Source organism: Temnothorax longispinosus, chromosome 2, assembly GCF_030848805.1.
Source record: "Temnothorax longispinosus isolate EJ_2023e chromosome 2, Tlon_JGU_v1, whole genome shotgun sequence".
Lineage (NCBI taxonomy): Eukaryota > Metazoa > Arthropoda > Insecta > Hymenoptera > Formicidae > Temnothorax > Temnothorax longispinosus.
This window is the reverse complement of record NC_092359.1, coordinates 23,319,003-23,434,770: the sequence shown is the minus strand read 5'-3', so window position 1 is coordinate 23,434,770 and position 115,768 is coordinate 23,319,003. Positions and strand designations below refer to the sequence as shown.

General features: G+C 36.3%; 8 protein-coding genes and 1 long non-coding RNA gene across 16 annotated transcripts; 5 read left to right on the top strand and 4 right to left on the bottom strand.

The window, feature by feature from the left end:
• Positions 1-131: 131 nt before the first annotated feature.
• Dhod (dihydroorotate dehydrogenase 2) lies at positions 132-2,040 on the top strand. Its single transcript, XM_071797733.1, has 3 exons — positions 132-375; positions 720-975; positions 1,055-2,040. The coding sequence occupies exons 1-3, from the start codon at positions 163-165 to the stop codon at positions 1,876-1,878; spliced, it is 1,293 nt and encodes a 430-aa protein (XP_071653834.1). The 5' UTR covers positions 132-162; the 3' UTR covers positions 1,879-2,040.
• An 840-nt stretch (positions 2,041-2,880) lies between these two features.
• Positions 2,881-15,615, top strand: LOC139825196 (E3 ubiquitin-protein ligase RNF19A). Its single transcript, XM_071797732.1, has 13 exons — positions 2,881-3,033; positions 5,358-5,597; positions 5,687-5,829; positions 5,941-6,130; positions 6,252-6,563; positions 6,633-6,777; positions 6,861-6,997; positions 7,116-7,213; positions 11,801-11,999; positions 12,149-12,344; positions 12,420-12,585; positions 12,741-13,123; positions 13,200-15,615. The coding sequence occupies exons 2-13, from the start codon at positions 5,435-5,437 to the stop codon at positions 13,444-13,446; spliced, it is 2,379 nt and encodes a 792-aa protein (XP_071653833.1). The 5' UTR covers positions 2,881-3,033; positions 5,358-5,434; the 3' UTR covers positions 13,447-15,615.
• Positions 7,082-10,476, bottom strand: LOC139825198 (uncharacterized). Its single transcript, XM_071797735.1, has 3 exons — positions 9,698-10,476; positions 9,344-9,571; positions 7,082-9,266 (listed from the first exon to the last, which is right to left on the bottom strand). Exons 1-3 carry the CDS (start codon positions 9,815-9,817, stop codon positions 8,325-8,327), a joined length of 1,290 nt encoding a protein of 429 aa, XP_071653836.1. The 5' UTR covers positions 9,818-10,476; the 3' UTR covers positions 7,082-8,324.
• Positions 15,616-15,815: 200 nt separating the features above from the next.
• On the bottom strand, positions 15,816-16,956 carry Bet5 (blocked early in transport 5). The gene is made up of 3 exons (XM_071797736.1): positions 16,717-16,956; positions 16,054-16,263; positions 15,816-15,975 (listed from the first exon to the last, which is right to left on the bottom strand). The coding sequence occupies exons 1-3, from the start codon at positions 16,813-16,815 to the stop codon at positions 15,847-15,849; spliced, it is 438 nt and encodes a 145-aa protein (XP_071653837.1). The 5' UTR covers positions 16,816-16,956; the 3' UTR covers positions 15,816-15,846.
• A 3,350-nt stretch (positions 16,957-20,306) lies between these two features.
• Positions 20,307-22,031, top strand: LOC139808159 (uncharacterized; the record flags this gene model as incomplete). The annotated part of the gene is made up of 2 exons (XM_071769817.1): positions 20,307-21,680; positions 21,756-22,031. Coding segments are annotated over 2 exons (1,650 nt in total), but the record flags the coding sequence as incomplete, so codon positions are not given.
• Positions 22,032-22,281: 250 nt separating this feature from the next.
• On the top strand, positions 22,282-26,817 carry LOC139808357 (insulin-like growth factor-binding protein-related protein 1). Its single transcript, XM_071770247.1, has 5 exons — positions 22,282-23,559; positions 23,911-24,112; positions 25,828-26,131; positions 26,390-26,555; positions 26,676-26,817. Exons 1-5 carry the CDS (start codon positions 23,402-23,404, stop codon positions 26,698-26,700), a joined length of 855 nt encoding a protein of 284 aa, XP_071626348.1. The 5' UTR covers positions 22,282-23,401; the 3' UTR covers positions 26,701-26,817.
• Positions 24,766-26,526, bottom strand: LOC139808358 (uncharacterized). The gene is made up of 3 exons (XR_011730845.1): positions 26,319-26,526; positions 25,897-26,101; positions 24,766-25,456 (listed from the first exon to the last, which is right to left on the bottom strand). It is a non-coding gene; the product is annotated as an uncharacterized lncRNA (long non-coding RNA).
• Positions 26,816-46,002, bottom strand: Prom (prominin). Of its 3 annotated transcripts, none has more exons than XM_071770245.1 (17): positions 45,840-45,996; positions 44,581-44,961; positions 43,883-43,938; positions 43,482-43,657; positions 42,774-42,961; positions 39,588-39,683; positions 36,942-37,144; positions 35,531-35,666; positions 30,935-31,105; positions 30,409-30,427; positions 29,458-29,652; positions 28,830-29,052; positions 27,961-28,260; positions 27,699-27,857; positions 27,200-27,333; positions 27,075-27,119; positions 26,816-26,955 (listed from the first exon to the last, which is right to left on the bottom strand). In XM_071770245.1, exons 1-17 carry the CDS (start codon positions 45,874-45,876, stop codon positions 26,925-26,927), a joined length of 2,550 nt encoding a protein of 849 aa, XP_071626346.1. In that variant the 5' UTR covers positions 45,877-45,996; the 3' UTR covers positions 26,816-26,924. The 3 variants fall into 3 exon arrangements, with proteins under 3 accessions (XP_071626346.1, XP_071626345.1, XP_071626347.1); XM_071770244.1 differs by having other exon boundaries at positions 30,409-30,508; positions 45,840-45,995; XM_071770246.1 differs by lacking the exons at positions 35,531-35,666; positions 36,942-37,144 and having other exon boundaries at positions 30,409-30,508; positions 45,840-46,002.
• A 4,282-nt stretch (positions 46,003-50,284) lies between these two features.
• On the top strand, positions 50,285-113,294 carry LOC139808120 (trace amine-associated receptor 9). Of its 6 annotated transcripts, none has more exons than XM_071769779.1 (12): positions 50,285-50,495; positions 50,974-51,232; positions 73,142-73,425; positions 73,929-74,243; positions 76,324-76,449; positions 84,394-84,510; positions 89,661-89,815; positions 90,526-90,673; positions 103,902-104,156; positions 107,168-107,267; positions 108,660-108,788; positions 109,097-113,294. In XM_071769779.1, exons 4-11 carry the CDS (start codon positions 74,022-74,024, stop codon positions 108,785-108,787), a joined length of 1,251 nt encoding a protein of 416 aa, XP_071625880.1. In that variant the 5' UTR covers positions 50,285-50,495; positions 50,974-51,232; positions 73,142-73,425; positions 73,929-74,021; the 3' UTR covers position 108,788; positions 109,097-113,294. The 6 variants fall into 6 exon arrangements, with proteins under 6 accessions (XP_071625880.1, XP_071625879.1, XP_071625878.1 ...); XM_071769778.1 differs by having other exon boundaries at positions 50,864-51,232; XM_071769777.1 differs by having other exon boundaries at positions 50,285-50,560.
• The last annotated feature ends 2,474 nt before the right edge of the window (positions 113,295-115,768 follow it).

The window sequence follows — 115,768 nt, the reverse complement described above, 5'->3', positions numbered from 1 at the left end:
GGAACATCAACTGCAGCAGCAGGATTGTGTCAAAAAGGAGGAATGCTACGACTGCTACGAGGTCAGTCAGCGGCGACAAGAACGACGCCGAGCCGAGCGCGGCGGCAGCGCCGCGTCGCCGCCGACCGTCGGGCGTCGAGGTGACGTCAGTGACGTGCAACGATGGCGGCGGCGGCATCGTCGTCGACGATGGCCAACAGGAACGCGATTCCCCGGAGGTGGCAGCGCCTGGCAGCGCCGACGTCGACAACCGTGGAGAACGATGTCAAGGAGGAACCAAAGAGTTCAGAGAAACCGACAGCCGACAGCTTGGCGCTTGGTCGTGCAATTCGCGGCATTCACACATTTGTTTTCATCTGTATCCGAAATATTTCGGTAGTGATCTGTTATAATTATTTAAAAATGGCTACGATTACATTTACGGAATTATGCGTATATATTGATGCGCAATTGCGATCTATAAATATAGATATAATATGTAACTGTCATTTAACCTAACCTATCTGTTCCGAGCACGTGAGCTCCGTTTTTGTTCTCGACGAGGTTGAAGTTTCAATTTGCACGTATGTCGATAGCTCGGATTAGATTAACTCATATAAATTCGAATAAGCATCGCAATTGGAATGGCTCGGCGATTAAGCAACAAGGCAAAGCTCAAATCGTTGTTCACTGTGACGAGTAGCGCAGTCGCTCTGTTTAGCGGTATATCTCTCTATCAGGGCAACGAAAGATTTTACAGTGACGTCGCTGTACCTCTGGTGCAACTGATAGATCCGGAAACCGCCCACAAACTCGCGGTGAAAGCTCTGAAATATGGTCTCGTGCCGAAGCAGAGGACGGAGGATCCCAGCTTGCTCCGGACGACCGTGCTGGGCATGGAGTTCAAAAATCCGATTGGCATAGCTGCGGGATTCGATAAACAAGGAGAGGCGGTAGAAGGACTGCACAAGATTGGTTTCAGTTTTGTAGAGATAGGTAAAATCTATTGCAAGAGTGTAAACAGGATTTTTCAAATGTATAACAAGATAATTATTCCTATATCGCTTTCTTGCAGGTTCCGTTACGCCTAAGCCTCAACCTGGCAATCCAAAGCCCAGAGTCTTTAGATTGCCGGAGGATAATGCAGTTGTAAATAGATATGGATTTAACAGCGACGGCCACGACGTCGTGTGGGAACGCCTTAAGAGATTGAAGGAGAGCAAAGATTTCAACGGCATTCTTGGAGTGAATTTAGGAAAGAACAAAGAGACGGTAGACGCGACTCAGGATTACATTGATGGCGTAAAAAGATTCATGGATGTGGCGGATTACCTTGTAATTAATGTATCTAGTCCTAATACTCCGGGTTTAAGAACCTTGCAAAGCAAGAAGAATCTGGAGGAGTTACTGACCAGGATAAACGCAGCGAGGGAATCGGCGGGTAGCAAACAGCCGCTGCTTCTGAAATTGGCTCCAGATTTGTCGGATTCCGAGCGGCAAGATGTGGCTGATGTGGTTTTAAATAAGAAATCTAGGGTCGACGGTTTGATCTTGTGCAACACCACGATTACGCGACCGAACTTGACTAATCCGAACAAGGAAGAGACCGGAGGCCTCAGCGGTGCACCTCTTACAGATATTTCCACAGCTATGATAGCCGACATGTATAGACGAACGCGTGGCAGCATTCCAATTATTGGCGTAGGCGGTATTTTCACTGGAGCGGATGTTTATGTCAAAATAAGAGCTGGTGCTTCGCTGGTGCAGCTTTATACCTCGTACATATACAACGGGCCACCAATAGTGGGCAAGATCAAGAGGGAATTGTGTGAAATACTTAAAACTAATGGATTTTCTTCTGTGACTGATGCAATAGGCAAGGATGCTAAGAATAAATAGACATTTCAATCTTAATGCGTGTAGCCCCCAAACAATACGCATTATATAAATATTCAATGCAATTTATATAAAACCTACTGTAGATAAATAACAAAATAACATTTTGTTAATCCATTTATATTGTTATAATTGAATAAGAGTTTTCACTATGTTTGTGTTAAATCGGTATTGATTCATTATGTATACCGTCTGCTTATATGTATACTTATTTCTATTTTATTTCCAGCTTATTATCATATATTAGGTATTATTATCAATTCATATGACGTAAGTCGAGAAATTAGAATATCGCAGATAGCGATGTTTCCTGCAAATGCATTTCACAGAACCTTACGTAATTCTAAAAATGCACGCAGGTATGATATAGCGCGAATTTGCAAATCTGTCGTCGTATCAATGTTTATATAAAGCGAAAATTGTGCGTATACAGTCGCATAAATGTTAATTAAATGAGACCAGTTGTTACGTCAGCTCTCGTTAAGTCTCGTATCGATACCAGTTCCACGTGTTTATTTTCCGACCAAAACAAAACTACATTTTATTTGCCACGCACGTAATTGCAAATTGTGCGAACTAAGATACACAATCTCATCCGGTAATTATGACGATAATAATTTTTTACCTGTGAAGAAAACAAGATGCAAATTATCAATGCAAATTACATTAGACCGGTTTACTGATGCAATTTAACTATAATTTTTATACGCGATCGTTTCATCGTTATTACAAAAATCGTCTTTTTCATCGAGTGGGATTCGTTATACCAATTACACCTAATTACGCCTAATTATAGTCATTCAATGGCAGACGATATCCGTTGCTTATTTAAACGCTCTATTATACACTTAATTATTTCGCGTTACCTCAGCAGTTAAATTCTCGCGGGTCGCTCGCGCGTAACCCGGCCGACCGTCGCCGTCGGGCGACGGCGGCGACGCCACTGGCGCGCTTGCCGAGTCCGCGGATCTACGATCCACCTCGCGGACTCCTCCCGCAATACCGTCGTAATCGGAGCAGTCAGCTGTTGTGTCAAAGTGAAACATCCTTAACCAACAAATTGCGCGGATATTCGGCCAGTCTCGCACGACTCGGTGGCACGCGACAAACCCGTGCCTATCCCGACGAACGACCGGCCTACGTTCCACGGCCACGGAGGTACGTTTTTCCCCTCTCGGCGACGTTCGCCCGCCTCGCGGGGGAAGATTCCGCGATCGTCTCTCGGCACCGTCGCATCCGCGGAGTGCCAGCGGAGTGCCCCGTCATCGGCGCACGAGGCGCGTTCGCGACCCCGTGATAAGACACGAAAAGTTTTCCTCGGCCGCGCCTTATCTCGAGCATCGGTGGGAAAAGGAAAAGAGGAACACAAGTGCGTATCGTCCGTCGCCCTCCGTGGCGCTCGTTGACGCAGGTTTCGACGAGCGTGACGTGCGTCCCGCGGGTAAACAGAACCGCGTCGAAGTCGAAGGTGCGACTCCTTGGCCCTGGCCTGGTCATTTTTCTCTCCTCGCCGCGTCTGTCCGCCGCGCGCACGCAGTCACGCACGTTCGCACTTCGCACGACGCACGTATACGCGCGACGTACATACCCAGTACGTGGCGATCGCCCGACGTCCCGACGTCCGCGAGGTAGTCCCGAGACGTCCGTCTCTCGTCGCCGTGATCCCGCGATGGACAATGCCACCACGTTCAAATCGTCGACGACGAAGACGCGAGCTGCTGCGTCGTGCCTAATTTCGACCCGACGGCTGTGTGCGGCTGTTAATTTTGATTGCCAAACAAATCGCCGAGAGTTTCTCCGAATCAGCCTTTGATTTTATTGATCCAGCCGGGATTTGTCTCGAACACGATTTTGATATAGAAATATGGCTTAATGTATAAAAGTGGCTTAATTTTTGTGACCCGTGTCGACTCGACTCGTGTAATAGGAAAATGTAAGGATGACGTCATCGTCGTCGTTGGAGACAACTTTCCCTTTTCGTGAGATCTTATCTATATCTGATGTTACTTTTATTTACATAATTAATATTTATTTTATGTCACTTTTGTGTTTCATCCTAATTAAGTGCTCAATTTTGTTTGTTCAATGTTAGAGTTTAGAAAAGATTTTGATAAATCAAATTATAAGTGCACGTAACAAATGAATATATAATAGAGTCTTGCTTTTCAACAATATTCTCAAGCAGACCTTGCTTTAGCAGCCGTTCGATTCTGCTGCCAAGCGTCATTCAATCGTGTAACGTAAGACGGTACAAGGAAAACAATTCGTGCTTAGCGCACGACAATACATTTTGTATCAGCAGGGCCGGGGTTTAAAAGATAACGGGTTGATACAATCTCGCAAAATATGCGTATATACCTCGTGCAGAGCGCGATCGAGAGAGAAAGAGAAACACGGATCTCGCCTTTCGCGCAAATCGAGCGTGTCGAAATTTCGTGCATATTGCATGACTTTTAAGTGTTGCGACACGCCGATAATTTATGCGTCCCATAGACACACGGTGAAATCGCCGATGACCATCGTGCGATTCGGCTTGCGGTCGAAATCCTTTCCCGGAGAAAGCGGCGAGTCGTTTTTTACAGAAACTCGAAAATTTAAAAATAGGCGCATGACCGAGCGCACGTGACATATCGTTCAGTATCGCAGCGGGAGTAAAAAAAGACTCGGTCATTCTTTCGAAGGTGTGACGGCGCTTTCGTTGACTTTTGCCGGAGCGAATAACGTCTGGTCTTTGGAACAATTTCCGACAAAAACATTTCCGACCGTGCATACTTTCGTGTTGAATATGTGATTTATTTTGAGAATATTACGAATATGTTATCCTTCGAAATTTTCGTCTCGGCAAAGGCAGCTTTGAGGAGCGATAATTTGGACGATTTATTCATACGCTCGGTTTATTGTACTCGAATACGTCGGTTTTATTTTTGTAACGCTTTGATATACGCGCACCTATATAAGTATAACGCGGCCTGAGCATGAATCTGTCTGCGATGGAGTCTCTCGATGGAGACGTGATATTCTTCAGGTTCTCAATTATCGCAGCAGTGAATCACTTGAATGAGAGACAATGAATAAGCGAGATCTATTATTGCCGCGGTCACGCGCGCAATCCCAAGTTTGTCGGTCTATTCACGCTATATGATTGATAGGTTCGATATTCCGCGCGTCGCTTACGTCACTGTATTTATATAATACACATAAAAAGCGCAACAACATGTTAATCGGTATAATATCTCAATAAAGTTCTGTTTGAACAGATGTGCACGTTCATCGGGAACTCTGTATAAATTTAATCCGCATGCAATAATTTGATCAAAAGTATCATGTTCTTTTACAAGTTAATGTAAACGCTTGCATAAAGTTTTTATTAATAACTCGCACATTAATTAAAATTTTAAGGTATCCTAAAAATTTGCAATTCCCTTTTTATGTGAAGATTTTAAGATATCCTGATTAATTGCAATTATTTGCTTTGATTGCAGAACGTGTTATTCTGAACATTACGAGGCCAAATATGCTACTTTAGCAACGCACAACGTTTCTCAATACTTTTCTCAGAATGTTTAAGGAAAGCGAAAATGGCGTGGGTGGCTGCAACGGTGCACCACCTCGTCCTCGGAGAATATTTCCCCGATTTTCCCTGCGAAGATTATTGTATTCCAGTCCGCTTATTGGCCGTCGCATAGCAAGAACGCCTAGTGCAAGTAATAGGAATACAAAAGGTAACTTCTACATTTTCTATTAAGATGCGATGTTGTGTGTAATACTTGAAAGCGAGCATAATTTTTTAAAATAGAAAATATTTTTACAGCTAAAGATCAAGCAAGCGGCAGAGCGACGGATGTTGAGAAAGGAGAGGCCAGAGTAAGCAACGGTTCGAGTCATTTCCAATTTCACAACATAGATCTACAGCGTGCTTCCAGCAAAGGCTCCGTGCTTTCTTCTGCAGGAAAGGTATTAATAAGGCGAGATAACACTTACATTGAAAAGAAACTGAGCAAAAGCCACGGATTTTCTTATAGATAAGCTATCATTGTTAAATCTTGTTTACGTTTGTTATTTCAGAGTAATGAGAATGGATTAATGGAATGTCCATTATGTTTGGCCGAACTGCCAGTAGAATTCTTTCCTACTATACAGTCTTGCCATCATCGCAGTTGCTACGATTGTTTTCAACAATATCTGAAAGTAGAAATCTCTGAATCCAGAGTTAATATCGCTTGCCCTGAGTGTTCAGAACCACTACATCCAAATGGTGAGTACATTACAAGTATATAAAGCAATTACGTTGTTCTAACATCATATATCTTGCTTATTATAAGATTTACGAGTTGCTATCTCTCATCGTATTCTGTGTTACATTTTTGCACATATAGATATTCGGATGATTCTGAATGACCAAACGCAGCTAGAGAAGTACGAAGATTTTATGGTTCGAAGAGTGCTTGCCGTAGAGCCTGATGCAAGATGGTGTCCCGCTCCGGATTGCAGTTTTGCTGTAATCGCTAGTGGTTGCGCCTCATGTCCAAAATTACGTTGCGAGCGACCAGGTTGCGATTCGTACTTTTGCTATCATTGTAAAGCACGGTGGCATCCTAATCAAACGTGTGATGCTGCGAGAGCACAACGATCTCAATATTACGAGCGCAGTTCCTCTCTAAGTTTCAGTCAAACTGATTCTCAACACAGTAAGTGTTAACGAATTAACATTTATGTAACTAACATTAAATTATATTTATAATCCGTGATGTGTTTAGGAGACGACATAAAACCGTGTCCCAGATGCCAAGTTTTGATCGTCAAAATGGACGATGGAAGTTGCAATCACATGACTTGTGCAGTTTGCGGCGCTGAATTTTGTTGGCTTTGTATGAAAGAGATCAGTGATCTTCATTATCTCAGGTATGTCCAATTATATTTTGAATAAAGTTATGAATCCAATATCTAAATGAATATACTTAAACATTTTTTCATTTTATTTATAGTCCTTCTGGCTGCACTTTTTGGGGTAAAAAACCGTGGTCCAGAAAGAAAAAGATTCTTTGGCAACTTGGAACTTTGGTGGGAGCACCAATTGGAATTGGTCTCGTCGCTGGTATAGCATTTCCAGCTATGATTATAGGTGTGTTGTAATATATTAAATTAATCATATTGCGACAATATAGAAAGATGTAACATTGAAACTGCACTGAAAAAAAAGAAAATGTGTTACTATAAGCACTGTATATTTTGTGTTCCAGGTATACCTGTGTGGGTAGGACAAAAATTGTATACGAGATACGAGAAGGCCAACAAGCACAAGAGAAATGCCTTTATCGCAGGAGGAGTCACTGCATCAGTAAGTTTATTAAATATTTTTTTAAATATTATTTTATCAGTATGGTTGCATCTAAATTTTCGCGATTAAGTGTTATTTATTCTAAACGTTTCGTTAATATTTCTCGTTCCACGAGGAAAGTGGACGAGTGATCGTGTAAATTCTGTTTACGAAATTACGAACTGAAAGAAAAAGAATATAGAAACGTGTGTCTGTATCAATGGCAGGAACTTTGTTTACTATTCGTGATAACATCGAAGTATATTTTATCCATATAGTTTATACAGAGAAAATGGATAGTACAATAATTGTATATAGCGTTAACAAAACAGCGCGCTCGCTGGAATAATTATCGGAAGAAGTTTATCACGGGACGTATTCAGGCAAATGGAACGTAATTGTTTTATGTTTCATGTATATCTCGAAAATACTCTATAACTTTGATACATGTCCTATATCGTTAATCATGGATCTAGTTGATTCCGTCTTAATAACTGTATCACAACTACTTGCCTAGATCTTTAACGACTTTAACGACTTGGCACAGCGCATTAAAGACGTCCATTAGCAATTTGTATCTGAGCAGAAAACCGAATTGATAAAACCACACATTGGAGAAACCTACGTTTATAAATCAATACTTTTATTACGCAGCTTCTCCTAAACAATTTGCTTCTGCTTTTATCTTACTTTTTGAGACTTTCATCAAGTTGCAAGCGAGTCTTGCGTGAATAGTCATTAAAATATTGTAACTTTTAAGGAATAATGGCCGATAGGTTCTCAAAGCTTACATTAATATATAACTGAGACATCTATTGTGTCTAAGTATATCGATCTCGATCCATTTTGTCCCGCTCATATTAGTATCTCGTCGCAAAGAGACGAATAGTGCAAGTTTTTAACGTCCACCATCCGTATTCTTCCGACGTGAATCGTGCTTCTTTACAGTTATCTTCTTCGGTGTCGGCATGTTATTACTGACTTAAGCCTCCTTTGGATTGGGAACACAAAGATTGTGTCTTTAAACTACAAACGGGCTATCTATTGCTTCATGTGAAACTCTTCGTTTAGAGTCACAGCCCTGACAGAAATATTAATTCTTCGGTGTATATGCTAACCGTGGCAGCGGTGATTAAGACTCGGCTTCGTTCGTCGCGACGACGGCTTCGTCCGTCAGTACGCCATCGTTATATAGATCTTCGAGGACGTCGATCAGTCGTTGCTCCGTGAGGGGATCACCGAGTGCGACGTCCACCGATCCGATGCAAAGCAAAAGCGCCAGCAGTTGGGACTTCCTGTAGTCCTTGTCGAGATCATTTCTGGTGTAACCTAAATCCTTGGGAATGTCTAGGCCAAGACTCGAGCACGTCCAGTTCAGCCTGTCCCAATACTTGTTCAAAAGCGTTTTAGTGTGCTTGCGCCGTAACTCGGTGGGCACTGAACTCACCAATAACAATGCAACATCGTTCGTCGGCCGACTGTAAGTGACCATTTGCCAGTCGAGAATGTAGCACGTGGTTTCGCTATGATCCTCGCGGAAAAGCAAATTATTGCTCCAGAAGTCGGTGTGAGTTATCAACGCCAGCGGGCCCTCCGGAGCGAGGAGAGCCGAAATGATGTCTTTAGTGCGAGGTCGTAGAACTAGTAGAGTCTCGAGGACCGCCTCCAATCCTGGTCTACTCTCCAGGAAGTGCGCCAGCTGTGGTAAACCGCGCTCCACCAATTGTTGGTACGAATCCGTTGCTTTTGCCGTTTGGAAGAGAAACGGATAACGCTCGGAGAGAGATTGCCCGTCTACGACCTTCATCGACAGGGAATGGGCGTGTATGCGGGCGATGGCGTCTAACGCTGCCATCGCTTCGTTTAGTGTTAATCCTTCCGAGAATTTAACGCTCTGGAAACCGTCGTCGCTCAGGTCTTCCAATACTAGCATCGATTCCGGCGGTACTGGGCTGTCGTCAGTTCCGCCTGCAGGGCTGTAATGAGCATGATAGCAAGCCGGAACCGGTAGGATAATTCTTTCCTGCGACGTCGCTAGCTGTCTTTTATTGAATTCCTTCAAATCCGGCATTACCTGACGTACAAATGCACAGCATTAAGAATTCGTCAAACAGGGAGAGATCTCAAATCTTCGATTACCTGTCGCCTTACCTGCGTGTAAAACTTAATCTCTCGGAGATCGAATTGGCCCTCCGTAACGAAAAAGCGGCTAAACGGATCCTTCGGGAGTTGCTTTACGATAAGAGTCCTTTTGCACTTATCCCTCGGCTTACTCGACGTAACTGCTGCTAAATAGTGTACCGTAACGCTGGTGATAGCGCTCAGCACACTCTCGCTCGTCGCGTATCCGGGATTTACGTTAAACTCCACGACTTCGACCTAAATAAAAATCCATTCAGTGCACGAATCAGAAGTTAACGCGTAATCAATTAGTATGTATTTAGGACGATGCCCCGACGCCGGGCATCGACATAAATATTTATTTCACTCGTCTACATGACTAACCGCTCTCCCGTTGTAGTGTTTGGACAGAATGCTCTCGAGCCACTCCTTCCGGACCTCCCAATCCGAGACAATTTGCTCCTCCCCGCAGGAAGTGTCGGTCTCGTCGTCCAGGTCGCTCATGACTCCTTCTGGCTCGTTCCTCAGCAGCTCTCAGCTTTCTCCTATCTCTCTTCGCCGATATCCCGCCGACGCGGCTCGGCGATGCTCTCCCGGTGATCCTCTCGCTCGGCGCGCAACTGCCTGGCCTCGGACGGCGTTAACGAGGCATGTGCTCCGCCGAATGACGATGCGCCCCACCGTTACCGCGGCGGACGGTATTACGTGTCTTAATTACCGCACGTACACACGCGTAATGTGCACGCACGCACACGCGTAACACGCGTTGATATATTAACGGCGGGCGTCCGTGTGTGCTCGCCACCGTGAAATCACCGTCGCTGAATGAGCCCTCCTCGTTACGTGCCGCTGCCTCTTCCCGGCTACGTCCGCCGCCGCTGCTGCAGATTCTGCGCCGATTCGGAGCGGGCCATAGTTCGATGCCCCAGTGTGGGTGGAGGGAACGACTGTCTTTTTAATCGACACGCCCTTGGAGCTTGGAGCACCGACCGACCGACCGATCGACCAGAATCTTCTTCCTCGACCTAGGCGCACCGAGCGCGCGTTATCCTTAATCGCCACGGCGACGTGGACCTCAGAGTACTGACCAACGCGACGCATGTTCCATTGTCGCCTACCTTGGGCTTGGTGCTCCGCTGCCGACGCTGGGTGGGACGAGGAAGATAACGCGGCTCGGGCGCATGCCTACCCTCGATCAATATTCTTCCTTCAGCTCCTGCCGGATCCCCTCCCCACCAGAGATGTCAGATTCGGGTCGCGAGACTCGAGGGGGGCCACGGGCACCGTGGCTTGCTCGTAAGACGAGCGGAAGGGGGCACGCATACTAAAGAAAGAGCCATGTACAGCCATGTATGCCACATGCGCTCGTACACGCGTTCAGGTTTCTCCTGTCTTTGGCCGACTCCGCCGACTCCGTTTCGCGACGTCTCTCGCAGGAAATCTGAAAATCGGAGTGCGCTAACGCACCTCCGATTCGCCGTCGTCCTTGCTACATCAATGACTGTGCGAGCTGGTAGCTGTTCTGTTTTCCTTCAGGATCATAGGACAAGAGAAATAAGCGAGATCGTTCCGCACGCATGAAAATGTAGCACGCTGATGAACGTGTAATAAAAATGCAAAATCCTGATTTAAGAAACGTTTAACTTACAACTTGTTAGTAATATAGAAGACTAGGCCTGTTTTTTTTAGCTGAACTTCTTGCACGGTTCATCTTTCCTCCTTTTCTTTTCACGTTGGAGAGAAAAAGGGAAAAGATGAACTGTACAAAGAAGGTCAGTTGAAAAGAACAGGCCTAACATTCGGTGCATTAAAAAATTATTAATGTGGTTAAATAGAGAAGTTTTTGCTATGAAACTTTTCTGATATCTTGAATACTTTTTGAGATAGATATATCTAGAAAAGAAAAAAGCTCTATATGAGAAATGGGTTCCCTTAGACTACAATAAAAAGTTCTAACTTCGTCTACTTACCCCCCACCCCCTCTCTTTACATGTGTGTAAAATTTCATCAAAGTTAGAATTTTTAGGTTTGCGAGGTTCTCTTGTTAGATATTCCCTTGTTACTTCTGGATAAGATAAGATTGGCTATCGCTTTGAGATATAGGTGAAGCACAAGAAATATCAACGGAAATCATTGATTTAAATCAATTATCACTTATCGGGAACATGATTTACTCGGCTGTGCCGAGCGACGCTGAGCATTAAACTTTCATTATCGGAGTTTCTTATAACTTCGTATAACTACGTCGTGACCTTCGATGTGTATCTGATTGTGAGACTGCTCCTATTTATATTACTTAACAGGTGTTAACGGGCATGCATTATTTAAAGCGAGGGGTAGCCTTAAAGACGCCAGCAACATTATCTCCATGCAGCAGCGTTATCTCAGGACACTTTGTTGTCCTGACAAGCGACGCGTTATGAGGGATATAAGTTTTTTTTTTATTTAAGAAAGACCTTTATTAATTTATCATTATGGCTTCCACAGATCTTAGTGTCGCCAGTGCTGGCAGGATTAGCTGTAGGTATCGGCGTACCCATTTTGCTGTTCTACGTCTACGGCGTGGTCCCGGTATCTCTCTGCCGAAGCGGAGGCTGTGGCGTCTCCACGAGCGGCACCGGGGTACGATTTGAATTTGACGACGAGAACGAGCTGATGGGAGCATTGGGCGTTCGCAACGGTGGAGGTAAATACGAGCGCATTTGCGCCACGAACACACACGTTCCGCTCGATTAAATCAATCTTACCCACGTGTGTGCCGCAGCTATTCATACCCCTGTATCGAGGTCGGACTATCGCGATCGAAACCCCCATTACAAAACCGTCACGTTACAGACGCGGCATCAATAGACGTCGCGAGTCACCGCGGTGGCAATCCGTCGATAGGGGAGGCCTCCCTTTCACTGGGTAGCGGCAGTCAGTTGGAGAAATTGGGCCGGGAAAATGATCGCGAAAGCGCCAGCAACGTGGCCCTCGCTGGCACCAGCCTCGCGGGGAGTATAGCCTCCAGCGTGCTTCCCGGAGGTCAAAGGTATTAACTCGTTTCTCGTTCGCTAGACCGGATAATGTGTTTTTCACCGATATATCCGATTACGTGCGTGCACAGGTTGGAAGTCCAGGCTGACGTTACGTCTACACAACGTTTCAGTTTATGTAGCGAAACGGCTTCCGCGGCTACTAGCCTTTCTGAAAAATCCGTAAACGCTTCTATCGCTCTGGACGATGGCGCGGCCTCTACGAGAGCCTTGGCAGGTTCCGTTCTTAACTTTAAGGTATTTACTCCGTCCTGCTAAATATTAAATAGGATATTTTTTTTATATTTTTTCAATTACTGAGTAATATTAAAATATTTTATTGAAAAAATATACAGGATAACTTCTAAATATCATTATTTTTATCATCTCTCGTCTTTTACATATTTATATAGATGGATGGCAGTTCAATCAGTGGTGGTAGAAGCACAGAAGGAGAACAAGCAGCTAGCTCTGCTAACGGTGGTCACATGGACTCTGCTGGACAAGCTACCTCCCTGAGCTCGCTAGAAGAGGTGGCACCTGGTTTAGCAAAACGTATCCGTCGTAAGCTCACATTTGACCGTCAATGCAGCGATTCCAGTAGTTGGACTATGTGCGGGGAGGACGGCGGTTCGGAACGGGTACGATTCGACGATCACGTCAGCGTAATCGAAGCAGATCAAGAGAGAGTTGTGGGTGGCAAATTGGAAGGCTGCGCGGTAAATAATCGCTCAGCAGGAGGGCGGAAGCGAAACAAGGATTCAGAGATAGAAATGGAGGTTCAAAAGATATCTAAGTACGAATCGCACACCTAAGTGTTAAGTTACAAAAAGGAAAGCTTGCGAAATTATTGCGATAATATGTTTGTTTAGGAGTTCAAACGGTGAATTAAATGCCGAGAGTCCTGTGGACGACACTTCGCGGGAACGCGTCAACGTAGCCACTTTGAGAAACGTATTTTTTCACACTTCAGCGATATCTACGGATCGCGAGAAACGATTGTCTGTTATAGAAGAACCGATACCGACTGTGTCGCACACTTCTGGTAATCGGATTTTCTCGCTTTCACACGACGAGAGTCAGAGCCCTACTAGTACGGACGAGAGCTTGCAATGCTAAGAAAATTAAGACTGAGTCTATGGACGTCATGATATGCATGTGTCTCAAAACGTTACGATGTGCGTATATACATATTCTTGAGTGTGTATATATGTATTAAACTACATAATTATAATCCGTAAGTATAAACGCGAAGGTTGTACATACCCATACACGCAACACGCAGTATAGTTCAAATGTCACAGGAAGAGATAAAAATTGGTAAAAGAGTTTTACTGATGTGCATTTGCGCTGTGATTATTAGAAACTTGTGAATGTATACATATAAAAAAACACACACGCATACACACACGTGTACACGTACTGGCCTCCAATTCGTTATAAAATTTTCTTTTTGCGCCAATATTTTACGAATGAATATGATCGTTATTATAACAGAAAATAATCCTATTACTTATATCTAGATTATTCTCCAGCTTTTGACATCCGGTTTGTAACGAACAGGTGGACAATACAAGCTAAGAAAAAGAATTATAAAGATGAAAGTTAACGTCGCGGATTGTCGCTGCATTTTATAAGTCAAATACTGCTCATTACGTCTTTAAGTATTACGCGTTCTCGTTTAATGTAATCGATTAAGAATATTTAAATATGAATATTCTTCAAAAATATGTTTTTCCTTGCTGTTTGAAAATATATGTAATACGACAAGTAGTTTTATTTCAAATAATATACTATTTCTTACATTATATTATACTGAAATGGAAAAGATTGCAGTTTCATATATGGAAGATATAGTATGCAATACGTACATACATATACATATATATATATAGATACAAATATGTAAATAAAAAAAAAATATATATATATACTTATAAATATATATATATATATATTTATATAAAGTATGTATATGTTGTATATTATAGATATGTATGTATGTAAAGCCTATTATAAGTTTTAGAAACTATCCCGTAAACTTATTGGATTAATTTATCAAAATAGTAATTGTGGTTTATATATTATTTTTGCATTTGTCAGATCATAGGAGTCAATTGATTATTGATACTGATGTTTGATTAAATAATTAAAAAAGACTTTATACTTTGCTTTATATCAATTAATTTCCTTTGTAACTTTTTATCTGTAATTGTACAACAAATTCAAATATGCATGCATATTAATTTTGTAAAAAGAATTTTGTTCAAAAGTATTGATTACTTTCTAAGTTTTACTCTCTTATAAAACAAAAAATAATAAAATATATATTAGTCGATAGTTTTACAAAAAAAAATTATTTTGTATACGCATACCTAGAAAAAACCGAATTTTGAACTATAACAAACTGCCGCATCTTCTTATACATACGCAAACAGTACCAGTTATATTTAAACGAAATTTACACAGACGTACATATTCGAAATCATTGATACATTTAGTATATAGAAGAGGTAGCAAAAATATACTTTTATAAAGCATTATGTTGATCATTGAGTCAAAAAATAAAATAATTAAGTCCTTATATTCCTAAAAAAATTACTTTCAATTTCTAAAAATTTGTATTGACTTTTTTCTACAAAATTAATACAAAATAATATTATATTTTAAATAAGTATCTTCATTAATTATCTTACTAATATATTATAATCAATTCTTATAACAAGATAAATATGGATTTCTATCTATGTTTATGTTTTTATAAAAATTTTGTATTAATATGCACAAAAATGATCATGATTTCATATTGGACTGTGAATAATTACAGTTTCGAGAAATGCTATTTTTTCTGCAAATATATAATATACATTATACAATATTTACTAACTATGTATCATAGTATTTTGCTATATATTTTTATCGTCCAACAGTTTTTTTTTTTATTATTAAAATTATTAAAACATGTGATGATGACATATATAATAATGATAATATTGCTTAAGATGCTGAGAAATATCTGTGAGTCTCCGAATGCCTATTGCACTACATACTTTATCATACAAAAACCGTAAATATTAATTAGGATTATTACTTAGTATGTTTAGAGTACTGGCATCTACAAATAATATATAAATCTGTATTAATTTAATTTGCCTGTACTTGCCTGTCATTAATATTGTACAGCACAGAAATATCTTTTAAATAAGCACTGTTATATCGTTTTACACGTCATTGTAACAAGTGTATATATTCTCTGGAAAGTAAAATAAACTACTGCAAGAAAACTGAGACAAGATTGCGTTCAAAATTTACAATTCATTGAGCATCATCATAACTTAATATTGAAATTTAACGCATAGCTTTATGTATACCATTGTCCCAATTAATATTTTTTTGACGTAGCAACATAAACTCTTGAAACTTAAAGAATACGTTAGATGATATTTGGTATTATCTGATTCATTGTTAAAAAAATTCAACTCGTTTTTATATATGAAAATTTTATATCTTTATTATTACCTACAACGATCGACTTAGAAATAGAGGCGATTTTTTGAACAGTTCATCTACCTTTATTTTGAATAATTCACTTTGTATAGGTTCATTTAATTGGCAGAGTGGATTCTTTACTACATATTCCAAGTAGACCTAAAATGAAAAATATGCGATTACGTAGACGTAACTAAACCTGCGTTTTTATCAGACGAAACAGGTACGTGATCTTACTTCTCTGTACAATTGCTGCAGCAATTCTCTGGCATTCTGACTTGCATTATCAGTATTCAAGACAAACTTAAGACCCGATGGCGTTTCGAAGTAGTGAAGCGTATATTTGCTCGTCTTGTAATACAGAAACCCCTCCTTGGGATCCAACGGTGAGATTTTACTTACAAATGATTTTATGGAAAACAGCATCCCATACATTAGTTTCGCTTCCTAAATTGTAAATACATTTCTGGTAATTGTTTTTAGTAATATCTAATCGACATATATTATCTTTTACATTTGTACACATCTTGCTCTTTCACAATCGGTTTACTTTTCAGAAAATTTTAATACAATGGCAATAAATATAAGTCGCTATCTGTCATAACAAGATTTTTTTTCTTTAAGTTTTTGACTTTCTTAAGCCTGTCCAACTTAACAAAGTACACAGATAGATTTCTTAATTTTATATCTACTTCTACATTGACTTTTCCTCAACCATTCATTGTGCTATCCTCACAAAAGCGTATGTATAGTGACTGTCCACAGTGCATTGAGCTTGGGTCCGTGGGTTTGCTAAGCCCATATGACTGTGCGGCTCAGTCATCCCTGCAGGTGTCATAACATTGTTGACACACCGGATTAGTTTCTTTAATCGACACACACACAAACTTGCATGTTTACCTCTTCCTTCGTTATCCCCGACTTGTTTAATCTGTTCCACTCGGCATAGTACAGCAACGTGCCGGTTTTCGAAAAGATGTACAAGTTATGAATTGTCATCGCTGGCACGTTCTCTCCTTTTCGTTTCGTATCGTCGACTCTGCCAGCTGCCACGCTGCCAGCAGTCGTTCCACCTTGCAATTTGCAATCGTTGTTTTGACGTTTCGACGACGACACTGCCCAGCTGTGTGACTCCTTGCACATTCGTCATCTAGTGCCGAAGTAACCGAACTCTGTGCACAAAAATCGTCGATAATACTGGGTTATGCACTTATCTTGTTGTAATAATGTAGATAACGTTACTACAGACGCAACGAAACAAAAAAGAAAAATATATTTTAATTTTAAATAATTTTTAATTAATACATTGACGTGTTATCTATCTTGTACTTGTGTATGTGCTTTGCGAGAAATATTTGTTTTATGTAAGATTTACATGCAAATTCATATGGATTATAATCTTTTACTCAATTTTTACATAATATATCTACTTACATTTTTCATTATATAATTTTATATAAAAGTAGTAGTGAAAAAGAAGTCTTTTAATCTGTCATATATAAATAATTCATAAATTATATTCGACATTATATATAGAAATAATTCACACTTTGCTTCTATGGCAACTAGAGAAATTATGTTAACATGATGATAATAAGTGGATATTTTCATATCTCTCGCAATCGATCTTCGTTGATCTTCACACCTTCAGTCACATGTTGAAGCACACTTTGTCATCGATAAATTAATAAACCAAAACGGCGAGATAGAATTCAAAACCATTCAAAAATGTAAGCCAAAACGGTGCAAATGTTCCTGTCGATTATATTACCTATTCCAAATCGTAAATGGCATACCCGCGCGAAGTTCTCATTTTCGGGAAACTAGATTTCATCTCGAAGAAAAATCAATATGTCCTTCTGTGATGAAATTGATGGTAAGAGACGATGCTCTAGCACCGGTTGCTGTGGTTAGTATAGACAAATTAAATAGCCAATATCATAAGGAAAATGATAGCGATTTCAGTTTTTCAAAAATTTAAAATAATAACAATAGTTTATATATGTCATTATATCTTTAATTAATTTCTTTAATTAATATATATTGATAAAACTTGGTATTTATTATTTACTTATTATTGTTAAATATTAAAAGAAAAAAAACTACCATCAAAATTTATTACTTTAATAGAAAATAGTATTATTTTAACTCCATTGGTTTAGTTAAATTAACATTGTTTTAGTTAAATTGTTGAGTAGGAGCAGTGGCGGCAATTTATAGAAATGGTTAAAAATGACTCAAATTGAGTATAATTAACACTACAAATTTAACTATGTATAAGCAAAGAGGAATGTTAATAGCTTTCATTAATAGTCATTCTGTGACATTAATTTATTCAAATTTTACTGAATTGTTTTATGAAAGTTATGATTTTTAGTTGTCATGAAAGCTAACCCATTAACACAATAAAAATTAGTTAAGAAATCAATGTATCGTACATTACTAAAAAACCGTGCAGCTTAATATATCTCAAAATATATCTTTCCAAGAGATTTATTTTATAGCTAAACAAATGTATTCCTTTTTGTAACAACAAAGTGCTTTGAACGCTGATTCTAAAATCCCCGAGAGAGTTTCATGTGTTTTCTTCCTTAAATATCTTCTTATCCCTATATATATCCCGTGAATGTATGTACATGGTTCGAAAACGTACAGTTTGCTTGTAAAAGATATTCTTCAAAGAGATTCACTTTATAACTAAGCAAATGTATTCCTTTTTTTAACAACAAAATACTTTGTATACTGAGAGATTCTAAAATCACTGAGAAAATTTTATTTCCTCTTTCTTGAATATCTCCTAATCCCTAACTCGTATATATATTCCGAAAATGGATGGCTTTAGCCAGCAATATTTTGATGCAGGAAACAGTTGTGCATCAGGCAAGAGCGGTTGTGAGACGCGCATATCTTCGTGTAATTGCCAAAGTAACGTAGGATGCCCGGATTGCGTCGCTTGCAGTGGTCTGCGGCCCACCGGAACTGCCGCGACGGGCGCGTGTCCTGGTCCGTGTCAGTGTGTCGAGGAGGAAATCTGGAACAGTAACGTGCCACCTAAACCGAATTGCCGATGGTTGAATAACTTCGCCGAGCTACGCCGTCAATGGAGCGATTACGGTCGCCAGCAAGCGTACAAGTGCCGCGGCTGCAGACGATCGTGGTAGGCAAATAACGATGGTCCAGCATATCGGTATCTTGGGTGGACACGTGGGCGAGAAACCGACATCGTCCTGCGTGTGACGAGACGATAAAAATGAACGTTTTACATCAGTCCCAGAACACTTGCTCGCTTTTCTCATTTCCGAATAAAAAAACGATATCGGTTACTCTCGTTCGGAGGTATTTCAACACTCTGTATTAAGGCACGTTGTAAAATTCAACGGCCTTTGCTTCTGGCTGTTTTTTGGTGTGCGTAAGAAAAATGTTGCCCGTGTGCGACATCCGCGATGTTTTAGGGTAAACTTATTGAGGGGAAACTGCTTGGAGGAAATTGGAGCTAGTGCTTATCTCAGTTTTCGTGAAAGCACTGTCCATTTGTAGCGTCGCTGTTGCTCTCTCTGTTTTATTTTTCTTCACGGGGAAAGAATTTTTGAATGAATATGAACGCTAAGCGAATATATTTTTATATTCAGTGATATTGAAAGAATTATTAGATTTCCTTATTTTGTGCCGTGTTGCATTTTGTTCGCAGCAGAACTGTCGCTTCGTGCCGACCGTGTCTTTCACCAACGGCCCCGTGTTCCGGTACCATTTTACTTATGTCGGACTGTCAGGTACACACCGAGGTAGATTCCTTGCTGAGATACGCTTTAAAATGCTTAAGATTTCTTTGAGGTAGTAAATTTTACAACTATTTACTACGAGAGGAGATTAAAATAAATGTCGGCGCAAAGAAAACAAAAGATCTACTTAATCCCGCTATTCTAGTTTAAGATTGCTCAATTTTTACCCAATTCTTGCTTTAAAAATATTCTTTCTAATATTAATAATAATTTTAGTAATGACTTCAACGTTAATAATTAACTTCCGAAGCATCTAATGCAGAATAAATATATTTGAATAAAATATTTTTAAAAATATCATCCATTTTTGAATTCAAACGTAGTCGATGTTCATGACGAACTGAGACTGAGTAGCAAGATTAAGCAGTGCAGAATGAACAATGCAATAGCATAGTTAATGCTTATGACATCCTGTATACGTTTTAATTAAATTTGACAGGAAGGTCGCAAGGATTTAATTCAAGCGCGGTTAGTTGGCGTACTCGATTTATGTAAATTAGTATAGTATAGTTAGAAGTAGGCGAGCGTTTCAAAGTTTCTTAATTATTCGGTAAAATTCGTAAAGTTGGCCAAACTAATTTGTATACAGACTTTAATGGCACAGTAATTGGGACGTTTAAAATGTTAAACGTTTAAAATGCGACCTAAACTTGACTGCTGTAACTTTAATGTATACGCGCGGCCATTACGTGTTCGTTACATTTATCTTGACGCGATTTAAAAGACGCCGTCGTGTTACGTTGCAATTTTCACAAAGGGACAGCATTTTTAAGACGCCGATTCCGGCAGCTATACGGTTCGCGCGATAAGTTCGCGCCTCGCTTTGTAACTGTCGTCAGATTCCTCTATCTTCGACAGAAATGCTGTGGGAGCCGTCGTTTAGCGGGCGGGGCAAGCAAATCGGAAGTGGCACCGGCAGATAAATCGCCATCACCCGAATCTCTGAAACGGGAAGCGGGCGGTGGTTGCCCGCCGCCAAACTGTAGCCGTCCATCGACCCGCTATAACTCTCCCATGAACGCGGATTGCGCGTCGACCGCTTCGTCTTGCTGCCCCTCGCAATGCAGATATCCTCAAGCTTCGCCGCATCGGGCGTCCGACTGTCTTCAGCCCTGTGCCCGGAAATCTATCCTGAAAAAACGCAGCTGTTGCCAGTGTAATAATGCGAGTCGCTGCTGCCTGTGCCAACCGATGCCACGCGGCTGTAACTGCCCGCCGCCGATTCAGGTGGACGCGCGCGCTGCTCACGAGTGCTCCTGCGACTGTCCGTCCAGCCCGGAATGCGCCTGTCCACCCAGCGAACGAAGATTCCCAAAAACGACGGCCAAGTGTCCCAACGCGCGTCTCTGCTGTCCGTCCCCTCGATTACCGCCGACTCCCAAGTGTTACTGCCCGCGTTGTCAGCCGTGTCCGCCGCCACCCTGCGGTCCATGCACGTCCGCCAAGTGTCGACGACCCCTTCCACTCAAGGATCTATGCTCGCCGTGTCCATCCTGCCCACCTTGTCGGCCGGTTTCGACCGCTTCGCCTTGTCGTGTTACTCCGACACCTTGCAGAAACCTGACGTTCTGCAACGAGCGTGGCGGTCGACCTTCCTCGCCCTGTACAGGTCAGTCTTGGCGTGGGATTACTGGCGATAGGAGCTCGGAGAGTAGCATCGGTAGTAAACAAAATGGCAATGAGATACGAGAGTTACACAATAGGAAAGATCGTGACTGTTGTTACGCGGATTGCATTGGATCCGAGATTGAATCCAAATACACCGATAAAAATCGCAATTTGACGCTAAACGAGGGATATACGCATCAGAATTTAGAGTCAAAGACGTTTATTAATTTGTCAGAGACCACAAATCCTTCGAAGTCTGTCGATCCCGATTCGTACGTGTCGGAGGAAAGAGATGAGACTGCTTTTGAAAATGCAGCGGAGGCTCTTGAAGAATGTACCATCGAAAAATCTTCGAAGGATTCTTGGTACACTTCACCTACCCCCGCTTCGTCCAACAGCGGTACGGAGCCCGATTATTATGCATTTCAGGAGGAATATCCGCCCACTGGCAGAAACGTGTCTGGAAATCTTGTTTTGGCAAGATTATCGAGTCGTATAAAATCATTTAGTCGGGTAAAGAATTTATACGAATAAAACGCTGCTTCGACGTAGCGTGTTATTCTTCGCGAAGCTCCGCAGGCACGTGTTGAACCGTTGGCGGGGGTTTCAATAAGCATCCTGGCAACCACACCGACACGTGGGATCGACAGACAACGTAGGAATGGTGGAGCCTTGAGGGAAGATACGACAGATGCTCGTAGTTTACCTTGGGAAAATCGCGTAATACGATTGAACGCGTTTCAAAACTACCGTCTTCTACGATTCGCGACTGTTCAATCTTCCTCACCTACGTCGTCTAGCGAGGAACTTACCCGTTTCACCCCGTAAATCAAAATTACCGTTCGGGTTTGTTATATTTTAAAGTAATCAACGATAAATAGAAACGAGAAAATTGTGAATTTAAATTTCGAGAGAATATTTATCTATAAGATATTTCTATAATTAATACAGAGAAAAGCTATTAATTAGTTTAAGTATTTTAAATAAATTTAGACAATTTCAAAAATTGATGAGCTAGTCAATCATTTGTCGATCATTTTGATGATCAATAAGCTCTCTTTTTCTCTACAGAGATGTCATTAAAAAAAATAGATTTTACAAAAATTTTAATATATTTTATGCAAGTACATCTAATTTTATAATGTTTAACATTTTATATTTTATATTTTAAACAAATTTACTTATGTGGCTCATTAAAAAATGGAGGCATTATTATAAAATTACAAACTTTTTAGTTATGTCAATTTTAACAACATACACATTTGAGATTCACAGAAAAATAAATCTATATATATGTTCCAAAAATTTTGAAGAACTCAGGAAATCTGTTTTGTTAATTTAGTTGTGTAATATGCTAGAGACTGATGTTGACTCTACCTTATGTTATCACCAAAGGACCAATGTGACACGTGGTGTGGTGCATCCAGTAGGTGTCAGCTGCACGTCGGAGGGAACATTGAGCGCATATGCGCATACAAATGAAAAGAAGAGCGTGAGTGCATGCTGCGATGTGTTTTCTAATCTTGGTGGCATCGGCTATTCGACTCTCGTACCAAGCCCGTTGGCACTAATATCCTTCGCTCTACTGATTCTTCTAGCCGTTACCTGGTCCTCCGGTTCAGCCTTTTACCGTCGTTACTTGTTACGCAAGAGAATTTGCTGGAAATATCTGAGATTATAATTATGTGAAATTCTCTTGAGCTTGTGACATAATAAAACAGAATAAAAAATTTGATGAACCAAAATCCACGCATATATAAGTAAGCGAAAACTTGTACGTAACTCTAGAAAGTTGCAATCTAAGTTAGCACGAAATATAAACTTGGTCAATAGCCTGTAAGCTACGCTTTGTTCCAAATACGAAACTCATGTTACAATGCAATACACATCGAATGTAAAACAATGTGTAACGATAAATAAATGATATATCAACGAATGCATCGAACCGCCCAGGAGAGAATATTAATTTTAACAATATAGATTTATTTTACCATATTTTAGGATATTTTTTCGGCGATTTATATCTATAAGATACAAATAATTGATTATTAAATAAAATATCTCGTAAAGTATGTATAGCGGTAACTCCCTTACGAACATTTTCTTTTTCAATATACGCGATATATACGCTTCAACCTCCCCCATCACACCGGGAGTGACATAGCGAATGACGCTCGCGCTTTCTGTCAGTCGGCAAAATGACGTGCCGGAGAGCGTTTCCGTTCACGTTTTTGACGGTGTTGGTGTTCTGTGCAACATTCCGACGAGGTGCTCCTGCTGTCGCAGGAACTATCGAAAATAAGAGTGTCACTGAGAAAGCGCAACCAGAGGGTTGCATTGAGTGTGGATATTACAGGTACACGCGGTCGCAGAAAAAACTGGATATAATCGAAGACTGTAGCGTAATATAAAGGAATTGTAGATGTTTGCAGAGGAAATAATGATTCAGCATTAAGAATGCCTTATCTAAAGTTTCAATTTTTCTGTGTATATATCCATTTATATTTTTTTCTTAATTTATATTACAGAATTATAATTTAGGAAGAAAAGTGGTACTCTTTTGAAATAATTTTTAAAATAATTTTAAGGAAGTATCTCATTTTTCTTCTTAAATTATAACTATAAACTTAAAAGTAAGCCCTATGGCCCTAAGTTTATATAGGTAGACATCATAATATATTTTTTACTGTTCATTGTACGTATATAGATGTCCAGAGAATTCTGGAAAATGCTTGCTGGGCTCGGTACCTGATCCTTGTGGATGTTGTCCGGAGACCGGTTTGTGCGCCCGTCTCCTTGGCGAACCATGCTGGAACGTGAGCATCCCTCTTTTATCTTCAAAGAGCCGTAACGACGGATACTGCGCAAGAAATTATCTATGCGAGTTGCGCTCCGATCTACAAGAAACGGTACGGTACGAAACGCAGTTCGTGCTTACAAAAGTTGAATGAGATCTTTAAGCACACGATTAATTTTATTTTAATATTTAATATTCGAGAAGCAAAATTTATAAAGTCGTTCTCCACAATACCGCGAAGAATATGCATGTCGTGAATGTGTTTTGCATCATTTCTGAAATTTTCAATTTAGTTGCGTAGATTCTAGAATTTGTTGCTTGTTATTTGTTTGTTCATTTGAACATAACTGTATATTATTTACATTATTGAACTTTATATTATTGAATTATCGAATTTTAAAGAAGGACTCGGTACACATATACCTATGTACGACAACTGTTTTGATCACGTGTTTGGATCGTGTACAGTTTTTCATTAGTGTAGTGAAACGATCGTCCAACAGTAACTTACACGAATGTGCGTGGTATTGTCGCTGACAACACTTAATGTAATCGTCCAGTATATTAGTATAGAATTTAGTCTGAAAGTTAATTTAAACAAAAACAATACGACATTCCACCAGTTGTTTTATCACAGATTTATTATTTATTATATATCTATTTGCTTTCAATAAATTTTGCATGTATATAATTTACAAGTTGTCGTAATAGAGTCCTTTAAAGAGCGGATTCCTTTAAAGAACATTCGTTGAATTTGCACGAAGCTAAGAAAGCGAGTCATCGCGGGCGATATTTATCACCTCCGTAAGTGATAAATTCACTTTCCTAATTAGATTTAAGGGGATCACGTTCTAGATCACTCGGTCTCAATGAGCTCGGTAATGAGAGCTCCGGCTTTCTGGGTTAGTTCGACACAAAAATGGGAATCGCGCGTCATTGCGCAAACGATATCTAACGTAGACCCGCGTATATCATCCACCCACTGTGCTACGTTGTCAGTCAGATCTAACGTAGCTCCAAGATTGCAGCCACCGGCGACTTACGGTCGCTGACCCGCTCCGCGCTGGCCTTTTCGCATCTAATTTCGTCTTGTGCACCGTGGGCCGTGATCGCATTGTGAGAATATATGCGCACACACGTCATGCAATCAAACAATCAGGCAGACCGTTTATGATAGACGCGGGCTGGATAAGAATACTTTTCGCTATATGGTCTTAAAGGGGGTAGGAGCCGTATTTAAATAGCCAGAACATCTTTCAAAGGTCGTTCCGGGTAACTGCATAAATACCTAATCATTTTTACATCAACTACTTAATTACATTGAACTCTACATTAAACTATTTAAACGATCACTAATTATTTTCCTTAAGCGAGCTATCTATGAAGACAATTCGCGCGAAGTCTGTTTGTGGTGTTTGTGCCAGTTCCATAGAAATTCTCAGGATATAGCGAAGACCTGCTGGCACACAAAGTACCTTTTTACCAACTACAAACGATTTAACTTCTCCGTAGTAAAATGGGAAAATTGTTTTGTCTCTAAATATCAAATAATAGCCATTTTCTGTCTGTAAAGTGGGAAAACAGTAGCAATAAGAAAAATGGCGATAAAAACGTCTTAAGATCAATCCAGACAAACTTGCATAGGTGCATGAGCATATGCATAAAGAAATGGATTGGTCTATTTCCTTATGCACATGTATATGGACCAATCAATTCTTTTATGCTTATGTTTATGCGCGCTATGCAAGTTTGTCTGGATAGACCTTTATAGTATAGGGTGACGATGCATGTAATTAACAGAAACGAACAGATTGAATTTTTATGCAGGATTCTCCGGAAGCAACCTGCGTCTGTATGGAACAGAGCCCGGCGTGCGGTAGCAATAACGAAACTTACCCGACGCCGTGCGCATTGCACGAAGAAGCGATGAAACTCAGGAACTCATCTTCCTTGAGGTTGCAACACCTCGGTCCTTGTGAAAGTAGACCTTGGATTCTGTCAACTTTGGAAGATGTTGTCTCATCCTTTGGTCAACGTGTCGCACTCAATTGCGAGGCAAAGGGCTTCCCTGTGCCGGATATCTTTTGGGAATTTCATTCGGCTGATGGGAGAAGAGTGATAAAATTGCCAGGTAAAATGATACAATATTAATAGTATTGAAGTAAAATATTTTGCAAAATATTTTTTGCGCTGCGCGGATTAAAATATACAAATTAATCAAATTGTTCTACATATAATTGATAGAATGTCGGAAAAACAAGATTAAAATACATCTGGCAATAGCATTTAATAGTATTTAAGTTTGTCTTAAAACTTACGCGTTATGTATTGCTGAATAATTATACAAATATGACATGTTACAGAATTTAGTAATTTGTTTTATTCATAGGAGAGGAGCACGAAGCGACAGTACATACGAGCGAGGGCCCAGAGCCCCTTATGCGAACATCTTGGATGCAATTGGCTCGGCTGGATGAAAAACACATTGGGATGTATCATTGTATTGCTAACAATTCCGTAGGAGAAGCAAGCATGTCTTCGTTCGTGTCCATGCAGTGAGATTGTACTTTTATTTTGTGAGACTATCTTTCTGTGTGTACGAATACAACGAAAAAGAAAACGACCAAACTAATACATTTGAAAGGTTTATTATTATTTTTTTTTTTAACAAACAGACGCATGAAGAATTCTTCGCACTAATGACACTATTCGGAGAGATCAAGTAGACTTCATAAAAATGTATAAACGGCAGTTAACTTTTAGAAATCTGCTTGCGATAAGTTAGATACAAGTAAAACTTATTTTGTATACTTATCTATACTTGAAGCTTCTTCGATGTTTTTGCTATATTAAATTTCGATGCTATATTAACTTTTTTCTGAGTCTGCCTGCAACGCGAAGTCCTCGTCCTTCGTCCTCGTTTGTTACCAATCGTTTTGTGGCGGTGGCGGAGGGCTAAAATATATACAGTTATAAATATAATTTTATTAATAAAACATAATTTTATAACACACTTTAAATATATTGTAATTATCTAAATACAAGATAAAAAGAAGATATTAATATCAATTTACTCTGGCATCTGCCACGTTCTATCGTCATCCGAGTTGAGACTTGCACTAAAGAAAGATATATTTTTATTTTTATAGTTTGTTTTGAATCCTGTAATTTGTTAATTAATTAAAAATGGGATACTAACGCTCTTGTTGACAGTAGGGTAGCATCTTCTACGAATCGAGACGGTTTCCTGTATACCAGTGACAAAATATGAGCCGTTGGTGTGCCGACTATCATGACGATTACGCATATGAACGTAGCAAACCAGAAACCGTTCTAAAAACACAGACGTGTAAGAAATTTTATGACAAATGCGAGATTATTTACTGCATTAGTTATTCATGCCATTGAATATTTGTTTTTTCTTTCGTTCTTTTATTTATATATACTTAAATTATTTAATATTTAATTTATACATAATAATTAAAAGGATCTCGCTCGTGTGTTTCAAACAATAAAAAAACAAGGGCCAATAAACAAGGAAATAGTAGATGTCAAAAATGTGAAAGTTTATTTCAATCAATCAGATCAATTCAATTTGATTGATTGAAATAAACTTTTAAATTTGACATCTACTATTTGCTCGGTTATTGGCCTTTGTTTTTCCATTGCTTAATTTATACATATTTAATTACACATACAAAAGGGCTTAAAATGTGAGCACATAGTAAATATCTCAGTCCTTCTAAAATGTCCCACAAGGGTCGACACTTAGATACTTCCGTGGTTATCTCAGAGAATACGTGAGTCCGCCATTGATCTAGGTAATTCGATAGTCGGTCCATGTATAATTTTGTTTTCTGCAAACAATTATTAAACGATGAATTTCAATAGTCTGTGATGTTTTTTGTTTCTGAATTTCTTTTAATCTGCAAAGAAGAAATTTTCAACACCATTATTCACCAATTGAGCAATCTTCTCTCCCTGATGATCTATATAATATTGTATTGTCCTCAGATGTGAAATCGATTGATTGACTTGACGCCAAAGAGGTTGCACTTGTAACTCAAGAACAGCAAGGCGATAGACCAGATCGTCTTGTAATTTCATTAGCGGTTTCACTCGGCGCAATGTTAGATCCCGCATTGTTGTCCCGATGCTTTGCAGTTCCTTGGCAGTACTTCGATCCTGGAGCTGACGGGATACATTGTCCAGTTGGTCGGACAATGTACTTATATCTTTACTCAGAATCGGCCCTTGAATCTACGAGAGAATATAAAATAGCAGTTGAAATTATCGGGAAATAAAAGAGTCGATTTCCCGCAAAATATATTCTTCTCTGCCAAATTTTGCAACTAAAAGTATCATCAAAATAAAACAATAGGAAAGCTATGTTAATTATGTGAATAATTTGCATATACAAAAGATTATAAGATATTAAAATCAATGTACATGTGTGCGTTATGCACTTGATGAATTAGCGTAGTTATGCGTAGCTAAATAGACTTTAATTAGTAGTGCCTTTAAACCATATAATCACGGAAATAACTCGCTGTGAAATCCGTGTCGTTTATCATAGTAGCCGTCTAGCATCACGTAGTGATGCAGCTGCGCAATTTGTTACTTTCCTTCAATGCCAGTGGATTTTTCCGTCAAAAAAATTCTTCAAAGCTTGAGTAATTTCGAGCTTTAATCAAGTTATTAAAATCTAGTAAAAACTTTTGCTTTTATCTTAAAATACAAAGGCTTTGTTGTTCACTTGGAAGAACATAAGAATAAAAAGTTGAAGTATATCTAACGTAACAAATAAACGTTTATAAATGAATAGGTACCATAATTCTATGCGCGGTGAGGTTCAAACCACAAGCATATAAGAGATCCTGAAGACGTTGTCGTAAATTCGGCGTTAATATTTGTAGGCCCTTCAAATCGACTTTGACATTTGAGATTGCTCTAGACAGGCCTGGCCATGCCCAATGCGCAGTCAAATGTTCCAGTTTCATCACGTTTTCCAGGCCGAAGGCGGGATAAGCTGCCTCGTTGTTTCGACATTTTCTGCAAATAAATATTGCAGTTGAAAGCCGTAACACACATTGCAACCATTCGCTATGTCTGTATGTTACAGCCTGAGGGATATATATGATAAAAAATATATAAATAAAAATATATAATTTACATTCAAACTGCAATCTATACTCAAACTATGTTTTATATAAATTTTTATTATACTCAATGGTGCCATGTTTTCATTAAAATTTGTGGAATATTATATTTCAAACAATAAAAAAAAATTCATTTTATTGAAAATATAATTGCGATATTGATTAAAAAAATATATGTATTTTTTAATCAATAACTCTTTTAATAGTATCCAGTTTGTAATTTTCAATACAACCTATGTTTGAGGTTGAATATCATAAAGCTTTATTTATTTAGCTTGATTAAGATAATGGAATTTACTCAAAGAGCTCCTTGAGAGGAATTGTGAGTCTTCTTCCTAAAAACATTCGAGTTTCCAGCACAACTTCTATAGTACGATAGTCAGGATCGTACAGCGGTCGACATATCAACATTTCTGTATGGCTGGCGATGCCCAAAGCGACCATGAATACTGCCCATAGTGTAATCGAGACGAAACAGCTCGTGGCCACACCACTGAAATCCGATCGACACACTCAATCTGGCGATCCGTTTTATTAGATCCATAAGATCTATTACCTCCGATCAAGTTCTCTGTTGTCAGAGCTCACTAAATGATAATTTATTATAATATAAATATTTATATTTACGTTGCAATATTGTCTTCTGTATGATAAATACCTGCTGCCATGTGATAAGACATCTAGTAATAAATTATGTTATCTTATATTTATATATAGTAGTTCGTCTCTTTTAACAAGATTAGAAAAGTAATAAATAATACCACAGTATTATTAAGTATCAATAACACAATATTTTCATAAATCTCGACTAAGGTTGGTCGAAAAAATATGTATCTTATAGAAAAGATTATTTAAGAGAGATATATATATATATAATACGCAACTTGCGAGCTTGTTTTATCATATCATTTTGCATACTATAATATTATTGAAAATGTTACTGTTAGTATAATATACAGGAGTAAAGTGCATAAGTGAAGTAGTATGTGTATATTACAATATCCTCTCTATACGCTATGTTGATGTTACTCAATAATTTTACAGCTACTAATATTTCTTTCACGATTACAATAAATAAAATAATTATTATACAAATCTTCGTGTTATACAATTACGACGATTATAGCATAAGGTATAAAAAATATCAAACCTCTAATATGACACTCTGCAATAATAACAAGGATGCTACTGAAAGTATAACAGAATTTTCTGCTTCTACTATGATTTATACGAATTTCATAATACTTGCCACAAAAGAGTTGGACGCACTTTATTTTCGGATGATCCGCAGCGACAACATAAAGCTCCAATCAGTAATGAAAAAACCGGTAAAATGCATAGAGCACTAGCTGCACATGTCACAAATAAATAAAACATTATATTATATTCCATCAGCTACGTGCTCTGAGTCTTAAAAAATATGTTCTGTTATATTGATGTTATTTTACTGTTTCTTTTTGTACTTAATTTGTTGTATGTAAATCATTACTCTTATTTTTTATGCACATTTTATTATATAAATGGCGGGGAAGGGGGGATTCGAATAAATAGTCCTAAATTCTATTTAAAACGTGAAACGATAAAATACAAATGTATTTTATTTTGTCAAAATTTTCACGTAGAAAAATGTATATAACTTTAATGTTATTGAGTTATCTTCTTAAATCCGTTACTCACTTGAAAATGGTTCATACGATTTCCGTGATCATTTTCAAAATACCAACGCGGTAAATAACAGGAAAATGTGCAATGTAATCTTGAAAAATTTTACGTACCTATTCCGACGATCCATCTGATATGCTCAAAAGCAATAACATGAGGTACAACGTAATCCGTGATGTTTCTCGCAGAATCCAGCTGCTTTGAAAGTTCGAAATTGTTCGTTTCCGGAGTGCGCGTTTGATCGACAATCCTGGCACGTGCTGCATCGATCTCGCGTCGAATCTCTATGGAAATATAGAGAATCTTTTTACTTGTTACTTCATAATTTTCGCTATTCTTTATATCATATCATGAATGTCTTCGTAAAGAAAAGATATATATCCCAATACGTTAAATTGATGATATACCTAATCTTTAATATTAAAGCCATTAATTCCATTAATTTTATCTCTAATGTAAAGTTATATAAACTTTGTGAGATCTGTGAAAGTTACAATTAACATAATTACTGCGTCAAATATAATAACGAGAGTCTCAAGATAATTCGGTAATACTTCTCATAATATTATATTTTACTGTTCCGCGAGGATAATTAAGTTTCTCAAGTAGTAATTTTCACATCATCTGATAATATTATTAAGACAATAGAAGACAGATAGTGAATAACTCAATTGCAATATCTTACTCTTCTTAAAAAGAAGTGCAAGTTATACTACTTACAGTCAATTCTACACGACGGAATTTTACATCAAAATCATTTGATCGTTTATCTTATATACTAACACATAGAATACATTATTCTAACGGCAAACTTTCTTCGTAATAATCCGGAGTCTTCATCGAGCGAATGTACAGAAACTGCTTGGTAACAACCTGCGATCGACAGACGTTGAGCTTGTTCGACTTTATCGTCACAGCAATGGGACGAACCTTTACAAATTTTTTTTGCGACTTTTCTTTTCACGTAGTAATATTAATGCGATATGGATTTCGCATTAGATGCCGACCGTCACCTCTCTATCGGATCTGTCTGTCGATGGATGGCGGCGGGCGACAAGCATTATTGGTCGATGGCGAGTTGAGGGAAGTCGACAGGAGTACAAGTCCACGTCGTTTCGGTTCATCAGCATTCCAGCGTTGTAGCATCCATCATCCCAGGTTCCTTCGGAAATCTTCTCAATTTTCTTTATTAATAATTTCCTTTAAAGCATTCTTATGCTTTATTAATCGAAAAAGCAATGTCCATCCTTCAACAACACGGACTTCTTACAGCATGCTTAATGTCACCTCTATTATTTGCGAATATTTCAAAATATAAAGCTGGCAAATATACGTGTTTATCCAATATATGCAATTATTTTATTCATCGCAGGTATTTAATAAAGAAATAATAAATTGTGATAGACAATTTGTAATACTGTCATTCAAACCAGACTGCTGCGTGCCAGTAAAAACTAGTTATAAATAAAAAAAATAAAAAAAACAGAAAAGAATTTAGAGTTCGAGAAAAAAGATAAATACATATATAATTTTGATTGCATGGAAATTCCTTTAAACTGATTTAATTTAACTTTTCAATTTTATTCTGCGCCTTTAGAATTTCATCTAAAAATGATATAGAGTATTTCGATTTTCAGATATCTACACTAGTAAAAAACGGATTAATATTTATAAATATATAATATAAGATTATACGTGCACCAAACACACACTCACACACATATACATATATATGTATATATACACATTTAAAACACGTATTACATTTTTACATATTATAAATTCTTTTTCAAATTTATCTTATTATACATTTGCAAAGCACACATGTCGGCATCTAATAAAACAGCAAGTAGAATAGATCCGTGATATTGTCCGACGCGACAAGCCGTCAACGCGTGACTCTCTTAGCATCAATCACCGATCCCATCGCGAAAGTTTATACGGGTGTCTCGAGAAAGATATATAGCATGATCGCGGGGTTCACGAAGATGTTTGCTCGAAGCATTTACCGCATTTCGTTTGTCTATTAAGGATAAAGTCTCCTGACTCTCCCTTTTCCGCCGCACGGTCTCGTGCTCATCGCACTCCGGGGCAGAAACGCTGACGCGAAATTCCCCTCGGCCCGTGACGAAATATCGTTTATACAGTGAGGCGTGGAAAAAGAGCAGGAAGAGTGCGTAAAAACTGCTATTGAGAAACGCGACGTTCCGCGCTAAACGACTTCGTTTAAAGAGTAGAGAAGAATATAGAGGAAAGGGGAATCTTTTAAAAAGATGATTCATGCATGCGAATTTTATAAGCTTCTCTTTATCAGGCTAAAAATTTTGTAGGTATAATTCCAAATGCACGCGACACATAACATTTATGGGAAATAATCCATACATTTAAATATTGACCATATTATTGGTTGCTATATAGAGAAAAAAATTTTAATATTTTTTAAATTATTATAAATAGAATACCTTCAGGCAGTGACCAGAAATTTTATTTTATATTTTTATTATAGCTTTTGTAATTGTAAATTATTCTTGGAATAATCCTCCATTTGGAAATAATCCATTGCGACGAATATGTATTCGGGATATTTTACGCTGGAAATTCATGCGTGTTCTATCCGCAGAATTAATACATGCGTTACATATTTCTTGGAAGCTGTCAACATTTCGGAAGACTTAAGCTTTGAATCTGAAATAAGATATTCTTTATAAAGCTTGGCGAAAGCTGTACTATATACGTTCTTACGTGCTTTGAAGATGATTGAAAGATGATAAAGAATTAATGTCCGAGGGATTCTAGTCTTCGTAATGCGCAAACAAATTATACGTAAATATATAAATTTTGTTAATGTAAGAAAAACATAAACACACATGTTGCATTTGCATTAACTTTTTTTTTCGATTGCATCGATTCAGAGTATTTTAATTATCAGAACATCAAAATGCACTTTCCCAGAACTAACAAGTTTGTGTTTTCTCAACTTCGTTCGCGATAAAACGTGATCTGGCTCAGTCTGGTTTGTTTACTTTCCTTCAAACTTATAATATGCCTTAAATATATCACGGTTCCTAGCATGATGTATAGACAAGGATACATAGTATAGATAAAGGAGAATATCGAAGAAGAACACTCAGCGGAGATAACGTGAACGTTATGAATCTACAAAAAGATATTTTCTTCGGAACTTTGCTTTTTCATTGCATCTCTGCTTCTTCGATATTGACTTTATGTCGAAATATTGTTTGTGAAATATCACGTAAAGTGGTTAAAAAAAAAAAAAAGATTTTGGAAGTTTGATATTGTCTGCTTCAAAGTAGCATTTCAAACATTTATAATCGGATCCTCCATACACACACACACATATAATATGAAAAATCTATTTTTAACATTCTTTGTTCTATCAAAGTCAGCTTTCCTCGCCGTTATTCCCTCTGCAAAAGTTTTCAAGTTATACGAAACGCACTGATATTAGTGTTTAAAGTACTCCGAGAGTTTGCTGCAAAATGTTGAAACAAGTATATGCATTTCTATACGCCTGTGCACCTGCACGATAGAAATAATTCTCGCGCCGCAAAACCTATCAGACTTATTTTCTTCGAAACTCCGTAAGACTTCATTCTTTAAGGCAGTCGAAATACGCAAGACGCATTTCGCGCAGAGACCAATCAGACCAAGATCTATCGACATTTGCTATGGTTTAATCGCGGCGAATGTTACTTCCATATTCCCGCGTTTCTTTTTTTTCGCTCTCCTCTTCTATTATTTGCAGCTGTAGATTGCGTTTCTTCTTGATTGCCGCTCGAATTTGATGGGAACTGACACGTTTGTTCGTACAATACTGAGAAATTAATCAGAAGCTAACGGACATTTTAGTATTGTAATTATTATAAGTTTTCAAGTTTTAATTATTAAATTAAAATTCAAATTATTAAAAAATTATTATATTATATTATATATAATTATATTGTATTAGTAATTATATATAAAATTATCAAAATCCAGGCTTCATTATTATTACGTAATTAAACGTAAATCATTATAAAAATAACATAAAATATTAAAATAAAATATTAATAAATTAAATTTATATCAAGGAAAAATTTTTACAGTGTTAATTAAACAACATGTAAGTACAAGAAAGTACTAGAAACTTGGAATGTGTATCCAGTATATCTTCGCGTTTGTAAATTATGCGAGTTATGCCGTGAAATAATAATTGTTCGTGTCATTTGTTAGTTTGCCAGTGGAACGTTGTTAGCCATTTATCCAGCTTAATTCGCATCATCTCGCGTAACATCCACAGAAACCTGGCAGTGACGGTACTAATTTAGCTTTCTTCGAGAACGCGAGCTCTTCGGCGAAGTTTCTACGCTCAAGTGCCGTTGCGATCTCCGCGTGGCGTCGCGTGTGCCATAACGTCATATACATAATACATGGCATCAATGTCAGAAACTTTTCTGTCGCTATATAGCACATCACTTTCTTCCGTCTCCTACCTCCTTCCCGCATTCGACCTTTTCTTAGTCAAATAGCTGCATGCTCAACTAAATTTTGTAGAGTCCACATTCTCCGCGCGAATTCTCCGAACGCACGTTCGGCTCGGCTGCAATTGGTTTGTATCGAAAAAAGCTCCCTATCGAAAATGCGGGTCTCGTGGCTTTTTTCCGATATAATATCAATTCGGGGAATGGAACCGTGAATATTCTACCTACGGTTGCGAGCATCCAGCGTGATCCGAGCGATGTGATGCGGTACGTGGAGGTATTCCCCGCGAACTTGACGTCCCGCTTCCGTCAAATTTTCCCGACTGGTACTCCGTAGACGCAGAAGACGATCGTCTCTTAGTAGCTGCAATAGAAAATATAGAGGGTATCTCAAAAGCAAAACGACTTTTAGTAACAGATCTAGTGGCAGCTTTGAAGTTCGTACATTTTAAGATAAAGATAAAGAAGTTTTGTTAATATCTTTTGCTATAAACAATTTATCTCTTTTAATTAAAATTTTTCTATTTTGCTATTAAAATTTGACTTGTTTATTCTGAAACTACCGATATAAAGACAGACAAGAATGGAGTTACTCATACGGAGAGTAAAGAATGCATCGATATTAAATCGGCGGTGGAACGAATTGTCTGAAATAGTAAATTTAATATTTTTCACGAAGTAACGGACTTTTGTAAAACAATGCGAAGGCAGTGTGATTTTAAGAAACAAATAAAGTTGTGCATTTTTCACTAATAGGAATTTATCGAGGTAAATCTCTATAACTTGGAAAAACTTCGGAACATTGAATAGATGATAAATCGAGATGGAGAAGCGGAAGTTGCGCGAGAAAAACATTTGCTATTATTGTGTAACGTAGTTGCATTCATTTAATAACAATGAGAAACATATGGGTGCACTTGAATCTGGAAGTGTATTACTTATTATATGTATTCGCATGTACGTACATGCAAGGAGGTATGTAAAAAGGTGTGCAAGGAGGCTTCGTGACTAACGAAAGATGGAGAGACCCTTGAAAAGTTTCCGGTGCGCAGTACTTTGATACAAGTTGTCGATTTAAGCAATCATTTTTCAATTTAATATTTTTCAAATGTCAAGTTTTTCAAATGTGTAACAAATTAAATTGATAAGTGACACTAAAAATACTGTACTAAAATATAAACATTACTATTGCTATAAAACTCACACAATTACAGTGCATAATATATGTAATTAAATAATGAAAAATGTGAAGTAAGCAGAGGGAAAAATGAAACCTATTAGAATAGAAACACATGTAAAACATTTTAATTCAGTCACGCGTAAACGTCGAAAGAGAAGGAGAGAGAGAGAAAGAGAGTAGTTTTAATTAAAATTTTGAGAGATAATGCAAGATAAATATCGTTATAGCTCTTAAATTATACAAACGTTAACCACTGTAATTTTAATTGTTTATTAAATAAATGCATTTTATCCTTCAGTATTTATTTTACTATATTTTCATTGCTTCATATAAATAAAATGGAGAACCATAATGAAAATGTTGCCGCGAATCGAATCGTTTATCCCGACCGTTTATCCCGACCGAGCGAACCCCGGAATGCGTTAGCCCGAACGAACGTCAATCGTAAAGTTTATTCACCCGTTCTATCCGTAGATCCAGGCGAATCCCCGAAGAGTCAATGACAGCACAAAGAGAACGATCTGGACCCGAGCATGCTCTCACCGCACCTTCCAAGTCCCGCCGTATCTCGTCCGTTTCCCTACTCAATTCCAATCCGAGTTCGTGAGCTCTCTCACCCTCCCTGAGCAAAGATTCGGTTCTGACGGATAACTCTTGCGTCGCTGAAACGTGCGATACGATATCATTAACGATGTGTAAAGCCTGTATTCACTTGTTCTTACCTTCGTTTGCCTAACACCTTTACCAGAAACTAGTGCAGAAATCATCTAAGTTTACAGAAAATCGAACTCTGCATCTGGATAATATCTGGCTCAATTTATTACAGAATTGAGTGCCACTAGCATCGACACTTAATGAACGCGGAATATTTGTTTCTTAATTAGAGATAAACTTTGGATGTCATCGTGTGAAAGATACAAACCTACTATACCGCTGATGTAAAGTCTTCGTTCTAATTAAATAACTATCTACATTTATCTTCGTCCGCGTCTGATAATAACTCACATCGATGGACTTAATAATCTTGGAACGAACTTTCAACATACTGGATGCTCGAGTAAGCTATCAAACTATTAGCCGCGACAACCAAAAGTAATAACGCACGGTATAACGAAGCAATTTATAAGACGCCGCTATATATTCGCTATTTACGTATTAGACTTTGTCTGCGCTGATGAGAAATATACTATAACGATATCACGTCTCCGAGCACTTGCCACAGTAACAGGTTTTCGTTACTTGAATTAATTCGCTATGAACGCACACCATCAAGAAAAGCGATCCTACAGTTTTGCCCCGTGGCTACATCTCCAGACGAAGTATACGGCGTGTGCTGCGAATTAATACATCATCGCAATACTGCGCAGAGAAAAGAAAGAGTTGAAGAAATCGTAATAATAAAAATAGTTATTATAGTTACACATATATACACATATATTATACATGTATCCATTATAACACGTAAAAGTATGTAGACGCTAACTAATAATACATTTGGAAATGTGAACATAATAATTATCATGCGACGACGGTTTGAATTGCAAAGTCTCTGAGAACTTCTTCTGTGCACATACAGTGGAAATTTTGTCTAATTAAAACTTTTTAGCTCGGATGGTGTGTGTGATTGTGCCTTTCTCATTTATGTTGGCTCAATATCGGCAGCCAACATAAATGAGTTATTTACTTCGACTTTTACTTAGTGTAGAGATTCATATATATATTTCCCGTTATCTCCAGCTATATTAAAGTCACATAACTTTTATTTTAATTGCTCGACAGGCTGTGCATACAAATTTATTGATAAAAACAAATCTTCCGCAGAATAAAACATAATTAATTTATTTCGAAAAACCATTTACTCTCGCGTGACTTTTATTAACATTTTCTTGTAAGCAAATGACGTATTACGAGTTTATTTTGGAACACCCGATACAGAGTACTAAGTATAGCGTGTAAGTATGATACACGTGTAGTGATTAGGCGAGGAGTTGCTCGAAAGGAGATGGCAAGAGTGAGAGGCCCGTAGTTGCGGTAGTGCCTCCTAATTTAGTTAGTACACTGTAACTTAGTACCGTGACTAAGTGACATTCCAGGTCGAGAAGGTCACTTAACGGCGGTGAGTACACTTGAAGACCGAATAACGTTACCAGAAACAACCTAAACCAGCGTGACGTCGGGTAAATTGGCAGTCCCAAAAGTAGCATGTTACATCTGTACGTTGCACAGGCATCTTAATTACATACGCTTGACTAACTAAACAGTATTAGATATTCAATAGCGTTGATATTGAATATACGAACGTGGGATACAAGCAAACTTAACGTAAGAAATGCATTAAGTTCGAAGTAATTAAAATCGGCGTCTTCCATTTCTACAAAAGCTATTCATTTAGAGAGTTAATAAACTTTGCATATAAACGTGACTCGATACGCGCGACTCTTATTCTATCGAAACGTGAAATCTTGAGTGATGAGTAAATGGCGCGACGAATGAATGTTCGCGTGATGCACTGCAGAATTCGATGAAACCACAGAAGTCGTTAGATTTATTGTGACCGCGATCCGTTCGTGAGGCAATGAGTGAACGACGTGGTCGCTCTTCCACACGAAAGGTATAATTCGACGTATAAATTATTATACGTAGGACGCGAGTACGTTGTGTAGATATTGCAGTTATGAATATGCAAACATTTCGGCGTACAGCCACCTTGCCATTCCGACAAATATTGGTACAGAATATTCGGCAATATCCATATCGGATATAGCGGTCGGAATAAAGGGCAACTAATTTCTCGCGTTACAGGATGTAGTAATAAGTTAAGAGAGCCTTTATCTATTTTAGGCTATCAATATATGCAGCTGCAAAATGCGAAATCCCAGTCCCGTAATTTCTTGCGGCTGAGTTTCGTGGAACAGATTACGATGCAAAATGCATTATTCCTAGCGTTTAGAAATTATTACCATTAATTACAGAAATTACATCCAGAAATTAAAAATAGCCGGAAAAATTGCGCTTGACATACGATTTTGACATTGTATGAAACTTTGCTTCCTATTTTTTTTTTATTAAAAAAAATTTATTATATGTTTTTATTATAGCTTTTACCATTTCCCAGGTCAACGAGCGCATCCAGTGCCACGTCAAGTCCAGTCTCGGCCGAGAGCTCGGCCTGCACAGGTTTGCCCAATAATTCCTCGACATCTGTAAAACACGAGCGAAATATTAGTGCGTGAGTCTCTCTGTTTTTAGTTAACAGATATATTCCATTAATATACAAATATCACACATGCATATACAAAAGATAAACGATGTCACAAGCATAGACCACTTAATATTCTGTAGGTCACTTTCGGTAATATATTGGCTGGCGTTCTATCAAAAAGATTTCCGCCGATCACAGTTCCGAAGGCCCGACAAAAGTGCGAAATCATTAGAATATTGAACGAGACCATAAAGAGCGGCGATGGGATGAACATTAAAAATGGGCTGTGATCGCCTCGGGCTAACGAACACGCGAAATTCATGTAGTATATAAACGCGAGCGACATTGTAAATCCCGTCACGTTGGTGCGTGGCTGTAATAATTTATCCGTCCTGTATCCGCGTCGGTTATCGCGATCTGATAGGAATTTTGGACCGGCGCAGGTGGTTTGATAATGCCGGTCTTTGACGGTAACACAAAATTTCTGATTTGAATTGATAACAATTAAAATGTATTCCCATTTCTTGTACGAGAGATTTGCATAGGATTTTCTGGCTAAGATAGATGACAGAAGATCAATATTCGCCGATAAACGCCGATAAACGCCGTGCATGGGTTTATAGCGACCAATACTTTGGAATCTCGAGTTTAATTTGTGGTATCGATCATGGGGATGTATGTGCGATACGGCAGGCTCTTATGATATACGTTTTCAGTATATAGACTTCGAAAGAAACGACGTAGTCACGTTGTCGATAAACCGTATCGTTGTCGTTCCACTTGGCGCACGGTACGTGATCTGAAATCAAGACGGGTTTGTATGCTTTGTGCTGGCCAACGTGCATAATGCCCGTGGTTGTATTGCACTAACGAGCTCAATTTGCTCGGGGCTAGTTAACGTGCCAGTGGCGATGGATCCATTACGCGACGATTATAGACTGTCAATAGCTTTCATTAGACACCTATGCGTCTCTCCGGTCGCGAGAAACGTCATTAGACGACGACACCGGACATCGGCACTTTGATAATTCATGCGTTCAGCGGCCCACATAACCGGAATTTGCTGAAGCGAATCGCATCGCAGAATCGCCGTGAAAGAAGTTTATATAAATATTTAAAAATGTTCCCAATTTGGAAGCAAGCTCAGTACGATGCGCTTAATGAGTTAATGGTCGGAATGTGTCTTCTTTTTCGTTCCATATCACGAGCTACAACAGAATATTATTTGATATATGATTCACCGTTTGGAAATAAAAGGTAGACCATCATCGCATTTATGCATTACAAAAATAAACGTGTGAAAGATTTATAGTCTTTCTGTCAGAAGTGGAAATTAAAGCACTTTGTTTTTCAAATAAAATGGAAATGGCGCAGTACCTAAAAAGTACGAAAGAGATGTTTGTGTCTAACACGGTGTTCTCTCTTTCGAATAAGATAGAATTATTCGAATTTATTCTAATTACCAAGATTAAATGCTTCCTTATCGCGTACACATGCTTTTTTCTCGCGCATTTCTTGCCGTGGACGCAAGCCAAATCAACTAAATCGTTATACCATTAACAGATGAATTTATCATGCAAATGAATCTATCATGAGCGCAAGCGAAATAAATGCAGAACATAAAATATTGCAAGCAGTCACATACCCTGCGAGAGAGAGAGAGAGAGAGGGAGAGAGAGAGAGAGAGAGCGGTTAAAAATATTCCAACCTGCCAGCAAATGCGTCAAACGTACATGATATACCGTAAATGTAAATGTATATATAATTCACAAGCGTTACACACCATTTAACTAAAAATATTTCTGGTTGCGGCATATGGCAAGAAATTACCCTGTGTCAGTGAATACCTTGATATTATGCATAAAATGAATAAAGATAATCAAACCGAACACACACACAAAAGTTTTTGAAAATATTGATATAATTTTATATTTGACTCCTTTGTTGAAGCTCATGAGCCACAAATATGAAAAATTCAATGATCTGATATTGCTCCTCATTACTTATGTATATTCTCATATTGCTGCATATTAACTCGTGTTTCGAAAATATTACACATTATTTAATTTTCTGTGCATTAGTTACTTAGTGATTTTTAATTTTAATAGTGATGTAAAAATTTAGTCTTAAAAATCTTATTAAAATTATAATAAAATTCATAATGTTTAAATATTGGATTTAAATGCGTCACTTTTATACTGGAGGCTCAAGTTGCTTAAGCTCTAGCAGTTTACCGCACTGTTAAATTGTTAAGCTATGTTAAACAGTTTGAGTCCGACCACATTTGCGGTCAAGTTTAAACATGCGATAGAATCGATTAAATTCGGCAACGTGCAGACGATTGTAACGTTAAACGCGGGCCTACAAATTTAGTGATAAAATTAGCCAGTTTGCGGCTTTCGTTCAAGAATCAAGTGCGGAGAGTCGCTTACAACCGAGCGCTATGTTGCATCAAAGTAAGCGAGCAATCGAACCGCAAGCGGTTCTCCGCACTCGACTCTACTCCGGAAATTAGTTAATTGGCCGCGAGTAGTATTTTCTATTGCCATTAGCGGTAACGAAAAATTCTTTTCTCTCTCAATAGAACGAAAGGATTTTTTCTCAAGGAAAAGCAAAAAAACTAGTGCAAAAAATATGTTATATTAAAATGCGAAAATGTTTTACAAAGATATTATAAATTTTTATTTAGCTCGTCCTTTAAGCATTTCGTGTATTATAGCGCTTAATAAAGATCTCGCATTATGGTCTCTATATATAATTTTAACGTTTCTTTCTTATTTTTTGCTTGTTTGTGCCTGTTAGGTACTTCTCACACGTCGGTCATAACGAGCGAAGGTAGAAAGTCTGGAAAACCAGCACATTTAAGACAGAACGCAATTATAGTAACTGGGTTATGTTCGTGTGCAACACGCTAACAGGAAAGAGCATTCGGTAAGCATCTCAGGCATGTTCATAGTTACGGCTATGGTTAAAAGTATAGTTTTGCACATTGTCTTCGTTGAACGCGATAAACTGATGCGCTCTTTTTGCCCGAAGGAACTTTCCCGCGTCGAGTGTCTTAATACTGTTAAAAAGAAAATTTCACTCACTGTCCAGATCCGCGAGGATCGCTTCGCTGGCCACGTCTAAACTTCTCGTGAGGCACTTTCGCAGCTGTGATGTGGTATCCGCGTGATAGTCCTTCAAATCCTGCAACGCCGTCTCTACTGTTATAGGGAGTTTTGCGATCCCGACTGCAACTGCCTCGTTGCATATTATCATTGTCACCATGCAAGACCTGAAAGCCACGCACTAAAGATTATGAATAACGCAGCGAATGCTTTGCTTTAGGTAAAAGGTTTTCCAACGTCGTAAGACGACTAATTGCCGACTTAAACCTCCTCTCTCTTCCAACTAACTTCATTTGTTCTCGACTCATATCGCTCTAATGTTAATATAGTGTTACAATTATTTAAATGCAAATGTATATCAAAAAATGATTAACATATTTGTGTACATATTTGATAGGTATTCTATAAATGTCAATTTTCTATCTTTCTATTAAAAATTATTAAAAACAAAACAAAGTAACTGTAATTTATATCAAGTGCAAAGTAATAAAGAAATCTTCCGTATTAATTTTAAAATCTTTTTGTAATCGTGGGAATTTTATAGTCGCTAAGTTCGCGACGATTATGTACTCGCGAAGTGTAATCAAGAAGGACAGAAGTATCAAGGAACACGGGTAGGGTTGGAAGTGAAGGTAATAAGTTTTCGGAGCGTCGTCTCTAAGAACGGAGAATCGTCATAGATCCTACCCGAGTATAAAGACGAGAACGGCGAGGAGAAATGCGAGAACACCGGGATGCCGTGGAGGTTTGTAATCCTCTCTGATTGGACGACAGGCGAGCCAAAGTTCCGTGCCAGGTATTATGCAGGCCAGTACGCAGCACATGCCTACTAAGCCCAAGAAAGCTGCTTCCACGTGCATAGACTGTAAAAGTAAGAATGATACTTTTGAGGAACTCTAGCAGCAATATTCGCGCGACGGTTAAAATCGTTGCACGTCGTAAGAAATTCTCTTCGAGAACTATGAAACGCTCGGAAATATCGGAGGTTCCGTCGCGAGGATCTAATGAAGACTTGCATTTTCTTTAATGATCCACTTCGTCGTTCGCCGGTTAAATATTTCTGAATTCTCAGCGTGATTTTGCCTTACCTCGGAGATCAATTTAGTAGTGCTTATGCGATTTTCCACGGCGTCCGCTAGTAAATCTGTAACGAGCGAGAAGAATTATAATCTTCTCTATGCATCGCTAATTGGAAGGAAAACGATAATAGTCTGATAGAGCCTGAGAACTCTATTAAGCTTTTAAATTACTTGCTAGACCTAGAACCCCTAGAACCATTAAACCATTGGATAAAATACGATAAAAATAAATTCGCACGTTGGGAATATGTTGTAATATTTGAGAAATAAATAAAAAGAATTTTGCTTCCTCTATACGATCGTATATGTGCCAATGATTATCGATCTGTTCTCATATAAATGTCACTCCATATACAAGTGAAAGATATCTTTTAATTGCGATTCGCAGCCATCTGTGAAAAATCAGTCATAGGAATAAAAACTATAAAAGTTCAAGGATTTAAACGAAGATACGTTTGACCGAACAGACGTTAAATGCATGAGTCATGGTTCGTAGCGTACGCTTTACACGTGCAAAATGTTGTACTTCTTTTTTTCTAGTTGAAACAGCTTGCGTATGAATTATTGATATAGCTAGACGCGTCGTAAAACGCTGATCATTTGATTCGAAAACGAATGTGTCGAGACGTACGTATTTTAAAATCTTATACGAGCTCGCTAAAAAGAGATTTCGCGAAAAAACATTTACGATCTCCATTAAACCGTACCAGCCGGTATGTCGTAAGGTTGCACGAAAGGCATGAACCCTCTGAGGAAATCGAAGGCGAACCATCCCTTATCAAGATGCAAACTCATCATCTTGTAACGCTCCTCCGTGGTGAATTTCGGGAACTTGAGTTTCGGTTTCTCGTCCCAGTCCTTGGGTAAGGTCAACGTCCTGGGATGCGACACGTTCGAGTTGTTCTTCGTACCGTCCACGAGCACGTCCGCCGTCATCGTGTCCGTCTCGCCCTCCCGTGCCTCGTTTCGGGAACGAAGAATGAGGAAGCTGTCGGTGGTCGAGCAATTGTTACTGCTCGGGGTCGAATCAGTTGAGACCGACTCTTGAAGCGTGTACGCCCTCGAGATTGCGACGAGCAAAAGAAATACTGCAAGTTTTAGAGAAGCGGATCTTACACAATGTTGTCGCCTTGCCGCTCGCGCGCAAATTGGAACGACGATAAAAATCCATTCGGCATTGACGATTTAGAAATGATGGCAATTATTTTAACATGTAGAATCAGAACAAACGAATCTGTTATCTCTCCAAGCGTTTCCAGCACGAACCTTGAGCGACTTTGCACGCTTTCTTATTTATTTTTAATATTATTCCACGATACTTGAAGTCGGATTGCATTGTTTCATGTTGCGTTTAAGTGGCGGTAAAACTGAAATTCCAACTAACGCTCTCCGGTATCATTCGCCGCTTTACATTCAGCTTAAATGAAGATAACGTTACGACAATGTTAAAAAGAGAATCTGCGCATTTAAAAAAAGTATAATACGATACGCGTTGCTTTTGTCTTTTAATAGTTTAACCGCGATGTTAAAACTGGCTACGTATAAGAAATTTTGTTTAACATTGTTGGCAAATTATCGCTGTAGAGATTTTCTCATTTTAATTTCACTTAATTTGTGACAAATTGCATTTCCTCATTGTGGCAATGCCCTTTAATATTCGGCGAATTCATTATGGTAGTGGCGTTCAAAATTAGATGGAGGACGTTTAAACATTACAACTGAAAATTACACAGCACAAGCGAGAGAGCTTTAAATCCTTATGAAACACTACAATCTCTGTCGACACAAGGCTCAAAATAGAATGTCGCTTCTTCTATTTACACTCCTTCACGTCAAACCTCTCTGAGAATGATAATTTCGAAGCGTTTCAACAAGAAGCGTCGTGACGCGGTATCTCTGCGAAAATTAGACCCGTATTTTGCACGACGGATGGAGAGACGGAAGCAAGATGTAAAAATGTTCATGCCTTGGATTACAGTCATTTTCCGCTGAGGCATCGCCATTTTCCGACGTTTTCCTCCATGCGATAATCGGCACTGACAACAGTCACGTCTTTATCGAATCGCAGTAGCAGGTAGACTGTCATTTCCAGCATTTGTAGAGGCTCCCGCGAAGCCTCGCAAGTGTATTGTGATGTTGTCGAACCCTACGGAGACAATAAGTTGGGGATTGACCGAGCAAGAAAAACGGTGTCACACAATACAGTATAAGATTAAGAAATTGTACAGAAACGCAACGATATATTTAATTTGGATTATGCCAAATTAAAAGAATAAAAACATGTTATAAAAGCTTTACGATAACGCACTGTGTTAACGTATTTGAAATAATATAAATTTTACAATATTCTTGGGAATAATTGCAAAATAAATAAATTAGTAAAGCAGAGTTGTTAAGTTGGCGGTAGTTTATAACATATCGTGCAAATTGCAGGAGCATTTATTCATCGAAAAATGTTTTGCAACATTTGAGTTTCCACTAAATTAGGTATGTAATCGCTGACTCAGGCATCAACGTGGTCGCTTTCACATGCAATAAATAAACTCTAGGTAATACTTTACAAATAAAAATTATTTTTTACTTAGTTTTCGATATATAACATTGACTAATATGATCTTAATTTTCTCACTTAATGCAAACCTGCGTTATTTTATTTTGTGTGGTATAAAGTTTATTGAGATGTTAATGTTCTGTTGGCCGTAGATTTATTTTTATGCGGTATAATTTTGGGGATATTAATGCACTACTGTCGGTCACAAATTTACTTCATTCCTGGTCAAAAACAGGTCCGGCTCGAAAACAGCCTGGGAAAATTGCAGTTCTGTCGAACGAAAAGTCAGTGAAATATATCGATAAAGTTTTTACTCCCGCAATTTGTTACAAAAGTTAGCTAATGAGAAAAATTAATGAGGTCACTATTTCAACTGAGAAATGTAGAATAATAAGGTGTCACAATATATTTTATATATGTATATCTCTCAAAAAGTTTTTAATTATACTTTTATTCTTATATATACATTTATAATTATGTTTATTAATTAAAAAGATGTAAGTTAAAAAATAAAATAAATTCTCTGCGCAAGCTTTGCCGCAATTCATGATCTCGACGTCCTCACTCGCTACACACTTGTGAAAAGGTGAAGAGACAAATACTGGCTTTCAGTTTAAGCCCGACCATGTCGTCGATAATCCTTTGAAGAACGAGGATCAAGAGAATATATTGTGTTTTATTGTCCGTTTTTTTGTTACAAAATCGTCGAGCGAAAATGAAATTCTGAATTAAATGGAGGTAATAAACTTGAATTGAAATTTCTTATCAAGTACCAAATTATCGCAATTCATCGAATCTGTCTACTCAACTACTGACGGATATTATATCCGTGGAATATTTTCGCGGAATAACTTAGAAAGTATTCCGAGGGTATGTCGAAGAATGTACTAACGGTTGGAATTTTAACCGACGTCTGTCCACTTCGTACCTTATTAAATAGCGTGTGAAATTCATATAGGAGACTTTATTGTATATACGTACATATCTATGTATGGCGAAAGACGTTGCGAGAATTACTTAAAAATGAGTTTAAAAAATAAAAAAAATAACTTTATTAGTCTTTTTATATTAAACGTACTTCCCTGAATCCCCTCTAAAAACTTTAGACATATTCTGACTACAATTTACCCACTTATTATAAAAGTTTATCAAACTTTGAACGCATACTTGCATACAGAACGGGTATGTACAAGACAAAGTAAGAAATGTTAATTCGACAGACAGTATTCTGATATTATAACGTGTAAAGTTTTATATACTCGCGAAATTCTCAGCTTCACGAACTTCGGGGCATTTGCAATTTTTCCCTCTCAACACAGCGTTGTGCGCAACCTAATTGCAAACTATATAATATATCGTAGGAATAAGATATCACAGTAACACGTTCTAGACACAATACATTTGTTAAATATTTTACGATTGAAATGAACGTGTTTAACGCGATGTTAATGCGCTTTAAAATATCACGCTATATGCATTGCCTACTTCTATTTAAAACTTTTTTCTTTCGCTACATCTAAATCACCGTGCAATTTGATACCTTTTCTTCGCCCGATAACTCCCGTTTCTACGCGGTTAGTCTTGTATGTACGAACGGTGAACCAAAGATTCGAACTACCTACTTACAGTTACTTCTAGTATATGTGGTACTAGAATTGGGTTGGCTTTTTGGTAGCAGCGGTGCCCAACTGCGGCTAAATCTTCGCGCTGACAAAGTGCGAGATTACTTTCGCCGATGGTGAATGACTAGGCACTTGGCGCTAAACCTTTTCCATCAGTGAATGGGTTCTTTCACTCTTACGTGAAGGTGTATACTTTTGGCCCCTTAATTGGCTGTACCGCGTAATTCCCATCCCACTTCTCGATGCAATTCTCCCCCAAAACACTAATTGCATGATACGGCTGTGAGTAAATATACTTACACTGTAGTGTACTATATCGTGACTGAATTCAATATAACCGGAGGAGATTTTGTGAACCTACTAAGTTAATAAAGATAACGAGATCTCTCTTGCGCATAGCTTTTATCTCTGAATATCTCAATGGAATGATTTTCAATTCTATATATAATTAACTGCACGCGCTCTCTGTAAATTTTTATTAATTATAACATTATACATATTAACGTAATATTGTGAAGTATATTAATGTAATGAATATTTTAATATTTATATAAAATATAATAATAAAATATTACATATAATATTTTAAATACTTGCTTAAGCACGTTCTCGTTTTATGTTTGTATACGAATCGCATTTTGTAAACGTTGTTTTATTGTGACAACGGTTAATTTTCATCCTTTTTTATGATATATAGCAACTTTCACGTGAAACACAGCAAAGCGCGATATATTAAGAGAAATTTAAAACAGCGCGCTATTGCATGCAAAGTGGTCAGAAATATATCATAGCGTCTACTAAAAGAAGTAGTAGATAACCGGAGCGATTATTAATGAGTACTGCTGTATGTTATTGCGGTACGTAAATAATCTGCAACTTTTCGTAGAATTGGTATCAAGTATCAGCTGTTACATGATTAACGACACTTTCACAAGTCGTTGCCTATAATCACATAATCTTTAACGAAAGTGCGATGAGAAATGCTGGCAACTTTCCGAGATACTCGAGGAAATGCGAAATGCGGATGTCAAAAGAAAATAGCGATAGCACGAGTTAATTAATTGATCGCGCTGCAGCTCCGATAGGGGCTGGGCGGTCTAAAGGTCTAAACTAAGCTCTCCCACCTAAATTATTATTGCAATTACGAGTATAATTGCAATTTCAAACTTACGTCTGAGTAATGTCGAGTACACACAAATTAAAGCTTGCACCTCATTATTTTTCACGAAAGATGGATGAACACGTATGTGTGACGCGTAATTTACCTTTAGCATTCTGTGTGTTTAAATAAATATATGAACTTTTGCGCAACTATATTCGAAACAATGAGCAATTCGTTGTCCGTGCGAAACGTAGCGAAAGAGATTTGACCGGTCGCGAAAACAGACTACTCGCTACGTCCTTATTTAACAATTCTTGTGTATGCACCCTATTATTTTACATTACCTGATTAAATATTCAAGTTTTATTTGCGCTAGCGTTAAATCACTCGACGTAAAATTTTGTAACCGTATGAAACGCGCACTAAAATATGCACTGGAATTTGAAAAAAAATGTCATACTTTTAAATACGCGTTCGTTGGGAAAAAGCACTAGGAGAAATTATATTATTTCAATCATGGAGATGCGTATGCATATTTTCAAGCGCGCCATAAAGTGCTACTTCATTAGGTGGGCTCATTAACGGGCTCTGTATACACAGGTCGTCATAAGACGCACACCGAGAACGTGTTACATATTTTCTCTCTATATACGACTGTCGTTTGTAACGACTTTCGTCCTTAGGCAAGGAAATTTTCAACGAGACCGTTTTCCGGCAGGAATATTCACAATTTCAAGCTGAGCTTCGCTACTCTCGCGTCATCACTGTCGCGACGCGTTGCCGAAAGTGTGTCGCGATCTTCGACGCGTGCGATTCTCGATCAACCGAGAACGGGCGATATGTCGGGGGTGTTCGCGAGCGCGTGGGTGGATAGATTTTGGCACGGCGAGAGGGTGTCAGTGCAGTTAGGAGATCAGGAGACCAGGGTTGCATCCACATTCACTCTCCCTCCCTCCCTCCCTCTCTCTCCCTCTCTCTCTCTCTCTCTCTCTCTCTCTCTCTCTCTCTCTCCCCGTCTCTATCTCTCCCTCGTTCTCTCTCCCTTCTCTACCCACCCTTTCCTGTCTCGTACTCTCTTTCTCTCTCACCCAGCGCGACTACTGTCGGGAGCACCCAGGCGGGCAGTCAGTGCGTCGTCAGCCTCCGCGTCGTCGCGACGCTCCTTTCTCTCTCTCTCGTTTCCCTCGGCTCTTTCGGTGGCGTCCGCAGCATCGCGACGCTACGACGCGCTCCGCCGACTATATACCCTATCCCGGGAGAGACGCCGCCGTTAATTTTTCTACAATATACACCAGCGACACGGACCTGACCATCAATAACAATAACATAGACAACATAATAAAACAAGTATTTTTTTTCATACATTACCACTTCGAAAGTGTTTTCGTTCGATCTGCATAAAAGAAAAAGAGGTGCTGAGTTACATTAATTGTAAAAGACAGAAAAGTCTAAACATCTTGACTAATTTCTTTCTTCTGGAAATTTTTTAAATGTAGATTATTATGTTTTGTATATATATTTGTAATTAAAATATATTATATAGAAATTCATTAATATTTTGCGCGTAAAACAGATAAATAAGTTTCGAGAAAAAATTTACATCTTTTTTCAAGAAAGCTATCTTAGGATGTAATATTCACGGAAGATTGAAGAAACTGTGCATCTTTTGCAAGTTCGCTTCTTCATTACTTTTCATTGCATATTTTATATCGAAGGGAGCACAGCTTGCAATTTATTACTCCCGCATGAAAAACTCTCTGTCGCGAACAAAGAGAGAAAAAAAAGGAGTAAAATTGAGTGACGATAGTACATGCATTTTCTACAGCAAAGTTATTAAAAAGGAACGGCAAAGGCGTCTTCTTGTGTCAACGGGTGAAAAGGGAAGCCAAATCGTGAAGTTTTTGCCAAGACGTGATCCATCTTGGTGTTTCGATCAAGTGATCTATCGGGTATCACCGCAGAGCATACCAGCTACTCAAGATTTCTCGCCTTCGAAAGTCACGCACGAGCGTTTTTCCTCTGCTTTCCGAAGCGTCGCGTACTTACTCAAGCCTTATCGACACTCGTGGATTTACTACTGCCGAGTACGTATCTAATCACAACAATTGAAGCTGAATCCTCTTATTTCGCATGCCATTTGAAATAGGGTGTAGTGCGGAGCGGAGTAAAACAGGCAATACGTTTGCGTTAGCTTTAGAAAAACGTTTTTATTCTCTAATCAAGTTTTCTACCATGGCACGAATATATATCTTAAAAAGAAGAAGTAAAGTTGTATTGTTAATTGTGTTTGTAATATAGTTTTATAAAACGCATAATTTACAATATACGATTGTTATTACACGTAAATATAAGTATTTAATGTGTAGTAAATTATTTATTACACTATTAACAAATTTAATATTATATAAAATATATAACATTAAATTAATGTTATGATCAAGTTTCGATAAAATATGCATGTATTTAGCCTATTAGATCAAAGATTCTTAGACATATTTTATAAAAATTCGATTTCTACAATTTATGTCATACATGCCTGGTTACTATTGCCCAAAGTAATCATCGTATGTTTTCTTATTTCATTATAACTGCTATTAAGGTCTGCAGCTGCACTTAAGATATTAAATTACAAACATTACATTCGTGTTAAGTCGTAAAGAACTGTATGGAAGCCAGAAGTTTCTGTCTATATCCTTTTTACAATAAGAATTAACGGGATATAGAACTGTGGATACGATATTAATATTGTAATTAATATTGTTTAGATGGATACGATTAATATTATATGAAATATAATATTAATATCATATTATATAACAATAATATTATGTTGTATATAATTGTCCGATAATTCTCCTCTCATAGTATCTACATAAATAATACTTATGTTATTTTATCAATGTTTAAAACAACAATAAGTGGCATAAGACAAACATTGATCTTACGTTACGCGGAACTTCTACGTCTACGCTATTATAATTCCATCCAAAGGATATGTAGTTTAGAGAACTGATACAAACTATACAAAACAAGATACCATAGCTCGGCTGATACTGAGCGATATGCTTGCGGCAGATCCGTGGTACAGAGTAGTTTGATCGTGTTGTTACTTACAGTTCTCTGACCAAGTTTTCAAAACTTTCTCGGCAAGCATCTTTAATATTAAACGATTTCTTAGATGTGGGATACGTAAATTTAACGGAAGATCAAATCGCAAAAGCTTCTTACCTGTTATTTTTAGTGATCTTTTTTTAGCGATTTTAATTTGTATTTGATAATCGTTTACTTTTTTTTACTTTCAACAATAAAACAATAATTTGATAAATCGACATGAATAAATAAAGCTATTGTAACAATTTTTATTTTATCCCGTTTTGTATGTAACTAACAATAAATTTATCATATGTTATACGCAGATTGTGTATAAAATTCTACTGAAATATTTTCTGATTGCAACTCTTAATTTAATTTTTTGATCCTGCGAATCTTTTTAAGTGATCTCGACTAAAACAAGTCTCCGTTTTAATACAAAGTTATTGCGTTGGTAGATTATTTATCTGGTCTTAAAAAGAATTTTATATTTATCTCGTTGTAAATTGAAAAAGCACGGTATAAATCTATAAATGACGTAAATATAATTTCTCAATAATCTTCATCCACGAAATAAGGAGATTTTAATCTCAAAATGATTGATCATTCATGGCACGAATTATTAATGTAAATCAGAAATGATTTGTATTTCTAAAAAATCGACAAACTTACTCGATGACTTTGCCAATTACAATGGGGAAGAATTCTATTTTTGCTTCGTGCATGACAAATTCAATACATGCAAATAACTGCATTCGTCGGAAAGCTGCGCTTCAATTTGTACTTGTAAACGCTTCACCTTAATAGTTTTCCAGCGGCGTCGCCGCTGATAGAGCTGGTCGTTTTAAATTGATCGCAAGCCCCGCGCGTGATATCCATTTCAGCGAGGCGCGACAGAATTTATTACACTTTTCCACTATTATCGACGGAAGTGGCTTGTCGACAGTATTAAGTATATAATTTGAGCGCGATATGAAAAATGGTGTAAAAATATCATCGCCTTTATTATTCTTCTTCAAACACACACACCATATATTATCAGCTATTTTACTCTTACCTTCTCTCTCTCTCTCTCTCTCTCTCTCTCTTTCTGTCTCTTTTATAAAAATGTTATTGTCTGTGCGTATACGACGGCCATTCGCAGATCTCCATTATTGCATCGCAGAAGGTACATCACGCCTCACGGCATTAGCCCCTTATGATACACCCATTCGAGCTCCCTTTCAAGCGTTTTAATTAATGATTTTAACGTAAAACGCTCGTGTCGTTTCACCTCGTTTCTCGGCGAAACCTGGAACGAGCCCCATTTTATGAGGCGCGAAACGTGTTTGAGTGAAACGCTTCTACTTCGTATCTACTATCTAGGAAGCAGACTGCCAAGAATATGTCTTATCGAGATTCGATAGATGAGCTGCTTTTACGACACATATCTGATAAAATTAAAAAGATTGTATGGAGAGATACAAATCTGTAAGATGTGACACATCGATCAGGTTACTTCGTTTAGAAATTATGTAATTTTTATGCTTTGGATGTTAATCCATTAAAATAATTTGCAATTGTAGAGGATTTAATCGATAGTTTTAGGAAACGGAAAATACAAAATTATTTCACACGTAAAATAATTGAACGGATAAAGGAAAAAAACTTATGCAATTTTTCAAACTTTTAGCTTAATTCAAATATCGGAAAATCTTTGTGGAATTTATATAATGAGACGATAAAAGAATATGTAATATAAATGGTAATATTATATAGGCACAATTACAGATAGGAGAAATATAATTGCTTGCTGGTGACGCGTGTGACGGAGAATTCCGAGCTGGTATTTCACTGATAATTTTTACGGCTGGAACCGGCGAGCTGCGCTTAAATGGATTATCGCGAGTTTTTACGGATTTGTTGTGTGTGTGCCCAGCGATAGGTAGATAATATTAATTGGCTATGGTTATTAATCGCGACACGTAGTAGTGAGCACTCGGTTTAAACATTTAAGCTAACGATACTATTATGCAAAATTATATTAATGCTATTGTGTGTTACAATTGAACGTTTGTTTCTGAATCCCTTGTCTCCCTTCTATACCTTAATAATAGTTAAACATGCTTTTAAATCACCTATATTAAATGTAAAATTTAAAAAAAAATATATGATGAAATTCCTTTATTCAACTTGAAAAATTATTTTTATTTATTTTAATACTCAAATGAACATCGAAACCTCTTTTATGTTTTTTAGTTTTATTAAAAATATATTATACGTTTCTCATACGGTATACATACATTTCTTGATTCTTGTTTAAATTATTTATCAAATTATTTATTAATCTTGATCTTGCAAGTTTAATTTTGTACAAAAATATTAAAACTCTAAGCTGTTTCATGGATACAAATTACAGACGATTATACATGTTCCTCGGTAAGTCTGCTACTGACAAGACGACTGACATTGGAATTAAACTTTAGTTTGATGCAGTTTCTTGTTGGTCGCAATATCTTGTTGGTTCTGTAACCATGTTGTAATTCGAATATATCGACATTTAGATCATTTCGAATTCCATTTAAAATCTACAATCATGAATAATTGCTTTGCAGTATCAATTATTATATAAAATCACGTTCCTTCACGCAATATTTTATACCACTTTGCTAAATATGGAACTGCAAGGAAAAAACATCGTGAAATTTCGCTTTGCGAATGTTTAATAACTGAGTTTAACTTTAGACCATATTTAGATTGTTATATCGAGTTTTCATATTTATTTAAACAGTAATCTGGCAGTTGCATGAGAAAGAGCAAATTGCGCAAGACTATCGCGTACTTTGATGTTACGTACGCCGAAGGAGGAACTAGTATAAAGCAGAAAATTATGCGGTCTGTGGACATTCATGCGATATAACTAGATAATGCATATTACGTATGTGTTGGAATTCGCGCTTTACAATTGATGTGTGTACAAAATGATATGGAAATGATATATAATTTTGTATTTTGAGAAGTAAGAATTAAAATCCTAACTGCTGGAATGTGGTTCTTCGACATATTTATTTGTTGAGATCATAACCGTCGCTGAAAATGATGTTGATATGAGTTGAATTAATAAATTAGAACTTATTAACGAATAATTATAAATAATGGCATTCATTTAACTGTATATAAATAGAAACGAATTACAATATGAGGAATAATTAAATAAATATACCGCAAATATATGCATTCGCGAATATCAATCATAATTACTTTATTTATAACATCAGCTTAAATAAACGATGTGCATTTCAATGAATTACCAATGAATCGTAATTTTGCGTCTGCTGCGGACATAAAATTTTTTTTTTAAGTCAAAAACGATGATCACAAACGCGGAATTGTAACAAAACTCCCACTTTACGTGCTATTTCACTCCACCACTATTTCGTTTATTTGCAATTGAAACCTTGCTCAACTTTTCGGCTAGTGGATTCGAATATAAAATCGTTGTTACAACGCTACAGTTTTATTTCCAATTTCCGTGTGTACACAAATAGGATATCCGGTGTAAATCCACTTCTGCGCGATAAGTTTGCATAGTTTTCCAAGAGAATATTCGTTTTCATTCCGTATTTTATTGCATCCAATATATAACATTTTTCTCATAAAGCGAAAAAATTATCTGGCGTACATGGAATATCTGGTTACACACAATTTTAGTTACACAACGGTAATTCATTTTCTATAGGTAAGTATTTAGTAACTTCATTGTTTGTTTCGTCATTAACGATGATAGAAAAGCGCTCTCACAAAAGTTAAAACTAAATTTAGCAGGAAGATTGTACTTTATCAGGTCGAGGATTAAAACTCCCCTTTTCCATTGGCTCCTTCGTGCCCGACTAATGATTTCTTCTTCGTTCTCTTTACGTTTTAATATGCATAGCCGTTATCGCCATGAACAATTTTGTACTTTAACCTCCCGCGTTAGGTACAATAAGTAAGAGAGAGAGAGAGAGAGAGAGTTTTGAGTAAGATAAGATTTCTTACTAAAATACAATTTTATGACAATCATGACAATTGATAGTTTAAGAAATTATTTAATACTATTTTTAAAGATAATGTATAAATAATATATATTCATTAAATCACTTACTTTCTTTTGTCTTAACATAGAATCTCAAAGTATAAAATTTTTCATGGCAATAACGGCTATTTAATATCAATTTTACTTTTACTTCTGATTTTTTGCAAGCAATTATAACAATTTCAGAGTATTGTAAGCACATTTCTAGTATTAGTTTTAAAATCATAGAAACAATAGAAATTAATAGAAAATAAATAAATATTAATTACATTTTGTAACTAAAATCTCGCTTTCTCCTGCTCTCTCACAATGTACATTTATTTGCGCTTTTCATTATTGATTAAATTTGTTGTAACTATTAATCATGCTCCCAATCTGATATAAATCATAGTTAATTTTCTATTCATACAACGTACGTTATTTATCCTATATTCTATGTATAATGATCAATTGCACGTTATGTATTATTGATTATTTTAATACGATACACCACTGACAAATTGCTACAAATATTGCGCATTTCGTGAAATTGCGATAGACGCGCAGTTTTTTTTTTGTCACATCGGAAAATCATTACGTTCAATGACAGATGTCAGCAATTCGCTTATCGTAAAACTGATTTGCTTTATATGGATGGAATACTAAATACTTTCGACCAGAGTGGAGAGTTATAAATAGTGAATTATAAATATCATTATATGTACCTTTATATATTTATATTGTTCGGGAGCATAACATTTTTATTATAAATTTTCCATTATCATATCTACGTTTTCACGCTGTCGACCTTTTTATTATATCCTCATGTGAATAATCGATAAACAAAGATATAAAAAGAACAGACAAAAGCTCCTAATGCTATGGTTCCCATAGCGTTAGGAGGTAAAAAGGTTGATCCTATATCGTCACCGTATTAAATTTTCACGATCGGATGTTAGACGGCGTATCTAACAGAGAGTTCAAAGGACATTCCAAAGTTCGCCAGTTTTACGAGCTTTTCCTCTGTCACTGCGCTATAAAACATTAGAAATATCGTGCCGATGGGAAAAGAATCTCTTCGGCTTTTCCTGACAAAAAGTACTGAATTTGACAAATTGCGCGTTCCTAGCTTTATCAATATTTTAAAGATGCTGTTACCGTAGAGATTTACAGGATGCGTTTTTCAATATATGAAACCACGATTGGAATTGAAGGATGATTTCAAGCATTTGGTTATCGCGTGAAATGCCGCTTTGCAAGTGTCGCGTTAATCAAGTTGACATTCGCTTTTACAATTGAAATCGCACATAGCTGACGCGTACGTTGGACAGTCAAAGACAAACGCGTCATTCAAAATTCACGCTTAGAGGAAGTCGCGCACGTTTGAATCTCACCGGATCAACAGGTACAGGTTTATTGCTATTTAGTCTGCATTGATTCAGGAGAATTAAGACACTGTCTTGCACATGCGTGTACAATAAAAAATAATAATAAGAAAAATAATAAGATGTCAACACGCGCGTCCACGTATTATATTTAACGCGATTCGATATTGCTCTTAAATATAATATTCATCAGCAATGCACAAAATTAATTAAATATTTGCTTCTTATCCCTGTTCTAAGTTGATTATTAGATTATAGAATAGTTTCGATTAAATTAAAAAATTTTAATTGAATTATAAATTAAGAATGAGAGGAAATACACTACTGCAATGAAAATAGAACAGCTCTGAATGTCGCAGAAATGTCGACATTTGCAAAAAATTAAAATCAAGATTGATTCAGGAAATCATTGGCTGCAAAGTTTGGTAATCACTTGGAAATGGCAAATGGAATGAATGAGAAAACCGCTTCGCTTTGAGCGCAATCGTAGCGCGGCTCACAGGAGACATGTGCTCATCGCTTCCTCATCCTTTCGCTCCCGGACTTTTTTAGTGAACCCCTACGAAAGTTTTAACGTGCTCGACAACCTCGTTTCCGGTTGGAAAAAAAACTTTCGTACGCATTAATTTCTGCCAGGCTTATTTATGTTCTCGGTTCTTCCTGCGTTACAGCGGCATAACGGAAGTCGCGATAGAAAGAAATGGCGAATGGCGCGAGTGAGGAGAAAAACAGTGGAGTTCTCTTCCACCGCGAGCTCTCCTTGTCCTCTGAACTCTCGACGAGAAATCAGAAAGAGAGAATGAAAAAAAGGGGAATAACATCATCGCGACAAATTATAGGACACCAGCGATAATCACAAAGTAATATTCGTTTTTCATTAAAACTTTGCTCCTTTGTTCCATCAAGGCAAAAATGAAAATAATACTTACGACAGCCTTTAATAATATCTAATTAATAAGTCCGCTAAATGAGCCGCGTAATTTCGTCGTTGATCGTTACGGCAAAATTAATGAGATAGTAATTTTATTTTTAATTTAAAAAAATCAAATTAAATAAGAATTTATAATTTTTGTTACAGAATTTCTCCTTGAAATATATTGCATGTTCTTATTTGTTACTAATAATAATGAAAGTTTGCAGCATTACAAATGTAAGACGAACAATTGTATTAAGCTATAATCTAGAAATGACCAAACGTTGTGTCTGTCGCTTGTAGAGAGACTTTGAAGACAATTACGCTCGCCGCTCAAAATGCAATTTCAACACGCGCATACGCTCAAACACGCACGAAAGAGCAAATCTATTTGGAATTGCGTTTGCGTTTATTTAGGAATGGAAATAACGTCGTAGTCGCTGCAACGTACCGCGATATGTGATGCATAGTGCAATAGTTTACATAAATTTAAATCATATTTTCGGGCGGTATTCTGAATAAGATTTAAAGGGTTCTATAATTCTTGCGTCCCTATTTGCGTTCTAAATAAAATGCTGAAATATTGTCACTTTTAATCAATGCTATATGTTTTTACCGTCGCGCGACGTCAAACGATATATGCGGGAGCATATTCGCAATAAATATTTCGTAGGAGAGATCTGAACGTTCCATTTGCCAATGAGTTTAACAAATACCACGGGCGAATAGTAAACATAAAGAAAAACAACAATATGCATAATTAGTTTGTTACGCTAATTGACTGACTTCATAGAAAATGTACCGCGGCTTATTGTAAACAAATGCGTTTCGTAATTAATTTCTTCGTTCCTACGAATTTATATAGCGCATGAATGTAATTACCCTATAACACATATATTATCACATTATGAATTAATCACGTAATACGTAACTAGATAGAATAATCGTAACAACGATATTCACATTGCAATTATAGGTAAATTGGATATTGTATATTGAATGTCATACCTTACTCTCTTAATACGAAAAAATGGCAGCGTTGTATATTTCCTCTCTTTCTGCTATTGGGCCATTATTTTACATTTTTTTTCAAATCTATATTGATATAATTAAAAATGAATTAAGTGGACTCAAATAAAATATAGTGGAAAGTAATGACATTACAGAAATTCCGAGTAGAGAGTTACGCCTGTTTATCCAAAACTTGATGTCCCGTAACACGTTATAGCGATGATGTCAGCTCACGATTCATTCCACTGACGTCTGTTCCGTTCAAACAGCTGAAGTTACTTGCACGAACGTATACGACAATGCGTGAACACGAGCGTGGAGAGAACGGTCCCATTATTTATCGGCGGAACTTCCCCGAATACGACACCTTTGGGAAAGTCCGATCGAATCGCGTGTTCCTCCTCTTCCTTTGAGTTTCTATTTTCCTGCCAGGATGAAAGATGTCCGCCACGACGTAAATTTTACACGCCAACGATGCGACAGCTTAGATATATATTCTGGTAATCTCACTGAATTGTGATATATCGCAAGTTATACGGTTTACTTGCGTATAAAAATATCACGCGCAGTACGAAGATATATAATTCAAAAGAAAGTAGTTTAGAAAAAGGTATCTACCGTCACACACACATAATGCTTGTTATATCTAAACCTGAGTCTTATTATGCGACTTTAATGATTTTCTGTCATTAAGTATTCTACCATAAACATCGAATATTCTCATTTCTTACAACTTGCGTCATATAAAAAGATATTATTAAGTTTTGCGAAAGTCATTGTGCATTAGCAATACCATAGAAAGATATGGGAAAAGGTCGAATAAAGTTTTACGCTTTTTACGAGCGACGCATCGCTTAAAGTTTCGCACCCGCGCAAACTGTCGAATTCATTCTTTTACACCCTTTACGACATTGCAGACACCCTCTCGCCACCCTCAGACTTTACTCGTTTCCATAGCCGTCAATCTCTTCACGGTGTGTATCTCCCTTTCGATCGTAACTGCGCGGTTATGTAGTCACCAAATTGTTGAAACAACAGCTATCGGATACATGAAAGAGACGATTTCTGATAGGAACTGGTTATCAGGGCCCGGGATTCGTACCCGATACTAGGATAATAAAATGGAACATTGATTTTATTCGCAGGTGTTTATAAGGTATATTAATCTTACGATCCATTTTCTGTCTGAAATTCAGCAAAATATCATTACATCAATTCAGTTAGTGCTTTCAGACGCGGAGCAGGTTTATTCGAAAGTTATGTGTATAAGAAGAGCTATAACAATATATTATAGGATAGTACCTTCTTATTCTTCAAGTAACTTACAGTTTTTCAAGAAATATCCGAACTATATACGAAGAATATAAAAAAAGAAATGAGGCAGCTATAGACTGCAAGCAAAACTTATACGAAGTTATATAAAATCATTGTGAAGATATAAAAAGTTCGATAGCGACATACAACGATAATCAATAAGTTTCAAAAGTTATCGGTTCGTAAATAACGTATTATTATATTTTTTATAGATATTAGTTTATTAATATTTTATTTATTGTTGAATGGGAGATAAGATTTTGCTCATTCTCTTATTTACATATAAAGATGTATAGATATCTTTTTATCCGTTTTATAATAGAAATAAAACAAATTTCGTAATATTAACGCAATCTTCTTTCCATGCACAACGATGCGTAAGAAGAAGCCGCGGTTACCCCTGCAGTTAAACTTGCATGTCTGACTAAAGCCAAGCTTTACTACTTCCGCCGTCGGTGTAACATAAAAGCAACATAAAAACTGTTCCCTTATTTTTCCCTTTCGTTTATCTATTTACCTGTGCAACTCTGTTAACTCAACGTCATAATATAAGCTTGTCGGTTAAAGATCAGATAAACAGATAATAGAGAAAACGATACGAAATTGCGTTGAAGATGTCGAGACGAGAGAATTTTACTGCATATTTAAAATAAATAGAGAAACGTATGAACACAGTCTTTACTCAACTTAACTTAACGTTTAAACACCTATTTTAACTTTTTATTTAATATTTAAAAAATCATAAAATAAAAAGAAATACTAAATGTTAATTGCTGTTTGTTTAATCGAAGTCTGTTTAATTGAGGCAATAATTCGATTTCGCGCACGTATATTCAACGCTCGCTGATCAGTTTCAGTCTTCCAATTACAAAGATCAGTTTGTGCAATCCACTTTAATCATTATAAATTCTCGCTGCCATTTATTTGCTCTCGCACGTCGGAATTCTCATCATTGATATTGACACGCATTTCTCGATCATTTACTCCATATTTTGCTGGCGCTCCGACATATCGAAATCGATTATGTACATATATATATATATATATATATATACATATATGTATATATATACATATGTATTCGATATGTATAATTGGCACTCCCTAGGCATCTCCTACTAAATTGATGCGATATTTGACACATGTAATCCCTAGCTCTCTCATCTACTCCATTTACAACATTGATCGAAGACTACATTCGTAAGATGAGAAGTACAACGGTAAAATAATTATTTACCGATATTCGAGATGTGTTTCTATAACATGTTATAACATATTATAATATCCACGTACGTAAAATTACTTTTGTAATTTCATCCGTAAATTATATGCTTCTAAATTATCCACATAATTTAACGCAACGTTCAACGCAACTTTGCTTAATTTATTAAACATGCTATTTCGATATCATATCGACCTCACTATTCATCCTTGATTTATGTTCGATTCTAGAAACCCAGATACGTTTTACAGAGATAAATACGCGGGAATATATATACAAGCGCACCGATGTGCGAGTTACGTGTTCGTCCAACATAATCTGCAAAAACTAACCCGATTGTAAGCTGTGAGTTTAGTACGTCACATATAAATAATATATTCATAACTTCCGTGTCGCAACATAAACGAAAGAGAAAACAGCCAAATCTACGTGCCGACTAAAAAGACATTCAGCCGGTGGCACCATCATTTATCGTCAACACTTCGTTAACGCGTGGTCCAATCCGTTTACGCGCTTTTAAACCATCAAGCGATGCATTACGGGGTCGGCAAAGCGCACGAGCACTCAAGAAAAGCAGATTGGATGTTCGTAAAATTTATGACGCTGACTCGACGCAAACGGCATAACCGTTTTCCGCCAGGCTATCGCGCGATCCCACGCGTCGCTCTTCAACCTTTTCACGGATACGACGATTCCCGCGGATGTCTCGTCCGCGCCGAAGCATCTGTTTCGCACTCAGGATATCCCATGAATACGCGCGAAACGAGAATTTATCTATTCTATTTTTTTCCCGCGACCCGTTCCAACAATGTCCCGCGCGTGTCCCATTCTAACACTTATCGTCCTGAATACTGAACCGCGCCCAGCGCCCGTTCGTTAAGAGCTCCGCTTTTCATTTGTAAATCGCGACGTTTTTTTCCTCCACAATGCCGTCGGATAACGGTCGTCCCGAGCACTGACGTGTACTTTTCGACGACATTTCCCCCCCGACTTGAATGAAAAGTGTAACGCAAAAATCTGTCCCATATATAAACGTGACACATTCGCGTGGGACATGAAACGTGCACGCGAGAGAATATAATTTTATGATACGTCCGCATTTTCCAAAGAAATTGCATAGTTAGACTGAAATAGGTTTGCTGAGTTAAGTCTCGCTATCGAAAGGTATATCATTGTATTCATTGAATTCGCCGTATCTCGCCATTATCATTACGCACGTAATGCGATATATTTGCATATTGAAAGAGGATATGAGATAAATTCAAATTGAAATTTTCCTTCATATTCTACGGAAAAAGAATTTGTTAAATACTTTTGTTTCGTACATCTTATTATGTCTTACAATGTATTACGTTTTAAAGATGGAATTTCGATCTTATTTCCTTCGACGTTTCCTCGTCGACTGTCCATGAAACGCAAAGAGAAGTATACAAAGGCATGCGCTACAGAAATGGCATGAGAAACGGCGATCTAGACCGTTTCAATTCCACATCCGTTTGACTCTTTATTTTATCGATTGAAACTTTTTTCCCGTTCGCGCCGGTGGTTCAAAAGATTTTTCGATATGTACCACTTTCGCGCAGACGAATTCTGGGCGTGTGTTTTATGAAAGAACGCGCTCATTCTCGCTCTCGTCGCAGAACTTTGCTCGTTTATCTATCTGCTCGACTCGTTACTCAGTGCGCTCGTAAATCTCGCGATTACAGATCGTTGACCGCGGCGTGACGCGATTCTGAAAAAATCCCGCTTACAGTTGCAAATTTATCGGCAAAATTGCGGAATGCTTATTTAATCTGATAACGCGCGCACATTGTTCCTGCGGTAACACATACTGCAGGTTCATAGACCGTAGAGGTGAAGAGGGCATTTGCAATACGTGCTTCTCTGTGTTCGTTTTGATGGTATACGAAACATTTCGCATTTGCTGCAATTTCACGCAAAATTTCTTCAAATTCAAAAGAGAGAAACAAAAAAAATATATATATTTTTTTAGAAATTGGTTGTTACAAAATTGAAAAGAAAAAAATTAAAAATATTTTTTTTTTTTTAATTTACAAATTAGGTACAACAAATTATATTCATTTTTTTTGTTTGTTTTCTTCGGACTATGATGAATTCTTTCGGCGGTATCAAAAAACGCTCCTTGCTCAATTTTAATTTAGAAATAAGTCAAGAGTAAATGAACACGCGGAGTTTCGGCCGCGCATTCGCAGTTGGCAACTGTCTACATTTGTATGTGTTATCCGCGAAAGTACGCAACGTCAACCTCGATTCTACCGTGCATACGGTTTCCAGAATGCGGTTTAACCGCACGGCACGGCTGAAATTTTTCGCTTGTCTCTGGTCCCTTCCGCCTTCCGGTGTAGCAGGAAACAATTGAAGTACCGCTTCTCCTGTTCCTTTCTCAAACAATAATATAATCATATCGTATAGTCAGTGAAGAAAGATTGCTCCTTTTGAAATTAACAATTTTGTTCGATAATTTTTTTATATAACTTGTATAATAATAACATTTTTATTATTGTATTAAAATTTCATATTTAATGTTATACTATAAAAATATTATAGTATATCAATTAAAATCGAGTCGAGATTATTTAATGATATTTTAACTACATATAAATTTTCTGCAAAGTAAATACAAGTATTTTTATTTAAATAAAATGTGAAATGATATAAAATTTGGCCAATTTTTTCTTAAAATATGCTTATCAGATCTTTAACAAAGATTTTGTTTTTTAGATGACTTCAATTTTATGTGGAAGTAATTTATATTTTTTACGCATTGTATGAAAAATTAATATTCTCACATTTTATGACGTGATTACTTTAGATTTTTATTTAAAGCTTAAAATAATGTAGGATAGAAAATGAGTAATAACTTTTCTGAATGCTTTTATTCGAAAAGAAATAGCCTTTATAATTTGACCAATATTGGTCATTAACGTCGATCTGACCGGAATAGCCTATATTGAACAAGATTTATTGGCAACAAGTTTTTAGAAAAATATAACTCTCGTCATTGCAAGAATTTTAAAATTCTGATATGCAGATTATATCCGGCCTATAATCCGTTTATTGTTCGATTAGTTTTTTATATGACACCACCGTACCATGAAATATATTTATAGATCCGATAGAGAGCACCGCATATTGGAATATCGCTCCACCAGAAAAATCCATTTCGGAGCATCATGCTCTCGATATACAATGGTCAAACGCTCTAACCAGAGATTTTTATTTCACCCTCTGGAATGCACGGAGACACAGTAGTCATTGAGCAAATCCAATAAAAGAAACGTAGGTATAAGCTATGTGGCCATCAAAGAATCATTTAAAACAAATATAGACGCAATCACGCGATCTCTCGATGATTTTACGATTTAACATTTACCATGGATTTGGCTTATAGATGTGCTTCGCGATGATTGTATTTACTTGTCTGATGAATAGAGTTACTCTTATCATATTTGCATAAAAGGGCTTTCACCTCGAGAATTTGTGCTAAAATATTTCGGATCATCCGAACAATGGATGCGCAGCTAGAATTCTCGAAATATGCAACGGTAAACGTGAAAGAAGGAGCTATGCACGATGCGCTGATTAAAATAATGGCGCTGACAAGCACAAAGTTGTAATTCCATTTATGTAGAGTCTCGATTCTTTCGTATTGCGACAGGTACATTTCTATTTACAAGTACTTATCGGTACCCACAGTAAATATTTCGTCTACCAGCAGAGTATTTTGTCCCCGTAATAAAAGCGGAAGGATATTCTACCCGGGCGCTACAATGCTTCCCCTCGGATATTTCCAAGATTTCTCAACAATACTCCATATCTACCGCAAATATTTTCCTGTAGCTGTGTAATCCGATTCGCGTCTCCCTTGTATCGTCATCCTAGAACCACAAATACGCGTTGATCGCCTTTCGCGAATAAATTCTGCGATCTTGATACGTGCTCTATTACGTTCCCATCTGGAATGTGTATTTAAAAATTGATCACGATTGTCCTTGCGCTTATACAACGTAACTCAGAGAGCAAAAACCCTAAAACTTTTAAATCTAGTCATAGCAAAAATTTTGATAATATAAAAAACATATGTTCTTTATTATCTTATAATTATTAAATAAATTTTTATTTTTTAAATCTTATAAATTTCAATAAAATTATAAAGTTAGATTTGACACTCCGCGACAAAAATAGTTTTCATTCCCGTGAACCGTGACTCGTAATATATTTGTATATAATTAATGTTAGAACTGGACACAAAGTGAAATTAAGATAATTACGTAGTAGTAGGTACATAAACTTCAAAATTAGGCATTAATGCCGAAGTTGTCACGCAGGATTTCTCTGGTAACTTCAGTTTCCGGGGGACTTTGGTTTTCGATCTACGATCCCAAACTTATGGTCTTTCCGAGATACCTAAACGTCCCTCTGAAACATCGCGGTAGTATCCGCGAACGTAAACACGTCAACAAGGAAGTCCGAGTATGGCCGCGAGGCGAAACGAATGGAGATAACAAATGGTTATTTCGCGCTGAACTAACGACTCTTCTTTTTGTCGCGCGGCCGCTCCTAACCAGGGATCGGCAAAAAAAAGAAGGGTAGAACGTTTCACGGAGCTGGATTCGGCGACACTTTTATAGATATCTTCTGCAGTAAGATTTTTTTCAGATTGCTGCTTTTATGAAGAGAGATGTATGGGGCCAAAGCGAGTGCTTTACGGCCGACAGTGACGAATTGACGAAGTGTTGTGCACAACACGTTTTCCTCCTTTGGAAGAAAAATTCTGCTATCAAACGAACATTTCTATACGATCTATTTTTATGGACGATCGTGAGAGATATCTTACTCGGCTACGTTAGCAGCACACGGTACTTGTCGATACGTCGGCAAAACGTAAAAGGTGATCAACGCAGATGGATATGATGGAGTTCGCAGGAGGTATGGCGCTCTTATTTTAACGAGTCATGTTTTTTGCTCATCATAGATATGAACGAGTTTTAATTGCGTACGATATGAGTCGCATGCAGCAACGTACAGATATCGTATGTACCGTTTGATGTATCGTGGGATCGATTTCAGCCGTAAAATGCTACCGTGCAAAAGTACATATTGAGACATAAATAATAGAGGTGCCTCGTATTCAAAACAGATATTGCATAAGAGATATCATTTTTCAACAGAGAATTGGTACATACATAAGATACTTTGTGAAGCTGTACAAATACTTTGTAAAAGTCCAATCCGAGTATAATTATAAAATCGTTTAATATAGAAGAGAGAGAGAGAGAGAGAGAGAGAAAAAAGTGAGATTAAAAGATTTTAACAAATAAAATACAAGTGTATATCGATAAATTTTTGTCTGTTAATTTTATAATTTTTTGCGATAAAGTCTTAATTCAGAGATTAAAATTTATTTCAATTAGATTTAGTTTTAATATAAGAAAATTAAAAAACTTGCGCGAAAATAGAATATAATTTAATCAAATTTTTATCAAGAAAATCGACATCAGATTTATGATAAATAAAAAATATGTTCATTAAAATCTTCCGAAATAATAATCTGACAATGAGTAGAAGAATATCGTCAATAAATATGCTTATTAAATTTCTAAATTCTATATGTGCATTATTAAAGCGGATAATAATATTGTGATTTATATACGTTTTACTGCACGATGTGCATATAATTTAATGGAGCAAAATTATTTTAATACGATATTCATTGTAATTTAATGAGAAACAGAAGGGTCGTTAAAAATCAATTATTAATCAACGATTCATTTTCAACACGATTAACTTGTATAATATAACGATAAAGAATGAAAAGTTTTGAATGTGAAAGCTAACGTAAAATCGATCGAACGTAGCCATATCGAGCGAACTGTAATATATTCCGATTCAGCGCGATGGCTCCAAGAAGAGCGAAAGGATATATCCCCTAGAAATCCATGAACGACGACATATCTCAGCTATAGAAAAGCCACTGCGAGAGATAATAAAAAAGACTTATCGTACGATTTCGTCTTCCACCATTAGAGCTAACGATCGTCGTGTGCCGTTACATATAGGTATACGCCGATTGAACCACGCAAAATGCACTTCGCGAAGTACATATCTTGCACGTAGTCGACCAAGTTCTATGGATACAATCGTTTACGTATGTGACAGGCGCGGCAGAGACGGTCGAAACTCGAAACCTCGGAGGATCAGTGGAAGGGAGGAGGGGGAAAGTGGCAGTCACTATTCGCGAAAAAAATTTTAATTTCACCATCTAAATGCATCCGGCGCCGGTGCGACTAAATTGTCGGCACTCAACGAGTTCCGTTCCGTCGTTACGGGTGGGTGGTAGTTTCTGACATAATAAAGCCATTCCCGACTTAATCCCCGTCCTCCAGTTGCAGAGCACCCTGTATCCTACCCGCCCCGTCGTGCATGTACTCCGCCTCGCTGCTACTATCGGCCAAGTGACTGCGAGCGAGCGATGCCTCGGCTGGCGAAGTTCTTAGGAGTACCTTAGGTATCGCGCCGTCTTGGTACCACCGCCGCGCCACGATACGAATCGGTACTGGCAACGAACTTACTTACGCGACTTATCAGTGTACGCTCTTATCTGTTCCGTGTCGCTCACTATAACGAACTTGAGCCGTGGGCTTTCCAAGGAAAACGACGAACTACATTCCTTCTGAAATTTCTTCCATTAAATTACGTCTATATTGCGTTATGTCTTGCCACCTCGTCTCGCAGGTGCAGACTTGCTGCTATTTTTGTCGGAATTATACACAATTGGATGGAATTGTTGCGTATTAGCATAGAATAAAATGGGCGAAGAGTAATAGCAAAATTCAATATTTTATCAAAATGACACGACAGAAATGTAATTGAAAATGTTTTCTAACGGGACCGATTAATTTTACATTATTCAAATATAAATTAAGCTCAAAATATAAGAAAGAGTGCAAGAGTAGTATGAGGATTAAGAAATGTGACGAAAATAAGATATGAAATCGAAAATACACTGTTCGTCTTTTTTTTTTTTTTTTTTGTTCAAACATATGCAGACACGATATTGGAAAGTTTGTGAAGTAAGACGCGCGAATAACTTTGAGCATATCTCCGTTAGTACATAAAGCGGGAAAAGCTGACATCGTCAGGAAGTTAGAATATTCTACTTTGTCATGGTGCTTGAATATTCCCTAGACTTCATGTAAGACCAACATTGTTTTCGCAAATGATATACAACCCCAAATGAGAAGAACTTGAGAAAGTTTGAACATATCCTAACAGAAGAAATGTATAATGCGCAGTTAGAATAAAACTTTTGAATTCATTTTGCAACAGTTGCATCTTATGCTTTCGCAGACAGTTTAGCGTACACTGAAGCTCCTAATTTATTCGCGTTTGCTATTAGGATCTGCAATATTGCGTTTATGAAAAAATCCGGGATTAAAGGCGAATGGAAAAATAATGGTTACATATTGGATGACGACAAGTATGAATGTCAAATATTTTTGTATTATATACCTACCAGCTACAAATAATCGGCTTATAGTGACCTATAATGAAAGATTCCATGATTTAAGCGTTATCCTTGTTTACTCTTTGCATTATTGAAATTTATGATTATCGTGAATAGTATTATAGGATAAACCCGTTCGATTCGTTAAAATTTGCCGCAATATTACACACAACTTCATCAATTTAGCGAGACAATAAATATTCACAATTACCAACGTAAATTACTGTTATTTAACAACTAAAATTAAAAAAATATACGAACGTTTACGTTAGTAACACATCGGAAAAATTAAGATACTGTGAAACGTTCTCTCCCTCTTCTATATTAGTCAAATATTTGACTAATATAGATATTTGTTGCCATTTGGAGGATGATTTCGACTTTATCTCGCATGTTATTTTAATGAAGCAACGATGCAATGTTTGCTCGTGTAATTGCAGGAAACGAAGCTGCTTGCCTTTATTCGCCGATAGGGAGCACGTGTGCGTAAAGTATATGACGTATCGATCGTGCGAAACTTGCTCATATAGAATGCAAAAGCATGTGTGTTGTATCGGTCTATACATGTGAATATGTACATACATACATATTGTGTGAGACCGTTTCCATTCCATTCGCCTTTCTATTCAAGCGTGAAAACGAGAAAGCTGGCAAGTCAACATTATTTATCGATTGTACATCAAGTAAATTAAATCGAAGGCACAAGTGCAACAACCAGGCGAGCTCAGTTTTCTCGATAAACAAGTTAGTTGCCATTTGTTCTGAATGAATGGTGTGTCCACTGAATGCAAAAAGTTTACGCGCGAACAATAATTTAACAGTTGCAGTGAAAAAGGCAGAAGTGGACAACCAGGTGCGATATTCAGCGTGACCATTCGTAAAAACAATGGCTGATTTTTCTAACAATCAAAATGCATTGTCGGAATCAATTATTATTATGTTATTTATCACTTTTGATAAAATGGAATTAAATATTCTATAGAACAATATTCTATAGAATTTTTTATAAATGGATACATTGGTGTGATTTATTCGCATCGAATAAGCCATTATACTATACGGAAAAGATTGTTAGCGATATAAAGCCAAACATGTCAGCCCCGCATCTTTGCTTTAATATATGCAAAACGAATAGCAGAAGTGAAGCCTAAAGCAGAAGTGCGAATAATAGACACGAATACGTAAGTGAATAGAACGGGCTCTAACGGTGAGACGATGTTTGTCGAATCATTACTGAAAAGAACGAGGAAAATCCTCGTGAAGGTATGAAAGAAAGGAATTTCCGGGCAAGCATTGAACCGGGGATAGGTTCCCCCCCTCCTCCGCCCCCGGGCTCACTTTTTAATTATACGAAAATCTAATCGACAAAGGTGATCTTGCACTCGTTAGCTACCTTCTCGTTTTTCAAGCCTTGTTTATCGATTGTGCACGATTCGCCGCATTAATGGGTGATTTGATCTTACAATCGAACGGGTTACGTAATTTTTCGATAATCAATACGCCGTTAATTGTCGATATGATTTATAATAAAGCTCGTAAATAGATAATGAACGCCAAAATGCATCGCGCCCCATTCAGGATGCAGTAAATAATACCCTGCTCGAACGGTTGGTGAATTCAACTATACTTTTCGAACTTTTTGTTTTAAAAAGCATCTTCGCCAGCCATATATGTCTACCGCTTGGAGAATAAATGTATTCATGTATTATACAAACATGTTACAATAATCCCTGCAATATTTTTGTGATATGTCACACAATGTATACATGTAATGTTGCTACTATAAGGTACGCAACTATTAATATATACATAATGTTTATAAATTATGGTTATGTTTAAATTAAGTTAGGAAAAAAATAGTAGCATTTTCAAATAAAAGAGAATTATTGTTATTTCTGCAAATAATATTATAACTTACAGTTTCCTATTTCTTCAATTTTTCTATTCCCATTCTTCCAAATTCGGATTCTTTACTTTACTGATATAAATGTGCGGTTTAATAAAAGTTACGTCTGTGCGGAATATGCCATCTTGCGTAATTGTAACGTTTTGTTGCAAAGTAGAAATCATTTTGTGAATAAATCATATAATCTTTTACAAATTAAAAAAATATGTGCTTTGAAATTATACGTAGCGGAGAGGCGATTAATTTTACAGAATATTGCATTTTTAAAATCTTTTTGTTTTTTGTACCTAAATAAATGTAATGTATAATATTGCTCCCCGTGTTTTAAAAAATTGTTGCCACACTAACTGTACGTTAATAATACAGTAATGTTGTAAAACTGAAATGTTGCGATAAACTTTTATATAAATGTGTATATGTAATTATAATAATGATAATGAATAGGCAAATAATCAATTTATTTAATCACAACTATTAGGCATATGGAATAAAGTCTGCCTAGGCTTTTAGCTCATCTCGGTAAGCGGCTTAATAGCACATTAATTTTCAATATTTGCTCGCGCATTCGCACGTGGGGCCAATACATTAATTATCACGTGAAAATCAGACGGGCGATGTTAACTGGTACTGGCTTTGATTCTAAACGAAATTTGCAGTGAAAAGAAACGCCCGATATCTGCACATATCCAATTAATTTTTCCATTTCCACTATTTCGACGCGCACGGGATGCAAATAGACATTCTTCTGAATTTTAATTAATTAACGCGCGAGTCGGGGTACATATATCAAAAACAGAAAGTAGCCTTCCTCGTCCAGCACCTAAAAGATTTACAATTAATAATTCACAATTCGAAGACCGAGCTTATTACGGAAGAGAATGATCCGTATGAATTCGCGGGGATCTATTCGGCTCCGGCGTAACGCATCATCGATTCACCGTCAACGCGAACGGAATTGACGCATGCGATCGATCAATGTCGAGTTCGCGGACCAACGACTTCGTTCGTTTACGTGGTACAAATAAAATTCCCGGAAACGTAACGGGATGCGCCCGTACGCTTGATTGTTGGAAATATTGCGGGCAAGAGCAAATAAAACGTCGCAAACTCGAAACGTACGAGTTTCAAATGCAGTCTGTGATTTCGTAGAGAGCTCTCGCGTTACAGTGTAAAATGGGAATGCCGATGAGTACTCGGCAGCAAAGCAAACAAAAATTATTTAGACCAACAAGAAATTAATTACAGTTTATCGTATAGATGTAAAATAAAACAGAATATATTCTTATATTTTACATAATGTCTTAGTATTTATATAGTATGCATATTTTAAGTAGTATATGTGTTACTATTATGTCTCTTCATCTTAAAGTCTTCGAACTCGTTGCCTTGACCTGCAAAAATATTCTAGTGAATCTAGTTAATATATGCAAATATAAAATAATTATTACCAAGTTTTGTCTTATCATAAATATTATTTGGCAAACAAGCAGTAAGATAACCATGACTTTTTAATTTGCGCGTGTAAAAGAATAAATGCAGAGAAAACTGATTTTATGTTATTCTTATCCGCTGTATTTTTCTCTTTTCTCAGAGCTTGTCTTCTCACCCGCGTGCCCGTAGACGCTGTGGATGCAAGCTGAGATGCATCGCGTATCAAGAGCCTATCACACGTCGAAGTCGCACATCGTTTTGCAAATGCGTACAGACAACTCGTGAGTTGCGAGCGGACTTTCGAGTGCGTCGTTAGACGCGCTCAAACGTTCGCAATCGTGCAGATTCTCCACGATTTTGATGATGAAGAAACAGTGCTTAAAAAAACTGGTCGGCCATCATCAAGGCGGATCCTCGAAAATTCGCGATCGACAGGGATGAAAGGTACGTTGCAATAATTTGATTTTATCAATTTCGCCTTGCTTTCCTTTCCTTTCCTTTCTATATTAGTTTTTATTGACAGAAAAAACAGTTGCTCTTAAAATAACAGTTTGCAATTTTTTTATTATATAAAAAAAGAGAATATTTCTATGAAACATTGTTGATCCAATCTTATTATGATTATTATTATAATATACTAAAAAGCATATCTTCTGCAATCGGCAATTTCTTCATAACAATCAAATTAATATATAACAAAATTATATTAAAAATTTTATATGTAAATAAACAAATATAAAATTTTATTTAAAACAAGATTATTTTCAAAAACATACAAAATACGTGAAGAATATAATCTTTAGAAGAATCACTCAATATAACTAAATTGTATTGAAGATTTTATTTATAATTAAACAAGTGTTATAAGATTCCTTTAAACATTTCGCCATATATAAATTGTACAATAAAATATAATAAGATTTCATTTCAAAAAAGATTATTTTCAGAAACGTACGAAATACGTGTGCCTCGAGCGGGACACTGGGGTCTCGTCTGGGGTTTCAGCACCGTAATCGCGTGGGGAAGTAAGCGAGCAACCGATGATGATGGAACACAGACAGACGATACTGCTGGCACCCTCACTGAGCAACAGCAGTTGTTGGCGAGGCGGCACGTCCGATGCTGCTTGGACAGGTCCAGGCCCTGGAGAGCTGATACGAGCTACCCTTATACTGCTACTCAGCCTTGGTATCCTGTGCGCCAATCTGCTAGTGATATGTGTTATCAATAGCAGACAGTACAGCAAATATATACACGCTCAGGTAAGTTAGTACCATTTGATACGTGCAATTTGATTTACGTAACTTTTTAGAAGTTAACGAACAAGTTCGGTGCCGGTATCCCCGATCGCGTCGAGCTTCGTATGTATGTATTTTGTCTGCGTTGCGGTAATCTTTTTTTTTTTGGAAGACGCCGCGCGACCGCGACGCAGATGGCGAGCCTTCCTAAATTGCATTTACATGTTCGGTGAGTGATTTATTACTATCGCGGTGACAGCGAAGCGAATCAACAACTTAATAGCTCCGCGATCCGACTTTTTTCACATTCGGTTCCTCGAAATCCGTCGCGCTCGGCATATATCGTGCTTGTTTATTTGCGACGTTCGGCGTCGAAGCAATTAGTTTTTTTTGGCTTGGATCTCGAAAGCCGTGCTCGAGTCTCGGCATATGCCGCACACGTGTTTCGGCTACTTTTTTCTCGAGCTATACATTGTTTTGAAATCTCCCTACCTTTTCTCTCTAATTTTTCTCCTTCCACCACTTCCAAAATCGGCACTATCGGCAGTCACCTCAGTTCTATCGCGGAGACACGGGCGTGAGGACGTGTGCACTCGCCGCGATCGCACGTATTTTAATTTTCTGAAACGTGGAAAGTGAATATCGCGTACGCGTGTCGGGACTTTTGAATCGAGCAACGGGCAATCGCTTAATCTCCTCTTGACAAAATTTATACTTTGTTAAATATGAATTTTGAAAGTTAATTCTTTTTTATTTTTATAGTAAAATAATAGTAATTGCGAAATCTGTACAAATTTTAAACTCCCAGAAAAGAGTGTGTTGAGAAGAACAGCGCAATGCAGATTTCTCTGAAAATTTCACTTGTTATTCGAAAGATAAAAAAAGAACACTTAATAAGATCAAGGAAAACGTCAAGATATGTATAAATAGTGAGATTTAATATTATATTAGTTTTGTATCTTATGAAAGGATTATGGTAGATAAAATATCAGTTACGCGAATGTACGAAGGTTTCAGTCGCTGTCATAACTCATAGTCTGTGATGGAAGGTATTTTCTCCATTTTCCTCTTCTTCCTATGTAAATCAGTCTGAAATGGTTAGTTACACGGAATACGGGACAGTCATGTTTCTGGATTCTAAATGAGTGCCGCCGAGTTTCCATAGAGACTGATGACGCCCGCAAAAAATTCTACATTAGTGAGTGGATGTTTCATCCTCTATTTACTCGATTAATTAAAGTTTTCTGACATAGTAATACGTAAAACTGAGAACATTTTTATTAAAGCGCGGTATATAATATACCGTTCTTTAGCATTCATCGATTTTCACCGTATGAATATGTAAATCTTTCTAGAGAGTTAGTTAGATATACAGGTTGGTTATTTTCTATAACTATATTGCATACATAAAATCCTTATTCTGTGCGATGCTGTGACGCCTAGTTTAAATGCTGTTCGAGAAATCATTATCCTAACAAATATTTTATTTCGTTTTGTTATCAGGAAATACAATCTTCTACGCCGTAGATGTATTGTCACTAATGATGTTTAACTTTTCTGTATTGCTCTTTCCGGTTCCGTCTTAGTTTTTCTTCGCCTACCTAGCGACTTCTTCTCCTGCGCTCTCGGATCTAATTTATGTATATGTAAAAGTTACATAGGCTACTAAATATGTATAGGAAAGTAACTTTGAATTTCCATACGATTATTAGCGAGAGTAGAAAGTAATATTGCGAAGATTGAAAGTTAAAACTGCATTAACAACTTTAACAATTGGAGACATGTATTTTTTACTTGGCCTAGAAAATTAAATCTTTTATTATTGCATACGTAAATTTCTATAAGCATTAATTAAAAATAAATGTTATTTAAAGTTAAACAGAACAATCAGTTAAATCGACTGATTTAATCTTAAACTGATGTTCACGGAAATGACCCACAGTTAACTAAAAGAAGTTTTCGTTAAGTCAATCGATATTTCCCTCGCTACGCCTCATGACAGAGTTAATGTCGCACACATTACGCAACAATTCAACCGTTCCGGTAACGACGTTCATTGACACTGACCAAGACAATCAACAGGTTCTCCTCAATTTTCTTCCAGCCCAGATATTTGCTGACGAGCTTAGCGAGCAACGATCTAGCGATTGGCCTTTTAGTGACGCCTTTCGGTTTCTTACCAGCTGTTTACGGATGCTGGCCATATGGCGAAGTTGTCTGTCAAATTCAGGTAACTTTTACAATGTATATCACTATTTTTTTCTATATAGGTTTTGTTTATCTTTAAATATTTATATTTGTCATGCGAGAGTCGTGTTAATATACCGTTTAGTTGAGAAATAATCAACGTTCGTTATCTTACTTTAATTAATTCTACATGAACATAGAGAACATGTAGTATATTTTATATCGATACTATATTTTTGTATATATTGCATCACAATGAATGTTAGCTTGAATATAACATTGGAGATTACGATATTACTTATAGCGTTGCGCATTAAAGAGCCGTTCAATAACCTCGACAGCTTTTCTTTGCCAGAAATCGAGGAATTTGTAGGAAATGGTGTTCGCGATGCTTGGCAGGAAATTATTATCGTTTGAAACTCGTGGCTGCGCTTCCGGCAGCCGGTACTTCTTCCGCTATTTCCTCCACCAGTCGGCGGCTGCGACGTTATCGGAGTTCCTGGCGATAATCTTTACGCATTGCTCCTTTCCCCCCCGATCCCTTCCTCGTCCTCTACGCCATCTTCTGAAGTAACGGTCTGATTTGTGACCGTATATTTCTTCATTTCGCACGTGCTAAACTCGGGAATGCGCCATTTCGTCGACAGATCTCGAATTTCATGGTATTTGCTTATCTAGCCGAAACGGGAAATTGCTGTAATACCTTGCGCGAGATTAGTATACACAAGTTATACATATATAAACTAAATACAACTTTCTGTGCAATTTATAATAAATATTTGTCACGCGTCGCAAATTAATGTACGTTAGGAAATTTATTTTTCTTTAACAATGATAAAAAATAGGGTATGTTGTGTGATATATCTGTGTTGCTTTGCTCTCTGATTATCTAAATAATAACAACTGTTAATTAACTTCACGATGTATTGGCAACGTAGAACGTATTTGCGTAGTAAAATATCGCGATAATTAACTTTAGTAACTGCAAATAAATTAACGAAAGTTTAACAAGGAAGCCATTACAGAGGCCTCCTCGTTAAGCAGAGATTTGATGAATCTATTGTATCTGTTATAATTTTGTTTACATTAATATTTTCTCAAAACCACATTGATGCTGGATGTTATAATTGAACGTCATGTTCAATTAAACACTCATTATTTATTTCTGTATTTGCTTATTCCTATCGATAAAATAAACAATAGAAAAACAATAGATTTATTATAATATAGGCTGAGATATTAATTATATCATCGTTTATACATATAATATAGAAATAGAGAGATGATACGTGCAATGTCACTTTTATCTGAATATTGTAAGTTATAGCCATACTCATAACAACAAATCATCTTTGCCGCATTTTCCCGATAAGACTTGAACTACGTATATAGAGATATGTATATGTCGCGTTATATCTCGGAATACCTTTCTGATATCTAAGATGTTGATGTCTTCCGATGTTTCGGCTTTGCATCTCTACAGACATGCATAATATTGTGTCAAAACTCAAAACACTGTCCGTTACCATCAAGATTCTTACGCTACGTCACTTTTATCAAATATCAAGACTATGCAAATTTAGTGCAAATATGTAATAAGATATGGTTATCAACTTAAACGAAAAGGGGACCATCATTGTACAAATTGCAATCAAAACGCTGAAAAGCGGATATCGATCAAATATTGGGGAAGAAATAAAACAAAAGTTATAAATAAAATTGAATTAAATAACTATATAATATTTGCATATTTAATAGACTTAAATAATTATTTATATCCAAAAGATTTACTTTCTTTTAAGAACTCAGCAATGACTCTTCAGAATTGCAGTTAAGAATTGTATTATACGTGTATTGCACAATTGCAATAAATGTATGACGATTATTTATCAAAGCAAATATAGCAAAATAAGATTTAAAAAGATTAGTATATTTTTAATCATAGTTTGGAATGGTCTATAAGTGTTCGCGAAATAAAAAGAGTACATTCTTTAGAAATAGGTAGAAAGGATTCGTTCATTTACAACATTAATAATTAGTATCATTTTTAAAACACTTCTCGAGATCCTATCACAAAAAGAGCATCGTACAAAGAATGAGATGGGCGATAGGACGGTAAGTGACTAAAAAGAATACAAGATAACGTGGTAGCAAGTAGAGACTATAAGCAAAGAGAATTAATAAACGTGGAGAGCACTTCCCGTGTAGCTGGAAATAGATTGCAAATTTGGTGGAAACGTGGTACAATTAGTAAGACCAAGCAGGAAGGAGATAAGTGGCAGATAATTAATAAACAGATGCGAAACACAGATATCTGATAATTAGGAAAACATATGTTGCATAATTAGGAAATTTAAAGAACAAAATAATGTAATATAAAGTATATACATTCTATATACAGATTCTTATTATCTCTTTGTAGATATTTTTCTACAAAACAAATGTTTTTTTTTATATTATTATTCTCAAATTATTACTGACATTAATACGACACAAAAAAAAGAAATATAATTCTCTCAATACGTTTTTTGCAAGTTTTGATTTTTTTTACATACAGGTAAAATATCACTTTGATAGCGGATATTTCGAAAGATTGTACAATACATATACGATTGTGAAATGTGTAACAGCCGCGTAGAAATTCAGATAAAATTCGATGCTGCGGACGATCCTATAAAACTTTACGAGCACCATCGACTGTCGAAATAGAAAATCAGGGATCTCGACACCTGCAGAAATTTCATAAAACCATAAGGATAATATTCCTACGTACGAATACTTTCATCTTGGAGACATATCGCGCGTATTTCTCATATATACAGTCTCTTTATCCATACATCTCTCAAATAGATACGCGGGAACGATGGAAGGTTAACATTTCAAACTCAAGTAGAAGTCTCGTTTCGTGCTCTTGTTACATCTTTCGCATATGATACAACATTCCATGTACATTATTATATTTCAAATTGTGCACGCCACTTTCGTTCATATTTTATATGTACATTCTTAAAATCTCTCGAGATTTTTTGAAAGTTCTTTCTTCTCCTCTTCTTTTCTCCTAAAAGAAATTTTATATAATCGTAAACACACACACACATGAAAAGAGCCGTGCAATTTCATTAATTATTAACAACTCTTGATAGAACGAAAATAGTAGCACTCGATTCGACACAGGCACAGCAAGCATCCCGTTAGCTCAAAGCTCAAAGAGAAACTACGTACAAATACTACGAATCTATTAACCCCAAGGGCGTAACGATAGCGTTGATAGTGCGCCACACCGCTGGCAAGTGAAAAAAAAAAACGTGCAAACGAATAAAAAAATTTCAAACGTGTAAAACTTTACGTGATCAGTTAATAAAAGTGGCGTGTTTGTAGTTTCGGCTCCGTATTCATTATGGTACAACGACAGTTGTGTACAATTGAATCGAATTCGCGCGACCAGCTAATGTTTATGTATTAGAATTTATTGATCCACCGAGATTAATATAGTGTTTAATATTCCACTGTGTTAACGGGCGATCAATTACATTCCGTTCATTTTAAACGTCGCGTCGTTCGAAACAGCATCCATATCTATTTGTGACAATAATGAGCGGTAATATCCGAGCTATTAAACAAAACGCTGCCCTTATTTGAATGCGTTTACCACATATCATTGTTCCTGTTATCGATATGTTCAACAGATAGCGAGGAATACGAAAAGATAATGCGAGATATTTTATATAAAAATTAAAACGCTTTGTGAGGGTCGATTTTGCTGTAAAGGGGATAAATAACTGTTTTAAGTTTCTTTGTTAATTCCCACTTTGAAATTTCAACATTGTGATTTTTAAATCTTTTACTTCAAACTTGGAGTTCTTCAAACTATGCAGTTTTGACGCTGCACGTGCAAATATCGAGTATCGCCCGTAGAAAAACATAATTGAGAACGGGTCGATTACAGCGCGTTGACAATTGCTCCATTGGGAAAGAGTATGAGAATGACACGGAGATCACGCGTTCTATATAGATATTCCAGAATGGTAAATCGTCTAGCCACTCGATATTCATAGAATCTATTCTTAGTGGCAACAAATCTCTCGGGTTTACGCGATAACCTCGGGCCGCGATGGATTTGTGTATTCAGATATCCGCTAGAAACCAAACTATAAACTTGGATAAACTAGTACGCTGCTTGTTCTTGCTCGGTGATATGCCAAGAATCATTGAAGACAATTACTGTTGTTATCATGTTGTTACCATGTTGTGACGATCCTGCTGCTTGTAATGCATTTAGTACATTACAATACCATTAAGCATTTAAGCTCCTCAGACAATACAATGATTATTGATATAACTGTTTTTCAATGCAATTGAAACGATCTTTTTATACTTAAAAAGATTTTCCATAATATAAGTGAGAAACAATTATTTTATATAATAATACCAATAAAAAAACCTGCATTTTTCTAATATATTAAAATTTAATATTTTCCATTCACAATATTATCTTTAGAATGAACGGTGGTATTTTATTGCAAGTTCGTTCGCTTATTATGGTATATTTGTGTTTTAAACAAACTCCAAAACATCTATTGGTAAATTTTTCAACGTTCACTACCTATATTAGCTGCATAATGTCATTACTTATCGGAACGAGCTACGATGTCGCCGAAGCGCTAACGCTGTTCATCCCTCCGTGATTTTCTTCTTTCTTTTTTTCGCGGCGTAAACCGACCTGAAAAATTCTTGCGCCGCCGCGACAGTAATGCGATTGCGAATTTAATATTCCACAATTCCGGGTATACGCCCCAGCCGCGCATCGCTGTGCCGATGCCCGTTTCATTTATTGGCGACGAGCGAGGAATTATATTACGTTAAGAGAGGAGAGGCGATCGCAAGTTTCTATGAGAGATGCGGCACGTTTTGTGCGCGTGACGTGACAGTGACGTGCTTCAGATTCTTGATAGCGTACGTGCACAGAGACCCCCATGAAAATGGAATAAATCGTTGCCATTGGCACCTGGAAACTACCATTATCGAGTAAAAGTCAACTCTGCCTGATTGTTAACTTTATTTTCCTATTGTTTACATTGGTGTTGTGAAATTTTCACAATTGAACGCGCTCGTTCGCCCGAGCTCCGCTGAATTTCGACAAAAAGCCAGCGTTCTCCGCTAAAAGGATGCGCGTTGTAACGCGCTACTGCAATCGGCCCAAGGTCGTTCCAGAGTAAATGCAATTTTCGTGAAACTCCAACGCAGCGCTCGCCGTTATTTCTCGACGGTATTTCTCGGCATGGCAAACTAAGGGATCAAACTCGTTATACCAATTATTCCGCGGCTAAATAACAGTTAGCTCGATGTTCCATTAAAATCTCCGAGTCTCCGCTGAGATTCGACGACGGCGGTGATGGCAAAAGGTTAGCGGTTACTCGGAGATAAGTCAGCTTGTGGCGAAAATATTTGGTTAAGGTCTTCCAAGAGAGAGTGTTTCGGGGATATGGCTCCAAACGAGGCCAGACCGATCCTGGCCCCTTTAGATTATCAGAGCTTTTCTCTGGCCATACGCCAACGGTCACCATGGTAACCATCTTAAACGTATACTTGGTACACTCACACCCTCGTCTTGTCGTTTCTTTACGGCTACATCGACGTCACTGATTCATCGAATCAAGCTGTCGCCTTCGGCGGCTCGCGGTATTTGGGATCGTTTCCCTTTCCCAGAGATCGAATCGTGCCTCTGTCCTCGCCTGTCTCCCTCGGCACCTGCCGGATAGAGCAGGTCCCGAATCGCGATAGCGTACATCTCGTTACGTCCCAACTGTCCCGCTTCAAAGTAGACCAACGTATCGGACTCGAACGACGGTTGATGTCAGTAGATACCTACGAGATTGCTCAATATGTGGTTGAACGTATACGCTACGGACAGATATACGTTATACGGCATTTGCTTCAGAATGCGTCTATTTTTTTCTTATCATTAACTTTAGTAGAACTAAAAAAGAATTATAAAATGTTCAACTTTTGTATATTTATGCCTATAAATTTATGTATAAATAACTTTTTTAAGAAACAAATTCTTAATATGTAGATAATTTTTTATTTCCCTAAAATCTATTTCAATAACACATATAGCTAAGAAATCTTTGCATACGCGATAAATGCCTAAATAATCTAAGTTGACAGTTTTCAGATAAAAATCTTTTTTGAGATGTATCTCGATATAATGCTAACTTATTGCTTAACAAGCTTATAAAGACAAAAAAAAAAATATATATATACATATATATTTTGAAAAATTTTTTCTTAATTAGAGAGTTAAATCAATATGTTTTTTTATGTTTTATCGCAATTTTTAAAACTGTTAAAAATTAATTTGAACATTTATAAAAAATAGTAATAGAAAAGATAGAATTTTCTACATTTTCGAAGTGTCATGCACGTAAATTTGCAGTTGTAATTGCGTTTCTCTCGCCGCAGAGTCGTAGAGATAGTTAGTTTCAATTGGATGAAAGGGTTGGCGGTGATCCTACTGGCAATTTGCTCGCCGTTTGACAGCTTGTTTCGTGTAATGTATGTACGTTTGGAGAACAAATTAGCGTTTGCCGACAGTCCATTCGTAGACCAAATTACGAGAAATTGACCCGTTACATGCCCGTAATCGATACATTACTATACCTTAAGCCATCGCGCAATACTTGCGCAATATCAAGAAATAAACGTTAATATTAATTAGTAAATAACGATACTTTCTCAAGCGCTACTTACAATCTTCGATAAAAATTCTCTTCTGATAAATGTAGAAGCTATCATATTACTTTTCAATTTAATAAGAGAGAAGATAATTTATACTTGCATCTAATTAAAATGTAAAAGGAAATCCAACGCGGATTCATATTATTTGATCGCTTTATCTTAATTACTTTATCCGAACAATTGAACCAACCAACTGTACTTCATCGTTGATAATAATTACGTTTTATTAATTTCTGGAATTTGCGAAACCATGTTCTACAATTTTATTGCAATTAACATGCGTAAATTCATATTTTACCGTAGTGTCTGCACGAGCAGAATTTACAAAAACTATACGTCACACTATTTAATCGCGGACTAAAATTCACAGGCAGATAAGTGCAACGGCGCGGAAGCAACATTGCGCGGTGATGAATGCGGTCCTTTTTTATTCGAGCGTGACATTTAATTACAGCACGGACTCGGCACCAGGTTTATAGAGCTTACTAACGATTCCCCGTACAGTGAAATGTGTGCGACGTAATTGTAACGCCGTCTACATGAGACATCAGCGTAAATAATCAGTGGCGCTATAATGTTAATTAAGCCAATCTCGACTGTTGATTTGCAGCAATTAATTAGATGATTCTGTCTCTGCCTATGCCCTCAAATTAGAGCAATAACGATTCTCACGCGAATTCCGATGCTCGATGCAAAATTACCGCAAAGCATTGCGGCACGAGCGGTAAACCGCAAGCTGCCCCTCATCAACGGTAAAATCCTGATTATTTTGCTATATTCATGTAGGAAAGATCCATATGCATCTCTAGGATAAACTAATCAATTGACAATTCAATCAAATGCAACATTATTATTAATATGTGAATCACATTTACATTATATTATACGCATATAATTATACTATTAAATTACTATTAATAAATTATTGATAGATATACTTGTGTAATCTTTGTTCTCCTTCTTTTGACAAATCAAGAAATGTTCAATTTAACTAATGATTTATAAAAAAAACTAAAAGGAATGTAACGATTGTAAGACGCCGACAAGTACAGTTGATTTTCTCTCGATGTTCTCTCAACTCATCAAAACTTCTCGCTTATCTGACTTGTCTCGCTGCTTGTCGACCTATGCACTTTTCCAAGAAGTTATAACTTATTTGGAAAAAAAAAACTGAGAAAGAGAGAGGAAGAGAGAGTGCGCGACACCTGAAGAATCTCGTTTGCTCTTTCGGAAACTTTTACTGTTCCAGGCACTTCTTAGGGGCGCTTTGACTCAACAGAGCGCTGTTATCCTCGTCTGCATGGCAATCGACCGTTATGTTTGCATGCTGCACCCTCATCGCTATCACAAGCACTCTTCTAAAAGGGTAAGCTATATTACTGTCTGTACTCACTCATTAACTATTAAACTATTAACTGCTAATGGACTCTTACACACTTATTCGTCGATATTACTTTTCGATATTATAATAACATTGTAACAAGTTGCAATGTTTCTAATATAGGTACTCTTTATTATAAATTATTCACGTTTTCAAGCATCTATCTTTTGCTTTTAACATTAAATATTAAAATTTTAAATAATACAAGGGGCTCTGGTGATTAAAAATCAACTAAATAACCAAAGATTATAGCCGTGACAGAATATGTTCGTGTCGATATTAATATCTGTGTGGATTTTTAGTGAATTACACGCCGAATATTTTTTGGTCTTGCAACACAGTCCTAATTTTACCGGAATAGTCCACGTACTTAAATCGATAATCGATTTAAACAATCGATGCTAATTAGCATCCTTATAATTAAATTACTATATAAAGAAATTTAAAGAAATTATTGCGAAAAATATCACCTGAGCCAGAGTTCGAATCTGGAACTTCCCCAATTCCGTGTAGGGTATCGTACCAATTCGACCACTGAGGTATTACATTTAAGGATGCATCGATTTAAATTAATTATCGATTTAAGTATGTGGATTTACTATTCCGGCAAAACTAAGGCTGTGTTACAAGACTGAAAAATATTCGGCGCGCAGTTCACTGAGTTGAAATATAAAAATTCACGTGAATATTAATATCGACACGAACATCCTGTCACGGCTTAAGCCCTTTGTTATTTAGTTGAATTAAAATTTTAATTATTTTCAGAGAGTGATGCGTTGTGCACAACAAAGATTTATCTTTTTTTATTTTTCTTTTATAAAGTTACGTAATTTCTATTATAAATATTTAAAAAGACAATATATTCATATTTTGTTAATTAAACGTGATTCTTTTGATTTAAATACGTAAAAAGTTTTTTTTATAATCATCATTTTCGTATTTCTACTAGTTCGCTTTTATGATTGTTTCATGAAATTTCGTACCAATGTCACTCGTTTTAATTCGATGTCACCCGTTTCAAACATTTCTTCTGTCTGCAGAGATTCATTCTCCCGACAATTCTCTCGATTCATTCGATCTATCGACAGCAAATTTGCTCTTGTTAAACACAATGTGATGTGAACAATTGAATAGTTGATTGATTACAGACAATTGTCAGGTTAAAATAACCGTTGCTCAGTGAAAGTGACAGGTATTAGCGAAACTTGTTCGATTCGTTTAAATTTATGAGAAAATAGAATCCACCGTGAATCGTGAATCGGCTATTGATACAATCATTTCGTTCATGAATATAATATGAGGATCTTTGACGATATTTGTATTCATGAATCTGAAGAATAAAAATATTTCTCGTTGCACGTTACAATCACTTTATTCATAAGATACGACAATCCAATATCATTCATCGCTCGTAATTATATGAGTTTAAAAGCTAAAGATATTTTTCGTTATATGTTGCTTTTGGAAGTTTAATATCGGCGCAACTATATAAAATGTCGATGCTTCGACGCTACGTTCATAAAACATCTTTCTCAATCCTTTATACATATATTATACTATATATACAATATATATTTATATACACACATATACATAGACGTGCGAACCATTGAAATGAATATTAAAGAAGATTGAAAGCTTAACAGAATAGACAGTAAAAATTTCATTTAAAAAATAATCTCTTAGTCTCTTTAGGATATAGGATATCTCACGCTACTCAGTAATGAAATAAAAATAAATAGCGATCGTTTTTGTTTTGTTAGCATAACGAAAGAGTGTGAAAATCAAATAAGCGCACACATCCGCGTTGCTTTTATAAATGGAATATTGTATATATCTACTTTATTTTTCTTTATAACTAAAAATCGCGGTATGCATTTATATATTGTCCATATATATGTATGTTCCCCATCCCTAGTTCTCTTTTAAATATTTTAAATATTTTATATATAGAAAATAAAATCTGAAAAAGAATATGCTAAAAGTCAGCGCGGATTGCGGGTTGGATATGTTTCATGTGATATAATTTATATATAAATTTATGGAAATAAAGCTCGTCGAAACTAACTTGTTTGAGTGTGCTGGGAAGCTCTTAATCTATTAGATTACTTCTGAAATTCTGGCCTGTCGACTACCGCGGGTTAATATAATCCAGTAATTTTGCATCACTTTCCACGAACAGCAAAAGCGATTGAGCGCTTTAAAGACAACTTTTGCGCCCTAGCAACTGCAAAGTTCGCGAGAGATATTAGTAGGATCCTTTCCTGCGATCCATAATACGCCTGTGGTTTCACACTACGGTTTGTCGAAGCTCGAACGCGCGTCGGTTTACTCTGGCTTAACCGCCGAAATTAATTTCGGAGGAGATTTAAAAGCGCATCAGAATGCAAAGTGCCATCGCTGCCTCTCATTCGCCTACCACGTCACTCACCTATCTTTCTATTTCCGCGGCCGTAGCGATAAATCGCGTAGCCAGGATGAAATTTACATGTAGTGAAGACAAATACAGAGCGGTTCAAAAATATCCCCCATATCCCTGACTTTCGGGTAATTAAGAAAAAAAATAACATGATTTTAATCCAGATTTAAAAAAAAGTCAATAGAAGAAAAATTATTTATTTATACGTATCCAAAAGGAATGCAAGATAGTTCTATACATACCACCGACGGGCTCATTGACTTCAAAGAATGCGATTTTCTAGCACTACTCACATTGGACTTTTCGGTTCACCTTTCAATATATCTTCCGCCATTCTTATAATTCTCCTTTTGTTTCGGAAAATGTGTAATTCGTTCGTCACTTATATTTTATCTCAATATCGTGGTAATCTATTCGATTATAAATTTTATTTATAAATACTTCTGTCTATTACTTTACACGATTATTAAATTAAAAAGTTATATCATTCTTTTAAGTCTCACACACAATTATTATATATAAAATATTCGAAGATTTATCAACTAAAGATTTAAAGATTTATATATTTACAGCCAATATATCTGTGAATATGTTGCTACTGTATTATTTTGTCTACAATTTATATTCATCAATTTATATGCGTGCAAGAGCAATGCATTTTTATCATAAATAATCAATAATAATATTATATCTTAATTCGATTCTTTTTCTTCACAATGGACCATCGAATACGATAGCACAGTGGAGAATAGAATAATAGAATTGCTATTTGCACAATTGCTATAATGAGAAAGAGAGCACAATGTATAAAAAAAGAGGTAAAAGAAAAACGTCCAACGAATCGTTGAGTCGTGCCTTCTATTCATTCCGTAATTTTCTGCCTATCGAGCGTTTGGCCGCTCATCGAATTCTAGTATAGACCTCGGCTCCGTCTCTTTTTACGTTCGATCGATAGAGGCTGTTGCTTCTCGATTTCGATTTCACATTTGCTCTTATCGTATTATATTAGTTCGCAGATACAGGTCCGTGTTACATCAGCTTTACTCATATTTGATGCAATATTCAGTCGTATACAGCCCGTATTTAGTTCAAAGTTCGCAGCAACTTGGTCTTTAGTCCTTTGTTTCTGATGTTCACAATGCGCGGCGAATATCAGCCCTTACACCATTTACGTCGATAATATCTTCGATAGTATTTTCAGGTATTCTCAACTCAGAATGCATCTCGTAACTTCTATGCATCTTGTAAAGTCTATAAGATGGCGTTCATATTATGCACGGTTCCATATTCATGTATTTTTTTTTTAAGAATCATTTATAATTATAGCTGTGACTTTCATGTAACTGCAATCCATTGTAAGTTTCTCTTCGTGGTATCGTGATATTAATATAATACATATCACCGTATAATTCATACATAATTTAAGTGGTAAATATTTAATTGGTTTTAGAGATAAAAATTTACTTGTTCTCGCGCGACATATATGAGAATACATGAAAACTTTTACGTGCTGATGAATAGTAAATAGCTGAAGTTAAACATGAAGAACGGGAAACTCTAAGAGCAAACCATAAAGTTTGCCTGTTCTCAATGTCTTAAATTAAGTGTATTTGTACATTAAATTTGCGTATTTCATGGCGCTATCTTTGTATTTATCAAATGAGGAAAGAACGAGAAAACGCATAAGAAAAGTAGTTTATTTTAAATATTTATGATCAAGCGTTTTAATATATATTTTTGTATTTTTTAATTTTTTTTTTGGAGTTAACGAATCACATCTATAATAAGGAAAAAATATGTCGCACAAGCGTCGATCTTTACTACTCGGGGAACAGTAAGGTCGAGTGTCATTCCATTGATCGTTTTCTCGGGATCAGAACGAGGTTAATCTCGAGGATACTTAACACACCGGGTTTGTGCCGTAAAAGTGTGCCATCGATAAAACTCGTCCGTGAAACTTACTTTATTTGTTTAAAGATTTAATCAGTTAAAGGTTCAATGACTTCACTAAAGATGCAATGCACTTAAAAATATAATCGATCGTTTTTTATCGTAATCGATGTTTTTAAAAGATAAATTAACATTTGTGGAATTTTTAAATACTGATCAGAAATACCGTACAAATTTAATGCTTATAATTTTATTTATACTCTTAAAAATAACCATATATATCTCTTATGCATTTTTTTCACTTCTTTTAATAAATGCAATATTAGACAGTGTTATGAAATATGCAAAGTTTGAATATGCATTTATAATTTAAGATACACACATTCTCGAGAAACGGCGAACTGTAACGCTTTCTCTTCATGTTTTACTTCAATATTTATAATGTAGTACATTTATATTCAATTCCAGGCTATTTGCATACATATTCTTTGATCAGTGTTTTAAATATTACATGTATTTATTGTTCGATAAAATACATTGCAGTACTTCTGTTCACTACATATTAATATTAGATATTTTGTCCAAACATATGTTCAATTGCAGATTTGCAATACCCCCATGAGATTTCCGACAAAAAAAACAGTGCATGATAATCGTTTGAATAAACCACGCTACGAAATGTGGAATGTGTGCAAACAAGCCCCGGTATTGGCCGACAGAAATACAGAGGCAAAATACACATATGCATGCACACGTACACCATATCTATAAAACGCTCGGCGTATAGATGAGAAAGAGTGATCGTTTTCTGTCTATGTTGACACAGTATTACATGCGGCAGGGCTGCGTGGCAGTGATGTCGACCACTTGGATAGCGAGCGTGGCAATTTTCGGGGTTCTAGTACTCCCCAGAGGCGGTTACTACTTCAACGGGTCTGGCCTCCTTGCCTGCGACCCCTTCTTCGCTAGAGCGTCCCTTAGGTATCGCCATAGTGAACGCCGGTGATAAGCCCGACATTTCACGATCTTGCCCGCCGCCGCATTTGTTCACCATGCCGGTGACCAATTGTGGACAATTACAATTTTAATGTCGAAAACGATGTCGCGCGGTCGATCGCCTTGGGGGAACAACTGAGGCGATCAACTGTGAAAGATAGCGATATATCTGCGTTAATGTTCCCTTCCGGTACGCTTAAAGTCTGATCTAAACCGGTGCTAACTACGAAAGACCGTCTCTTCGAACTATCGTAATGTTTTTATCGGGTCGGTAGTTTAGAAACTATCTCGTCACATTTGTTCAAACAGAATTATCCATTTATATCACGGCTTTTGTAAACGTTGCTATGGAGAGAAATCGAATAAAATAAAGTTTAAGGTAATTTAAATGCACACGAGATAGAGTCGACCCTCACAAAGTTCAATACAAAGCATATTAATTAAGTTAATTTATAATAAAGAAAGTTGAAACGCGCGGATGCTGGTCGTGAAACTGTTTTTATCGTGTTATAGACATTAATAAACTTCGCGCATGTATCATCAGATTCCGCGCAATCTGCTTGTACGAATATAATTTTATTGCGTTTACGTGATATCATCTTCGCCGCGTCACTTTATATTTCCATTCGTGTATGACGCGCTAATTACTGCTTTTCTGAACCGGAAAATGCTCTTTATCGTATCTCCTTTTTCAGGATCCTGGCGTGTTGCTCTTTTTATTTCCCGACGACGATGGTGCTGATGTACTGCTACGGCTCGGCCTTCCACGTTAACAAACTACGTTTGAAAAGAGTGGTCTGTGTTAACACGCCGGAGGTCGTTAATGGCGGCCATATAGAAAGGGTAAGTCAAAGTTTATTCCCTTTGTGAATAAAATTCAAATCGACGAGCAATTTGTTTGGAGATAATTAACAAAACAATCCCGTCAAATGTAAAAGAAAAACATTACATCGACAACTGATTCGGTGCACAAAGTGCGTTGCGCAGCATGAATCGCAAAACTGACATTCTGCAAATTAAATATCGCTTACCCTTTACGTTTGTCACAGATAAAAGAATATCACACGAATGCAATCTGTACTTTTCTTTCTTTAAGTAACAATTTTGTATTAAGTAGCAATGTATAATAAAATTACATTAGGTTTAAAATTAAATTCGTGTTTATATCAATGCATGCGTGTGTGCATATGCATATGTGTGTGTAAAGTTGTAAAGCAGATAATATAGGATCATCTTTAGCAGGCACGTTTGAAACTTTATGTTTTACGCGACTCGCTGCTCACGTCAAGTTCATGTTCTCCAGTAAATTACGCAATGAAATTATAAAGCTTGTAGTAGATATACCGAAGAACTTTATGCAAGAGTTTACGTAAGGTTCCCAAGTGCATTCTCGCGAAAGAGCAGCAACTCGTAAACTAGTTTCTAAATCTGTTGAAATTTGTTGAAACACGGAAGATTCACATGGAAGGCATCTTGCAATAAATGCACACAAATTCGAGGACAGTTGGCATGAGGAAAAATCGACTAATCCTGTCACCGATATATCTCTTAAAGTGGAGATGCCAAATAGATTCGTTTCGAGGTCACAGAGACCTACCAGGGAACTCTCGCCAAAGGCGGGAAAATATCGCAAGGTCATAGTGCGAAAATCCTATTGTTGCAGATTTAGGCGGAATACGGCCGGTTCAAATAAAATTTACAGACCAATAAAAGCAATTATAATACTAATAATAATCAGATATTTTAAGTTATCTAGCTAATATTAATAGCTTGTTGCACGCAATGAATTATTTATTTCAAAATAAAAACGAGATGTATTAATTGCAAAATAATATTTTTAACAGACGCTCTACATATCGTAATTAAAAACATTATCGATTACGTACATAGAATATTATTAACATCTATTATTACCCAAGTGTATCTATATGAGAAACATTTTTTACACAAAGAAATAACATAACTTTATAAACTTGAAAATATTATCTACAAAATTCTTTAAGGTAATAAGGTCTTCTATCTACCCATTTAATTATCAGAATGCATGATACACATCCTGCAGAAACGTATTGCTTTATTTTTACTAGGCAGCACTTCTAGTGTTATGGTAACTTGTCGTGATCATATTAAATGTTTATTCTAATTTGTTTGCTTTTGGCCTTATCCAAAGATTCAAATACGCAACGGATCGATGTGTCTGATCTGCAATGATAGGATAGTTAGTAGGAGAAACGACTGTAAACCAACCGATATCCGCGGAAAGACGCGTAACTTCCGCTGATAGAAGCCGCATTGATGCCTCTTTGGATCGGTATCTTGGGCATTACCGGGAGGACAACCGTCCGAAGCAAGATGGATGGTCCGGACGCGGCTAAGCCAGCGTCGCTTGAATTCGCTGTCGCTCGCTGTCGTCTGCGATGCATTGAATTCATCCACGATAACGAGCTCCTGAGGTCGTTCTCGTTGGCCTAAAGCTATGCGCTAGACATTGAGCGATCGCGACGGCAACACTGGCTCTATCCGTCGATCTACCAATCCCGGAAAATAGTCGCGAAAGCTCAACAATACCTAGTAGAATGCAAACACGAGCTGGCGAGGTTACTGAATAAATGGAATTCAGAGAATTGTCGTGTATTCAAGGGGAGAATGGTGCTCAATAAACGAGCGATCGTGAATATTTCGAGAATAATTGTCCGGCGTGGGCGACGAGCATCGCGAAGTGATAACAATCAGAGGCTGCTTGCATATACACTTCTTTAAATTTGCATTTAGTATAGCTACTGCGGCGAAAAAGTTTAATAGCTATTAAAGACATTAAAAGTTTGAAGATTGCAATAATAAATGTTTCATACTTTCAACTTTTAATTTCGCGTAAACAAACGTGAAGCACTCTGGAAAATATCAATTTTCTTTGCTAGAATTATCTAGCACGGATTTTAAAGGAAATTGCACTAATGGAAGATACGTTCGCTCACAAGAATTCCTTTAAGATCTTTATTAAATATTTCATAGTACTTTTGTACCAGAAACAACAGATAAGAAAATGCGAGGTAATATTCCCGATGGGAAAAATAAAACATCTCGAAATATCTTCGTGAATAAATAATAACATGTGCTGTTAAAAATACATAGAGACGGATCGTATGTTACTAACCTCGCCACATTTTCCCATTGATGCAAGGATTCTTGTGACCCGATTTAAGTAACCCTATTCTAAAAGCTTCCTTCCCTTAATTCCGCTCTAAAAACGAACCTTACGCCTTGGAAATTTTGGCAAGCTACTCCGGCACGAGAGCAGACGTGCTTTTGGCTTTTTCCACCTCAACCCCCACGTGACGCTTTCGTGGTCAAACCACTACCAACGCCCTTCTTCAGGATGTGCGCCCCAGTTTTCGCGGCAAACAATATTTTTCTTCTTGCACCCCCGCGTCACCCCTGCTCCGCGTTTCCCATCCCAGGAAATCGCATTTATCTTGACATTAGCCAGAACCATCCTGCGAAGAGGCCAGAGTTCCGACCTTGTTCCCACTGGGTGCACTTGCTTATTTCACTTCTTTTTTCCGCGCCGTGTTCTACCGTTCGTATTGTTTTAGTGATCTCACACCAATGAGAAAAAAATTAAGATCTTCTCTATGTAGCGAAATTATTTCCTCTAATGTCTTTTTTATGTCAGAACAAAGTTTAAAATCTGTTACTTATATCTTTAAAGCCACGAAAAGAAGAGTTTTAAGTTTGCAAAACTTACTTTAAGAATAAATTTATCTGATTACATTTTTATATCATTACAATATTTTCTCTTAGTTTAAAATATTTACATATACACACACATATATACACATGTAATAATCTTTATTTATGTATATATATTTTTATCTATTCTTTTATATAGAAATCATCGAAAACAAGAGAAATATTTTTCGATTTCCTAAATCGAGGCAATTTTTATTTTGCGTCAGTATATAAGAAGCCTTCGATACCTCTACTAAACTAACTAACTCAAGTCCAATAATCCTACTTTAATTCCATCTATACTCAGACTTTAGATTCCAGTTTCGACATCGTAAGTCGCCTCACCGATTCTCTAGAGCTCTGCTGAGAAGTCGAGCGTTTAAGACCTGAGTAAATGGAGAAAATTAAAGGCGCGCCGATTAAGTCAATCAGAACCTGGAAAATGTTCCTAAAGAAACTTTTGCCGTTTCTTCCTGACAAACAACGCGTTTAATGATAAAATCTCAAGGGCTAATATACTTTATGTTTAATCGAGAATAAGTAGTAAATCTTTAATTAGGTCGGTATTCATAGTCAGATCTTATATATAAAATCGTCTTAAGTTCATCTTTAGATACTCCGTAGCCAATAAACGAATCATACAGCATCTAAAGATACACTTAAGACAATCTTAAATATAAGATCTGACTATGAATACCGGCCTTAGAGTCTTGAAGAAATAGGAACGCAGAATCTATCATTTATTTTTATTCTTAACTAAAATTTTATATTATCGCTATCATATTATAACAATAGCAATATAATCCTACGTGCAATATTAAAAGATTACAAATAATTGCTTCCGAACGGAGATTCGTTCTATGAAAAATCGATTCTAATTCATCAAACGACCTGTCGTATGAATAAAAAGCGGTAGTGCTGAATCACTCAGGTATTTTCGTGCAATTCGGGTCACGTCCTTTAGCGATTTTAACATTTTAATGCAAACTAAAAAAAAACGATATTAGGAATTATTGCTTTACCTAATCTACTGCCGTTGAAGCATTGAAAAATTACCTTCTAGCACATGAACGTGTGACGGCTTAATCATTATAAATTATCTCGCTGCGATCATTAACCCAGTTCAAGTGACGATCCCTGAAGCGGTCGCACCGTGTACTATTTCTACTGTGCCGTCGCCAAGATATTCTACCCATTTCTTCCGTTAGACAATTTCCTTCATACGCGGGCTAATGGCGCATTAGCTGCACATCAATAAATTCCTGGCCCGTGCGACGCGTCATTATAAGTAAGGAATGCGAGCCGTGGTTCGGACCAGTTTAAACTTTAAACGCACATCCAACAAGGAATACCACGAGACTGAAACATCGCGTCTCTCGACCGAAAGATCATTCCAATCGTCCCTCCGCGCGCGCATTAAAGTGTGTGTCCGTTTCCGTACTCCATCGTAAAATGGCCCGTAATCGGTCGGGAATCCGCGGATCGTTACGCTCCCCTCGTTCCCGCTGCCGGCTCGCATTTTCCGGGTAGGCAGGATCTCGAGACAAAATGGGTTAAGTGCGCGAGCATGATGGCAGAACGGGGAATTACAGGCCGAGGGCGGGGTGGGAATCTTTCTCTCCCCGGCCCCCAACGACGAAGTCTCGACGGTCAGAAACCACTTCCGTGGGCGGCGTTCATGCTTTATGTCATGGTCAACGTCCGTCGACCGTTGTCGACAGCGTGCGAGTTTACGATATTAATGAATCAGCGCCGAATCGATTACTCCGACGCGCGATATTAATGTTCCGAAATTACCGGTTAGACGTACCGGGACAAATGCTCTGCAATGCGTCCTTCAAACAAATTATTGCGATTGTTAGGGTCGAAAACTATTGGTCATTCAGACTTCCTGGTGCAATTTAGGAGAACGCTGGAACTGCTGCATCTTGCGTCGCACGGATTGCAAAGTATAAAGAGAGAAAGAAATGTACAAGGTAAAGAAATATTACACCAGACATGTCTCTCATGCACCGCACGTTGTATATCAAGCAGCGCAAGTCCACTTTTTTCTTTGTTCTATTATATTTCTAGCTTTTATTGTCACCGCTACCGCAATAATGTCAAAAAGAGTTCGCTGCTTTTGTTATGATATAGTAAAAGTTAACGATATTTTTATATATTTGTAGTATTTTGTATGTATTTTACGGCGACAACAAACGTGAACATAATAGATATTAAAAATAGAAAATCTTGGTATAGAATAACTGCACACATATCACCATCTTTTTTTCATGCAGTTAATGCAATTAATAAAAATCTTTTTGCGATATAGCTAATAATTTAAAATAAGTTAATATACTACTCTGGTAAAGCTTAATAATTAATCAAATAAATTATTTCGCCAGTGATAAGGTTTTAAATTATTATGGAACATCAATTTTAGAATAGAGAGAAAGCTTCTTAATTTTTATGAAAAAATTAGCCTTTTTTATTTATAACTTTAAAACAGTAACTCGAATATTAATTCTTTCATACTTAAATTTCATATTTGCCAACGCGAGTAAATCTTCATTAAGATGAAATAGAACTCGTTCTGTACTACATTTTGCTTTATTTTACGCGAAACATCCCTGCGACCCACTTCTCTCGTGGCAACAACTTTTTAGTACTGTTTAAACTTTTAGAATTAAGCTCTTTATACCGCCGCATCGTCAGATCGCATCGGTTTATTATATTCATTTTTTCTGTATTTCGTATTATTTCGATCAGTTGACAAAGCATATAAAGAAATCATAATCCATTATTTTTTTCGAAAAAAAGTTACTGTCCAATGATCGTTGTACTTAATGGAAAATGTGAGAGTCGACTTATTTGTAAGTAAACTCGCCATTCATCAGCCGCGCCTATATCATCTGTCTTCGTATTTTACGATACGTGATCTCGATGTAGGTCAATGGATCCGGGAATGTCTTCTAAAGGTATTCTCCGTCGACGTGTGAGAGATTTTCTGCACGAAAGAAAGAAAAGGAGAACAATACCCCACTTATTCGAGAGGGATAAAAACGCGCGAAGGCCGTTATACCTGAGTTCGTCAACAAGCACCGAGACAAATGCATGTAATTAATCAGCAGATTAGCTGACTTTAATGAGTATAATAATGATTTTATCATGTCAAGATAAATAACATATATACTAATATATGAACTGGTAATACCACATGAATTTTTCTAACATTTGGCACAGGTATCTGAGTTTAAAAAACCTGCAAGAGCCGCTCTGACGAGTGAAATTACTTACGTCGCTTATTATGTTCTTTACTTTACATGTTCTATATTATAATGAAATTATTGCATGTCTTGAGTTTGCTATATACCAATTTTTACTTTCATAGCGATAACATTCTCCAATAATTCCTTGTACCGTTACGACTTTCTTACATGCGGAGTTCTTATATCCTATAGACGTTATTGTCCTAGACGATATCGTCCAATTCTCAAACCAACCTGCCGCTGTTCCCTCGGGATGCACAGGCTACGAAAGAACAAAATTTCACCGATGATAGGTTGCGGTCTAAAGCCGGAAGAAAATAACTACAGTTAGGGGAAACAAACTAATCTACTTATTGGGAAGGTGAATCTTAAACTTCTTTTCTAGTAAGACTTTCGGAAAGAACAGAGAAACGAAAAATAGGAAAGATTTATATATATATGCATGTATTATACATATGTATATTTTATATATATGTTATATATTATATATAAAATCATCCCCTACAGAAATTTAATACTGCAAGTGATTATTTGCCTAGTGATTAATTACTTATTTTGAGTATTAAAAGTATTAAAAACAGTGCGCTTTTAACACTTACAGTATTAAATTTCTGTAGGGGATATATGTATAATCACAGAAAAAATTGCAGAAAATTACTATTATTCTATAAATTTTTCCTGCACTTTTCTAAGCTCTGCAACAAGAAAAGTGACCACTTACTTCAATCAAAATCGAATCATCGCGGGGCACTATAGCTGAGTGCAAAGTCGAGGACTGTATATCAAAAGCGACAGTCCAATAGTTTCAATAGCCATTTTGCCGTAATAAAAAGGCACACATTTGGAGAAATTACTGTTTGACTGAGCGTTAAAGGAAACCATTAAAGTAACATGCATCACCCTGTCCGACGATGAAAATTGATAAATTAGTTTTCAATATGATAGAATAATTTCGCAGATATTTTGATTTATCCGCAATTTAGAAACTGTTCTAACAAGTTTATATATAAGAAAGTTAGTGCTCCTTCAAAATAAAAGTTTGGCATTTAAGTAAAGCTACAGATTTAAAGGATAATTATCAGTAATCGATCTTTGATCTGAATAAAAAAGCACGCGAGGAATTAAAACTCGACGTTGGATAACGTCCAGGCCACGATGTCGAATCTAACAGGTCACTTGAAATTCACAAGGATATCATACGGTCACCGAGCATTCGAAGGGTTCTAAAACCGTCTTCAATTTCTTCATCCTATTTTACTTATTCTTCTCGTACCTCATCGTGCTCCTACTTATCGCGAGATAACGAGGTGGAACGAGTCAGATGAGGAATCGAATGGGTTCGAGACTCCAGATTGAATTCGTGGATTTCCGCGTCGAAGATCATCCCGATGATTTTCCGTCTTTGCCCTTTCTCTTCGTCTACATCGATACCCCGTTCATTAATGCTTCACTTTTATTAGTTTCACTTTATCCGCTTTTTACCACGGTATATGATATTTTAAATAAGATATGTCCTACATGCACTTTCCTCGTTTTCTTATACATATCATATTCCATGAAAGCGGATTAATCAAGGATATAATTTCTAAATCGAAGAATGTAAATAAGTTGTTGGAATCATTAAATAGTTTTTAATGTTCCTAAATTATCTAGTTAGAACATCTTTCAATCAATCTTTGTTAAAATGCAGATACTTGAAATTGCTGATAACTGTTTGTTTATCTATTAATAAAAAAAATGAATTAAAAAATTCTTTCCTTCTCACGCTTTATAGAATAGATATGCTATATACATTCTAAGCAAATGCATAATTTATATAAGCGGTAGAGTGGTAGAAAAGAATCACTTAAGGAATTTCCTAGGGGAGACTCCACGAATATAAGTATATATTATCGATGCGAGACGTATTGTGATATATTTTAATGTACCAAAAGAAAATCCTTTCACATAATACAGCAATCTCAAATGCACGTATAATTCGATTAAATGTATTACGTTGTTTTTTGTATGCAAGCTGAATTTCTTCTTGAAAATATATCAGAACTAATTAATTAGTTTTAATCTACTCTAAATTTTTAATGCTTATGTGCCTTCAATATTTATTTGCGTGAATTACATACGCAATTTTAAAAAATATTATTTAATTTTTTCAAAAATTACTTAGCAAATTAGATGTTTCTAGCAGCAGAGCATTTCAGCGACAGAATATAATGCGATTTCTAGTTTTACAGAAAGTAAATGGAAAGTACCAAAAGTCCCTCTCACACATTATGGTACGTGTTTCCTGCAGTGTGGACAAGATAGATTTTTGCAAGGAGATTGCGCCTGCGGGAGATGTTATAATCTTTGTGTCAAGGTGCCGGTACCTGTTTTCGCGATGGAAAAGCATTTTCCACTTAAAATCCTTTTTCCGAGAGGCGGCGTGCACCAACAGCAATAATGTTTTTCGGAGCGGCCGGCGTTTATGAGATTTTATTTATTTTTTCTCGCGCGTTTAGGAAGAAAAACCCTCACGACGCGCGACGGTGAGAGTTCGTGCGTAACCACCGAGACTCTAGTAGGGCGATAAGAACGGCGCACCCACAAGCTACCGTCAGCTTACTTCCATCGCAATACAGCAACGACAAAAAAAGGAACAAGTGTGCTGGAGTCCTTTATTAGTTCCACCCACTCGCACCCTGATCCACATCGTTTACTTGTAATTTAAGCGCAATTTACCTGAAAGTGCCTCGTAAGTCTCGCCGGCGCGAATATATATATTCGAAACTTTGTAGAAAGAACCTCAACGGAAACACTCATTTCCGGCATCGGAAAATATTCCATGATAGTGATATCGCGTAAATAAACTTAAAGAGGTAAATTGTCCACGAAGAGATTCAAAATATATCTTTACATTTTGTTTAAAATTAATGACACCTGAAGAAAAAACAGAAATGTGTTTAATAAAATTGTTACCATTACCGCCAAAATTATTTAATCAAAATTCTATCTTTACCAAAAATATTTTCACGAACGGGAAAAATTCCTACTATAACGGCGCACTGTAGAAAGGAAAGAAAATTTCAAAAAGCGGCAAGCTGTATAATATTTGTAAAGTTTGTTACCTTTAAAGTACTCGCGTAACATTAAATGCTCATGTATCAACAATATGTAACCTGTTGTAGAAATATTATTTCACATTAAAGGAGAGATCGAACGTTACTCATTAAACATACGACCCTCATTAACGTGTATTTAATTATCAAGCGTAATTATTTCCTATGCTGCCGTTCCTGATTTAACGTCCGAAAATTCTATATGATGCACCAACTATACGTAGTAACTAAATAATAATACGTTTGATAATTAGATTTTAATTGGAACGTTCGTAAATATCGGTGTAATAAACGTAAAATCATTTTACATGTAAGTACCATTCTTATTCGAGTTTATGTTTCATTAGATAATGATTGTTTCAAAAGTGGACTAAGTACATAATACTGATTCTCTCTCTTATTAAATAATACTACATTTTTTACCTCATGCATAAATCTTACTCCACGACCTATAATTCACGTAAGAATTCAGGAACGTTAATTTTATTATTTATATTTATATGTACGATATATAATATTCGGAAAATAAAGAGGGCTTAATACAATTATAAAATGTTTAAAAAACAATTTTTTAAATGATTTTATCTAAGAAGAATAGATAATATGCGAGCGTTTTGATACGTAGATAATCTCTTTAATGCACATCCACATATCACGCGGATTGCCCCAAAATGGTAACACCTTGCATAATTACGATGGAAACAATGTCTGCATTGTTGTAAATGCGCGCATTCTGCGAATGGCATGTGGAGAGATATATAAATTTAACACTCCACACTATGTTGCGCCATCTCCTGTGATAATGCGATTATTCTTGGGATTATAAACTGCATTAAAAGCTTATTTATTTTGTTATGGTTGTTTACTTAAAATCATAAATCTTTAGCTTTCTTTAGCTTTCTACAACAATGTAAATTGACATATATAGCATAAACCTTGCAATTTCTCATTCATTATATCATCGATATATAAAAAGGAAATTAAAGCGTGAGATTTTGGGATGCAAATTAACATATTTTGTACTTTACACATTATGCTAATTAAAAAAAAAACAAAAGTTTTTCAATTTTCTACTGAAACTATATAACAATGATAATTTCCATATTTGCGGAAACTCATAAACTCGAAATGCATAACGTTGAGAAATATAGATCGATAAAATAGGTGACAAATTTGATAAAATGCATTTGATGTGAAATATGATGATAGTATTATCATGATCTCTGCAATGCACATTGTGTTTCGTAGCCTTATAAATCCTATTCGTAGCAGATAAACTATAGTCCGTTTAAGTTGGCTTAAAATCAAATTCTACAAAATCTATTTTTGAAGGTCCATGCTTTACGCGTAACATTATCAAAGGATATGCTTTTTTTATAGTTTTATTTCAAAGATAAGAATCTCTGGAGTAAATATTTAGCATCAGCATAGACAAGACTTTTGAATTCTTCTAAAAGTTATTTTACGTAAATTGTATCATAAAATCCGTGAGAAGAGAAGCTCGAAAATGTCCTTAAAATATGTATGTATGTATATACCGTGATGAGAAAGGGAGAGTTACATTACCAGAGTTGCATTCATTTGCACAATTCGTGCTGAATAGTCATTGCGAGTTTTGATAGCTCGAGGTAAAGATTCTTATTCCATTGGGGCGAAAGTTCTATTGCATTATAACAGAGCGGTGGTAACAGTGAAAGTTTAACGAGTTATAAGCTCAGCAAGAATAGTCGCGGTACGGCACATGTACGAGATACATGCCACGTTAAAGAGAGTACCGGGATTTCCTGCCCGCTGAAGTTAGGACGATAAATCGAACCGGAATGCTAATACTTCGACCGAATAGTTTGTCTCGCGCTTTGCCTTTCCGCTGCCAGCACCGTGCCGCCGGCATGATATGCTAATGGCTCGAACGGCATTTCCGTCTAGATTTTTGTCTTCTTCTTCCCCGCCTTTCCCGAGTATGTCTCACGATCCTCTGCTTTAATCTATTCCAACTTTCAGATAAAAAGAAAATGATAAACTATTAACGAATAAGACAAAGTGCCTTTAGCCTTAGGGAATATTACTCAAGGGATGTGATTCTTATAATATTTCTTTCTTTATGTCAAAGTAATTTACACATTCAGTAGTAATATTTTATTCATTCAGTACGAAACCATTTCAACAAGCGTATCTTTTTGATCGGTTTCGTCGGACGTTTGAGAAATTCTACATTTACCGGGTTCATACTCGTCCATTACCGTTGTAATCCCGAGACTTTTGAAGAGAGCTTACATATAGAAGATGCCGCGTAGAAGGGGATGCGAAAGAGAACGGAGGGAAAAAGAAGAGGCAAAAGGGAGTGGACGCGAATCCAGCTAAACGAGCAGATTCGTAATCCTTTTACTGCCGCACGACGAGAGGCTTTGATGCTGACGAGCTTAGCGCTTAGTGACTTTCGTAACCGTGTCAAGCCGGCCTAAAGGACGAGTCGAGACTGAGACGCGTCGGCAAGCCTTTCGCGCGTTAAGAGCCATTCGTACGGATCTTTTCTGACATTACGTCTGCTTTCGAGATTATATAGCCCCGAGACTGCGGCGTGAGAGATTTACCGCTCAACGAAGCGTCACACGTTTTCTTTGAGTTACAAAAATCTTATTTTATTATTGTAGATGTAGTTGTTCAATTGTAAATGTCGCTCCCTCATCCTTCAAAGATATCTTAATTTTCTCCTTTTATTTCCCCCAGAGAATGTCACTTTGCTTTACAATGAACGGAAACGTGCTTTCATTTCTTATTAGAATGGTGTTAATTAACACAACGTTTTATTGAAAAAAAAAAAAAAAAATGTAATCTGACTCGACTGTGAAATGTAATCATCTAGAGAACTGTAAAAGTAATTGAAACACAAAAGTTCTCGAGACGGATCAGCGGGCTTTTAAGGAAATATCGATAATATGCGGCCGTTACTCTTCCGAACAATTGCGTTAGCGAGTATCGAAAGATAGGGCGTTATAGATTTGGGATGTCGATAGTGATCGTAAAAGACGTCTACCGTACCGTGTACTTAAAACTTCTTTATGGAATAAAATTTGAACTTTAAGAACGTTATTTGCAAGGTCATAATGATACTTAAAGATAGGAAGTAGAATTTAAAAGTTAAGTTTTCTATGACATTTCTCGGGCCTCTAATAAGAAAAAAAAATACTCTTGTTTAATCTTTCACTCAAATATCATTCGCGGTATGATCGCTGTAATTAAATATGAGCGCCAAAGTCTGAAACTCGACAGTAATCAAGCCGGTATACGCGACGTTAAGCTCAACTTTCTATTCAAAAATTCATCAGTCGAAAGAGTTATTAAGGAGATGAGTTCCACCTTCTGAGAAGAATACTTAATGAAGAATTAAATGTCGGTATCCTGTTAAAAATAAATTCCTCCGTTATATTTTATTTGATCTTGATATTTTTAAGTATGACGAGATGTGTCGTCATACTTAAACCCCTTTTAAACGATCTATAATTCACCGTATTTCGATTTATATGCTTCTCATTTTAATATATATTCTATTCTACGTGTATATTTACTTCTAATTATTCTGTTTTTTTTTTTATATATATCAAATATGTATGTAGAATTCTATCCTGAATTTTGACACAAATTATAAAAGTGGATTTTAAGCTAGTAGTATCATAAAATATCCAATTAAGATTTATTTTATTAAACTAAAATATTACGCCGCCTTCCAATTCTGCGAATGAGAAATATCTTTTTTACAGGCAAGATTGCATAAAGCATTTAAAAGATATTCTTGAATTAGGTGGTACCTTGCTTCCACTTTTTCTTGAAATGTTCCTTGCTTACAAAAACATGTGTTTGTAAATATACATACATGATGTGTAAATGTATGTAAATATTCACAGTGTATTGAACTTGAGTTCGTAGGTTCGCTCAAATGTCATCTAAACTTCTAAACGAAGTGAAAACACTACAGAGAAAACGTCTTACATATTTCAGCTTGTCGCTCACGAGAGACGATTGTCGACCTCGGCCTCGCGGACAATGGCTGCAATGAGTTTAGGTTTCATCGTCATGGTCACGCCATGGACGATTCAGGAAGTTGTTGCAGCCTGCACCGGAAGCAAGCCACCACCGTTTCTTGACTTCCTAGCTACGTGGCTGGCTCTCTCCAACAGCTTCTGGAATCCTTTCCTTTATTGGCTGCTCAACAATCATTTCCGCCGAATTTCGAGAGAGCTTCTTTACACTAAGGTAAGGTATAAATGTTTACATTTCGAATTAATTAATGTTAACGAGCCCTTTGTTTATCACGATGATAAGTAAAATACAATATTGAAAAAGAAATACGAACAAAGCAATAAAAAAATGAGTTATAAAAAATAAAATGCAATTATAAAATTTCATTTGTCTTTTGACGTAAAATTTCAAATCGAGAGAGAATTGTATCCTAGTGTAATTAAAATTTTTATTTTCTAATACAAATAAAAAGCGAGTTTTATGCTTTTGTTTCATTATTTCAGAATAATCGAATTTATTTAGCTTCTGCTTCTTCGACCTAACCCAAAGACTAGATCTAGGTTTTGTGAATTACATTAGACTATTACAACGTAGCCAACGCTATTTTACACGAACAAGGTAAACACTTCGCGTAAACCTTGTTATATCAGAGTGGAAATTCGTGGATGCGTGTTTTCAAACGTCCATTAAAGTTGAACCTAGTGCAGCACTTCCCAACTCACAAATAATTTTTTCCCTCCAACCGAACAAAAGTGGAATAAAAGCTCGTGCTTTCTGTTTCATAAAAGAAATCTCAAGACTTATAAGGTAAAAACCTTTTTCACGCATCAGAATGCGTATTAGTATAATAATTATATAATTTATGATTAATAATAATTTATTATAATAATTGTGATTTATAATTAACAATTTATAATTGATAAAAAGTTTTACATCTAAAAATGCAGCATTTCGTGTTATAACTCAAGTAAATTTGGATGTAGCAAAATATGAATCAAAAAATAAGATAGCGATATGCGGAATATGAGCTACAGAAGAAAAGTGGGTACGGTAAATGGAAAATGTATACGATTAGAAAGATTCAATAAGTTCGTAAAGCGAACGCATTCTTTCATTTACTCGATTCCTTTTCTTCCATTCGTTTTATCTTTTCGTTACATCACAGTTCCGCATTTTCCGTCTTCCGATTTTATGCTTGACTTCTTTTATTCCGCGAAATCAATCGTGCACTCGGTGTTACAACAGAATCAGTAAATTTCTCGAAGAGGATGGCGGTTCACGTCGCCGGCGAATGAATGAAGACGAACGACTTAACGCGATCTTCCCAGGAAAACACGATGGAACGCGACAGCACCTGCCGGGAAAACAAGATTTATCCGGTGCAAAACGCGTTACGCAGCGCGTCTGATACTTTCCGCGACAGATTCAGCGGTCGGTCCTTTCTTCTTCGCTGAATTCTCTTTTCGGATTCAGCAGGAACGAGGGAAAACGGCGGTACGTCGCGTAGCACACGGCCGCGGCCACATAGATCTTGGCGCTTCGACTTTACAGGTCATGAATTCCGAAAAGCTTGTCGGCGTGCAGTAAATCTTTAATCGCCGCGCGAAGTGCACCGCGGCCTCCTCTCTACGTTCACCGGATGCGAGAACTACATGCAAGTACAGTAAAATATACTCGTACAGCACGTTTGATGTTTCTTTACAATTGGCTTACGCAGGTTTTCGATTGGCAAACAACAAATAAGTTTGTTTGTTTGAAGTATAAAGATCACTACGCTTAGAGTGTGTATCACGTGGATCAAAGATTTGCTCATTGTGTTTGCAAAAAAATTGATTAATTGGCGAATTATTTTGTGAATAGTAAAATTACGAAATTGCAAGATGGCAATTAAGTGCACATTTAAGTTTCAGTACTAGAATTGTTTGCAGATACTAATTAATCTTTATATGTTATTTTTTCGGTTTTAATATCAGGTTTTGTTACAAATAATTAATGTCTGATATTTAAAAAAAATCACAAAAATACTTTAGCTTAAAGCTTTAATTAAGACAAATCGAGTTTACACTCGACAAAGAATTTATTATTATTAACGGATATATGCGAGTGACTATTAAAGAATAATCAAGAACATAAAAAGAATTAAAGAATTATACAAATACTTCCTAATCTTTTATATATAAAATATAATTTCATTATTTATGGCATCTATTTTATGATAGTAAGTTGCAATATCCTGTACGTGTTAACGTTTTGGTAAAGCGATCGACCAGTTTACGAAAATCGCTTTACATAGATTCGAGTATGCTCTTAATAAAGTAAGTACCTTGGGAATTTGTCGGATATTGCGGTTAAATCCTAGTTTTTACTGGCTTAGATATTGCCTATGAAATTTATATAAAATAATTTATGTAGAGATGTACGAATCGCAAGTACTGTTTAATTTATATTTTTTTTCGATTATATTTGGAATAACATAAAACATGCTTTGCGTATAATGGACTTATAATGTAAAAAATATACATAAGTTAAATAGTATAAACGAAACAGAATTTACATCACTTTATAAAATGTAAAGATAATTTTCAATAATTATTATATAAATTTTATTGTTTTCTTTAAAAAGAGAAGAGAGAGAGAGAGATTCTAGTTTTCAGAAAAATTATTATAAAAAAATAAGACTATTATAGAAAAGTTATTTTTAATATGAATGAGAGAAAGAGAGAGAAGTAACACTTTAATAATATACTGCTATGAAACAGATAAATTCCAACATCCTAAACGATTGATATATTGTTTTAACTCATGGTACAATACTATATATGTAGGAAATAGTTTGCTAAATGTACATTTGCATATTCAGCTGTATTCCTTGAGGACCAACGTTGCATTTCAAGCATTCTATTCCGAACATCGTACCGCAAAGTTTATGAAAGCGCAGCAATGTATATTGCTTATACAATTAGAAACTATTTTACGTTAATCTGATAAATGAAATGCATGTATGAGTACATCGTGGTGCTGTTCGATTTCCAAGAAGAAGCTTTAAGATATCTTGACTATTTATTATCCATTCTCACGGGAAATATTTCAACCTTACCACACAGGTAATCAATAAAGCTTATAAAATCTATTCCTACTTGAGGCGATTGATGTATTATCGTTCGCAAACTGACAAGCATTATTCAACCATCGATGCATGTCATGATTGATAATTCGGATAACTTTAATTTCCTTTTTATATGCAGATTCTGTGCAGGTCTAAGCCGTTAGGAACGAAACAACACTGCTGCGCCACTAGTACCGGTGGCTTAGATGTTTGCAGCATCGCAGGCATCGACCTATCAGGTAAATTAAACGAATATCATATCGCGTTAAAAAAGAAGTCAGTCAATTCGAAAAATTTCTACGCAATAAATTTCATACGTACGGGCATTGCGTAGTAATATAAATCAAAATCAGCAATAGAAATGTGTATTTAAATTTAAAAACACTTTCTTAACAAAAAATTTAAAATATTTTTGTAATTTATTTACGCAATCTTTTTTTAATAAAAAAGATTAGATCTATTAAATAAAAAATAATCCCTTTAACAATGGCTTTTCCCACACTCTTTGAACCTATAATACCTATCATGTTAATTACGACAAAGTTCATCTGGTTGCCTTCATATTGATGATCTACCGGCAGCGAGGGGATTAACATAATCAGTGTTTTGTGCTAATTAAACCGAGGGGAATCAGCCTTTTGACGGCATCCATTATCAACATTAACTGGATTCTCGCGCTCTATGTGACATCCATAAACGAAGATTTAATATGATCGCTAGGATAATCAGCGTCATCATATACGTATAAATGCGAACTGCGTTGTAATCATGTTTAAAATCACATATCGTATCGTACTTATGACTGCTGTTATTGATTACTCTATAACGTATTTGGCATTCGTATTTGGTACTATTGCGAAACATTTAAGCATAATAGGTATAATAGGTATCTAGTATAATTTGATTCTTATTACTATTAGTTTTTTTATTACTTATTAGATAAAGTTCTTAACTTTCACAGTTTTGAACTGAAGTAAAAGCTGGAAAGACAAAGTTGTTAAATTTCTTTTTATTACCAAAGTAATTTTATTACATTGTATGCTCTCTAAATCTGAATCAGTGACTATTCACTGATTCAGATTTAGAGAGTGTATTAAAATTAATATGCTAATATCGAGTAATATACGTATTAACATCTTAGAGCAAAAATTAATAGAGGAACATTTTATAAATCAATTTTTGTCACAATTTTTTGTTTTGTAATATCAAATAAAACAGTATTATTAATTTTCAGCTGCACAGAAGAAAAAAAGAGAGTAGTGCATTACATTGAGAAAATCATATTATTCTTTTTCTAATAAGCTTATTTTTAATCTACACAAAATAAAAAGAATAAACGCGATATCTTCACTTGAAAATAAATAGTATTCTTTTGTAGTTCTATCATATAGCAATGATCGCCCCCCAAATATCGCATTAAGGTATTTAGTCGCGATATTTAATTATCGATCCGATTGAAACAAAGCCGAAACGAATTAGCTCGCACATTCGCTTCGAATTTATTGTCCAAAACAGTAGTTTACGCTGCGCGTAGTAATTATTATACGTTATATAATATAATCCCGTTAATAGCGAATATTATCGTAATCAGTAAGGGAGACTTTTATTTATCGTTCGAGTTTTTATTTCAGGTTTGGAGCGTTGCTCAATGGAACGATGCTCAATGGCGCGTTGTTCCTCGTTATCATTAGCGAATACGCCACCACCGCTCCCTTGGGAAACCGGGCATGTAACACATGGTGACGTAGCATCCACGTGAGGTACATACACCGCATAAATATATGCTTTTACTCTATTATTCACTGCTATCTATGTTGTTCTATACGTTATGTAGAATCTGTCAACACACAACACCGCGGTATTAAAATTTAATATCTTTAATTAATTTGCAAACAGCTTTCCATTAACGAAAATGTGCATATGCATCAATTATTCTTAAGTTAAAGAAAAATGGAAAAAGCTTTCATCTTAAAATTGAATCGATTTTCACAATTATCACGCGAACTCTTCACCTAACATATTCCAGTTTATTTTTAATTTTATAATAAATGTCGATGGTAATTTCCAGTTAAAGATGCCGCCACGCAGACGGAGGATTTCGGATCTCCGGACGACGCCAGTTAGTACAGCGTGGCGGCAAGCCGGCATCCGATGCTCCAAAACTATCGGGCACAATATCCGTCGTCTATGCACCGATATCTGCGAGACCACGTCGCATCCTCGCTGGCACGAGGGCGAGTTTCGCGCACCGAGGAGGAGGACAATCGCGACGACGTAACGACAGACGGAAGAACAAGCTATTATCATCGACACGATCGACAGAATCGCTTTGAATTCGCGCACTTTAAAAGCCTGCCAGATCTCGTCCGAGATATGGAACCGTGATAAAACGCTGATTAACGAGCACGTCGTCAAATTAAAATGTTCATCACTGTACATCACTGTCGTCGCCGTCATTACTTCGATTCGCGTAAGAAAGTTTGAACTCACCATGAGTGCGACAGCAGGCAAACGCGAATTCCATTGCTCCGAGGCGAGCGTACACGAAGCGTGTGTCGACACACCGCGATTAGCTCTCGTCGCGACGAGATCGATTACGGAAATTAATTACGGCACCAACGAGGATACTAATCGCGCCGCTCTCGACGATATACATGTAGATATTTAATCACGGCGAAGCACTCTGCGAGTGTTAACGTCATTCGCGCCCGCATCCAACCCAGTTTTCCACGATTAATTATTCAAGCGTGAGTGTTCGCGCTATAATCTTGAGCATGTCACTTTGTGTAGTTTCCTTTATAGTTTTTTCCGGATATATAAATGCATATTGAATCCGGATATTGAAAACAGAGAATCCAAACTAAAGTATTCCTTTTCACTCAGAAATTAACTTTATAATTTGTCAAGATTACTCCAAGATGTGCGATACACTTAGGACATAACACTACGTGTCGAATAAATATGTATTTTGTGAGAAAGAAGGATATACGTTTAAATTGCAATTGTTTGCTCAAACTCAAGAGCTCATTGATACGAAGATCAATGTGTAACGTCTTAAATATATATATTCACGTCATTGTTACATTTCATAAAGAAAGCCTAGGAATGCACAATAAATATAGATATCCGAGCTCACTCTTTTAATATCGCAGAGTTTTATACAATATAAATAATAACAGATAAAAGATATAATAGCGACGTTCTTCTTGCATTTAAGAAATGCATTTTATTCAATAATTTCTCATTTCTTTCTGAAATCTCGAATCGTTATTAGAAATAAGTTATTTGTGATATTTTTTAAGAAACTTTTGTTTCAACGATGGCATAGTAAGAGAAATTAATTAATCGCATTATTTTTATTTAGCATAATGCAGATAGAATAATGTAAAAACGGCCTTGTAAAGTTAACTACGACAAATCTGAATTAATAATATGTACTGATTTTTTGTATCCATATTACATTTATTGTAAAATACGTGTAAACTTTTATTTGGATTATTGTGAAAATAATAATTATACAGAAATGAGAAATTTTTAAATACAGAAGCGACTAGAAGACTTACATAAAGCCACACTATATTATCGAAGAATTCACTGAAATAATCAAGAAACTGAAGTGGCATTTCTGCTTTGAAACAAGAAACATGGAATCGATGCATATACATTAATTTGGCGCGTTACGTGTTGGTGGAATAGAATTTTTTTTATACGTAAAAAGAAATTTTTTTCCACTGATATGTAGAATTTTCTATTTAGCGAAAGAAGATATCAAGATGATTGAGAGTGGAAACGCTAATGAGACCGATAACGCCGTTTCATATGCACTGTTCTTATAAAGAGAATCCGATTTCTCGCAAGACTTTAATGTGTGAAAAAATTATACTTTCAATTTATAATTAGAAAATATTGCGCACCGCTCTGATGTATAAAGATTTATATATGAAGTAACACTTTATATATACAACTTATCCAATTGCTAAAATTCATTGTTTTAAAGATGTAGATTAGATTTTATCTCTCTTTATATTTGTAATATTTTAATTTCTCTCTCTTAGATCTCTGACCAAAAATCTTCCTTAAATTTTCTTTCATTTTTTCATCATTCAAGTGTCATGTTTCTATGTTTCATGTTACATTTACATTTAAATATATTTACTTTACATTTCAAAACGTTAAACCTTTAAAATTTTGTTAATATTATATACAATTTTAATTTTAACAACATATTTATTTTGTAATGTTATGGGAATTGAGATTCTAAAAAATTCTATTTACGATAATTTTGATTCGTGCCGTAAAATATAGTTAGTGAGATAAAATTGCGTATATCGCTAGACCATGAGATAAATAGTAAGTAAGTTTTTCAAGAATTTATATCAAGGAACATTTTTTAATGAATAGCCACGTTAAAACAAAAAATTGATGCTATTGTTGCTAACTGTGTGCTCACATACATAAAACAATTATTATTCGCGTATTCTAAAACAATAGAATCCACCAATTTCATTCGCTTAAATTAATATGTAGCCCGATGGATTATTATTTGCCTCAAACGGCAATATGAGATTCTCTAAAGCATTCGTTTCAAAAGCTTTATTCCTCTTCTTTCAAGATTCCATTAGAGGTTAGCAAAAGAACCTCCTATTTGTATATGTAAAAAAAGTAATTGGAATGTCTACTTGATTAAGAATCTATACGTACTTATAAACGTATATGAGCGATTAAACCATATATACATATATATATATATGGAACAAAAGATAGCACATGCTACTCTTTGAATGTATCAAGAATAGTCATACTATTTATCGATAAATGCAAATAACAAAAAATAAAAAAATTGCAAATATTGTCGAAAAAGCTGTACATTTAGAAGAAAACTTAAGTTTATTCCAAGTACTTTTGTGGGGGATTAACGATATTTCTTTGACGTGAGCAAAGGTATACTTATTTTTTGAAATATATTCAATATTTCGAATTTATAATTAGAAATATTGCGCATCGCTCTGATGTAAAAAGATTTATCGGCACAATTTAAGTTTTTTGCATTAGTCTCTTGCAGATGTAATATATAAATATATTTCGAAAAATAAGTATACCTTCCTTCACATAAAAAAGTTTTATCGGAGAATAGTTTGTAAGACTTTATACATGAGATGTTCTCTACGTATAATTAACGCGATATAACTTTATTATAATTTTACTTGTTTAGTTGCAAAATAAACACGATAAAAAAGTAAACGAAGGCATACTTACTTTTTGAAATATATTTCTAAATATATTTGCATTACATCTGCAAGAGACTAATGCAAAAAAACTTAAATTGTGCCGAACTAAGCAAGTGAAATTATAATAAGCTATATCGCTTTAATTATACGTATTGGACGTCTTATGTATAAAGTTTTACAAACTTTATTCCTCGAGACTTTCAAACGCATAAAGATAAAACCTTTTTACGTATCTTATAGAATCTGCTGACACTTTTTATTAACGATTTAATGTCGAAAAAAAAATAGATTTCCAGAGAATTATACGTACATGTACTTCCGAGACGAATCATACCATCAAAACTGCACAAATCATTTTGAGCAACATTAAAAATGATCATTAAAATCTTTCAACGCGATAAAATTCAAATGCAAACTTAGCATATTAGCGCAATGTAAAAACCGATGTAAATAAAGGAGTCATTACCTCGCCCCTTTACGTAGTAAATCGATGTGAAGGTTATCGATTGGAAAAGACAGTAAAAATGAAACACTGCCTGCAAATAATTTATCATCGGCACGAGATAGCTCGTTGTCTGCGACAATGTCATGATTTACTTTAAATATCGAATCGAATGCGAATCGTTTTTTGTATTCAACAATTCGACACTTACCGATACGTATGTAGGTAGAATTTTAGATAAGATTATTAACCAAAAGCAAAATGGCGACTAGTTAGATTATTGAAGTAAACGTGAGACTTTTAATAATCCACCAAAATTTAGTAATACCACCGAATAAATGCCTTAAGCAAAGAACCTTTTATAAATCGGCAGTATAGACTGAAAGAAAAAAGCAAATATTGTACTTGGTCTGCAAAAAATTGCTGGAATAATGTATTTAATTCGACCATTTCTTGCAGAGTAAATAAGAATTGAGCGACATGATTCATTTAAGTACAATAGTTGCGTTTTGTATTTGTATTTAAATTATCATTAAGTCATTGATTGTTGTTGGTATTGTAAATCACATTATAATAAAGTCTCAATTATTTCTAGAGATGTGGAAAAGCTATTCGAAATACAATCGAGTTAATGTATATTTAATCAAGCATCATCCGCATAAAGATCGCGATAATAATTCTGAGTTCTCATAAATCACATAAAAAAAATTTCTGACTCACCGATCCGATGCGCAACGGGCGGAGTTTTTCAGCCACATAGCTACGATGATACTGTAACATACAAATATTCAAATTAAAAAGGTGCTCAAAATGATCAATACTTCAAAAAATATAATAATTTTTATACGCGTCTAATTCGTCTTTCAATTAGGTATTTATTAATACAATTATCTATTTTTAAAAAAGATTTTTACAAGAATATATTTTTTTTAAATTTTAGATAATTTTTCTTTCTCTAATTATTTCTAATTTATCAAGATAAAACGGCCCAAATAAATGAGAAAGAACTATATTATTAATTTTGCAGATAAGAAACGATACTCACCCCAAGGTTGCTCCGCCGGGGCCTGATGTCTCTCCCAGACCTCCTCCTCCTCTCAGGACGTTTGGGTTGTCAAATCTCCTCCTCCTCCTCCTTCTCTCGTTGCACAAGACACTCGCGGATAATAGACTACAATTCGCGCACAAACTAATTATCAATAAAAATCTTTCGCGCGATACTGTACGGCACTCCCGTTTATAAAGCCTATCAGAAGATATTTGGTTTCATCAAGCACGTCTCCACTTCAACGTTTCATATAAAAAAATATCTGTAAAATATTATTTACATTATAAATTAATTTGCATGGTCTATTACAACATATTCGATTTGTGAGAAATTTTTACATTTTTCGATATAATTTTTGTCGTCAATAGAGCGTCAACATTAAAGAGAATTACTTTTAAATATTTATAAAATGTGTATTAGTTTTTTATTTATTTTAAAGAATAATTAATCGCGCCTTTCTTCAATCTTTCTTGATCCGACGATTCGTAACTTATTCGTGTACCATTATTTTGCTTATGATTCAATAATTACGTAGGTTAACGTAAGTTTTATCTAAAATTTTTTATCTAAATCATAATATAATTTTTGTTATTTTTGCATAGAAAAATCGTAGCGAACTGATCTTAAAAGCTGAGACTTTCGCGTTTCTAATAAGTAAAATTATTTATCTCAGGCGACTAGTTTGCGAAATATCATCAATTACAAAAATAACATTGATATTGTCTTAAAAATTCCATAAAGCAGAAATCATCATATGTTTAAATTACAATATGGCTCAAAAAGAATGTAATGGTACAAAACAAACTGCGTTAAAAAATGCACGCTCTCGCATTTATAACGACATAAAAATCAAACACTATTTTTTATATTCCTCGATTAAGAAATAAAACATCGAAATTGTTAATTTTATAGCACGATTTTATGGCACAAATACAATTTAGATAATTTTAATAGATTGATTAAAGTAATTACATGTCTTTTGTTAAATAAATTGCTTAAGAAATATATCAGATATGTGAGAAAAGATGCCAGAAGTAAGTTTCTCCTAGTCACTGTACGATTTTTGAGATATCTTTCTTTTAATATTGCATTCATTATGCACGAGAAATAATTACGGTCGCGCGTGACACTGTGCAACACACCCGAAGTTAAGATGTACGATAAAATATCTCTTTGTATGTATGTATATATATTGTATTATATATGATAATTCTTTATTAGTTTTATTACTTGAATAACTCGATCTAGTGCTTCGTGCATTGCATTGCGTGAAATATTATTTGGCCTTGGCCCTTGATTTACGAATCGTTAATTACGATTGTTAATAAATCATGGATTAATAATCGTTTATAATCGTAGAAAATAATCGCATTTGTTTTCCAATACTTGTCGCGATAGTGTTTCAATTAGTATAGTAACACCGACTGTATTCGCAAATTGCTCGTAAAAAGAAATCATCGAGAGATAATAATACGATTATAAAACGAGTGTCTACCTGATTTTCCATTATTCCGGTTCTTGCTTTTAACGGATAAATCGTTAAAGGTATCTGCCTGAACAAATAGCCGTCGTCTCGATACACGTACGAAACGTTAACCGCGAGGGTTAGGTAATACGTCGACTGTATTGGCAAACTGCTCGTAAAAAGAAATTATCGAGTAACATCGAGGGATAATAACGCAACGATAAAGAGGAACGCGGAAAGAGGGAAGGGAGCGACGGAGCGTCTCGCTGTGCTGCCACCGGCTCGAGCTTCGCCGCGTGAAGCATGAATGCTGGTGAATCAGGTGAATGCGTAGCGCGGTGCGTGCGCGGTGAGCGACTGCGTGGTGACGCGGTGAGTGGGGAGTGGGGTGACCTGCTTGCCGTGTGCGCGCTCGCGCGCGCGGCACGTTCGGAAAAACATACGCGAAAGCCGCTCGCTTATCGTCTGTTGATGCTCCGAAATTAAACGCTGTGTAGATATAAAATAAAACCGTCTCGGATATAATTGTCCGCCTCGACGTAACTTGGATGAACGTC

Bases quoted from the DNA above. Each gene is read 5' to 3' on its own strand.
- Dhod (XM_071797733.1), top strand. From the start codon at position 163: ATGGCGGCGGCGGCATCGTCGTCGACGATGGCCAACAGGAACGCGATT. The intron at 376-719 runs GTAGTGATCTGT...TCTCTCTATCAG, and splicing joins TCTGTATCCGAAATATTTCG to GGCAACGAAAGATTTTACAG. The intron at 976-1,054 runs GTAAAATCTATT...GCTTTCTTGCAG, and splicing joins TTTCAGTTTTGTAGAGATAG to GTTCCGTTACGCCTAAGCCT.
- LOC139825196 (XM_071797732.1), top strand. From the start codon at position 5,435: ATGTTTAAGGAAAGCGAAAATGGCGTGGGTGGCTGCAACGGTGCACCA. The intron at 6,998-7,115 runs GTGTGTTGTAAT...TTTGTGTTCCAG, and splicing joins ATTTCCAGCTATGATTATAG to GTATACCTGTGTGGGTAGGA. The intron at 12,586-12,740 runs GTATTTACTCCG...ATATTTATATAG, and splicing joins GTTCCGTTCTTAACTTTAAG to ATGGATGGCAGTTCAATCAG.
- LOC139825198 (XM_071797735.1), bottom strand. From the start codon at position 9,817: ATGAGCGACCTGGACGACGAGACCGACACTTCCTGCGGGGAGGAGCAA. The intron at 9,572-9,697 runs GTTAGTCATGTA...ATTTTTATTTAG, and splicing joins AACACTACAACGGGAGAGCG to GTCGAAGTCGTGGAGTTTAA. The intron at 9,267-9,343 runs GTAAGGCGACAG...TTTGTACGTCAG, and splicing joins AGATTAAGTTTTACACGCAG to GTAATGCCGGATTTGAAGGA.
- Bet5 (XM_071797736.1), bottom strand. From the start codon at position 16,815: ATGACAATTCATAACTTGTACATCTTTTCGAAAACCGGCACGTTGCTG. The intron at 16,264-16,716 runs GTAAACATGCAA...TTTACAATTTAG, and splicing joins CGGGGATAACGAAGGAAGAG to GAAGCGAAACTAATGTATGG. The intron at 15,976-16,053 runs GTAAGATCACGT...TTTTCATTTTAG, and splicing joins TGCAGCAATTGTACAGAGAA to GTCTACTTGGAATATGTAGT.
- LOC139808357 (XM_071770247.1), top strand. From the start codon at position 23,402: ATGACGTGCCGGAGAGCGTTTCCGTTCACGTTTTTGACGGTGTTGGTG. The intron at 24,113-25,827 runs GTACGGTACGAA...ATTTTTATGCAG, and splicing joins GCTCCGATCTACAAGAAACG to GATTCTCCGGAAGCAACCTG. The intron at 26,132-26,389 runs GTAAAATGATAC...TTTTATTCATAG, and splicing joins AAGAGTGATAAAATTGCCAG to GAGAGGAGCACGAAGCGACA.
- Prom (XM_071770244.1), bottom strand. From the start codon at position 45,876: ATGGCGATGCCTCAGCGGAAAATGACTGTAATCCAAG. The intron at 43,658-43,882 runs GTAAGGCAAAAT...TTACTTTTACAG, and splicing joins CTACTAAATTGATCTCCGAG to TCTATGCACGTGGAAGCAGC. The intron at 29,053-29,457 runs GTAAATTCCATT...ATTTATTTGCAG, and splicing joins CCTCTCAAGGAGCTCTTTGA to AAAATGTCGAAACAACGAGG.
- LOC139808120 (XM_071769779.1), top strand. From the start codon at position 74,022: ATGATGATGGAACACAGACAGACGATACTGCTGGCACCCTCACTGAGC. The intron at 74,244-76,323 runs GTAAGTTAGTAC...ATTTTCTTCCAG, and splicing joins GCAAATATATACACGCTCAG to CCCAGATATTTGCTGACGAG. The intron at 76,450-84,393 runs GTAACTTTTACA...TTACTGTTCCAG, and splicing joins AAGTTGTCTGTCAAATTCAG to GCACTTCTTAGGGGCGCTTT.